General features: G+C 39.1%; 4 protein-coding genes and 3 long non-coding RNA genes across 12 annotated transcripts; 4 read left to right on the top strand and 3 right to left on the bottom strand.

The window, feature by feature from the left end:
• Positions 1–9185: 9185 nt before the first annotated feature.
• LOC142398274 (uncharacterized) lies at positions 9186–10007 on the top strand. Its single transcript, XR_012772771.1, has 3 exons — positions 9186–9315; positions 9488–9577; positions 9690–10007. It is a non-coding gene; the product is annotated as an uncharacterized LOC142398274 (long non-coding RNA).
• Positions 10008–12698: 2691 nt separating this feature from the next.
• LOC142398273 (uncharacterized) lies at positions 12699–13452 on the top strand. The gene is made up of 3 exons (XR_012772770.1): positions 12699–12854; positions 13027–13116; positions 13229–13452. It is a non-coding gene; the product is annotated as an uncharacterized LOC142398273 (long non-coding RNA).
• Positions 13453–26533: 13081 nt separating this feature from the next.
• Positions 26534–27263, top strand: LOC142398842 (uncharacterized). The gene is made up of 3 exons (XR_012772825.1): positions 26534–26666; positions 26839–26928; positions 27040–27263. It is a non-coding gene; the product is annotated as an uncharacterized LOC142398842 (long non-coding RNA).
• A 12142-nt stretch (positions 27264–39405) lies between these two features.
• On the top strand, positions 39406–47839 carry ackr4a (atypical chemokine receptor 4a). 3 transcript variants are annotated; one of them, XM_075483051.1, is made up of 2 exons: positions 39406–39610; positions 46563–47839. In XM_075483051.1, exon 2 carries the CDS (start codon positions 46578–46580, stop codon positions 47667–47669), a length of 1092 nt encoding a protein of 363 aa, XP_075339166.1. In that variant the 5' UTR covers positions 39406–39610; positions 46563–46577; the 3' UTR covers positions 47670–47839. The 3 variants fall into 3 exon arrangements, with proteins under 3 accessions (XP_075339166.1, XP_075339165.1, XP_075339164.1); XM_075483050.1 differs by lacking the exon at positions 39406–39610 and adding an exon at positions 41397–41502; XM_075483049.1 differs by lacking the exon at positions 39406–39610 and adding an exon at positions 45303–45407.
• A 1464-nt stretch (positions 47840–49303) lies between these two features.
• e2f5 (E2F transcription factor 5) lies at positions 49304–57359 on the bottom strand. The gene is made up of 8 exons (XM_075483052.1): positions 57231–57359; positions 56077–56186; positions 55751–55912; positions 55204–55312; positions 53994–54315; positions 51721–51858; positions 51437–51475; positions 49304–50390 (listed from the first exon to the last, which is right to left on the bottom strand). Exons 1-8 carry the CDS (start codon positions 57357–57359, stop codon positions 50314–50316), a joined length of 1086 nt encoding a protein of 361 aa, XP_075339167.1. The 3' UTR covers positions 49304–50313.
• An 841-nt stretch (positions 57360–58200) lies between these two features.
• lrrcc1 (leucine rich repeat and coiled-coil centrosomal protein 1) lies at positions 58201–70632 on the bottom strand. The gene is made up of 19 exons (XM_075482238.1): positions 70215–70632; positions 69170–69375; positions 68979–69044; positions 68714–68881; positions 67232–67398; positions 66782–67003; positions 66030–66223; positions 65160–65328; positions 64174–64322; positions 63008–63212; positions 62567–62706; positions 62047–62248; positions 61386–61571; positions 60968–61142; positions 60442–60605; positions 60036–60244; positions 59598–59735; positions 58921–59056; positions 58201–58387 (listed from the first exon to the last, which is right to left on the bottom strand). The coding sequence occupies exons 1-19, from the start codon at positions 70256–70258 to the stop codon at positions 58271–58273; spliced, it is 3057 nt and encodes a 1018-aa protein (XP_075338353.1). The 5' UTR covers positions 70259–70632; the 3' UTR covers positions 58201–58270.
• Positions 70633–73181: 2549 nt separating this feature from the next.
• Positions 73182–125583, bottom strand: LOC142398835 (RNA-binding Raly-like protein). 4 transcript variants are annotated; one of them, XM_075483045.1, is made up of 9 exons: positions 125453–125582; positions 105139–105413; positions 80438–80513; positions 78829–78876; positions 77992–78185; positions 77201–77317; positions 76789–76946; positions 74661–74698; positions 73182–73949 (listed from the first exon to the last, which is right to left on the bottom strand). In XM_075483045.1, exons 2-8 carry the CDS (start codon positions 105392–105394, stop codon positions 74666–74668), a joined length of 882 nt encoding a protein of 293 aa, XP_075339160.1. In that variant the 5' UTR covers positions 105395–105413; positions 125453–125582; the 3' UTR covers positions 73182–73949; positions 74661–74665. The 4 variants fall into 4 exon arrangements, with proteins under 4 accessions (XP_075339160.1, XP_075339161.1, XP_075339162.1 ...); XM_075483046.1 differs by having other exon boundaries at positions 77201–77314; XM_075483047.1 differs by lacking the exon at positions 78829–78876 and having other exon boundaries at positions 125453–125583.
• Positions 125584–144179: the final 18596 nt, after the last annotated feature.

Genomic DNA, 144179 nt, shown 5'->3' with positions numbered 1-144179 from the left:
AATGATCTTGCCCTCCCTATATCACTAAATGATTCTTTTTCAACGGCTGTACAAGATGCATGAAGCCACGCTAACCGAGCCTGTAGCGAGCTACAAAGGCTTCAGCAGTCAGATGGGTTGACGAGTCGACAATCCTTGCTGCCGGCAGAATCGAAACTTAAAAAGATCCGAGTTGGCATGGATCCGCTACTTGCCCGTCTGACCGCTGAATCGCGGGCTCTGGGTGACTCATAGAGCTGTAACAAAATCCGGGTTATCCGGTTTTCAACCCGGATAAATACGTCAACCGGGCAGACCGGATGGTGGCATGCATTTGATCCGCCTTAAAAAAAATAATTAAAAAAAAGATTAAACCGGAAAATATATATATATATATATATATATATATTCCCTCTTTAGTTGCCTACTAGGCTACAGTCTTTCTCTAGCATGGTGTTCAGTCACGAACACAGTCACAGACACACTGAGTGAAACGAAACCTAACTCCCGCCCCGTTTGTCACGAGCCGGTTAAGTGAGCCATGCCCCCTACTGATCCGCCCGGACTTGCGATCCGTCCGGACGGGACGAATCCCCGCTGACTCGTACTGCTCGAACGGCTCGCGGGCCAGTCTGGCGAATCATGCCGGCTCTGGGTGACTCACGGCCAGACGAGTCACGCGGCAGAATCGAAACTTAAAATGATCCGAGTTGATACTTAGATGCGCAATGTGGCACTGTAGGCTTGCCATATTAACCGGCTCGTGACAAACGGGGCGGGAGTTAGGTTTCGTTTCACTCAGTGTGTCTGTGACTGTGTTCGTGACTGAACACCATGCTTGAGAAAGACCGTAGCCTAGTAGGCAACTAAAGAGGGAACACACACACATATATATATATATATATATATATATTCCGGTTTAATCTTTTTTTTAATTTTTTTTTTAAGGCGGATCAAATGCATGCCACCATCCGGTCTGCCCGGGTGACGTATTTATCCGGGTTGAAAACCGGATAACCCGGATTTTGTTACAGCTCTAGTCTCTAGGTGGCATCTAGACAGGAGGGACTTGATTTTTGACAGCCGCCTCAATTGAAGAAAACAGGAGATAAGACATGTTATGAAACGGCAAACTTTATATCAAAGTGTTGTTTATCACACTAGTATTCATACTAGCAATAACCTCCATTTTTAAATTTATTCTAAGACATTTTGCTCCTAATTGAATTAATCCCAGAATATAAGAGTTTAGGCACAGCTACTCATTCAAAAGGAATGTGTCCAAACTTGTGAATAAAAGGTAAGGGACTAACTCCGTTTAGATAAAACCTTAAGTATGAACTTAATTACTAAAAAAAAGAAATCCTGTGATTCAACAAAAAGAGGAAAAAAAGGTTTTAATCCTATCTGAATCTGAAGATCTTTGATTTCTTATTTCACACATGCGTGCATGCACACACAATGATATTAATTCATACATACCTTAAGAAATTGTGTATAAAATAAAGGGGAAAATCACACAAAAAAAAGATTTTAAAATAAAGATTACTTGAAAGAAATAGGTTGAAAACCAACATTTGAAAACCTCACCAACCTATCTAAGAACTCTTACAAACCTCTAAGATCATGTCCTCAGTACTTTGCTCACTCCAAAACAAATAAATGATCAGATTCACAAAGTTCCTGCAAAGGTTGACCAGCAACTTTTGAGCTAATCTTCATTTGGTGGAAAAAACACGACTTTAAAGTCGTGGACAAACACATGTATCATGTCGTTTTTCACAACTGTAAAGCACTCATAACCTCAGAGCTGAAAACAAGAAGAATCTGTTTCATTTCAACTGAAATGAATTCAGTTTTATTTTTATAGCGCCAAATTACAACCAATGTCATCTCGAGGCTCTTCAAAGATAATTGGTTTGAATCCGATTCAAGTCAATTAGAATCCAAGTCATTGTAATAGAATCATAATCCAGTTGCCCCCGAGGACTGAAGAAACAATCTCAATGTCAGAATTTTCTGAGTCACTTAACAAAGATATACCATCCCATTTTATTTCTAAAGCACCTTGAAAACAACGTAACAGTTGACCAAAGAGTTGTACAATACAGTATAAGAGAAATAAAAATAAAAAATATAGCACGTACGTGAAATTAAAATGCAGATAGAGATAAAATGGACAATTAAAAAAGAATGAAATAAAATTGAATAAAATGAACACACAGGACCTATAAAAATTTTGAAGAAAAGAGTACAAAAATAAGATTTAAATCACAGACAACGACTCACACTGGGTCAAAGGCCAGTGAGTACAAGTGAGCTCTTAAAAGAGTTTTAAAAAATGGCAACAGAGGGAACCTGTCTGACATGCAGTGGTTCCACATTTGGGAGCTGCAGCTGAGAAGCCTCTGTCTCCTATTGATTTATAAATGTTTTACATCCTGTTAAAAGCATCTGGTCAGCTGGTCTGAGAGCATGTGGTGGTACATAAGGATGAAGCAGTTCAGAAAGATAAAAAGGGGGCAAGACCATTAACGGATAAAAGAATTTTAAAATGGATTCATGATATGGACAGGAAGCCAGTAAAGGGACGCCAAAACCCGAGTGATGTGCTCTCGTTTTGCCTGCACCAGCCATCCAGGCGTGAGGTAATAAAAGCATGGATCATTGTCTCCAGGTGGCATCTAGACAGGAGGGACTTGATTTTTGACAGCTGCCTCAACTGAAAAAAAGAAAAAAACAGGAGATAAGACATGTTATGAAACTGTGATTACTGTCATCATTTTGTCTGCACAATATTTGGGTCTCTGTAAACAAAACTCCATATTTCTCCATATACAATGTATATCAAACAGCTGTAATTTCTACACAACTTACCAGATATTTTACGACTCAAGATGTGGTCAAGCCTCAACTCGTGAAATACTCCTGTGACGTCTTTAGATGGTGTAAAGCATTGGTACCGTTGGTGCTTCCTCTTTGTTCACATGAAAGCAGCCGGTGGGCAGCTAGTATATAAAGACCCGTGTGTTTCACACTCTTTAGTTCCTCCGCCATGGACAAAGGTTTACTGCTGGCCCTGTTGACTCTGGAGGTCTTCCTGCTCACCGCAGCCTTCACCTCTTCAGGTGAGGCTGCTCTTCTGACCGATGACCGTCAACAAGGAGAGCAACAACAGCCCGCTGATCTGGTAAGACAACGGTCAGACATTTTTATTGTGATGTCAGAACCTTGTGTTTTCACATCAGATTTGTTTACTTGTGAAGTAAAAAGTTTTAGTTAAAACTCATATTACAAGGTAACAACATGAGAAGACATTTTTTTCATACAACATTGATACAGACATTGATTTATCTTTATTTTGTCACAGAATATGAGAGAAGGAGAAGCGGAAAAGGTGAGGGTACGAGTCAGGAGATTCTGTAGCAGGCTTACAGGAGGATGTGGTGCTTTCAGAGTGGTAAGCTTGCTTCGCTCTGAACGTATTTGTTGGTTAAGAAAGTGGAAAACTACAAATCTAATCAAAATACTGAAAATGTGGATAACAGTTGGTTATTCTTTCTACTGTTTAGAAGCCGAAAACAAAACCCACCAAGGCTGCTTTACTTTTTTGAAGGAAAATGTCAAGATGATGGAAACACATTCATGTGTGCATGTGAACATCAGAGGTTCAAAGCAAGTTTTTAAGGAATTGCTATGTTATCTTTCAACCCACAAAGGAATCTCCGCTTTGCCATTTTATTGCCATGCTTCTGATCTGCTGATTACTATTACGAAATAAAATATTAACACATTGATTTTGTGTGATTTCTGTCCACATTTGAAATGCCATGTATCAGATTAAAATCAGAATCAGATTCAAGTTTATTGCCAAGTTTCCACTTACAAGGAATTTGACTTGGTGTAGTTGGAGCAGAGTATTAAGTAAAGATAATATAGAAATATTGATTACGAGATAAGATCTCATAATTATGAGATAACTGTCTGCATGAGATGATATGTCCGCTAATAGACTCAGCAGCTTTAGTTCGACTAGTGTCTGACTGATTTGCAAGACAATAATGGACGTCTCTCGTGGAATTTGTTTTTATTTCCTTCTTGGTTCATTGGGAAATATTAGCATTTCTCAGGATGGATGGGATTAAAATAAGCATGTCAACGCTACGAAGGCGACTGAAATCGTTGGGGTTGTACCGGAGGAAAGCCCAATCTGACCTGCTGGAAGTTGCGCTCTTCGTGCAAGAGCAACTAAACCAATATGGTGTGTTACATGGCTACAGATTCATGCATTTGAAATGCATCCAGGCTGGCTTAGTAGTTAGTCTACGATGGAGTATTGCATTCACTTAATAATGAAAAATTCACCACATTATCTCATACTTACGAGATAACTAAGATAAGATAAGTTAAGATTTGCCTTTATTGTCTCTTCAGGAGAGAAATTTTGCGTGGGCATGAGAAGGTGTGATTTACAATGAACGAACAAAACTTAGACAAGACTTAGTTACCACGGAGGAAACACACAAAAAACATATAATATATGCTAAACAAGGAAACATGTAAACATAGATACACTGTTGCCTAGTTTGCCTACAGCCATAGCCCCCGCAGCAGACAACTATTTAGTGCACACAACCCTCCCTCTTGATCCTACCATCCCATCATCAGTAATTCTACCCCATTTGGACATCCATTGCACATACCTCCTAAATGTATTAAAAAATAAAAATAAAAATAATAAAAATAATAATAATATTAATTATACATATGATGCTAAAATAAAAATACAACCCCCCACCACCACACACACACACACACACACACAACCATTAAGACTTATTATTTAGTAGCCTAATTGACCAAGGGACCATTGAAAATTTGAACCTATTCGTTTTACATTTCGGCACCCTGTGTCTTCTTCCTGAGGGCAGTATCTCATATTCACCATGCAAAATATGTTCACCATCCACTAAGATTTTCAGACTTTGCCTTTTCACTGTTTCATCAAATAACGCTTGCAAAGATGTGGAAGTGGGCATGCCCATTATTTTCCCCGCTCTCTTGATGAGAGTTTGGAGTTCACCTTTCAATTTAATAGACAGGTTCCCAAACCATACAATAATCCCATATTTAATAATGGATTCAATGGAAGCCCTGTAAAAGGCAAACATTATTTCTTTCTCAATGCCAAACACTCTCAGCCTCCTCAAAAAATGTAGACGCTGGTTGATTCTTGCATTTAAAAATTCAATATGCTGGCCCCATTTTAATTGGGAATCAAACACCACACCTACGTATTTGTATGTGGAGACCTGCTCCACTGCCTCCCCATTCACAGTCACCACCTCATGGTTAACTTTTGACCTGGGGTCGAAGACCATTTCTTTTATTTTGCTTACATTTAACACCAGATTGTTTAGTTCACACCACAACACAGCTCTATCTTTTTCTGACTGATAGCTAGAAGAATCAGAGTCGTGTGTCAGTAGACTAAGAATGACTGTGTCATCTGAAAACTTGATTATGTAATTGTTTGTGTGGTGGTTTCTGTATTCGTATAGTGTGAACAATAACGGGGAACTCACACAACCTTGTGGGACCCCGGTGTTAATTGTCAGTGTGTCAGAGAGTGTATAGTTTATCCTGACCTGTTGTGTTCTATCAGTGAGAAATGCATTGTACCATTTAATGATTACCGGGCTGACATGCATTTGCTGTAACTTCTCTAAAAGAATACTGGGCACAATTGTATTAAACGCAGAACTAAAATCCATAAAAAGAAGCCTGGCATATTTCTTGGTGTTTTCAAGGTGCTTGAGTATGAGATGTGATGTGGTGCATAAGGCATCAGCAGTGCTCCTTCTATCTTTATACGCAAACTGATAGGGGTCAAGAAGATGTTGCACCTGTGCTCTTAACTCCCCCAGCATTATACGCTCCAATGATTTCATCACCACGGAAGTTAATGCGACTAGCCTGAAATCGTTATTCTCACGTGAACAGGGTTTTTTAGGTACTGGAATTATTATTGCTTTTCTCCAAGCTGTGGGTATTGTGTGTCTGTGTACTGAGAGCTGGAACAGAGGGCCCCAAGCTGGTGCAAGTTCTTGCGCAAAATCATGTAGAATGAATGATGAAATCCCATCCGGCCCACTCGCTTTCCTTGTATGCAAGGCTCTGAATGCTCTCACAACAGCAGGGGTGTCAATAACTATTTGTGCATCGTCTACATTGTCATTACATGGTAGACTTGAAGTCATATGATCTACAATATCAAACCTTTTATAAAATAAATTCAACTCATTTGCACGCTCCAATTCATTGCAAACATTAAGTGTCCTTGGCCTATTATTTAAGTTTGTCATGTCCTTTACAGAGTCCCACATCTTTTTTGTGTCCTTATTTAGAAATGTTTCTTTAATCTTCAGTCTATGTTTTTCCCGCGCCTCCCTTAGTTTCCATTTCAGTTCTTTTTGGACGCTCCTCAACTCGATTGTGTCGTTATTCTTGAAGGCTCACTTTTTACGCGTGATGCATTCTTTAATGTCGGGGGTGATATAGCCCTTATCGTTAGGGTAAATTTTTATATTTTTCTTAGGCACCACTGCCTCCACGCAAAAATGTATATAGTCCGTAATCACTTCCACCTTATAGTCCAGGTTCTCCTCCTGATTGAAGACGTCCCAGTCCGTCGCATAAAAACAACCACTGAGTTGTTCTTTGTAAGAGTCCGCCCAAACACTAACAGATTTTGTGATGGGTTTGCTTTCTTTAATTGCCGGTTTAAACACGGGGATTAACTGGATGGTGTTATGATCGGAGTTTGACAGCGGAGGCCTGATTTTAGCAGCATATGCGTTGACAACATTGCCAAAGCATTTGTCCAGTATTCTGTCCTTCCTAGTATTTTTTTTTTTACATATTGCTGAAAGCCAGGAAGTGCGATGTTCAGGTTGCAATGATTAAAATCCCCCAGAATGAAGATTGGCGCGTCAGGTTTGTTTTTGAGTTGCTGGTGGACACAGTCCGCAATGCGCGAGGCCGCCCTTGCCGCATTACCACTCGGTGGTATGTATACTACACAAAGGAAGATATTCCCATAGTCCCTTGGCAGGTAAAAAGGTCTTAAACTAATGCACAAAAGTTCAACGTCGGGTGAGCACACTTTATCCTTGACAGCATAGTTTGTACACCACGAGTCTTTGATATAGACACAAACGCCACCTCCCCTTCTTTTCCCCGAGCTCCAATCCCTGTCCAACCGGACATTGGTGAACCCCTGAACGTGAGTCAGTTGGTCTGGAAAGTCTTCTTGGAGCCAGGTCTCAGTGAAGGAGATCAAGCATGCCTCTCGGTACTCGTGGCAAAATCTCGTGTTTAGGCGTAGCTCGTCAAACTTACTCCTATCTCATAATTACAAGATAAGATCTCAATATTACAAGATAACCTGGGAATTGTTTTATTTTTGAGTGAATGCAATACTCCATCGTAGGTATCCTATCTGAATCTGAAGATCTTTGAAATCTTATTTCCCCCAAAATATTCAATATTTGCCTGTGTGGTTCGGTTACACACACGTGCGCACGCACACACACACACACACACAATGATATTAATTCATACATACCTTAAGAAATTGTGTATAAAATAAAGGGGAAAATCACACAAAACAAAGATTTTAAAATAAAGATTGCTTGAAAGAAATAGGTTGAAAACCAACATTTGAAAACCTCACCAACCTATCTAAGAACTCTTACAAACCTCTAAGATCATGTCTTCAGTACGTTGCTCACTCCAAAACAAATAAATGATCAGATTCACAAAGTTTCTGCAAAGGTTGACCAGCAACTTTTGAGCTAATCTTCATTTGGTTCAAAAACAGGACTTTAAAGTCGTGGACAAACACATGTATCATGTCGTTTTTCACAACTGTAAAGCACTCATAACCTCAGAGCTGAAAAACAAGAAGAATCTGTTTCATTTCAACTGAAATGAATTCAGTTTTATTTCTATAGCGCCAAATTACAACCAAAGTCATCTCGAGGCACTTCGAAGATAATTGGTTTGAATCCGATTCAAGTCAATTAGAATCCAAGTCATTGTAATAGAATCATAATCCAGTTGCCCCCGAGGACTGAAGAAACAATCTCAATGTCAGAGTTATCTGAGTCACTTAACAAAGATATACCATCCCATTTTATTTCTAAAGCACCTTGAAAACAACGTAACAGTTGACCAAAGAGTTGTACAATACAGTATAAGAGAAATAAAAATAAAAAACATAGCACATACGTGAAATTAAAATGCAGATAGAGATAAAATGGACAATTAAAAAAGAATGAAATAAAATTGAATAAAATGAACACACAGGACCTATAAAAATTTTGAAGAAAAGAGTACAAGAATAAGATTTAAATCACAGACAACGACTCACACTAGGTCAAAGGCCAGTGAGCACAAGTGAGCTCTTAAAAGAGTTTTAAAAAATGGCAACAGAGGGAACCTGTCTGACCTGCAGTGGTTCCACATTTGGGAAGCTGCAGCTGAGAAGCCTCTGTCTCCTATTGATTTATAAATGTTTTACATCCTGTTAAAAGCATCTGGTCAGCTGCTCTGAGAGCATGTGGTGGTACATAAGGATGAAGCAGTTCAGAAAGATAAAAAGGGGGCAAGACCATTAACGGATAAAAGAATTTTAAAATGGATTCATGATATGGACAGGAAGCCAGTAAAGGGACGCCAAAACCCGAGTGATGTGCTCTCGTTTTGCCTGCACCAGCCATCCAGGCGTGAGGTAATAAAAGCATGGATCACTGTCTCTAGGTGGCATCTAGACAGGAGGGACTTGATTTTTGACAGCTGCCTCAACTGAAAAAAAGAAAAAAACAGGAGATAAGACATGTTATGAAACTGTGATTACTGTCATCATTTTGTCTGCACAATATTTGGGTCTCTGTAAACAAAACTCCATATTTCTCCATATACAATGTATATCAAACAGCTGTAATTTCTACACAACTTACCAGATATTTTACGACTCAAGATGTGGTCAAGCCTCAACTCGTGAAATACTCCTGTGACGTCTTTAGATGGTGTAAAGCATTGGTACCGTTGGTGCTTCCTCTTTGTTCACATGAAAGCAGCCGGTGGGCAGCTAGTATATAAAGACCCGTGTGTTTCATAATCTTTAGTTCCTCCGCCATGGACAAAGGTTTACTGCGGGCCCTGTTGACTCTGGAGGTCTTCCTGCTCACCGCAGCCTTCACCTCTTCAGGTGAGGCTGCTCTTCTGACCGATGACCGTCAACAAGGAGAGCAACAACAGCCCGCTGATCTGGTAAGACAACGGTCAGACATTTTTATTGTGATGTCAGAACCTTGTGTTTTCACATCAGATTTGTTTACTTGTGAAGTAAAAAGTTTTAGTTAAAATTTATATTACAAGGTAACAGCATGAAAGGACATTTTTTTCATGCAACAATGATACATTTATCTTTATTTTGTCACAGAATGTGAGAGAAGGAGAAGTGGAAAAGGTGAGGGTACGAGTCAGGAGACACTGCAGCTCCAAACAAGGAGGATGCGGTCCTTTCATAGTGGTAAGCTTGCTTCGCTCTGAACGTATTTGTTGGTTAAGAAAGTGGAAAACTACAAATCTAATCAAAATACTGAAAATGTGGATAACAGTTGGTTATTCTTTCTACTGTTTAGAAGCCGAAAACAAAACCCACCAAGGCTGCTTTACTTGTTTGAAGGAAAATGTCAAGATGATGGAAACACATTCATGTGTGCATGTGAACATCAGAGGTTCAAAGGAAGTTTTTAAGGAATTGCTATGTTATGCTTCAACCCACAAAGGAATCTCCGCTTTGCCATTTATTGCCATGCTTCTGATCTGCTGATTACTATTACAAAATAAAATATTAACACATTGATTTTGTGTGATTTCTGTCCACATTTGAAATGCCATGTATCTGATTAAAATCAGAATCAGAATCAAGTTTATTGCCATGTTTCCACTTACAAGGAATTTGACTTGGTGTAGTTGGAGCAGAGTATTAAGTAAAGATAATATAGAAATATATACAATCTCTAAAAATAATGAGCTGCTGTGCAAGTTGAATGCTATAAATACAATAAATATGCAAATAAACAACAATATGAATTGGTCCCAAATAAATAGACGCTGTGCATTAATGTAACCCAGAAGGTCTGAAGATGCTACGTTAGCTTTTAGGTCTGGAAGGCGAAAGGGAGAGAGTCATTGTCAAGGGGGGCTCTGGGCCTTGTTGATAAGGCTAGTAGCTGTAAAAACAATAAATGTGCAAATAAACAACAGGATGAATCTCAAAATTATGAGATAGTATTTCAAAATTATGAGATAATTATCTCATAAACACGAGATAAGATCTCATAATTATGAGATAACTGTCTGCATGAGATGATATGTCCGCTAATAGACTCAGCAGCTTTAGTTCGACTAGTGTCTGACTGATTTAGCAAGACAATAATGGACGTCTCTCGTGGAATTTGTTTTTATTCCCTTCTTGGCATGGTTCATTGGGAAATATTAGCATTTCCCAGGATGGATAGGGATTAAAATAAGCATGTCAACGCTACGAAGGCGACTGAAATCGTTGGGGTTGTACCGGAGGAAAGCCCAATCTGACCTGCTGGAAGTTGTGCTCTTCGTGCAAGAGCAACTAAACCAATATGGTGTGTTACATGGCTACAGATTCATGCATTTGAAATGCATCCAGGCTGGCTTAGTAGTTAGTCTACGATGGAGTATTGCATTCACTTAATAATAAAAAATTCACCACGTTATCTCATACTTACGAGATAACTATCTCATTATTACAAGATAAGATCTCAAAATCATGAGATAATTATCTCATAATTACGAGATAAGATCTCAAAATTACAAGATAACCTGGGAATTGTTTTATTTTTGAATGAATACAATACTCCATCGTAGGTATCCTATCTGAATCTGAAGATCTTTGAAATCTCATTTCCACCAAAATATCCAATATTTGCCTGTGTGGTTCGGTTACACACACACGTGCGCATGCACACACACACACACACACACACACACAAACACACACACACACACACACACACACACACACACACACACACACTGATATTAATTCATACATACCTTAAGAAATTGTGTATAAAATAAAGGGGAAAATCACACAAAAAAAAGATTTTAAAATAAAGATTACTTGAAAGAAATAGGTTGAAAACCAACATTTGAAAACCTCACCAACCTATCTAAGAACACGTACAAACCTCTAAGATCATGTCTTCAGTACTTTGCTCACTCCAAAACAAATAAATGATCAGATTCACAAAGTTCCTGCAAAGGTTGACCAGCAACTTTTGAGCTAATCTTCATTTGGTGGAAAAAACATGACTTTAAAGTCGTGGACAAACACGTGTATCACGTAGTTTTTCACAACTGTAAAGCACTCATAACCTCAGAGCTGAAAAACAAGAAGAATCTGTTTCATTTCAACTGAAATGAATTCAGTTTTATTTCTATAGCGCCAAATTACAACCAATGTCATCTCGAGGCACTTCAAAGATAATTGGTTTGAATCCGATTCAAGTCAATTAGAATCCAAGTCATTGTAATAGAATCATAATCCAGTTGCCCCCGAGGACTGAAGAAACAATCTCAATGTCAGAGTTATCTGAGTCACTTAACAAAGATATACCATCCCATTTTATTTCTAAAGCACCTTGAAAACAACGTAACAGTTGACCAAAGAGTTGTACAATACAGTATAAGAGAAATAAAAATAAAAAACATAGCACATACGTGAAATTAAAATGCAGATAGAGATAAAATGGACAATTAAAAAAGAATGAAATAAAATTGAATAAAATGAACACACAGGACCTATAAAAATTTTGAAGAAAAGAGTACAAGAATAAGATTTAAATCACAGACAACGACTCACACTGGGTCAAAGGCCAGTGAGCACAAGTGAGCTCTTAAAAGAGTTTTAAAAAATGGCAACAGAGGGAACCTGTCTGACATGCAGTGGTTCCACATTTGGGAGCTGCAGCTGAGAAGCCTCTGTCTCCTATTGATTTATAAATGTTTTACATCCTGTTAAAAGCATCTGGTCAGCTGCTCTGAGAGCATGTGGTGGTACATAAGGATGAAGCAGTTCAGAAAGATAAAAAGGGGGCAAGACCATTAACGGATAAAAGAATTTTAAAATGGATTCATGATATGGACAGGAAGCCAGTAAAGGGACGCCAAAACCCGAGTGATGTGCTCTCGTTTTGCCTGCACCAGCCATCCAGGCGTGAGGTAATAAAAGCATGGATCACTGTCTCTAGGTGGCATCTAGACAGGAGGGACTTGGTTTTTGACAGCTGCCTCAACTGAAAAAAAGAAAAAAACAGGAGATAAGACATGTTATGAAACTGTGATTACTGTCATCATTTTGTCTGCACAATATTTGGGTCTCTGTAAACAAAACTCCATATTTCTCCATATACAATGTATATCAAACAGCTGTAATTTCTACACAACTTACCAGATATTTTACGACTCAAGATGTGGTCAAGCCTCAACTCGTGAAATACTCCTGTGACGTCTTTAGATGGTGTAAAGCATTGGTACCGTTGGTGCTTCCTCTTTGTTCACATGAAAGCAGCCGGTGGGCAGCTAGTATATAAAGACCCGTGTGTTTCACACTCTTTAGTTCCTCCGCCATGGACAAAGGTTTACTGCTGGCCCTGTTGACTCTGGAGGTCTTCCTGCTCACCGCAGCCTTCACCTCTTCAGGTGAAGCTGCTCTTCTGACCGATGACCGTCAACAAGGAGAGCAACAACAGCCCGCTGATCTGGTAAGACAACGGTCAGACATTTTTATTGTGATGTCAGAACCTTGTGTTTTCACATCAGATTTGTTTACTTGTGAAGTAAAAAGTTTTAGTTAAAATTTATATTACAAGGTAACAGCATGAAAGGACATTTTTTTCATGCAACAATGATACATTTATCTTTATTTTGTCACAGAATGTGAGAGAAGGAGAAGCGGAAAAGGTGAGGGTACGAGTCAGGAGACACTGCAGCTCCAAACGAGGAGGATGCGGTCCTTTCATAGTGGTAAGCTTGCTTCGCTCTGAACGTATTTGTTGGTTAAGAAAGTGGAAAACTACAAATCTAATCAAAATACTGAAAATGTGGATAACAGTTGGTTATTCTTTCTACTGTTTAGAAGCCGAAAACAAAACCCACCAAGGCTGCTTTACTTGTTTGAAGGAAAATGTCAAGATGATGGAAACACATTCATGTGTGCATGTGAACATCAGAGGTTCAAAGGAAGTTTTTAAGGAATTGCTATGTTATGCTTCAACCCACAAAGGAATCTCCGCTTTGCCATTTATTGCCATGCTTCTAATCTGCTGATTACTATTACAAAATAAAATATTAACACATTGATTTTGTGTGATTTCTGTCCACATTTGAAATGCCATGTATCAGATTAAAATCAGAATCAGAATCAAGTTTATTGCCATGTTTCCACTTACAAGGAATTTGACCTGGTGTAGTTGGAGCAGAGTATTAAGTAAAGATAATATAGAAATATATACAATCTCTAAAAATAATGAGCTGCTGTGCAAGTTGAATGCTATAAATACAATAAATGTGCAAATAAACAACAATATGAATTGGTCCCAAATAAATAGACGCTGTGCATTAATGTAACCCAGAAGGTCTGAAGATGCTACGTTAGCTTTTAGGTCTGGAAGGCGAAAGGGAGAGAGTCATTGTAAAGGGGGGCTCCGGGCCTTGTTGATAAGGCTAGTAGCTGTAAATACAATAAATGTGCAAATAAACAACAGGATGAATCTCAAAATTATGAGATAGTATTTCAAAATTATGAGATAATTATCTCATAAACACGAGATAAGATCTCATAATTATGAGTTAACTGTCTGCATGAGATGATATGTCCGCTAATAGACTCAGCAGCTTTAGTTCGACTAGTGTCTGACTGATTTAGCAAGACAATAATGGACGTCTCTCGTGGAATTTGTTTTTAATCCCTTCTTGGCATGGTTCATTGGGAAATATTAGCATTTCCCAGGATGGATAGGGATTAAAATAAGCATGTCAACGCTACGAAGGCGACTGAAATCGTTGGGGTTGTACAGGAGGAAAGCCCAATCTGACCTGCTGGAAGTTGTGCTCTTCGTGCAAGAGCAACTAAACCAATATGGTGTGTTACATGGCTACAGATTCATGCATTTGAAATGCATCCAGGCTGGCTTAGTAGTTAGTCTACGATGGAGTATTGCATTCACTTAATAATAAAAAATTCACCACGTTATCTCATACTTACGAGATAACTATCTCATTATTACAAGATAAGATCTCAAAATCATGAGATAATTATCTCATAATTACAAGATAAGATCTCAAAATCATGAGATAATTATCTCATAATTACGAGATAACCTGGGAATTGTTTTATTTTTGAGTGAATGCAATACTCCATCGTAGGTATCCTATCTGAATCTGAAGATCTTTGAAATCTCATTTCCACCAAAATATTCAATATTTGCCTGTGTGGTTCGGTTACACACACACGTGCGCGTGCACACACACACACACACACACACACACACACACACACACACACACACACACACACACACACACACACACACAATGATATTAATTCATACATACCTTAAGAAATTGTGTGTAAAATAAATGGGAAAATTACACAAAAAAAAGATTTTAAAATAAAGATTACTTGAAAGAAATAGGTTGAAAACCAACATTTGAAAACCTCACCAACCTATCAAAGAACACGTACAAACCTCTAAGATCATGTCTTCAGTACTTTGCTCACTCCAAAACAAATAAATGATCAGATTCACAAAGTTCCTGCAAAGGTTGACCAGCAACTTTTGAGCTAATCTTCATTTGGTGGAAAAAACACGACTTTAAAGTCGTGGACAAACACATGTATCACATCGTTTTTCACAACTGTAAAGCACTCATAACCTCAGAGCTGAAAAACAAGAAGAATCTGTTTCATTTCAACTGAAATGAATTCAGTTTTATTTCTATAGCGCCAAATTACAACCAATGTCATCTCGAGGCACTTCGAAGATAATTGGTTTGAATCCGATTCAAGTCAATTAGAATCCAAGTCATTGTAATAGAATCATAATCCAGTTGCCCCCGAGGACTGAAGAAACAATCTCAATGTCAGAGTTATCTGAGTCACTTAACAAAGATATACCATCCCATTTTATTTCTAAAGCACCTTGAAAACAACGTAACAGTTGACCAAAGAGTTGTACAATACAGTATAAGAGAAATAAAAATAAAAGACATAGCACATACGTGAAATTAAAATGCAGATAGAGATAAAATGGTCAATTAAAAAAGAATGAAATAAAATTGAATAAAATGAACACACAGGACCTATAAAAATTTTGAAGAAAAGAGTACAAAAATAAGATTTAAATCACAGACAACGACTCACACTGGGTCAAAGGCCAGTGAGCACAAGTGAGCTCTTAAAAGAGTTTTAAAAAATGGCAACAGAGGGAACCTGTCTGACATGCAGTGGTTCCACATTTGGGAAGCTGCAGCTGAGAAGCCTCTGTCTCCTATTGATTTATAAATGTTTTACATCCTGTTAAAAGCATCTGGTCAGCTGCTCTGAGAGCATGTGGTGGTACATAAGGATGAAGCAGTTCAGACAGATAAAAAAAGGGCAAGACCATTAACGGATAAAAGAATTTTAAAATGGATTCATGATATGGACAGGAAATCAGTAAAGAGAAGCCAAAACCCGAGTGATGTGCTCTCGTTTTGCCTGCACCAGCCATCCAGGCGTGAGGTAATAAAAGCATGAATCACTGTCTCTAGGTGGCATCTAGACAGGAGGGACTTGATTTTTGACAGCTGCCTCAACTGAAAAAAAGAAAAAAACAGGAGATAAGACATGTTATGAAACTGTGATTACTGTCATCATTTTGTCTGCACAATATTTGGGTCTCTGTAAACAAAACTCCATATTTCTCCATATACAATGTATATCAAACAGCTGTAATTTCTACACAACTTACCAGATATTTTATGACTCAAGATGTGGTCAAGCCCCAACTCGTGAAATACTCCTGTGACGTCTTTAGATGGTGTAAAGCATTGGTACCGTTGGTGCTTCCTCTTTGTTCACATGAAAGCAGCCGGTGGGCAGCTAGTATATAAAGACCCGCGTGTTTCACACTCTTTAGTTCCTCAGCCATGGACAAAGGTTTACTGCTGGCCCTGTTGACTCTGGAGGTCTTCCTGCTCACCGCAGCCTTCACCTCTTCAGGTGAAGCTGCTCTTCTGACCGATGACCGTCAACAAGGAGAGCAACAACAGCCCGCTGATCTGGTAAGACAACAGTCAGACATTTTTATTGTGATGTCAGAACCTTGTGTTTTCACATCAGATTTGTTTACTTGTGAAGTAAAAAGTTTTAGTTAAAACTCATATTACAAGGTAACAACATGAGAAGACATTTTTTTCATACAACAATGATACATTTATCTTTATTTTGTCACAGAATATGAGAGAAGGAGAAGCGGAAAAGGTGAGGGTACGAGTCAGGAGATTCTGTAGCAGGCTTACAGGAGGATGCGGTGCTTTCAGAGTGGTAAGCTTGCTTTGCTCTGAACATGTTGGTTAAGAAAGTGGAAAAAAAAAATCTAATCAAAATACTGAAAATGTGAATAACAGTTGGTTAACTCTTCCTCTTTCTACTGTTTAGGAGCCAAAGACAAAACCCACCAGGGCTGCTTTACTTTTTTGAAGGAAAATGTCAAGATGATGGAAACACATTCATGTGTGCATGTGAACATCAGAAGTTCAAAGGAAGTTTTTAAGGAATTGCTATGTTATGCTTCAACCCACAAAGGAATCTCCGCTTTGCCATTTATTGCCATGCTTCTAATCTGCTGATTACTATTACGAAATAAAATATTAACACATTGATTTTGTGTGATTCCCGTCCACATTTGAAATGCCATGTATCAGATTAAAATCAGAATCAGAATCAAGTTTATTGCCAAGTTTCCACTTACAAGGAATTTGACTTGATGTAGTTGGAGCAGAGTATTAAGTAAAGATAATATAGAAATATATACAGAATCTCAAAAAATAATGAGCTGCTGTGCAAGTTGAATGCTATAAATACAATAAATGTGCAAATAAACAACAGGATGAATCTCAAAATTATGAGATAGTATTTCAAAATTATGAGATAATTATCTCATAAACACGAGATAAGATTTCATAATTATGAGATAACTGTCTGCATGAGATGATATGTCCGCTAATAGACTCAGCAGCTTTAGTTCGACTAGTGTCTGACTGATTTAGCAAGACAATAATGGACGTCTCTCGTGGAATTTGTTTTAATTTCCTTCTTGGCATGAGGCATTGGGAAATATTAGCATTTCTCAGGATGGATGGGATTAAAATAAGCATGTCAACGCTACGAAGGCGACTGAAATCGTTGGGGTTGTACAGGAGGAAAGCCCAATCTGACCTGCTGGAAGTTGCGCTCTTCGTGCAAGAGCAACTAAATCAATATGGTGTGTTACATGGCTACAGATTCATGCATTTGAAATGCATCCAGGCTGACGTAGTAGTTAGTCTACGATGGAGTATTGCATTCACTTAATGATAAAAAATTCACCACGTTATCTCATACTTACGAGATAACTATCACATAATTACAAGATAAGATCTCAAAATTACGAGATAATTATCTCATAATTACGAGATAAGATCTCAAAATTACAAGATAACCTGGGAATTGTTTTATTTTTGAATGAATGCAATACTCCATCGTAGGTATCCTATCTGAATCTGAAGATCTTTGAAATCTTATTTCCACCAAAATATTCAATATTTGCCTGTGTAGTTCGGTTACACACACACGTGCGCGTGCACACACACACACACACACACACACACACACACACACAATGATATTAATTCATACATACCTTAAGAAATTGTGTATAAAATAAAGGGGAAAATCACACAAAAAAAAGATTTTAAAATAAAGATTACTTGAAAGAAATAGGTTGAAAACCAACATTTGAAAACCTCACCAACCTATCTAAGAACACGTACAAACCTCTAAGATCATGTCTTCAGTACTTTGCTCACTCCAAAACAAATAAATGATCAGATTCACAAAGTTCCTGCAAAGGTTGACCAGCAACTTTTGAGCTAATCTTCATTTGGTGGAAAAAACACGACTTTAAAGTCGTGGACAAACACATGTATCATGTCGTTTTTCACAACTGTAAAGCACTCATAACCTCAGAGCTGAAAAACAAGAAGAATCTGTTTCATTTCAACTGAAATGAATTCAGTTTTATTTCTATAGCGCCAAATTACAACCAATGTCATCTCGAGGCACTTCAAAGATAATTGGTTTGAATCCGATTCAAGTCAATTAGAATCCAAGTCATTGTAATAGAATCATAATCCAGTTGCCCCCGAGGACTGAAGAAACAATCTCAATGTCAGAGTTATCTGAGTCACTTAACAAAGATATACCATCCCATTTTATTTCTAAAGCACCTTGAAAACAACGTAACAGTTGACCAAAGAGTTGTACAATACAGTATAAGAGAAATAAAAATAAAAAACATAGCACATACGTGAAATTAAAATGCAGATAGAGATAAAATGGTCAATTAAAAAGAATGAAATAAAATTGAATAAAATGAACACACAGGATCTATAAAAATTTTGAAGAAAAGAGTACAAAAATAAGATTTAAATCACAGACAACGACTCACACTGGGTCAAAGGCCAGTGAGTACAAGTGAGCTCTTAAAAGAGTTTTAAAAAATGGCAACAGAGGGAACCTGTCTGACATGCAGTGGTTCCACATTTGGGGAGCTGCAGCTGAGAAGCCTCTGTGTCCTATGGATTTATAAATGTTTTACATCCTGTTAAAAGCATCTGGTCAGCTGCTCTGAGAGCATGTGGTGGTACACAAGGATGAAGCAGTTCAGACAGATAAAAAAGGGGCAAGACCATTAACAGATAAAAGAATTTTAAAATGGATTCATGATATGGACAGGAAATCAGTAAAGAGAAGCCAAAACCGGAGTGATGTGCTCTCGTTTTGCCTGCACCAGCCATCCAGGCGTGAGGTAATAAAAGCATGAATCACTGTCTCTAGGTGGCATCTAGACAGGAGGGACTTGATTTTTGACAGCTGCCTCAACTGAAAAAAAGAAAAAAACAGGAGATAAGACATGTTATGAAACTGTGATTACTGTCATCATTTTGTCTGCACAATATTTGGGTCTCTGTAAACAAAACTCCATATTTCTCCATATACAATGTATATCAAACAGCTGTAATTTCTACACAACTTACCAGATATTTTACGACTCAAGATGTGGTCAAGCCCCAACTCGTGAAATACTCCTGTGACGACCAGTGGCGGAACTAGACTTTTTTTCTTGGGGTAGCAATGGGGTGGCCAAGTGTTTTTCAGGGGGTCAATGGTTTACACCACACACAAATAAGTTTATGCGCTAACAGTAATGTGGCACCAGAAGAACATCAAACCATCTGTTGGTAATTGAGTAATGTATATCTGTTTATTATTATTGTATTATTATTATTTATTCCTATATGGACTTACGCATGTTGTTCTCTTGTCTTGTGTTCTTCTTTGATATGTCATGACTTGTGATCATTTTTGTCTATATAAATATATATATATATATATATACACATACATACACACACACAATTTCCAGGGACTACAGATGAAAGATGTGAAGTGATTATTTCTGGTGCCTTTACAAGTTAATTAATGTGTATTGATCTTTCTTATATAAACCTATAAACAGTAATTTCAATTTGCAATAATGTTTAAGTAGCCACGTATTAAGCAGACAGAAGATGCCATTTTGAGTGCAATTTTTAGTTTATTTATGTACAAAATGAATATGGTGCATTTACCAACACCCTGATACCATTGACAGAAACTAAAATGCACATAATAACACACAGTTACTCAGACACTGGGTCTGTTACACAGTTACTCTCACACACAGGTAGTCAGTTGTTTACACAGTCAGCAGTCCCTCAATTGTCAGCAAAAAACCCAAAACAAAAACAAAAAAGTAAACTGACAACAATTTGACATGACATACAAAGACTGAAAAGGTTTTAACTAAGCAAAACATACTACACAGGTAAGTAGGACACAGTGCAGAGCATGGCCATAACCAGAGACAAACAATACCCATCTTAGCTTCAACAAAGCATAGATCTTCTACCTTCTAGGGCAGGGGTATTCAACTAAAATTTAAAGAGGTCCAGTTAGAGAAAATTTCTCGAAGCAAAGGTCCGGAAGATCATAATGTCTAACTATTTAGTGTGATATATATTTAAGTAGCCAAGTAGTTGTATCAACATCTGCATGTAATCAATACCTGACGGTTAAATCAAATGAATTCAGTACAATTCAAAAACTTTTTGACAATATTTATTGTCACATAACATAGAACTGAACATGTATGTATGACTGCAGATAAGTATAATGTTCTCGGTCATAGCAGGGGCTCCAACTGTGGTTATTGAAACCACTTGTTTTGGCTCTATTCCTCTCTTTGTTAACATCTCCTTTATGGCCAGATAGATGTCTTCTCCTCTTGTACTGGTCTGAAGGGGAGTGACACCTAACAGGTCTTCACAGAACGCTTTCTGGACTGGTCATATTGGGCTCTGAAACCACTTATTTTCTGTGATCTCACTTCAGATTTGAGTGGGTATGTTTGTTCAAAACCTTTATGTTTTGTCTCATGGCGTTTCACATTGGCACCTTTTATAAGTGCCACAGTCTCTGAACATATGAGACACACTGTTTTAATGCTCCCAGTGGGAAGTATGAACAGAAACGAGTCTGTCCATTCCGGATTAAATGCTCTATTTTCGCTGTCCACTTTTCTTTTTTTGGAGAGTGCCATTTGTTACTTAATTTTCTATATCTTTCTCTGGCTCCGTCGTCCGTTCCTCTCCCTTTGTCCGTCTCACTCCTGGTTCTCAACTTTCTTCAAGTCAGTCGTCTGTATATCTCCCTTTGTTTTCTCTAACTGTATGCTATCTATCGTCTTTTCATGTGTGACTTGACTCAATCTCTTTTCTGTCTGCACTTTAGATTCGCAATGTTTACCGCCTGTAATGCACAGACTTGATTGGCTGAGTAGTATCACGTGGGATTGGTCTGTGCGTTTCCACAGCAGCTGAACTGCTACCGTAAAGACTACAAAAGCTGCGCCGGTGAAAATGGAAGCGCTCCGTCAGGTTTTATCATAACCTTCTGTGCGGTAACATGTCAATCATCTGGGGGGGTTCTTGGGGTAGCCAATCAGATTTCAAGGGGGTCAAATGCCCCCGTAGCCACCCCTGTAGCTCCGCCCCTGGTGACGACTTTAGATGTAAAGCATTGGTAACCTTGGTGCTTCCTCTTTGTTCACATGAAAGCAGCCGGTGGGCAGCTAGTATATAAAGACCCGTGTGTTTCACACTCTTTAGTTCCTCAGTGTGATATCCTGCGGTGGCATGTAGCAATAATCACACTGGGGTTGTCTCTCTTTGGCTCCGTGCCATTTATTCATCCACATCACACAACAACTGATGCACACCTGTTAAACCTGTGACTTGATCTCTCTTATTCTCTCTGTTCCCATAAGTGCAACACCACACATAAAGGTAGCTCCCCCTAGAGGCGCAACCCACAACTGCAAGACTTAGTCACTCAGTCTACCACATCCCTCCCCTCTAGATTAAACTACTTTAATTACACTTACTAGCCATTTACACTAGACCGTTATACTAAACATCCTGGAACTCCCAATTAACCCTTAACTATCCAGTTACTTTTTTTTTTTATAACATCGTTTTACACATGTGTCATACATATAATTTCTTTTCCTTTTTTTTTTTTTATACATACAGCACATAACATTTTAACTAGGGATTTGGGTTGACTACCGCATCCCAGTGAGATTCCAGGACGCATTCTTGTCCTGTGGCTGGGGAACTCACTACTAACTAATATAGTCCTTTAAGTAAGCTGGAGCTTTCTTGGCTCGCTGAGATCTTCTCACCACTGGTGAGTCAACTGCAGGTGAAGGCTCAGGCTGCTCCACAGTTACTTCTGCTGCAGTGCTGCCAGTAGAATTAGTAGAGACGGCTACCTCAGGTCCTACCTGAAGTGGTGGTTCAGGGACGTCCTCCTCAGGCGAGATGTCAGGCCACACCTCTGCTGTCGTCGCCCGTGGTGTGGAGCTTCTACCCCGTATTTGGTCAATGTGCCGTCTTACAACTTGTCCATTACCTAAAGTAACTTGGAATGACACAGGGCCTGTCTTCTCGGTTATTTCTCCTGGTACCCAGGCTGGTCCTGAGCCAAAGTTGCGTGTGTAGACCACGTCTCCATCTCCAAGTATTCTCACTCGAGCATGCATGTCATGATAACTTTTTTGTTTCTCTTGTTTGTCATGTACTCTGTTTCTAAAGTCTGGATGTATTAAGTCAAGAGTTGACCTCAACTTCCTACCACACAAGAGCTCAGCTGGTGACTTACCAGTTGTCGATTGGGGTGTTATGCGATAGCTGAACAAAGCTCGAGACATTTTAGTTTCCATAGAATCTCCTGCCATCTTCTTCATGAGTGACTTGAACGTCTGCACGGCCCTCTCGGCTAATCCATTAGAAGAAGGATGGTATGGCGCAGTCGTGATGTGACGTATGCCATTCTTTTCAGCAAACTCCTGGAACTGTTCACTCGTAAAACAGGTACCATTATCTGACACTATGATTTCAGGTATGCCATGTTGACTGAAACTCTTTCTAAGACATTCAATGGTAACTGCAGATGTAGAGCTACTCACGGAATATGCGTCGATCCACTTCGAGTACGCATCCACTATGATCAGGAACATTCTTCCCATCCATGGACCCGCATAATCGATGTGGATTCTCCTCCATGGTTTATCAGGAACTTCCCAGGGATGTAATGGGGCCACTGGCGGACTGTTACGGTTCTCCTGGCATGTCACACACGCCTTCACCAGCGCCTCCACCTCTGCATCGATGTTTGGCCACCACATGTAACTTCTTGCCAAACCTTTCATTCGAGTGATGCCGGGGTGTGCTTGGTGTAGTTGTTTCAGTAAGGCATTGCGTCCCGGTGGTGGAACAACAACGCGTCCTCCCCACAGGATACATCCTTCCTGGGTGCTGAGCTCACCCTGGCGTCGGGCGTATGGAATGAACTCAGGACTGTGCACCTTTGGCCAGCCTCGCAAGATGTATTCGCGCACTCTCGCTAGCACAGGGTCTTTGTCTGTCCACTTCTTAATTTTCTGTGCGTTCACCAGTGGCACGCCGATGTCCTCAAACAACAGCACTCTCTCCTCCTCCTCAGGCGTGCTCTCTCTTCCCCCGTCCAAGGGTAGCCTACTCAGCGTGTCAGCATTCGTATGGTCCCGGCCCGCCTTGTAGATGATGGTGTACTCATACGCTGCTAACGTGACTGCCCACCTCTGAATCCTCGGAGATGTCATCTGGGGTATGGCTCTCATTTCACTGAACAGTGAAATTAGTGGCTTGTGATCAGTCACTATCGCAAACTGCCTCCCATACAGGTATTTATGGAACTTCCTCACTCCGAAAACTACCGCAAGGCCTTCCTTGTCCAACTGGGAGTAGTTCTTCTCAGCTGCACTGAGAGTTCTTGAGACAAACCCTATGGGTCTCTCCGAGCCATCCGCCATACGATGAGAGAGTACGGCTCCCACACCGTAGGTTGATGCGTCACACGCCAAGATGAGAGGTTTGTTTGAGTCGTAGTGTACTAACACACTACAGGACTGAAGTAACACTTTCGACTCATCAAATGCTTCCTGCTGCTGGACACCCCATGACCATTTCTCTTCTTTCCTTAGCAGGGTATGCAGCGGTGCCAGCAGCGTGGAGAGCTTTGGGATGAACCTATGGTAGTAGTTCAACAAGCCAAGGTAAGCTTTTAATTCACTCACATTTTGTGGCTCAGGCGCCTCCGCGATGGCTTCCACTTTGTCTGTCAGAGGGTGTAGACCACTGGCGTTGATCTTGTGGCCTAGGAACGTCACCTCTTTTCCCATGAACTCACACTTGCTTCGTTTCAACCTCAGGCCGCTGTTCTCCAACCTTTGAAGTACTTCCTTCAGCGTCTTCAGGTGTTCTTGTTCATTTGGGCCTGTACAAAGTATGTCATCCAAATAAATTGCAACATTCGGAATTCCTCCTAAAATGCCCTCCATGGTTCTCTGGAATATCGCAGGACTGGAAGCTACTCCGAATGGTAAGCGTGTGTAGGTAAACAAGCCTTTGTGTGTATTCACGGTTACATACTTTCTGGATTCTTCGTCCAGGACTATCTGTTGGTAGGCATGACTCATGTCTAATTTCGTGAAGTGCTGTCCCCCGTTCAGCTGTGCGAAAAGGTCCTCCATTTTGGGAATTGGATACTGATCCACCCGCGAAGCTCTATTGACAGTGAGTTTATAATCCCCACATACTCTAATGGAGCCATCCCGTTTTCGCACTGGGACTATGGGCGCCGCCCACTCTGCAACCTGCACTGGCTCGATTATCTTGTCGTCCAGGAGCCTCTGTAGCTCACTTTCGACCAGTGGCTTTACTGCATAGGGAACCGGTCGGGGTTTACAGAATCGTGGTTGGGCCTCCCTGTCCACATTAATCTTCGCCGTGACACCCTTGAGCCGTCCTAACCCTTCTTTGAACACCTCAGCGTGCCTTTCGAGGATCCCCTCGAGCTGCAACTTGGGCTGCGATTTCACCTTGTTCACTAACTGATCCATCATGGCCAATTCTTGTAACCAACTTCGCCCTAGTAGGTTTGGTCCTTCTCCTCCAACTACTACTACAGGTAAGATCTTTTCTGTTTTTTCATGTTGCACCTTCACTTGTGCGATGCCCAGCACTGCTAACTTCTCTCCTGTGTATGTTTTTAATTTTAGCGAGCAGGGCTTCAATTCTGCTGTGTCTGTTTTCTTCCACAGTTGTGCATATTGCTGTTTGCTTACTATGGTTATTCCACAGCCAGTATCAACTTCAAATGTTACTTCCATTCCATTGACATTCATGGTGCGTGTAATGGGCGCTACCTTGGTTAGCTCATCTGACATGCTGTAAATTGTGTGAAAACTCGCATCCTCTGTATCACTTCCTCCCTCCCCTCTAAGTTGATTCGCTCGCTGTTCCTTTCCTGGGCCCTTGCTTTCGCCTTTTTGCCCCTTGAACGTTGCCTTTTTCACATATGCATTGCCCGCCTTCGATCTACAAGCTTTCTTAATGTGCCCTCGCTTGCCACAATTATGACACAGCTCAGTGGCAAACTTGCATTCAGCAGCATTGTGCTGGCCTTTGCAGCGATAACAACTAGAGAATTTGCGCGGAGTTTTGTCAGTGAATACTTTGTGGACACCTACTTGAGTCTTCGCCGCATGTCCATGCAGTGCTGTGTCCTCGGCTAGCCTCCCTTGCATTTCCATCACGTCTTTGGATGCTGATTCCATAGCCTGGCATAATTCCAAAGCCTTAACAAACGTTAGTTTTGTTTCAGATAAAAGTCGCCGTTGCATTCGGTCATCATTCACACCACACACCAATCTGTCTCTTAACATTTCTGACAATGCATCCTTGTAGTCACAATGCAGAGCTAATTTCCTCAATTCAGCCACATACTCAGCTATTGACTCGCTGTTCTTCCGTATGCGTGAATTAAATTTAAATCGTTGCACTATTTCACTCGGTGTGGGGTTGAAGTGCTTCTTGAGCTCAGCGGTAAGCTGGTCGTACGTTTTTGCTTTTGGCAATTCAGGACTGACTAAATTCCTCAGCAAGCTATACGTAGTAGCACCAACTCCGCTTAACAGTACAGCCTTCCGTTTTTCTGGCTCTGTTATCTCATTAGCTTCGAAGAAAAAGTCCAACATTTCACTATACTCTTCCCAAGACTGAGTTGAGTTATCAAAAGGAGTTACCGAGCCGATTACCGCCGCCATCCTTACTTGTCGCGGTGGTGAAATCCAGCGTGGTGATGGGGAAACTTCGTTCTCCTCTTCAGAATTGGAACTGCTGGATACTGATTCCCTGGAGCTCGTTCCTCCGTGACTCATCTGAACTTGAAAATCCTTTAAATTCTCGTCGCCAATTATGTGATATCCTGCGGTGGCATGTAGCAATAATCACACTGGGGTTGTCTCTCTTTGGCTCCGTGCCATTTATTCATCCACATCACACAACAACTGATGCACACCTGTTAAACCTGTGACTTGATCTCTCTTATTCTCTCTGTTCCCATAAGTGCAACACCACACATAAAGGTAGCTCCCCCTAGAGGCGCAACCCACAACTGCAAGACTTAGTCACTCAGTCTACCACACTCAGCCATGGACAAAGGTTTACTGCTGGCCCTGTTGACTCTGGAGGTCTTCCTGCTCACCGCAGCCTTCACCTCTTCAGGTGAAGCTGCTCTTCTGACCGATGACCGTCAACAAGGAGAGCAACAACAGCCCGCTGATCTGGTAAGACAACGGTCAGACATTTTTATTGTGATGTCAGAACCTTGTGTTTTCACATCAGATTTGTTTACTTGTGAAGTAAAAAGTTTTAGTTAAAACTCATATTACAAGGTAACAGCATGAGAGGGCATTTTTTTCATGCAACAATGATACATTTATCTTTATTTTGTCACAGAATGTGAGAGAAGGAGAAGCGGAAAAGGTGAGGCTACGAGTCAGGAGATTCTGTAGCCGGCTTACAGGAGGATGCGGTGCTTTCATAGTGGTAAGCTTGCTTCACGTTGAACGTATTTGTTGGTTAAGAAAGTGGAAAAAAAAAATCTAATCAAAATACTGAAAATGTGGATAACAGTTGGTTATTCTTTCTACTATTTAGAAGCCGAAAACAAAACCCACCAAGGCTGCTTTACTTTTTTGAAGAAAAATGTCAAGATGATGGAAACACATACATGTGTGCATGTGAACATCAGAAGTTCAAAGCAAGTTTTTAAGGAATTGCTATGTTATGCTTCAACCCACAAAGGAATCTCCGCTTTGCCATTTATTGCCATGCTTCTAATCTGCTGATTATTATTACGAAATAAAATATTAACACATTGATTTTGTGTGATTCCCGTCCACATTTGAAATGCCATGTATCAGATTAAAATCAGAATCAGAATCAAGTTTATTGCCAAGTTTCCACTTACAAGGAATTTGACTTGGTGTAGTTGGAGCAGAGTATTAAGTAAAGATAATATAGAAATATATACAGAATCTCAAAAAATAATGAGCTGCTGTGCAAGTTGAATGCTATAAATACAATAAATGTGCAAATAAACAACAGGATGAACTGGTCCCAAATAAATAGAGGCTGTGCATTAATGTAACCCAGAAGGTCTGAAGATGCTACGTTAGCTTTTAGGTCTGGAAGGCGAAAGGGAGAGAGTCATTGTCAAGGGGGGGCTCAGGGCCTTGTTGATAAGGCTAGTAGCTGCTAATAGTTAGTATCCTCTTAATACCAACAGACTCTTAATAGTTAATAACCTGGCACACATTTAAAATAAATACTGATCTAAACTGGAAAGCTTTTTTAAATAACAAATCATAAACAGCAAACTTGATATCAAAGTGTTGTTTATGACACTAGGATTCATAAGATAGAATAAATGACCAAATGAAGGTTATAGCTAGGTCAGCATAAGACTTTTCACTCCTAATTGAATTAATCCCACCAGAACATAAGTGTTTAGGCACAGCTACTAATTCAAAAGGAATGAGTCCAAACTTTTGAATACGAGGTAAGGGACTAACTCCTCTTAGATAAAACCTTAAGTATGTACTTAATTACTAAAAAAAAGAAATCTGGGGATTCAACAAAAAGAAGAAAAAAAAAGGTTTTAACAGTTTTTCATGTAGTAAGCAGAACAGGTATCCTATCTGAATCTGAAGATCTTTGATATCTTATTTCCCCCAAAATATTCAATATTTGCCTGTGTGGTGCGGTTACACACACACGTGCGCGCGTGCACACACAATGATATTAATTCATACATACCTTAAGAAATTGTGTATAAAATAAAGGGGAAAATCACACAAAACAAATATTTTAAAATTGGTTGAAAGAAATAGGTTGAAAACCAACATTTGAAAACCTCACCAACCTATCTAAGAACACGTACAAACCTCTAAGATCATGTCTTCAGTACTTTGCTCACTCCAAAACAAATAAATGATCAGATTCACAAAGTTCCTGCAAAGGTTGACCAGCAACTTTTGAGCTAATCTTCATTTGGTGGAAAAAACACGACTTTAAAGTCGTGGACAAACACATGTATCATGTCGTTTTTCACAACTGTAAAGCACTCATAACCTCAGAGCTGAAAAACAAGAAGAATCTGTTTCATTTCAACTGAAATGAATTCAGTTTTATTTCTATAGCGCCAAATTACAACCAATGTCATCTCGAGGCACTTCAAAGATAATTGGTTTGAATCCGATTCAAGTCAATTAGAATCCAAGTCATTGTAATAGAATCATAATCCAGTTGCCCCCGAGGACTGAAGAAACAATCTCAATGTCAGAGTTATCTGAGTCACTTAACAAAGATATACCATCCCATTTTATTTCTAAAGCACCTTGAAAACAACGTAACAGTTGACCAAAGAGTTGTACAATACAGTATAAGAGAAATAAAAATAAAAAACATAGCACATACGTGAAATTAAAATGCAGATAGAGATAAAATGGACAATTAAAAAAGAATGAAATAAAATTGAATAAAATGAACACACAGGACCTATAAAAATTTTGAAGAAAAGAGTACAAAAATAAGATTTAAATCACAGACAACGACTCACACTGGGTCAAAGGCCAGTGAGTACAATTTAGCTCTTAAAAGAGTTTTAAAAAATGGCAACAGAGGGAACCTGTCTGACCTGCAGTGGTTCCACATTTGGGAAGCTGCAGCTGAGAAGCCTCTGTCTCCTATTGATTTATAAATGTTTTACATCCTGTTAAAAGCATCTGGTCAGCTGGTCTGAGAGCATGTGGTGGTACATAGGGATGAAGCAGTTCAGAAAGATAAAAAAGGGGCAAGACCATTAACGGATAAAAGAATTTTAAAATGGATTCATGATATGGACAGGAAGCCAGTAAAGAGAAGCCAAAACCCGAGTGATGTGCTCTCGTTTTGCCTGCACCAGCCATCCAGGCGTGAGGTAATAAAAGCATGGATCATTGTCTCTTGGTGGCATCTAGACAGGAGGGACTTGATTTTTGACAGCTGCCTCAACTGAAAAAAAGAAAAAAACAGGAGATAAGACATGTTCTGAAACTGTGATTACTGTCATCATTTTGTCTGCACAATATTTGGGTCTCTGTAAACAAAACTCCATATTTCTCCATATACAATGTATATCAAACAGCTGTAATTTCTACACAACTTACCAGATATTTTACGACTCAAGATGTGGTCAAGCCTCAACTCGTGCAATACTCCTGTGACGTCTTTAGATGGTGTAAAGCATTGGTACCGTTGGTGCTTCCTCTTTGTTCACATGAAAGCAGCCGGTGGGCAGCTAGTATATAAAGACCCGTGTGTTTCACACTCTTTAGTTCCTCAGCCATGGACAAAGGTTTACTGCTGGCCCTGTTGACTCTGGAGGTCTTCCTGCTCACCGCAGCCTTCACCTCTTCAGGTGAAGCTGCTCTTCTGACCGATGACCGTCAACAAGGAGAGCAACAACAGCCCGCTGATCTGGTAAGACAACGGTCAGACATTTTTATTGTGATGTCAGAACCTTGTGTTTTCACATCAGATTTGTTTACTTGTGAAGTAAAAAGTTTTAGTTAAAATTTATATTACAAGGTAACAGCATGAGAGGACATTTTTTTCATACAACATTGATACATTTATCTTTATTTTGTCACAGAATGTGAGAGAAGGAGAAGCGGAAAAGGTGAGGGTACGAGTCAGGAGATTCTGTAGCCGGCTTACAGGAGGATGCGGTGCTTTCAGAGTGGTAAGCTTGCTTCGCTCTGAACATGTTGGTTAATAAAGTGGAAAAAAAAATCTAATCAAAACACTGAAAATGTGGATAACAGTTGGTTAACTCTTCCTCTTTCTACTGTTTAGTCGCCGAAAACAAAACCCACCAAGGCTGCTTTACTTTCTTGAAGGAAAATGGGCAGAGAGGATGGAAACACATTAACGTCTGCACGTAAACATCAGAAGTTCAAAGGAAGATTTTAAGGAATTGCTATGTTATGCTTAAACCCACAAAGGAATCTCCGCTTTGCCATTTATTGCCATGCTTCTAAACTGATGATTGTTATTACAAAATAAAATATTAATTTTAATAATGTTGTGATTTTGTGTGATATCGGTCGACATTTGAAATGCCAAGAGAAAATGACACGACACAGGGCAATTCGGCTTCCTTAAGCAAGCTAAAATTGCTTAATTTCTCTGACTACATTCAGATTTCAAAAACAATGTTGTGCAAAGATGTTGCACAATTTACTTTGGTTTTCAGTGAAGAGGAACAGCTTAAATGCTTTTCATCTGCTATCTTTTTTTAGACTGCAGTATTTCACTTGCATGCTTTTGACATAATTAAATGGTTTAAGCAAACTTTAGATGGCTTCTTACATAATTTTAAATTAAGACAATACACAAATGACTAAAAAGACCATCAGTGACAATACTTACTCTGTTATCTGATAAATAATTTTATAAGCTAAAAAAAACAGTATTCTAACTGTGGAAAATTCAGCGAAGGAGATTCCTCATTCCATAGACAAACATTTAAAAGGAGATTTTAGTTTGAAGAAGTCTGTTGAAACTTCATATGACTTGATTTAAAGCATATTCCAGCTGTGAGATGGAACCTTTTATTGTTGAGGATCAGTATATTATCTTGTCCCACGAACTGCTGGCAGCGGAAATTTTTACAGATATATCAGGAGGGATTTCAACATAGGGAAATTGATTTATACGGGCGGTTAACGTGATGATAAGAATTAGATTTCGACTGCGCATGTGTGTTAATATGTTTTTACGTGATTCCTCTGAAATCCCTCCTCCACATGGAAGTGATTAGCTGGCAGGGAGAGTATAAAGACCCGGGTGTGTCTCAGCCGTCTCACACTCCTTAGTTCATCATGGACAGAACGGTGCTGCTGCTCCTGACGACTCTGCAGATTTTCCTGATCATCACAGACTTCAGCTCTGTGGACGCAGCCGCTCTGATAACTGATGATCATCAACGACATCAGACTCTGGATATGGTAAGAAGATCCAAGCTGCTGCCTCAGTTGTGTGTTAACATCTGAATGTTGTTGCAGAGTGCTGCAGTTAGAGATTCTTTAGTATTACCAGGCACGGGAGTAAAAATGTAGATCCTTATCTAAATCTTAATCTAAAGTTCTCCGCTCTTTTTATGAAAAGTAAAATACAGTTTGGTGTTGGTGGAACAGGTTAAAACTCTGGATATGTTAAGGTTTTGGTTTAGTGTTTCCCACTCTTAAGGGCCATTAAACGATTAATGGAAAGAAATGCAAGAAATGTACGTGAATGGCTGAAAAACGGAAAAACTCACACATTCGAACTGCAGTGAAATGTAGTGCAGTTAAACATACAAGTACTGCGAGTGGTGAAAAAGAGGAACACCCAGCCAACATTTTTATGAAAACAATCTGGCTTGAGGTCACAGTGCAGATGAATACAAGTGGCTTTGAATACAAATAAACTGAAATTGTAAATGATTCCTGTGCAAAATAATTTATTTTCATCCTGGCTTTGCTGTAAATCTAGGGAATACTCCAGGTCAACAGAATGAGACAAAGACAAAGACGCCAACCATCAATGCCCCACTGTGCTTTCTTTCCAGGAGGATGTTCACTTGTAGGCAAGGTTAGAATTGAATCTACATGTTAAAAACAGTGTGTGATGTTGTCTTGCATTAATCATTCTGTTGTATCATTAGTTTTCTCTATCACAGGGTGCCCCTGATCCAAAGGATAAACTGATACTAAAGGTAAATTTACAACATATCATGGAAATGATAATATCAATTTAGTGGATGTGTTGCGTCAAGGTGGTTTATGCAGACTGAATTCACCTGCTCCTGCTCACACTGTTTTTCTCTGTTTACAGGTTGTGACACCAACAAACCCTCCACTGAGAGATCTGAACAGACAGTAAAAAAAGAAAATGTAAATGTTCTTGATGCAGATTCTGAAACAAGACTCACTGGTGCATCCTGAGGTGACAGTGTTTGATAGATTTTCAGCTAAATGTTTCTTCTTGCTAAGTAAGTCTCTAATTTCTGTCTCAATAACTGCAAGAAAACTAGACTAAACAAAACCACAGACCTGTGGACGCACATGAAAAATGGTAATTAAATCGTATCTCTGTTCACTAAACCTGTTGTTTTGTTATTCTGGTGAGATATTTCATTAGTGTTGTGCTTTAGTTCCCAATATATATCTACATTAAGCATCCATAATGCCCTTCACTCCTTTGTAACTGGAAAAAGTATCAACTCACTGAATAAAATATACATTATTTTATCAAGAAGTAGGCTGTTGTCATAGTGTGTGGTTGTTTTTGTCTGTTTGTTTCCTCGTTTGTGCGAACTTAGACATCTTCTTTGTGGTAAGTACAAATCTATTACAAAAGTGTCATCATCAGGAGGTGATATCCAGACATGTGACCAGTCTAATAAAAATATTTTGTGAAGAACAAAACGGGAAGCTCCTCACAGCATGGCCGGATCCAGGGGGTGGGGCCAGAGGAGCACCGGCTCCTGCAGTTCTCCTTTCCTGCCACTGGTTTCTAGACTCTTTATGCATGAGAAAAAGTTACAAAGAGTGGCACTGCAGTGATGCTTTATTTATATCTTGTGTAAAAGACAATAAAAGGGAAAAAAATGAATGGACCTGAAGGCATCACGAGACTGCCTACCGTTTTAAATTGAGTCAGAAAAATCTATTCTACGTGTTTTTGTTATTGTTGTTTGTTTTGTTGTCGAGCTGTAAAAAAAATAGATTGTATGTGGACATTAGCAATATACATTTTCTATAAAGTGAAGCTGTCACAAAAGTCATGCTCGCCACTTTTTTACATTCAAAGCTTTCATGCAACTGACAGCCCTGTCTGACAAAACTATAACCTTTCAGCTTGATTTGACTCTGGTATTAAAGATAAATGCAGCTGATCGTTTTTGAATAAAAAGACACGTGGTTGGTGTTAGCTGACACTTCACATGAACACTGCGCTATAAAACAGCGGACAGCATAAAAAATTGTAGTCTCAGAATTTGTTTGACATTTTTTGTGATGTCACTTTGTTTTTTTGCTGTGGACAAATGTGGCTATTTCTTTTCTTGGGGTGAGATTTGTCAGTAAAGGCTTAATTCAAAAGAAAATTAAGATTAAGTGACTTTCTTCAGCTGACTTCCCTTTGTGTACTTAGATATCAAATAAAAGATATTAATATTCCTACCAAGAGAGATTAGTGTATTAGAGAGGAAACTTCAGGGTCAGATCTGGATTTATCACAAAGCTGGTTCACTTCATACTGGGGTGTATCACCATGGCGACTTGTGCTGCTCCAGAGCAGGTTAGGCTTCCAGATAAGAGGTCAATTATGTAAAAGTATCACCTCCTGACCAATAAATTCTCTTAGAAAATGGCAACTATGAAGCTGTCTTCCGATTCACATTTTCCAATACTTTAATTAAAGGTATATACATAATGGGCCATTTCAATGCTTTTTTGGCCCGTTGACCTCCAGGCCCTGTACAAAAACAGCAATACTTAGACTAGTCACATCTGAACTCATTCGACAGAGAATATTGATTCTTTAAAACACAGTTTGTGATTTGTGAAACCTTTATTCTATTTGTGAAAATGAAAAAAAGGTGAACATTTTGTGGCTATTTTGGCATGCAGATCACCCTAGACTTGGTTCTGTACAAAAATCACAATGATCAGAGAGGTTAAATGTGGACTAAATTACTCTACAGAGGATGCTTATGTAGCTTAAAACAGAGACTTGTAACTCTGGTTTGTTCATGATGATTTAAAGTTTTGGAACTGAAATGAATTACTTTTAATCATCAAAATCATTCAAATTCACAGTGATTTTGCCCACTACAACCACAGTTTTCTATTGTTACACACTGATTACAGCTGTGTAAGTGTTTCTGTTATAAACATTTCTGAGTAGTTTAATCTCAAAGCGAAAGCAAACTTCACATGGAGAGACAGCAGCTGCAGCGGTTCCTGCTATTCTGACCCAGAAGCAGCCAACAAAAACAAACAGAAAAAATGCAGCATTCCTCCAGCAGATGCTCATTCTTATCACTGTTTTCATTATTATGAAACAAAATAGCCTACAAGTGGGCTGAATTAAACGTTATAGAAAAATATTTTCACTTGAATTCAGTTCATATGAAGGCTGTGCATCCATTTCCTGCTGCCTTCACTTGCTTATAGAGAAGCAAGCAGAGGCAGAGTATATAGGATAAGTTGTGTCCTGATCAGGGGCCAGGTCAGGTCGATGTTTCAAATAGAGGGATAACATCTATGAACTTTCAGTTCCCTGTGGTCATGAGAACTCAGAGTTGGGATGGTCGTCACAAACAAGTTGACAATGTTCCAGCAGTTGGAAAACCAACAGGATCTGCTTATTGTTTTGTTCCTTAACTCCGGTCACCGACTCCAAATCAAAACCGTCCAGATGACAAATTTCGAATCTTGATTTTTATGATTTTAACAAGACATGCACATTGTACACAGCAACTCCTTCCATCAGGGAAAACCTCCAGTTTACCCAAAAAAGCAAGAAGACAGAGATGTAGCATCATATATGAGCAACGCGGCCACCTTTTGACCCAAGAAAAAAACAAGTTGTGTTCAAGGAAGACAGCAAAAACAACAACCATACAAGTGTATATGAATGAAATCATTAGAGTCTCTTTTTGACACTTAAAACAGTTTAGAGGGTACAAATAAAAACTCAAAAAGATTAGTGAGACTTACTAAATCCCTGTCAGAAGATTTGTTAAATTTCTGGGTTGTGCAGAGTTAAATGCTACATTTTTCTACGTGTATTTGCTGTCATGAACAGGAAATATCTGAGGAGGAGCCGCAGCGGAAGGAAGCGCACATATCAGTTAAATAGAGACTAAATGTCAGGATTAAATAAGATAAGTTAAATAAACAATTTTGAATGTTTGTTTTGCGTTCGCTGGCAGACTTTTTATCTATATGCACACACCCTCTTAATTTCCTGGTTTACTTGAAAACATAAATTTAAGTAATTAGAAGTGAATAAAAAGACCTGCGCGTGTTGCATCTGCAGCAAACTCCTCCGATCATCAGTCATGGACAAGCGTTTGGTGCTGGTGCTGCTGGGTCTGCAGGTGTTTATGCTCATCACCGCCTCCGAACTCGAGACTTCACAGCATCCTCTGGTAACAAGATCCACTTTGTGAAACCCCAGAACATTTTTCTGTTTAGGAAGATTAAGGCTTTAATCATTAATGCTTTTTTTTGTTTTTCACAGCCAGAGGAAGAAGGAAGTGTTCAGCAGAAATTGAGAAACCCAAGGGGTAAACAAAGATTCGGCTATCGGTGGAATTCACATGTGGAGTTCGTACCCCGGTGAGGCGGAATTCTTTTTCACAAAACTCTTCTGCATCTGAACCACACTTGCTGAATCATAGCTGACAGCGTTTAATGTTTCCTTTAGTTTATTGCCTTAAAAGACTGTCAGCAGCTGAAGTGTAGGAGTTTGACTTTGTTAGTTTTATCTGTAAGTTAGTGGTCATGTGTACTTTCTGAAACTGTAATTCTGTTTATGCCACCGGTTCCACTAAATTATCCAGACATGAGGCCAAATAATAATAACAAAAGACCTCCAAGGTAAACTGCTCCTTTAAACATAAATAATAGTTACACAACTCATTTGAATTGGGTTGCACAAATTTGGCAAACAATGAAAAATGTGTGGTATGTTTGGCTTGAAAAATTGAACTTTAAGAGTCTTTTGGATTTGTTTTTGTTCCATGCAGACCCGGCAGATGGTCAGTTCTGGGATTAAAGGGTGGCCCCGAGGAACTGCACACTCGAGGTAATGTTTTCTTTTAACCATCAGAGTAACGGTTGATATATTCATTCTGTCCTTCTCAGCAACTTTTTTCTGTTTCTGTCAGTGATCAGTTAAAAAATGATGATCCTGTTTTTCTGGAACTCTGCTTCTTTCTTTCAGAGATAAATCATGGATCATGAATATTGCATTATTCCCAGAGCATCTGCCCGTGTGCATCAACTGTATTCACAGAAACGTTTAGTTTGACCAGCGTTTTGTAAGAAAGAATCACATCAGTGCTCCTGTGTTGCATAATCTGCCAATTATGTTGTTACGTACACTTCAGATTTTTGTGTCTTTTGCTAAACGTAACATCAGTTGGGAAAAGTTGGAGGACAAATTTGACTCGTACTCAAGTTCTCGTGCTGTTATCAAATGAGAAGCTATAGCTTTGAACTTTTAAAACAAGTGTACGGTGACGGCTGTCCTGACATGAATAAGCTGTTTTATTTTTACTTCTGTATAAAGGCTTTTTATCATGTCAAATGAAGTGTGTCTGGTTACTGGTATTGATATGGTTTACTGTGATATAGAGAGAAGAACTCATGTTATACTGGATCGTTGTTCATGTGGATTGTATGAGAAAATGTCAAATGTCAAGTGTGTAATGTACTAAGAAGGTTCAGGATTTCATGGTGACATGTTATTTGTCGTGTTCATTTTTTATATGTTTTTTACCAACAATCCATCCCATACAAATTAAGTTGCAACATAAGGTAGACATTAAGAACAGTAAATATGCTTCACAGTTTCAAATATTTTACTGATCTAATAAAAGTCTATATCTTGATAACATCTTAGAAACATAACATTAGACTCAGGTTCACCCACATCCAGTGGCTGTAAAGAAAACAGAGAAGTCTTTCATTATACAGGCTGTGTTTAATGTCTCTCTACGTTAGCAAAAGTAGGTCGAGCCTTCACCGTCTAGCTTTGCCCAACAGGGAAAATTTGGAGTGATTCTTGAATTCTGATAAAAAAAATTTTTTTTAAAAATGAGTGTTTTACTTTTATCAGTTTCTTCCACACAGGGAGAATACAACGTGCAAGTCTCCATGGATACATAACTGTTGAAAGCAGAAGATGATTGCAAGACAGAAAATGTAACACAGGATGAAATAACCAGCACTGACCTCATTGTGCAGCACTTCCAGTCATACAGGTCAGCAGACTGTGATAACATGCTGCCAACGTGGAGAACTGTTCATTTCATTAGTTAGAAAATTATATCAAATTTCCACTCCACGTTCGACTAGTGATAAAATATTTCACACTTTCCCTTAAAAATTATATATAGTCTATATCCCACATTTGGTTGGTTTGGATATGTGAACCTTATCTGTACCAGTAGATGTCACTATATTCTACAAACTGGACCAAACTGGAACGAATGTCAAACGCTAGTGCTCTGAATTACAGGCCGCTGCAACATTAGATGCTGAGAGCACACTGATGTCACTGTGGTTGGCGACAGGAGCATCCTGCCATTATGGATACTTGTGGTTTCCTCTAATTTTCTAGACCAGATTCAGTATCGTCCACATTTACGCATGATAAAAACATTTTTTTTCTTAAAGTAATTAAGCCTGGGTAGATTTATTTGTCTGCTTGTCTGAGCCTCCGCACCAGCTATAGTTTTGTGGAGTTTACTGATAAGAAAGTGGGTTTTTAAGAGTTGAAATTTTCCGTCCGTCAGCCAGAGGCTCAGCTGTGGTGGTGCAGAAACCAGCAGCATGGGATAAGAAAAGATTTTCCCTTTAAGTGAGAGTCAGATTCGGTGTAGTCCCACTTCTATACTTGTATAACACATCAAATTTAAAAGGTCACATATTATAGAAAAATCACTTTTTTCTGTTCTTGGGAGCATGTGTTAAAAGCTCTGCCAATACACAACCAAGGCATTTCTTAAAGCTCCCCTTTGTTCGAAAGTTGGAAAAGTTCTGTTGTCAGCTGTACTGAGGAGCATGCATCTTACATCTACCACCAGCCCCAGAGGATTTAACCAATGGTTAAACTATATTTGAGATTAATGAGTTAGCTAAAGACTGAATATGTGCTGCAACCACTTTTCATCGGATAACTTGGCTTCCAGTTCAATCTCAACAAGACCTTAGAAAAATGTGTCAAATTGTTATACTGGGCATAAAATATCACTTAAATCAATACTATTTTCATCGTCTAAACTGAAATAAGTCATTCATAGAGCTTCACTGTATGAACCACTCATTCTGAAATCTATAAGCTCACTGAAAGTTATAAGAGCATAAAGAAATCAACTGTATCATGAAGGCTAATTATAACACTGACTACAGCCATCGAATGTGAAAAATCAAAGGGGGCACTCAGATTAAATGTGTGGTTTTGGCTGGGGGAGCTAAAGAGCAGTGATTCAGGGAACAGTGCCAGATGAGATTCATCGGCACAGCTGCAGAGCCTTTCTAATCAGTCTGGCTCTCTCTTTACATACAATGGTGTGCTGAGGCTCTGGACGGCAATATATAGCACACTGTAATTAAGTTCAGTTCAGCTTTATTTATGTAGGGTCAAACCACAACAGCCTTTTCTCAAGGCATTTCAAAGATAAAGTCCAATTCATTGTAGTACAATCATTATCAAGTCTAATTAATGAAAATCCTAACGTGTCCAATTCATACAATGGCATTCATTTTAAAAAAAGCTGCCTTTCTAAGGAAACCGACAGACTGCAACGAAACACAATAGTGACACCATTCATGAGCAAACACCTCCTGTGAGCTGCATACATTCAAGCCTGTACCATTTCTAGCCACCTGCTACTCCACACAGAGTAGTATTTTATTCAGTGAAAAATATCAATTTCAAAATAAACGTTTGTATGTTGAAACTTAAGGCTGTCTTGGGAAGTGAGCTGAGCTGAGGAAGATCCCATGGAGACATTTGTGACAATAAGTGTAATGCCTCTGTGTGTTTCCGAAAAAAGGAGTGTCTGTGGTGTGACTCAACTCAAATAAATTTGTTATCGCCTTAGATCCACAAAAAGCAAAGATGAATTGCAATTTCCGTGCTGCCCTCAGTGCTGACTTATTTCCAAGGAGATGTCTGACCTTTTCGGCGTGCTTTTCCAAGCTGTCTTCTGTTCTGAATGAGACTGCTGCGGTCTCACAGGGACCACAGCAGTTTAATGCAGAACTTTAGAGAGATGCCACTATTTGTTTTCTCTGTTAATCAAACCACTGAGCTCAGAAGAAAAGCAGAAGAGAAAAGCATTTTCCTTGAAAGAGACACTGTCCCTGCTCCAGATGTGGATGGATTAAAATGACCCTGAAAGGTAATCCATCTCACGCCTCATGGTTTCAGCTGCAGGGTTATTTTCACTTCGGGATGTGTGAGTAACCCTAGCAAAGACTCCACAGCTACATGCTTCGATATGGCAGAAGTAAGCTTTATTAGTGAGTAAAGTGTTACATCTTCACACATATTTTCTTTTTCTGTGCCTTTGACTGTTAACTGTTAACTGTTATGTCCACAGCCTAGTCGTGGCTTAATGCGTGTGCTGTTCCTCTGGTCTTGCACTGCTGTAAACATTTCTGGTTTTGTCTCATAGTAAACATGTGGATTCCCGCTCAAAAACCAAAGAGTCTTTCCTCAGTAAACATTCCAAACAAATGGTTTGATGTGACTTGTTCAGTCTGCGGTCGCTTGACCAATCTCTCTGTATGTGAGTCATCTTTTGTGTGCAGACCTGCGGGAATCAGCTCGACTTGAAACTGTGATGGCAAAAGAGGAACTGTGATGTCAAGTCACTTAGCTACTCTGTCTTCAATATGAGGAAAAGGATTGAATAAAACTTTTGAATATGAACTTTTATAGCGTGGATGATTAACAAAGAGGTGGGGCACTTGCTTGCAGATTTAAAGGGAAACATGCTGGAGGAAGATACTGTTAAACCCACATCTGGTGAACATTTTTCCTCTGTCTTGTTAAAAAAAAAAGGTTTTCCACAAACAAATCAAACACAGCTTTATGGTGCAGTAACATAAAACTTGTGCTTTCAACATGTTTGAAATCATGTGCCCTTTATAGTTGCTGTACTTGTGTATTCAGAAACAGCAGGAGTTTCACTGTCAGACCTCAGTTTTTAGTGGTTTAAGACTTCAGTGTTGCCAGATCAAATGGCGGCTGGGGCTCGCTGACTTTAAGAGTGGCAAATTAGCATTGACTGTAAATTAAACCTGCCGAGGGTTAATGAATGCTAGACTAAACTCATACTGCTTTTAGCATTAGACTGTCTCTCTGTTTATCATTCCCAACTGAGAAAAACATCTAATCTTTCAGAGTAATGTGAAGCCCTGATTTGTTGGTGGGTGTTAAATCTTTGGGTAAAGGTTGCTGCGGTGTGTGTGCAAAAGAAAAAAAAGTCGTTCAAGAAATTCTGCCACTTCTAACTTTCTCTGTGCGTCTTTAAGTTACCGGGACTGTGATTTTGTCTGATGAGGCTACGAGTCTGGACACAGAATAAGGGATTGTGAGTTGACATGTAGTCTTAACGTGCTGATATTTCTGAAAATATGTGAATGAGAGCAGCATTATTTGGAATTAAACGTCTGGTTTAGCACACGTGCAGGAGGAGTTGATCCCAAACCGCATTATCTTGGTATGTTGGTCCTGCTTTCAGAAGCTTGGTTTTATACGATTTCTATCTAAATAACAAGTTTACATGCATTATATAGGTCCGTTTTAAATGTGAAAACAATAATTAATTTAGTCCTAGAGTCACGTGGCCTATCTGTGTGGGGATGTTTCTGTCATGTGAGTATATTTGCTCCAAATGACTAAAAAACTGATTCTTGAATTTTGATAATTAGGAATAAGGTTTAAGAGAAGGTAGAGTCAGGGCAGCAGGTGTAAGCCTGTTGTAGATGACAGTGTGTGCAACAGATGGTGACAGGCAGCATTTGCAGGTTTTTTTTAAAATAAATCCTTCAAGATGATTTTTTTCCTCCCCTGTGAGGAGTTTTCCTGAACTTTGTGGTGTGGCAGGGCTGTGACTCCGGGGGACCAACTCGTAGATCATCACAATATTAAGCCCATTCTTTGAAATGCTGTGAGATGCAGTATCTCCGCCCACTTGTGCTGAGCTGGTGCGAAATCAGCCCGCTTTAGCACTCAGTGGATTTGAAGCGGACGCAGTCAAACGCGACTGACGCCTAAATGAACACAGTGAGTATCCACGAAACAGATACACGTGGGTTTAAACTATCACATTCATCTCTTTTACAAACTACAGCAGTTTAGATTGTCTCCGATCGTCGTGACGGACTATTTTGTTGTGAATTCCCTTTTTTTCACCTTTTCACCAACTGATGTCTATAGCCTACTAAATCGCATGATGTCTGGATTGATTTATAGTTAATTCATTTGGCTTTTATTTATTTATTTTTATTTTTACTTGATTTTCGTACTGAGGTTGATAGAGTGAAGTCACGTCATCTAACTTTGAATATTTGGAATTATACAAATCTACAGTTTAGAAAATATTCATGGAAACATTTTCCCATGGATTTAAGTTGCTAAATTAGGCAGGTGCATCTGTCTGTTGAGTACACTGTGTCATCAGAACCATGGTTTACTGTTGTTGGTTTTGATATTACCGTTGTATGTATTTTCTATAACATTTTGTCAGAGTTTATTTACTCAAGTGCTGCATTCCTGTATGCATTTCGAAGTACCTCCGCGAGTATTTGATAGTGTACTATACGACCCTTCAACTTCACTACGGTACAATTTACTGATAAATAATAAACATTTTAAGCCACAAATTTAATCCAGTAGGCCTATTCCATTTAATCAAAATTCATCCAGTATTAAATGGAATACTGAAACTGTGAAGCATCGATAATACTCTAACAATAACCTGATAATAGTACTTGAAAGTTATTGCTTGGAATTATATGTATATATATATATATATATATATATACTGTATATATATATATATATATATATATATATATATACTGTATATAAATGTGTGCATCTGTATTTCTACAACTCATTATTTTTCCTAACTCATAACATATTGATGCAATCTGGTCCATCTCTGCAGGCATTTGTACGACCCATCAAAGCCCAAGAAGCTATAATTATGGTCACAGAAACATTAGATATTTTTGTTAAAAGTCAAGCAGGTACATAGAAACTGTGAAGTTACATCTGTATACGATTGCCATACTTGCTGCATGACTCATTATCGTGCTATTCTGGTGGTGTAGTGGTATAATTTTCTCAGTGAGAATGCTTATTGTTTATGAAGAAGACTGCAGCAAGTCCAGTGTGTCAAAAGTGCTGGTACAAACACGTATAGCACTGTGCAGCCGTCATAATTAGCTCATACACTAACTAATGCTTTGAGCATAATTGTGGCTTTGACATCCCTTTCTGAAGCACAGGGAACTGCTCCACAGCTACATAGTGCCAGTTATTCTTCTGCAGCTACATAAACAGCAGATGACAGGTAGCCATTGTAGCTAATCAAACTAACACAACAGACATGTTACCAGCTTGAGAACCGCTGCACGTCCAAATGTGATGCTTTTGGATGACCCTGTGCATTTAAAAAAGACGCAGCGAGCTCCTGACAAAGCATCAGTATGTCACAGGTTGGAAAAAAAAAGGGTCGGCATGATCGGGTCAAACTAAAAATATTAAAACTATTGTTGATTTAAACAATTTATTCTCAATTCAGTTCAAAGTCCCGTCAATATATCACAGTATCACTGAGAGAAAATCAAGAATGAGCCTTGAGCAGCTCTTGGAAACACAGGGAAACCTCAGACCAAGCCAGGCTCAGGAATGGAATTATTCAGCTGTGGTTATTTCAATAACAAATTGATGTAAACTCATTAACCACAACACTGCAATCATCTGCCTAGTAATGTGTAGCAACAGATCCTTTAAGAGGAATTTTGAGGACAAACCAACACGAGCTCAAGCTTTTTGTCATTTTGACTGAAATGACAAAGAGAGAGCTTACAGCAAACCAATTTTAACATAGAGGAAAACAACACTAAAAATTATGAATAACAAGGAAGCATAAGTGAGAAGCACAGATGGACGATCTTCATTATCTTAACCCTTGGTTTCATTCCATCACAAAGCAGATCTTTGTCCACTGTAACTTCTGTCTGTTCAACAGCAGAGCAAAGAAAAAGAAACATCAACATCGCTAACATACCTCTGAGGTGCTCGTGACTGCGTCTGGTAAATTATTTGTCCCTCTTTGGACCTCATTTGGTTAATAATGGAGGTGCTCTGATACATTCATGTAGCTATTTCTAACACATCAACTTCAAGAACTTACTATTCACTGAGGATTACAGTTGCATCTTTGACAGCTTTGCACATTTTTACTCTGTCAGCGAGCCTTATGTGGTTGCCACCTGGAGTTTTTCCAACATGTGGCTCAACTGATCCTTAACCATCTCATTTGGGTTTAGATTGGTGAATGTGACCATCGGGTTATCTGATGCAGCACGTCTTCACTGCGTCTTTGTAGAAAAAAGAAAGGCTGGAAGTGTGTTGTGGTTCATTATACTGGTGAAAAATAGATTATGTTCCCTCTCAAACTCTCTCAAACCAGATGGGATGTTGTGGTTGTCATGCTGGCTAAGTGGTGCCTTGAGTCCTGCATAAACCCCCAACAGTGTAACCCCTCACACCCTCACAGCTCCTCCTCTGCGCCTCATGGTGGGAACCACAGATGCAGACAACATTCGTTCACCTTTATTGCCTCTGATGGGGTGAATTCATTAGTCCAGAATTTAATTGATCTATTCTTTGTCTGTTTTGTCTCAAGCAATTCTGTTTTATTTTGGTCTCTCACCGGTGTGTTATTTTTCTTTTTAAAGCAGTTTAACCATGAAAGGCATGAGTCACGCTGTCTCTTTCAAAGAGCTAATGCTGAGGTGTGTCTGCCACTTTATCTCTGAAAAGCATTAATGTGGTCCGTACACTGAGGTCTGTGAATGGATTACTGAGCAAACCGACTGAGAACAGCTCCAGGGGCCTTAAAGGCTCCGGACCAGGGTCTCAGTTTCAAGGAACATTTCATGATAATCACAAAAATGTGTCTAAACAATCGCCAAAAGAGACTCAAAACAACCAGTAATAGACTCAAAATTATATATACGACAAAGAAAAAACTTGAAAGAGCAAGCAAATGATTCAAAAGAACTGAAAAAGATTCAAACTTTGGTCAAAAAATTACTATAAAGTAACTCTAAATGACCGAAAACGTGCCACATACAGACTCAACTGAGGTAGAAAAATATCTGAAGTAAGAAATTCAATACAGCTACAAATGCACAGAAAGCATGAAAAGGAGATGCAAAATGAGCAGAAATATATTCAAAATGATTCAAAACATGGAAAATGAACACAGATGTCTGCAGAGAGACAGTCAGAATGCGCGTGTGAGTGTATTGTTTCTGTGAGGGAATGTTTGAAGACTGATTGACCGATAATGTGTGATTCCTGAGGTCTACAAGAGACTGCAGAAGAAATAACTCATGGTCTCCCTGTCCCAGAATGGTTTTCATGAAAGATGTTTCATCACAAAGTTTGACTGAATTTTTTCAAATTCTGTCCATTCTCTGGTCTGACTGACCTTTTTTACCAAGTTAATTTAGCGCAACAAAATATGAACGACTACAACAGTTAACACTGACTCGCCACAGCTTAAAACTTGCTTGTTAACTGAAATCCATTTCAGGTCATGACGTCATGAAGCTTGTTAGGATTTTACCATTATTGGGAAAAGTTTGGTTTTGTTTCTCATTACATAATTCCATAGGGGGTATTTTATTCTATCTTATGTCAAATCGTGGAAAATAGTAAACACATAGTATTGCAAATATTGGAAATATTTAAACATGAACTGTGCCATAAGAAGGAGAGCAGGAGGATTGTTTATACAATCTACACTTGAAAGGTTTTATCCTCTTCTGCACTTTCTTGTTATTCCTCTGCAGGGAGGCAGAACAAGCTCACATAATTCATCTCCCTGAAGGTACAGCAGGGAGGAAGAGTTCAGGTCAGGACATGATGAGCCGATGTTGACATTTATGGTACCACCCCTAACTATTTACAGATTATAGTCATATTTCTTCTTTACTTGCGTTTTGCCAAACCAGAGGATTTTCTGTGTGCATGTTTCCTACTGTGGGGCCAGTTCCTTTCAGCTGTTTGATACTGAACGCCTTATTGTGCTGAGCACATTAAGTCCAGACTTTAGCTCTGTAGTCATTTGCGGCTTCGGCAGTGTGATGGATCTAAATTATAATTCGTTGTTGCCAATTTTTAATTTATGATTCCTTTCCTTTTGATTTAAGCTAATCCCACTGCCAAGGTTTTCCCAGTCGTGTGTGCATTGTTACTCAAGCAGGAGGTTTAAAGAGACAGTCAAATGAAAAATACATTGTCTCTCGGGTAACCATTCATTCATTACTCATTGAGCGCGTTTCAAAATACTCTTTAAGACTCTCTTTAAGGGGTCCCTCCTTCATAACATGTCTTTGATCGAAAAGGTTGTTACACAAGAGCTGATATCCCAACATTAGGATGAGAAAAATGGTTTGCACATCAAACAAGTAAAACATGTAGATGCATGTTCTGCATGCATGTGGATTGTGTTTCAGTTAAAGGGATATGCCACCCCCAGGCCAAATTAAGTGTATCCCTGCATTCCCCAGACATAAATAAGTGTGTGGGAGCGTTTTCCTGGCGACCCAGGCATTGTCCGAATCTCACAGCACTGACCACTGCTTGGTTGCGCGTAATACATACATGCTAGCGTCGCCAGCGTCGCCAATCGAAATATTTCGCCCAGCGTGAATTCATTTACTTGATTTACCTTCTAATTACTGTGTGAGTGGTGTACTTTCACATCGAGTGCAAATGACTGTGTAAATCTACACGGAAGGCGCGGTTTGCGCATGTCGGTTTGGGAACTAGTTTCCGGTGCGGAAAACACAGCCGAAGCACACTCCCCGCTACGTCATTGGGATTCCCACCCCCGACTTCCTCAAACAAACCAGCGTGAAGCAGCCAGGGAATACACTTAATTTGGCCTGGGGGTGGCGTATCCCTTTAAGAGAGAAAATGGAGGAGAAGCTTGCCAATTTCCATGGTGCACTATGTCGGTTGTATAATGTTCACAATCATCAATGATTGTGATCATATAAAGGCTGTAAACTGGTAATCCAAATTGTGCTTCCTTCCAGCTTCATCCGATCATCATGGATGTCTTTGAGGAAGAAGACTACATCTACCATGAAAATATCAGCTACGATGACTATCCCACCGTGTGCGAGAAGGCCGAGATCCGTTCTTTTGCGGCCGTCTTCCTCCCCGTCATGTACAGTCTGTGCCTGGTCGCAGGACTGGCAGGAAATGTTCTGGTCGTGGCCATCTATGCCTACCACAAACGCCTGAAAACCATGACTGACGCTTTTCTGAGCCACCTGGCTGTGGCCGACTTGCTGCTTCTCGTCACGCTGCCCTTCTGGGCCGCCGATGCTGTGAGGGGCTGGGAGCTGGGGGAGGCGGTCTGCAAGGTGGTGTCAGCCTGCTACACAGTGAACTTCAACTGCTGCATGTTGCTGCTGGCATGCATCAGCTTGGATCGTTACCTGGCACTAGCCAGAGTGCGGGGTAGAGAGCAAAGAGGGCGCCTGCTGAGGGTGTTCACCAGGAGGCACTGCTGGAAGGTCTGCTTAGCTGTTTGGATGACAGCTCTCCTTCTTGGCCTTCCTGATTTGATACTCTCAGAGGTGAGGTTGGCATCCAGTCGGAACGTCTGTCTGGCCATCTATCCTACATCTATGGGACGAGGTGGTAAAGCTGTGCTGGAGGTCATCGAGGTGCTGCTGGGATTCCTGCTTCCTCTCCTGGTCATGGTGATCTGCTACTGGAGCGTTGGACGAGCATTAAAGGACCTCCCTGTGGAGAGCAGAGGCAAGAAGTGGAGAGCTCTGCGGGTGCTCCTGGTAGTGGTGGGGCTGTTTGTTGTCACTCAGCTACCATACAACGTGCTGAAGGTGTATCGTGCCATGGATTCTGTGTACATTTTAGTGACCCACTGTGGGGCGAGCAAAGCGCTGGATCAGGCAGCTCAGGTGACAGAGAGCCTGGCCCTCACTCACTGCTGCCTCAACCCGATTCTCTACGCCTTCGTGGGCTCCTCCTTCAGGCAGCACATGATGAAAGTGGCCAAGAAGTTTGAAGAGAAGAGAAGGAGGAGGAACAGAAGAGAAACTCCTGCAGAGGACGAGGGGATGGAGATGGCATATAACACTGCGTCCCAAGAGACAAACACATTCTCAATATGAGTTCATTATTATATTTCAGTCAGTTATCCAGCAGAGCTGAAAAGCAGGTATTATTCTGCGATTTCAAATGTGGTTGACAAAAGCCACGTGGTAGCTGCTGCATGTTAGGAAAACATTACCCTCCACATTAATAACATGAGTTAGTCTCTTTGTATGAAAACTGACTCCTTTTATTTTTAAATCGGCAAATGAAAACATTTGTCTTTGATGGCGTGTTGTCATAACTTGTGTCCTGCTCCTAAAAAAAAAAGCAGTTTTCATCTTTATAGAAGTTAAACTTTGAAAACAAAAACCGACTTTTTCCTTCATTTCGGTGAATCTTTTCCCAGGTGTGGCTCACTATGACACTAAATGAAATGAAATCCACTTCATCTGCTTTGCCGAGTCCAAATGTCAGTCATGAAAACTGTTCCTCGCCTACACAGTTTTAAAAAAAGTTGTGCTTTCGTTTTCTTTTATTTCTGCGCCCCGAAACAGATGCTGTGTCGAATTTCAACTGTACTGTTGAAGCGGTTGGATTAAAAGCTTAAATTCAGTCAGTGTTTTATCAAGGAATGAGTCAGCAGAGATCTATCTGGGATTTCACATGAAGCCTTTAACTCCCCACTCTGCCCACACAGTTCAGTGCAAATAGGATCAATTCTTGAACTTCAGACTCTCCATTGCAAATACAAAAACAAGTTGTTTGACAAACTCGTGGAAAAAAATAATCAGATGTTCATTGAACTTATAATCAGCATGAGTAAAAAGCACCAGATGAAGTGATGTTACACACCCGCACGGCCTGTTAACCAGATGTGCATTCCTCCACCTATCTGTAAATAAAGACTTGTCGAGTGTGATATTGCTCCTGTTAAACTATGTTCTTTCTAATGGTGTTTTATTTCTCAGCTCAGCATGAGCTCGACTTCCAGTGAATTAAAAGATAACAGCAGTCAAACAGCCCTCCAGACGGACTCGTGTGGAAGTGACTTTTGTCATTTCCTGAGGTCCACATTCTCAGCAGCACATGTGCGCCTCAGTTTTCCCCCGGTGCCGACAGCGAGGACGGCACAAGCTGAAAACCCCTTCTACTTCATTTTATGAGGAGATGATAACATATTTGCATTTTAATCACTACAGATTCACATCAGATTTCTGAGTAGTTTGTATCAACATGCTTATCTGATCAGGGAGGCAGAGTTGGGAAATATTCGGATATTTAGCTTTACACGTGTAGCGCAGTATTAACAGACATAAACACAGCACCACATAGTTCAACTCTACAGTATGTGTGGTGCACATAGAACTGCTGCAACGCAGGATTTCTCCTTTAATCTCTTAGACATTATATACAAACAAATGCCATTAAGTCTCCATTCTTTTATCCCAGCTGATGCAGTTCAAGAGATAGTTTATAGAGTAGGTTGTGCTCTGGTTTGTGTGCTCATGTGGAAAGCATCTAACTGAGTTTTACCATCTGTCACAGTAACAGAGGAAAACACTCCACTCAGCCAGAAGAGAAGACAAGTGTTCCTATCCAAGGTTTTGACTGCTGGATAATGTGTGATAAACTCTCCTTCTTCCTTTTTATTTATTTAAACAATGCTGCTTTGTCAGAAAAGGAAAGCTGAAGTCAAGATGAAATCCTTTTATTCAAAAAAAGAAAAAAAAGTGCAACAAAAATATGTTCTTGTAATTAAAAAATATATATAAATATACAAAAATGCCATTCAGGTCTCCAAATATTACTCAAATCAGAAAATACAGTTATTTAAATACGATTAAGATGGTCAACTTAGCTTCGGTTTCAACAAACCAGAACCAATAATGGGTGTTTTTCCCCCTTGAAATAAGCAAAACAAGAGAAACAAAAAAAGTAGCTAATCCAAATATACAAAAGTATAAGAAGAAAAAAAGACGAGGCCTACAGTGGCAGTGTCAATAATTTAGGAAAGAACATTTTCTCTCACAAGAACAAGGTAACAAAAGGCAGCCAAAAAAATTTAAAAAATCAGTCATTAAACACTTAATGTTTATGAAATATAACTATGAAATCAGTGTATTTGACAGAAAGCTAACACAACCTGAGCTAACTGATCAACCCTGTGTTGAAATAAGAATAATAAAAAAAAAAAAAAAAGAAGAAGCCAATTCTGAGTCATTACAAGTTACTGTACAGATGAGCAAAAGCAGAACACTGTCGCAGTCCCAAAGGCAGATGGACTCAACAAAGAAACACAGTCGTGTTTAAGTTTCAGGTTTTCCACTGGAGGTGGAAAAAAAACAAAAAAAAAACACACTAGATACAGAGGTGCAGAGTGAGGCTGAAGCATCAGTCTCAGATTACTTCTTCTGCCTGGAATCCTGCAGATATTTATCCAGAAAACCATTAAAGCCTTTGTGGCAACATTGTGACTCTCGGTCATGTAAATACCATGCGGTAAATATATTCAGGGACTTTGTTGTGTTGGCAAGAGACCAGTGGCAGTTGTACTCTTTTTTTCTTTTTTTTTCTTAAGGCAGCCATGGTATGTGACAGTATTCACTGCACAATGATGACAAGATGGGGGTAAATGTACCTTCGAAGGGCCTTTAAAGAGAAGCTTGTCTTTAAAGTACTGCTCAATGAGTTCCAAGCATGCCGCAGAGTCACTGTCAGTCATCAGTAATTGAGGATCTGCACGTCAAACAGGTCGCACACTCCCTCATTGTCATCCAGATTGAAGCTGTAGTCTATACCTGTATGTGGAGAAAGGGATCGGTGAGAATACCGGAACAACATTTCTCTCATTAACACGGAATACACGGTACATTTTCAGCCATGGTGGCGGCTTGGCTACATGAGAAGAGAATCTTCCACACATATAGTGCAGGTAACGTGCGAGCGTCACAGCTAAGTTTAATTTCTTTGCGCTCTTTCTTTCATTCTTGCTCGTTGTCGTCATAATATAATAATATGCTACTGATATAGACACGCTCAGTCATCAAGGAGCTTCATCCAGCGCTCTCGACATGCTGCAAAGAAAGCACGGTCCGTTTTAAGGTGTAACTTCTCCATCATGACCTGCCTGCTCCAGACAGATGCTCCACCGCTGTGAAGTTTACGAGTAAACAGCAGTGGTGGAAAAAGTTGGGCCCAAATTGTTTCAACAGTTTCCTGAAAATCTGCTTCTTGTGAGTGAAAGTGGCCAGAGGCACACACACACACACACACACACACACTCCCAACACAGCAAGAGAGGAGCGATGAGTGAAATTTACCAGAGGCGACATGTAAATGTGCCTTTTAAAATTCCCGATAATTGTTCACCCGTCTAAAGTTCTCCTCTGACTGACGTCGGTCGCATTTCACTCATTATTCCAGGAAAACTACTGAGAGACCGTGACAGGGCTTTTCTGAAGCGAAGTGGAGCCGATTCAAATGTTTATGGATTCCTGTGACTTCTAAGCCATTTCAAACAAAGAGATTAACTTCATGGAAGATCCTTATCAGAATCAGTTTGCTGGGGGCAACAGCATGAGGCTGAGATCCGCAGTCTTCCGGGTGGCGTTCCCAAGCCAGCTGAAAGATATGATCTCTGCTGCAAGTCCTGGGTCTGCCCTGCAGCCTCCTCCTGGGACATGTCCAAAACACTTCAGAAGGCAACCAGATGCCCACACCATTTCAACTGGCTTCTTAAAATGGAGGACAGCAGCAGATGCCTGTTTGTCCTGATGTTAAAATATATTTTGGGATAAATCTAAACACAGTTAGGAAGAGAGTAATGCAGGTTTATGATGCTCACCATCAGCAGACATCAGCTCATCGATCAGGTCATCATCTCCTACGAGGGGAATTAAAAATAAGGTTTTATTTAAAAGTAAAGTGTTTAAGTGCATACTACAATATCAGTATAGAAGTCAGTAGTTTTCTACTCTACATAAAAGCAAGCTTAGAGTTTACGGCCTGAACAGAACCCGAACTGAAACAACTGTGAAGCAAACACACTGCCTCCTGAGCTTCACAGCTGGATACAATTACAGAATGAGGTCTGTTCGGTCTCACTGAGTTCACATCGCAGCATCTCACCCTCTCTGTCATCCTTCATGTGCTCTCCAGCAGCACCGAGTTTCAGCAGGCTGCTAACATCCAGCACAGACTGGAACTCTGGGCCTGCCAGGTCCATGTGATGCTGCTCCATTACTGCTGCTGGCTGACTGTGGAAACCTGTGGAGGGGAAACAGCGCCACTTAGTTCTACCGCACATCTGGGACTAAAACGAGCAGGTTCACTTGGGTTAGCGTACGTAGTTAGCCAGGTCACCAAGTCTGACCAACAAGGTCAAGTTGTTATTGTTACCTGGGAGTATTTGTTAAAGAGGAAGGAAGAAAAAAAAGAAAGAAAGAAAAATTCTCATAAAGCACTCTTAGTCATCGTTTCCAACGCTGTTGTGTAACAGTAAGGGGAAAAAAAAGCTCATTCAGAAAATGTCTTATGTTGCTATTGTGCAAATTCCTCATTTTCTTTTCTTCTTCTTTAAACACAGGTCTGAGTTTCACTTTGACACGGTCAGAACTTGTCCTATTTTAAACTATAATCGGAATACAGAAGTTTACGGTATACAGAAGATTATCCGTTTGATTTGTTCTCACGACGGTGCGAAAACGGATGCAAACCATCTTGAAAAACCTAGTTGATGCAGGTTGTTAGCTGCGATGTACCGTGAACAAAAAGTTTATTCTCCACATCGTCCCCAAAATAACTCCCTATTTATAAAACTATTACAGACAAAACCTTGTGGTCTTCTCAGTTGTTTTACTTAGAAATGTATATTTTGCTTTATTCCAGGAGCTGCTGTGGAAGACATTTTTGCACAAAAGGAACAGTTAAAGCTGATGCAGCAAAGGGCAAAAAGAAGGTGTACCTTCCTTATTCCTTTAATAACAGATCGGTTTGGTAACAATACTCTTGACCAAGTTGACATATTCAGTGTGCGTGGAAGGCCTTTTGGCTCGTTTCAGTGGCATTTAATGCAGGAAGGCTAGAATACTCAAAGAATAAACATCCTGCAGGATGACAACACTGTGTGTTACGGTAGAACGAGCTTCTCTCTAAAGGTTTTAGTTTAAACAACACAAAGCCTGATGGATTTGGTTCATTACAGTTGCTGATAGTGATTCCAATTCAACCGACAGAGTGCTTTTACTTAAGTTTCAAGAGGATGTTTTACCAAATAGCATGAAAGATACCAGTGTTTCATTCTTTTCCTGTTCCTGCACGTGAAGAAGTCTGACATCTGATCTTTCTGAGTCAGATGCGCAACAGCAACACTTCTAAAAAAAAAATAAAAAATTATAATTTACCGCTTTTGGCTTAATGGTTGTGTAGGGAATTTGATTTCAATTGGATTTTCCTGTCAATACAAAGCAGGTCAAGTCAAACGCAGAGAGATCTTCTGATAAAGACGGGGTGGGGGGGTAATAGTTCAGTTCTGCAGGCGGTTAAGTCTTGTGACATAATAAGCCACACTGAAGGAGTTGAGCTCACGTCTTGCACAACAGAGCTGTGTCTGAAATCTGTAACCCAGCATACTGGTAACTAGACTTGTGACAGTTACAAGTTTAGGCGTTTTCAAATGTTCTAGCTGATAAACTCCCAGCCAAGACTCAGAAGAAGCTTTAAGTAAGAAAATGCATTCATCACAACTGAGAGCCAAACAAAGAAGTGTCCTCTACCAATGGCAACTAAATGCTAAAATTCAAATGAGGTCACTGAACAGATCTTTAGTTGTCAAACTACCATAACTGATAATGACTTTTTAGCAGCTTTTAATTATGTTTTTGATGAACAACATGCTGTTTTGATGCTGTGTCCACTCATGAAAATATGGATATCTTTTGGGACCAAAATGGATTCAAATCTTTTTTCGAAGTATAAAGAAAGGAGGAGAAAGACAGAAAAAAAATTACATTTTTGTTATGTCTCAGTAAAAGGAGTCAGTGTCTCTTTGAAGCGATACACTGGTCTGTCGTTGTAGCCCAAGAAATCCTTTTTTCTATAAATGGTTACTCCCATACTTTAAGAATCTCCAGCCATGAGTGAAAACTACAGCACAGGGCAATTGGCTTCAATCAGAAATCCTGTGTTAATATTTTGAGCTATTCCATGTGAAGTTACCACTGCATGTATAAAAATCTCTTTCTGCACAAAAATATTAAATTCTGAAAGTGAAAGCAATCATTTGTCTAATCAATGTTTATTACAAATTCTGAGTATCAATAAAAACTGACCGCTGTGTTTTTCTAGAGTAGTTTCAAAAGCGTTACAACCCCCTGAATCAGTCAGCCCCCCCAATTGCTCACCCATCTGAAAGTCACCAGGGGTGGATGATGGCGTCAGCATTTCATCGTGGTGTGGCAGCACCATCTGGTGGTCTGAGCAGACAGAGTCCTGGCTGCAGAAGGAAGAGGTGGAGTGGGAAGTAGAGCATGCAGACATCGACAGGGGGAACCTCTGCAGGCTGGCGGGGGTGCTGGGTGGAGTTGGCATCGGATAGATGTCGTAGGTGGGTGGGACAGGAAAAACCACAGGTACTCTGGAACCTGAATCCCTGTTGAGGAGCATAACCTGGATGGGAGCTGAGGGGCTCCGTAGGTTCACCTGATACTTCTGACCACTCTTGCCCTTTGAAACAGCAGCGTGTCAATAAGCTTAGTTTACCAAAGCAGCTTTAATAAACATGTTAATAAACATAACAGATCACATGACTACATGCATGTGAAAGGAGTTGCTTGTCGTGACAAACCAACATTTCTTTTCTGGTCTAACAGCCCAAAGTTGCTTCCAAGTCTTAACATTTCCTGACGTTACATTCATCTGTTTTTAGCAAAAAAGATTAAATAAATGGCAGACAGTGTGAGAGGGTACACTTAGCATGCAGCAAAATGGTGGCCCGAAAATTTCATGTGGAGACACCTGATAATGTGGCAATGTTGTGTGAGTTGAATCAACATTTGAGAGGCAGGGCGTGTACTAGATACAAATGTCATGGGGATACACGCCACAACTCTTGAGTCCAGAATTCTTTAAAAAAAAAAAGACTAAGGCAGCAATACGCTGGCTGAACTTGGCTCAATGTGAACGACTGAAAATGAGTAACGGTGGTATAATGATGGGACCTTCTAGTGTTCGTTACAATCTCTCAATGAAAAAGGCCAATTTGTCAATGTCATGTTCACAGCTCATTTTCACTGGTCCTGGATAGACCAAACATCAGCTAGAGCAAGTAGTCATTAACACGGGTGGGTTTATGAATCCAACCTAAAGCATAAAACCTCCAAAACCTGCACCTCTAAACAATTTAGGACTTCATTCTTTTCACACTCGCCACAATATGCAGTAATTTTCATAAAAATAAATAGCCAGAGGCACTTAGAACTCTGTAAGATAAAGCCTGCCTCTACACCATGGAAACTGGTCTAAATACAGTAAACGCTTGGCTTCCTGGAAAATGTTGCCATCAGAGCAGAGCAAAAGAAAATTGTACATATCCATATCTGTCAAGCAAACTACCATTTCAGGAAGTGGCACCTCCAGCTGGGTTCCTGCAGGAGCCACAACAGCTAAAAGAGTGTCTCCGCTGAAAGCGCTGCAGATGTCTTCATGCGTCACAAATTTATAGGTGGAGACGTGTTAAGGAAACAGGATCAAAAATCGATACAATAAACTGGAAAAACGAGGCTGTGAGCATTGTGCAAGTCAGGATTAGCCTGGCTGCTATTTCACCAAATGACAATAGAGATTATATTCATAATCCCCCTTTTATAGTTTTTTTTCCTCAAAGGATCAAGCTGGATTTTTTTGTTTTTCTTCTGAGATGAGTAAAACAGCCTTGGGAGAACAAGAATTACAAAAAAGTGGGAGAAAAAAATAAATAAATGAGTGACATTTTACAGCAAATGCAAAACCAAAGAGGGAATGACTGTGTGAAATGAAATGTTAAAACCATGAAAAAAATGTGAAGCCTACCTTAAATCACAAACAACAGAAAAGCTCAAAAGAAAATGACCCTGACTTGACTAAATACTCTGAAAAACACAGCAAATCAACTAAAGGATATGCGCCGGTGACGGGGTCATGGTTGATGCGTTTAATGTTGTCCTCAAGCCAGGCCTTCTGGTTGTCTAGCTCTTTCTCTTGGGCTTCTAGCTCAGAGATTTGGGCCTTTAACACTCTGACCTGCTCCAGCATCTCCTGAGTTTGGCTGCTTGTGTTCTGCCCCCTGAACATGAGCAGGAAGAATGATCAGACAATGCAATACCACCGCTGGTCAAGATTTGGATGATGTGACTCCATGTGCACTTTTACAGATGCTGCAGCCAATTAAACTTGTCAAAAATGAATATCTAAAGAATTTGAAAACGAGAGCATATTTCTTTTTCAAACCTCCACTGGATAATATTCTTGTTTTTCTTCTCGATCAGCCCCACACCTTCCAGGACATTTGTGATGTCATAAATCCTCCTCTTTTGCTTCACCGCCAAGCTGTCTGCAGCCTGTTAATTCAGGATGGACATCTCTGTAAAGTGTCTAACTGAGCAGCAGTTCAAGTTAATCCACGTAGACAAGATACAGACACTTTAAAAGCCACCACCAGGAAGTCTCTGTGTCAAAGTCTGCATTAAATGACAAATTAAAAACTCAAGCAATGCCAAGAACTAAGGATTTGGCCAAACAAGGTATACAAACAGCAAATCATACTTCTTGGCAGTGGACAACACTTATACAATGGCATAGGAGGAGGGAGGAGGGAAAGAGTCTGAGGAACTGGCTGTTTAAACATTACCCAGCTTTGGCGGGGAAGAAGAGAGGGAAAAATCTTTATTGTTAATGGGGGGAATAAAAAGGGTAAATGCAAAGAAAACTGCCTATCATATGACTGTAAAGTCTCATTCATGGGACTGTTTATGCCTTACAGCTTAGAGGGAGTTATTGGTTTACAGGCAGGGGTCTGGATACCCCAGGTGTGGCACCTTAAATCTGCTGGGTCAAATTTCTGTTGACAGGTGATAAAAAAAAAAAAAGGAAAGAAAAAAGAAAAAAGGCAGCTTAATGTAAGCTTTATATTTTGTGCATTACGGAATAGACTCATCTCACTCATAACGTGTTAACAGATTAAAGTAAAATACATTACTCAAGGTGGTCCTGGTTATAGCCACTGATATGGAACTAGTGAAATTAGATCATAAAAACATTAAATGTTTAAAATGTGTCACTGTGAAAAGGCTGGAAAGAAAGTACCGTTTCGCAAAGTTATTTTGTTGTTCCAATCTTGCTTAAATAGGTTTAACACTATTACAGTTGTTGTTTTGTTTGTTTTTAGTTTTACTTCTAAACGCTACTGGACACACAAACGAAGAAGCCGGGGTAATGGCGGCTTGGTAGTCCACCTGTTAAATACGTCTGTGCACCTGACTGGCGACACTTGTGACTAACTACCCTTTGTTAACATGTGCGGTGAGGACGGTGGGACTACACGTTAACATTACTCTCATAAAAACAAACAGCAGGACTGAGCCCATCCTCTCCGTTTCACTGACCACTTTCAAATCAAGGACGCCATCCTTAGCTTCTTGTAGCAGACTGACGAACTTCATGGTGAGGAGCCCCAAACTTTTTTCGTGCCGACTCGGTGTCGAGCGAACAGTCTCCGTTCTCTCGAACTCCATCTTCGTTCTACCACAGAAGCGATCACTTCTTACTTATTTTTAACTCAACTGCGTACTCTTCACAACAAACAACGACCATTTCTCTTCGGTAACAGATATAGTCTCTGTTATCTCAATTGGGCTGGGGTAGTACCTGTGGTCTTTTTAAATGAACGGACGTTACGTTAGGTTACAGTTGCCTAGGCAACCCATGTCCCGCTCGTGCCGACATCGCGCTCCCTCCCCTTAACTGTCCCTTCCAAGGAAACGAAGCCCCGCCCATTTATAATTTGACTGAGCAATCAGTTGTAGCCAAGGATTACAAACAAAAGTTAAATAAAGTCATGCCGGATAAAAAGGTGACGTATTAAATATTGACACCTGCAACTCGTGGAAAAAGAAATGTGGTCCAACAATAAAATTGGATTAAAACTTGAAGTAAAAAAAAAATTGTAAATTTTTCCTCTCTTAGATAATAATTTTGAGCCAGTATCTTGTTCTCTTTGGCTTTTTATCCTATAGTGCCTTACTCTTTGCATGGCATTGTGAAGAAAACAGTTTAAACACTCAATTTAAATCTATTTATCAGATTCTGCTGTTAGCCATTTTGCCACTAGTGTTATATCCAAAATGTAAGGCAGATCACGACTTATATTAGATGCTCACAAGATTATTGTGAGACCCCCAACAGAACAGATATTCTATTTCATGTCTTTAACTTCTGTTCACTGTACAGTACTGTACACTCTGCACATATAATTAGCCTCTTTATAAGTTAAAGAATAACAAATGCTTTTCTCTTGTCCAACCCTGTGTGTTACAGTTTATGAACAAAAAGAATTTGACAAAAATCGTGCTAAAATTTATTGAAAAATGTATACAAAATAGACATAAAAATACTTTTGAAAAATATATTGACAGTCCTACATATTTCATGTGTTAAAGTCTTTCAGTACGCTGGTGAGACGTTTCATTTTCTCCTCCATGATTCTTCTGTTAGCTTCAGTCTCCTCCAGCAGCTGACGCATCTCCTCCTCCACTTCAAATACCTGATGAAGAAGCCCACACACGACAAGCTCAGCTGCTGACAGCACATAGAGCAACTTTATCAAAGTGCTCCAAGCAGGAGTTTCACTCTCGCAAACTCGCTGAATTCAATGATTTTGACAACCGTTAATGTCTATTTCGGTGAAACACAATCAAAATGAAAGCGCAATTAGATGATGAAGCTTTGATTAAAAAGATAAAACGTTTTTCACTTGCTCCTTCCATTTATCCATTTACCAAATCTTTGTTATTTTCAAGTTCTGTTGGATGAGAATGATAAGCTGAGACAAAGTCAGCCCCTGAGTGAAGTATTCTTCCTGTCATTCATAATAAATCCCACAGTGGAGAAAGGAAAATAAGCTTTGCATGAAATGTTTTCACAGCACTCTTTCAGCATAATCACCAGTAAACACTTTCAGGACTCCGACTTCGTGAACCGCCGTACGAGAAGTGAAACGTTGCTCGCATGTGAACATATTTCTCATATTTGAGCACACAGCAAAATCAATTTCTGTGAAACATCTTTATAATTTACCTTCTGGTTGGCTTGTTCTATCTTTTTTTGCTTTTCATTGGCCATCCTTAGCAGGTCAGCCTGATGTGCAGCCTGGAGAGACTCCAGTTGTCGACGAAAAGCATCGTCCACACAGTGCAACTTCTCCACTGCAGCTCTGCACGAGAGACAAACGGAAACAAAGTGGGTGAAACACTTCAGATGCTGCACAAACTGCCTATATGTGCGCACTTTTCAGGCTGTGTGGACGCATAGATATAAACAAGGTCCAGACCCATGCAGTGTTTTATTTGGAATATCCCAAGACACCCTAATTAAACGTAAATGATTACGAGGTGAACCTCGGACATTTTTTGTGATGTAATTTGACCATTTGAGCTGGACTTGTTTAATTAATAAGTCCAAAATCGTTTAAAATATTCAGGAAGGAAAGTCATTATAAGGCTGAGGAGGGAAAGCTTGATTTAGAAAACAACACTGCTCTACTGAATTATTCAGTTAAGTTTCATCTATATTTGATTGATGATTTACTAAATCGATAGTTGTAGGAGTTTGGACATTTTTGGACCTTACAAACTCCTACAACAATTGACATGATCTAACCAAAAACACCACTTTGAGATAAGAAACAAAAAAAGACACAGAGTTATATTAAAAGCAAAGGCCCAGAAGACAGGATGTGGCATTGCTGATATTACTTGTGTGCCTGTGTGGCTTTATCTCTTTCTTCCAGCAGCAGGCGCTCCTTGGAATCAAAATTCTCCTTCATACGCTTCACCTGGCTCTCCAGACGAGTGAGCAGCTCTGCCTTCTCCTGCCACCTCTCACTTGAATCACTAACAGAGGACACACAGCAGCAGCAGCAGAAAACAACATGGTTTCACAAACAGCTGACAACATGAATACAACAGAAATGAAAATGCTTCATTTATTGACACGTCACTCAGCAGCAGCTGTGATGGCCACAAAGAGAGTTCTGGTCCGGTGTGGCACAAAAACACAACATTTTCAAAAGATTTTGGCATTTTCAGTTACTTCTTTTTAAATCCAATGACAACACATAACCTTTTGTCCCTGTCTCACTTTCTCCGGCATATTATTAGACACACTTACCACATTTGCGACTGATCACTTGCCTGTAAGCTCCTCTGACCTCCTCAAGCTCTGCCTCCTTGTCTTCCAGCTGCCGTTTCAGCTGTTCCTTGCGTAGGCTCAGATGTTCCAGCTGCTCCTTCATCTCAGCTTGCTGGGCCGTTTCCTCCTCCAGCTGCTGCTGGAACTTCTTCTGGGCCTGGACAGCCTCCTCCCTCAGCTTACGGATCTGGTCGTCACGCTCCTGCAAGGACTGAACAGCAGGAAGGTGGTGGATGAGCACAGACTGTCTCAGACACCAAGTTTCACTGCCGAGTTAAGTTGAGCTGCGGTCACAGCTCAGCTGAGCCAGTGGTGGACTCAGTGGTGAGTTAAGGCTTTGAGTTACAGATCGGATAGCTGAGGGCTGAAGCATCATCAATAAGGGAAAAAAAACAGGTTTCAAAATACCTCTTTGAGTTTGCGAATGGTCTCTGTCTGGTCATCCATGATTTTGGCTTTGATTTTCAGGGCATCGTGGTCCCTCTCGTTCCGTTTCCTCTGAGCCTCCAACTCAGCAGTCAGCACCTCTATCCTGGCCTCCAGACGTCCACGATCCTGAGCCAATGATGCACCTGACAAAAGACAAAAAAAAAAAGTATATTACTGTATAAAAATGTATGTTATGATAGTTCATAGTTACACTTTGAAAGAGTGCCTAAAAATAAATGAACTGGCAGCGTAAGAGTGTGTGTTTGACAATTAACCACTAGATGGCAGGAGTTACTGGACCCAAATGAAATAAAACATCAGCTCAAACTGTCACATTAATCAAATCTCCTTCATATTGGCTCCATTGTAAATTCTCACATATTTTACAAGCCAAAGCAATACAGACAAGACTGCCAGTAAACAACTGAAACTGCCTTTCAGAGTGTCCCCTCACTATCCTACTGACTCAAGGTGCATGAGAAGTGTCCTCCTGGATCCCGCCCACCTTGCTGAGCGAGCTCCTGACCCCAGATCCTCCTCTCAGCCCTCAGACCGTCTATCACAGATTCCTGAGCTGTGAGTTGAGAGTACAGCCGCGCCTTTTCTTTCTTGTGCATCTCGAGCTGCAGGTCGAGACGCCGGTCCCGTTCCACCTCTGCCTCCAAGGAATGCAGACGGCTCTGGCAGAGGAACAGACACAGGCTGTATTAATGATCAACAGCCACCTGTCTAGCATGGCAGATGGAAAGGTATCTGCATGATTCAGTATTCATGATGTTGGAAAGTACTCAGTCTCCCACATGCTCAGGATGAACAAGTTTTGGAAAGGCAATAGTAGACGATACCCTGCTTGTCTCACAAGTAATATTTCAAACCCGATCAGGTGAGTATTTTATAAAAACACATTGTTGCTTTAGTACTACCTTGAGATCTGTGACAGCATCTTTTTTGGCTTTGATGAGCTCCGAGATGCGGCTCTTCTGTTCTTTCACCATCGATGTGAGCTCCTGCACCAGAGAGCCTGACTTCTTCTCCCTCTGCTGGGACTGAGTGAGGGTCCCCTTAAGCTCCATCAGCTCTGCAGTCATGTGATCACACGCCTCCTTCACCTACAAACAAAAAAAATAATCAAAGGTTTGGAAATGAGTAGAAGAGAGAAAGCTAATCATCATCATTGTCAACATTTGTCCCCCGTAAGATGTTTTATGAGTCATGGATTTACACAAAGTCGTTCTTTTCTTGAAGGTGAGGAGAAACTGCAAGTGGTGGCAATCAAGAACAAGATGACATTTTGTTCAAATGCTGAATGAAAGCACGAACTGAGTCGAATGCAATCCTTTGGAAAAGCTTTCCTACTGTGGTAATCACAGAGAAATTGTCCTGAACCAAATGATTCAAATTTAATCTCAAAGGAATCCACCAAGTCTTTTTAAATTGAGGTCAATTCCAGTTCAACCCTTTCACTTTTTGCTGCTCGGCGTAATCACTTAGCAGCCGGCCAGCATAGAGAAAATACTCAAAAAGTCAAGACAATCTTCCAGCGATTACAGGCCATCAGGATAGCGGGTGTTCATCTTTGCAAACCTCAGAGAAGCGAGCAGCCTCGATGGTTAACGCCATGCGGAACTCATCCTCTAGAGCGGCGTACTGTTTTCTGCCTTCTGACAGTTTCTCCTGCAGCTCTGCCTCCCTCTGGCTATGTCTCTGCTCCACTGATGACACCTCCTTTGCCACTGCCTCGCAGAAATCTGCCCCACCAGGCTGTAACCGCAACTCCAGCTGTTTTCTGTGAGAGGAAGGCAATCCCATGATGACGGAACATTGACCTGTATACACAGCTGCTGCGTATTTAACAGAAGAATAATAGCTTGCATGTTGTGATTGATTCAAAGAACATAACAGCCCCTTAAACGCCTCTGTAGAGACATGCTTTGCACAGAAACTAGTCAGTATAGTATGTATAGAAGCAGATTTTCAAGTGGAGGGGATCTTTCATATTTCAGAAGTAACCCAAACTCTTCTAACTTTAACAGACTTTTATATTTGCCTCATAGCTTAGGTCTCTGGTTCCAACAGAACTCTATCAGACTTGTCAGGTGTGTACCTGTGCTCTTGTTCCCTGGATGCCAGCAGTTCATGCAGCTGCTGCAGTTTGTCTTTGTGCTGGCGTACTGAGGCTCTCTGGATCTCCAGCTCTCTCCTCAGAGCTGCTGCCTTGTTCTCCAGCTCCTGGTACCGCTTCATCTGGGAAAGGTTTACACATGTTTTGTTGCAGCCTGTAGAAGCTGAAAAAACATTTTAACCTCTGAGCACATTAACTCTGTGAGCTGATGCAGTGAACCGCTGCATTGGTGTAATCAAATATTAAAGCCATGGGTGGACTCCGGTGGCAGGAAACTGGTTGTAACAGAAGTATTCTGCCAGATCTATATATAAAATGACCACCAACCGCATGTGAAGAACTCATCAACATCACCTGATTGAATAAAGTTTACACTATCTGTCAAACTGATTCATTTCCAGGGAAACAAACCAGCATCTGTACCTCTTCAGCCTGCTGGCGAGCCCTGAGTGCATCCCCATGGGAGATGCTTTCCTCCAGTCTACGCAGTGCAGTTTTGTGTTGCTCTTCACCACTGCGGGTCTGTTCCAGCTGCTGGGTTAGGGACCGACACCTCCCTTCCAGCTCCTCAACACGAGCCTGCACCTCACAGCGCCCCGATCGCTCTTTCAGGAGCAACTCTTTCAGTCTAAATGGGAAGGAAAATATACTAAGAGCGCGCAAGAGCAGCAGCAACTACAATTTCTACTTATGCATCACCAATAAAAATGAACAACTCCAGCAAAGACAGACATTTTCAAAATCTGGAACGGAGATGAGAATGTAAACCGCAGTCAGGCGGCAAGAAAGAAAAAAAGCCGTACACGATATAAACCCCCGAACTGCAGCATCGCCTCGTTCACAGTAGGCCCCGTCTTAAAAGTGCCTTGATGAGTCACCTCTCCGTAATCTCGTCTCTTGATGAGCACAGACCTCGACAGTATCAACCGCGTTTGCTGTCGTTAAAAAGTGACAGCTGAGATTGCTTTGTGAAAAGTGCAGACATCTGCGCGTAAACGCGCCTCTAATTACTCACTAATGCAGATTTATCTAAGAAGGGATGTGTAAACAAACACAGCCAGCAAGACCAGTCACACCTGGTGCTCTATCTGTACAGTGCAGACACAGCACGGCATCACGTGTAGCAACAGAGAACTGAATTTTTCATTCGTTCATGATAACTATTTCCTTTGGAATTTAAGTTATAGAATCTGGATGAATAAGTAGGTCAATGACCTTTGTACTAATTAGCTTCTTTTTTTTTTCTTTTTTTTTTTTAAATCACAAACAACTGCAGGCTTACTTAAAAATTTGGGGGTGGGGGTGATAATTGTGGTTTCATTATAGGCCGTGACACAAGAATAGTGCCAAATCTTAATGGAAGGATTGACAATCGTAGTTAAAGAATGAGACTGGCAGCCAGCTCGGGTCTCAAGAGAGTCATTACAAAAGATTATAAAAGTAGAAATGGACGAGCATCTATTATGCAGCTGACAAGAGAGACAAGCTAAATTATCCTTTTTTCACCATGAAATGTGGTTGAGAGGCTTTAATTAATTTGGAATCCCGTGTGTGCGGCGCATACACATCCATCTGTGCTTCACTCTTACCTGTCTGTGGTGTGCAGAGCCAGGCTCTGAAGGTCTTGTTCCTCGCTCACTCTTGTCTGAAGACCCTTCAGCTCCTCCGTCAGCTTCCGCGCTGCTTGTTCTGCCTTCCAGCGTCTCTCCCTTTCCTGATCACGCTCCTCCACGATTGTCTAAGCAAACATCAAAACACATGAATACACACCGAGAAAGGAAGCCACGATAAAGTCTCAGCTTATGTCACTTGGGCCTACTTCCTACCAGGACCGTGGCATGTTAATAAAGTGATGATTTTCATTTAGGCTCCAGTGTTAACAGATTGCAACCGAGCAGCTGGTGGTGTGGATAGCGATGCAGCAGTTCAGCACAGCAAGAGCAATCTATACACCACATTAATAGTGTCAGCTGGCTTTAGGGCTCTGCTATGGAGAATGGGAAAGTAAGTCATAGTGCATATGTTGGGAACGCCATCTTTTGAGAACGCTCTCCCGTTAGTTTTGTTATCTGGTTACCGTTTTGCTGGGCAAAAAGAAAAAAAAACTCTGATAGAGAAGAGAAGACATGAAGATGGGAGAGAAAAGTGACCTTTACAGAAATTAATCTCAATCTCCCTGCAAAGCAATGAGATCACAGATCCATATGTTGGACTGGATCGCCTACCCTGATGAACCACCTACACTCACACTCCTACACACTGAAAACTGAGTTTATGGACCAAGTGGATGCAATTTCAATGACTTCAAACATAAATCAAAGGAAGCTTATAAACAGTTGTTGCAGTGAGGGCAACATCTGCTAATCAACAGGCCAATTTGTTAGAAAATCTGATCCAGCAGAATCCTCCTTTTTCCCGCATATGTTTCAAAGTGAATTAATTGGAAGAAAAAATTCTAAAGGAAAATAATTTCCTAGATATCGTTTTCCCTTCTTGTGTGGGGAAAAACTTTTTCTTATTCGTTCCACTCAATAAAAACGTGGAAGCGGCCATTCAGCCTGCAGGTGAACTGTACCCTGTAGGTTTCCTCCTCCTGGATGGACTTCACCTCGCCTGTGGTCTTAGCTGCTCTCAAAGGCCCTTTCCTCGTTTGCACCGCTGCCTGCACAGCCCCTGCACCACCGCTCTTCCTCCTGAGCCCCACAGCAGACTTTGTAGTCCTCAGTTTATGATTCTCCTGATCGCTGCCAAAAAAAAAAATAAAAATAAAAGGTATTAAACCAGGTCTAAAATTGATTCTGAACTGAAGCGCTCTCAAGCGAATGTCTGGCTAAGTGAAGGTCAAACCAGAACACTCATTCACTTTTACAGGTAAGCAAACTTTGAACAACTTTGAATTGAATTTGGAGCTTATCTTGCTTTTGGTAGGGCAGCTGTGAACTTGCTAAAGTTAAATTACCCAATCTTAAGCATATGTTATCAGCGGTTGATAAAGGAAAGCGAGGGGGTAGATGGACCATGTAAGTGTGGTCCTTAAGGGGACAGTAATTTCTAACAGATAGAGAAGAAAATGTATCATCCCTTTCAGCTGAGATATAAAAGGATTTCCTCGATCATCAAGATACCTGATGATATTAAGTTGATACATGATGAACAAAATGAGAATACCCTCTGCTGCTCATTGTATTGGATTATATGGATGCAAATTGTGTCAGTAACTACATAATAAACGCATCGGTGTCAGCAAACTTTGGCGAGTGCGTGAATGAGATTAGCACTAAAGTTTCTCTCTGTGACTTTGTTAGAGTCCGTAAGTGCTTTGAAAGTCTTCACACAATCAAGTTTCAGAACATAAACCCAGAGTGCAAATGCAAGCATAATGGCAAAGATCATTTTCACACTAAGACAAACCAATAACTGAGACGCTGCTTCTGTGCAGACTCACCTGTCTGATCTAGTGCTTTTGCTCTCCTGAGTTGCTGTGCTCGATGCAACGATATTGTGACATTTGGGAAGCCTCGTGCGCCTCCTGTTTTCCTTTCCGCTGTCACACTCGCTTTCCGACGTGCGGTCTGTGTCCCTTTTTGCTTTATGGAACTTCATCTCAGAATGCATGGAGACTCTTTTACGAGCAAGGGCCTGAGTAATGTTGCAAAAATGTTTACAGTGTGTGAGAGAAAACAACGTGAACACGATGCAAAGATTATAGGCACAAAAAGTGGAATGAAGGGGCCATTCAATAACTGGTGTCCTAAAAAAAGTTTCATTGAAATTAATTTACCAGTGTTTTCCCTACAGCTGTCTAGGTCTGTTGGCTGCCATGTATGTTGTCCCAAGCATCTTGGAAAACTTGCCACATCTCTTTTGTGGACTTTGGCTGTCTGATAATCTCAGGCTGACTAAAGGATTTTGAGAACAGAGCTCTGTGAGACTTCTTTTTGAGGATGAAGATAGTTTTTTTTTTTTCATTTGAAACTGATCTGATCTTCCAGATGGCAATATGCAATGGAATCAAATATAAAACATCTATATGTAAAAAGTCCCAGTACTGCATTTAACAAATGGCTTGGATGCCGCCTCAGTGGGAGAAGTCAGTCACTGGCTGTATGCTGCATACAGCATGTCAAGCATAATCAGTCAACACAAACTTACATAAATTCTTCTTTATGAGTGTCTTTCAGCAGAGTAAATATGCACCTGCTGGATGAGCTGGGACACCTGGTGCTCCAGTTTCCTGACGCGTTCTTCATTTATGGCGTGTGTTGGAACAGCCTCAGTGGCCCCGACAGGCTGGGAGCTTTGGCTGGCTGGTTGTGTGACTGGCTGTGCGGCTGGATCTGTGACGGCTTCAAAGGCAATCTGCTGACGAAACTGAGTGAGCACCCGGTCAATGCGGGGTGTGGTGACAACACCTTTAACCTGCAATGAAAATTTTCATTCTTTTTTTAGAAGTTAAGCTTCTAAGTTTGCTTTAGGCAGCAATAGAGAAACAAAGTTTCAGGGTCATTCTGGCACAAAGAGCCCTGTCCTTGTTTTCCTTGTTATGATTTAAGAAAAACAAATGACTGGAATATGGTCAATATTATTAACAGATAATATAAAAATTGAAGATCAAATAAGTGATGATAGAATGGCATCAGAATCTACCGCTTCATTGTGACTTGTGTCAGAGGAGAGCAGGAAGTCCACATAGTCCTCCAGGCCGGGAATGTCACAGAAACTGCTTATACCAGGAGATGATGGATGCCTCAGGCGGTCCAAACCATCCAAAACAGAAATCTGTGGCAGCGATTCCATTACGATTTCCCAGTAACCTGCAGTAGATTAAAAAAAAATAAAAAATCCTTAGATGCACTACAGATGTACTTGTAATAGGACCTGAAAACAGCTTATGTAAGTTTATAGGCATATAAAGACAGCCAGTGTTTAAGAGTATGTAATTCTTGTCTTTATGTGGATGAAAAGAGACACTTTTCATCCACATAAAGAGACTCATCAACTGCTGCTGTGAATGAATCACGAACAAAAAGAAATACATAATGAGTGCACAGCATACCGGAAAGGATTTTTACATCATTACAGCTATTAATATAACAAATGACAAAGATGTGTGACCATAAGATTGACAAAGACAAAACAGATCAAAGTTATTGACGTTAGAAGCTGCCTGCCTGAATACGACTGGGGGCTGTCATTATACAGGGAGAAACAGATAGGCTTAAGACTATATAGATGGGTTCATCAAAACTGGAGAAGAAAGACCCTTTTGTTTGTAGCTGATAGTGCTGATGGCTATTAGAACACTTTGATTCAAATATTGAGGGAGGACATGGATAAAATCCTTTTTCAGTTGTATATTATTCATAACTGCTCGTGTAGAGCTTTTTCGGTAAGTGGACAAATGCCAGAGAGAATTGTTTGCTTTTGGCTAAAGCAGCAAACTAGATATGAATCAACATATTTCCCCACAGTGATAATCCCTCTTATGGATTTACAAGCTTAGTTGAGTAGAAAATTATTCTGTAACTGTTTTGATAATATAATTCTAACAAGAGTGTTAAACACTTGCTGTTTACTCTCTGTTAAGAGTTTATTCCTCACACACACAATGGTTCACTAAATTGTTGGTCAGACAACTCTGGGGGTTCACAGGAAATCGGCACCAGTACGCAGTGACGGTTTAAAATGGGCTTATTACCCCTCAACTTCATCATGTTTTCTGTGCAAAATAAGACTTTTCTTTTTTTTCTTCCACAATAATTCACACGCATTCGTATGTCTGGTACAGCACTAATTATAGTTAAACACTGTACTCCAAAACAGAAAAGGGTTCTGCCTACATTTTCTGTTCTTTTGTCACTATCAAATAAGGGGAAAAAAAATCAAAACGTTGCCTGAGAAGCTGGACTGTTAGAAACACTTGAGCCCCCACTGATGCTAAGGCAGCTCTCCTTTTTGAACACTTCTGTATACACTGTCAGTCTGGTTTGACTGAGCATGCCGAATGTATAAAATTTTTTTATTGCATCAGTGTGTTTATAAGCTTCATTCCTGTTCTTGATATGAGATGATTTATAGCATATCTGATTATGTAATGATAAACAACAAAGGTAGAGTTTCATCTCCTACCAGGTGAACCACACACAGGGTTGTCTCCTCCATCCTGGCTTAAAGTGACATCTCTTAAACCTTGTAATCCCAGCAGGCACTGCAGGAGATGATCGATGCTGTCTAGGTGGTTGCCATGGAGACTGAGGTGCTTCAGCATATACTCCGTGCCATGGAGATACAGCAGGCCTAATGAGGAGATGAGTAATAAATATCACTGAAGAGTTAGCAACATAGACTTCTCATTTGGTGCAGAAAAAGAAAACTCAGGCAGTGTGTGACTTACCAGTGAGGTTATTTATCTGATTGTAAGACAGGTTTAATTTTGTTAGGTTCACAAGGCCATTCAGTCCTGGTGTAAAGGAGGAGGACATTTAGAACTGGGTAATTTCATAGTTCACAGCAGTGACGGTAAACACTAGATACAGTGATAAAGAATTAAAACTTGAAGAATTTGTGCAGAGTGGAAAGACTTACCTTCTACCTTGGCGATTAAGTTGCCGGACAAATTCAAAGTCCTTAGGGAGGTGAGGGAACTCAGACCCTCAATCTTAGAAATGCGATTGGAGGAAAGGTCTAAATGCCGCAGGTGCCAAGCTGAAGTTAAACCCTCAATCCTCGGGATGTGATTGCAGTGCAGATTAAGAGATGCGACAGTAGGAGTCAAGGGAATATCTAGTAAACTATACAGAAAGCAGAAAAGATCAGACTCAAAGCAGAGGGTAAAACCATGCGTACAAACACAAGCTTTGCAAAAAAAAAATTAAAAATTAGCACATGTTCATGATCACTTTATTATTGATAACTTTTAACATTTTCTATAACTGTTAAGCTTGTGAAATGTCTTGATAAATGTAATTAAAGTCCATTAACGGCTCTGAAACACCAACAAATATCCAGTGGGACTTCAACAGTGGCGTGCTGTGAAACTACTAAAAGTGCTGCATTTTTGGTTATTCAAATACCATGAAATTATGAATCAATGAGAAAGATTACTGCTGATTAATTCCCTGACTGAATAATTATAACCACTAAAAACACTTTCCAGAATTGTTAGTCCTTAATGTGAAGCAAGATTTACTTAACCTTAACCTGGTTAAGGGCTCGATGGTGATGTAAATTGTGGGATAACTTCAATCAAACCAATTTTTTTAACTAAATATTTTTGGCTTTGGACTGTCAGTACTTGTATAATAAACTATCACTATTGTAAAAGAAGTTAATCATCTACATTAAAACGCTACAGATTCATTACTTAAGACATCAATACTGATAAATAGATAGATCAACAATTAAATATCATACTTTAATCAACTTTTCCCAATAAAAACAGACTTTCTGCCTTTACGTTACACGGGATTTGTTTTTGTAAAGATATTGTGTTAGTTTTGCATTACTAGAGGTAGAAACATTGGAGTTAAATGAGAGAATATGGGGCAATAGTTTTGCACAACTCAAGAATGACCTTTTCTTTGCTGCAAAAGTGGAACAACGTAAAAGAAGGGCTGTGATCAGACGTTACCTTGATACATTCCTATCAATAAGGCTGAGCTCCTTTTCCCCCATAACGACGATTTGTGCAGTCTGTCAAACCGTTATACATCAAGTCTGCTAACCAGAGTAACAAACCATGGCTGTTACATTACAATAAATGTTCGAAAGCATTCCTGAAATCAGCGAAGACATCCCAAAGTTTTTGGACCCGTTGCTTAGCAGCCTAGCCAAAGTTTAGCTACCATCGATCGAGCTCACAGGAGGCTAAATCATTACGTGCCGTCCATTAACAGCAGTTATAACGGCTGGAACAGCTACTTGGTCGCTAACATTTTGTTTTTGAACTGACATACTAATATGTAAAGAGTTAACAAGAGCATAAGCTGTAGTTGCTCATTTACAAAGAATTAAACTCGCCGCTACTGAGGTTACACTTCCTGTTTACATGACGTTGTTAACGGTCACTCACATCCGGGAAAGTTTAGATTGCTCCGCCCACTGAAGATCCCATCCAGACTGTAGGAGACCTAAAAGGTCAGATTATAAAAGTGAAACAATCAAACAGAACTAAACAAGGAGATAATATCGTCAGCAAATTGACTTGCTGATTTTTTTTATATCCCTGATATAAGCAGTAATGTCTAAACAATTTACTCTCAAGAGAAAACGAATATTAACTTCTTTCCATTTGTATATGTTTTGGATCTTATGGAGGGGTCAGAAGTGAACAAGATAAATGGTTATTGTAAGTGACATTATCACTAGAGCAAGATTTTTTGTAAACACACCGATTATTTTAGCCCTACAGGCAATATGATAAATAGATTAATATTAAATTAATGTACTACAACCTCATAATATGGTTTATATTGCCTCACAAAATGAACCATTCAGTAGCCATGTTGAAAGTTAGTATTATTAACCTTATGGATGGAATTTGCTCAATTATCAAGAGCTGTTCGAGTTGTAGTTTCGGTGCAATCTGTTGGTTTCCTTAGCTAGGAAATTGTTTTTGAATTGGCTTTGTATGTATAAATTGGTCTAATTTTGAATTTAATTAATTGGATTTGATTTGATTATGATTACAATGTATTAGACTCTAATTGGCTTGACAGACTATGTTCTCAACCACTGTCTTGAAGATCACTTTCTAAGGTTCATTAAAAGGGATGTAAGCTGAAAATATATCATCTAATGTAGTATGCTACATTACATCAGTACCAAAGCAACATTTTTATAAATCAATATAATAAAGGCATAAAAAATATAGACATAATGCCATTATATATGACAAAATTATTTTTTTATTAGTGTGTATCTGTGCATTCTCGCTTTGAAAATTCATTTCGAGAGAAACTGAAGAAAGCCATTGATTAGATATGGAAATCGCAGAAAACATCATACTAGTTTATTTGTAGCTTTCTCTGCTTGATTATAAAAACACATCATGTGGTGCATGACAAACACATTATTTTATAACAGGAGAGTTGTGGCTTATGAAAAAAGAGTATTTGTTTATCAGAAGGCTTGAAAAATTCCCTCTACATAAGGGATATTCCAATATAATATAATATAATATTCCAATATATTGAACATCAAGATGTAGGTTTCAAAATGTTATTAATATTTTCTTATAAAACTTCCTGTTTTCCTGTTGATGTATGATCATGCTTTTTTTTTTTTTTTTTTTAAACAGAAGAAAGCAGGGAAAATTTGAAGCAAGTTCCCTTTTTTCACTTCACTCATTTTTGCAAATAGATATCTCTTTTTTTCTTTGGTATTGAGATAAACAAAACAACAAACAAAGAAAGGCTATTTTTAGTCATGAATGACAACACCCTTGTCTTGAAAGTATCATGGAAATCAATTAAAATGCCTGAAAAATCTGCTTAATTGTGTGTGAAGGGGATAAGAGTCACACTGAAACATATCAGCTCTGACTGCATAGAACAAACAGGGAAACATTAGGCTGATTATACAAGACTGTCTTTGGGAATTATTTACAGAGCGTTGAATTAAATGCAGATGGATTCTTTTATGCATGCTTTCCCTCAGATATAATTCATAAAGCTTCCACCATTTGCAATGTTTTTGACATATAGGACTGAGCTTTGCATCTTCACTCACTTACAGTTGGTCACAGATGAATCGCAAAGATTCTGACCCCTATTATACTCATAATTCCTCCAGCAGTTTCACAAGCCAGTGATTGATTCAGTTAATCTCACACTGAACAAAATGATAGCAGCTGCATGACTGATCATTGTACTCAGTGGCTGGTGGCCAGCTCTGATTTGCCAGCTCAATTATACCTGCAACCCAGCCCATGACCCTCCTTAACCTTTGAAAATGATGATCTGGTGCTAATGAAGTGACTGAATTAGAAATACCATCTGTTGCCACCAGGCCATCCCATTTTTCATAATATGTAGTTTTCAAGGGCACAATGTATTTAAAAATAAAATAGACAGACACACTATTTGGGGACTTTCATTAGTATGATGCAGTCTTAAGACAAATACAAATGCTAAATCATGGCTGCTTATATTATTCTGAATAATGTTAGATAAAATCAACATAAGTACATATTATGATATTCAAAACTTGATTTTGAGGAATTCATTTCAATTGGGTAGGCCTACATTGTAATGATTGTTGCTTGAAGAGTACTGGTGGTATTTATCAGTGAAGTAACAGGTTTGCTACATGAACCCACTTACACAAAATTCCTCTTCAGAAAAAATAAATAAATAAAAAAAAGGGCAAATACTTCCACGAATAAACAATTGAGGAATGTTTTCCATGTCGTACAGTTTCTATCTTTTCCAATGATGAACTTCAGATGGTGCTTTAAATATAAATGTAAACACACCAAATGTTGACCCTATAGCGACACTAGTTAGGGTTATTAGGAATAAATTATAGACCCGAGAAAGAAAGTGACGCCCCCCCCCCCCTTTTTCTTTTATGAAAATAAAAGCCACAGTACACAAAGTTGTTTGGATGGGATCAGGTTTATGTCCAAAAAGTCTCATAATCTCTGGATGTACAATAGATGCAGTGAATACAAATGATCCATAATAGTCACACCTCTAACATGCTGACAGAAACAAAAAAAATTGAGCGCAAAGATTTCAAAATGCTTCTCATCTTGTAGAACAAATGATAAACATGATATGCATCAAATACAGAGTGGAGACATTGCGAATAAACCAAATGTACGCATAAAACGAATCACATTATTAACAGGTGCCAAAGAAAGTGCTTCTCTTACATTCAGATTTAGCTCCTTGGCTCTACATTTTAGATTTAGCCGTATCTTGGCCGGTCACTGTTTTCAATGCACAGAAACAGAAACAAACATTGAGGTACAACAAATGAGATAATTCAATTTTCAACTGTTCACGTAACTGTATTTTTATGCACAATACAGGCCATAATATAGTAAGCACACGATATACTGCATTGTCCGTATTTTTCAGGAAAGCAATCATTCTGAGGGGAAATCATGGATTGCTCTTTGCAGTTGATCTTGCAGTGGTCTGGAGAATATTCATACCCAGCATTTCGATGAAACGCATCCGGAGTGTCACATTTCAACGAGGCAAACGAGCTGCAAACAAGTCTGAACCTCTTCCTCTGCTGTCAGTCACTTCCCTCGCTGTTTCCTTTATTGTAAAACACGCCCCCCTTGATCAAGAAGGTTTTGCTGGTATCCATTCAGACAACTTCTTGCTCTTCTTTTGCTTCTTTTATTCCCCATCTTGGTAAAATAAAAGCAAAAATTAAATAGGCAGCAGGGAAATTTGACCCATTTCTTTTTTCTTTTTAAATAAAAAAAAAGGTATTATTTTCCATATTCTTTTATAGTCTATGTAGAAAAGATGAGTGCAGTCTCTGTTTTATCTACCTACATTTGTCATGCTAAAAGCAGAAGCAGACCAATAACATTCAACTAAACTAATGCACCTGGTATTCCCGAAACAAACAATTCTGCCATCAACTTATCAATCTCTCACATTCAGGGCACCTTAAGAGAGATTGCTGTTCATTGGCAGTCGAGGACAGCAGGGAGGAAATGTCAGCCAAGAGGCTAATTAAATCTCATAGCCATTTGCTCATATAAAGAAAATCTAAGATTCAAATGTCATTTGATGGAAAAGTGCAAATGGCAGGGAGTCCTATCTATGCATTGATATTGGTGACTGCAGAGAAGCTGCTGCTTCTTTTTCCTCCCTGACAGAAAGAATGACAGGCCATCAAGAAAAAACAGTGGTGGATTAAACTGGAGAGTGAAGAACTGCATTTCTCCATCTCTCAGTCTCCTTAAAGACCGTTTGAATTGCTGCTGCTGTGGAGGTTGTTGGGCTTTAAAAAGCAGCCATTGTACAGCTGCCTTCCAAACTGTTTTCCCAAAATGCAATAGGCAGTTCATTGTTCCACGGCATCATTAGAGAAGAGACAAAACACTGACCTTATTCAGTTGTCAATGTCGGATATATGGTTCTCCATCTGCAATACAGGAAAGAGATAGAATACGACACAATTGCCAACATCAGTGGAATAACCTGGTATCCAATCTTCTATTCTAAATCTGTAAAATCTAATCAGAAATTCATGCCTTCAGTAGGTTTTATAGCCAAAGTGTGATGATTTCCATGGAGCACAAATGGCTACATTTCAGAAAAAATGGCTCCAAAGTACACAACATTGGGATAAAAGCTTTGACGCCAGTCGCCTGGTGGTTCTCTGATTGGCAGAAACTATAACCCAGTGTTTCTTTTTTTAATCTTCTCCCAGCTTGAAACATATGTGGTTTCTCATGTTTCCAAAGTATTTTAGTTGAATTCCATATAAAATAAAGTGCTTCTATGATAAAAAAATGTTTTTGACATTTGTGAATTGATTCAGTCTTCCACGTCCACATCGCAATACATCGTAGATTTAATTGTTTCTCTAGAACCCCTGCTTGATTGATCTGTTTTTGGTTACCATAGAAACACCATGCCAGGCAGAGAGAGTGAGCCTCTGGGACTATGGCTATAAACTGCCCCTTTTAATGTGATGAAAAACAACAAATTGAATTTTTACAATAGTCTGCACTTATAGAATCATCCCTCCATCTATTTTCTACAGCTGCTTAATCAAATTAAGGGTCACAGCCTTGGAACCCATCCCAGCTGCCATTGGGTGAGGGGCAGGGCACAGCCTGGACAGGTCACCAGTCTTTCTGAATCATACCTTTGAATATTAATTTTTTTTTTGTGCCAACAGATCACTCAAAGCATTATTTATTTTTCAGTAAGATATCAGTAATTCTTGACCAAAACTATTCTTACAGCATTCCAGCGAGGAAATTTAAATCTTAATGTTTGTTGACCATCTACACAGATAATGAGCCGTAAGAAAGAGAAATCAGATACATTACATCTTCTAAGGGAAAGATCACCATAGAAGATAATGGATCTGAAAATCGAGCATAAAATGCATGTCACACATCAAGCTCTCATTGAAACCGTCGGGCGATCAAGGCAGAACTGTGACATCACAGAGGTGTTTTCCAGTTGGTACACCTGCAGTACCCGACCCGTCCCAACTGCAGCTGCCACACAGCTTTGAGGTTTTAATGCTGGTGACATTTTCCAAGATTTCTAACCAGCATGCATTGCTTTAAGACCCTCATGCAACACATGAAGCCAGCACACCGTTTCAATCCGTATCATTTTCCAGTTTTCTGCACCCACCTCTCCTCCTCCCAGCTTCCCAATCAGTCCACTTGTCTGATTACCATCAGCAGTATTCAGACTTCCAGCTGCTCCAGTTTCTACAGTCTGACTATACAAAAACTGCTGATTCTGTTTTAACTGAAACTTTTTGTGCACAACCTACCCCTCTGTGTACATTTGGGTCCACGTTTATGCTTACTCAAAGCTCATTGTTGAACACAGAAACTGAGTATTATACTTTTGTATTAAAAAGTTTTAAAATGCTTTTGATTTTCCACAACATAATAGTTGTTTTTAAGTCTGTAATTCCTAATATATTATTAACATTCATACAAGTCATTTTCCAAACATGAACTGTATAATGTAAAGAATTTATAGGAATTTATTCAACTACACCAAGCATACCCAAACAAATATTTACTGATCATTTTTTAAAAACAGTACTCTAGACGGATTTAAATTAAGAACTTCATGATTCTCTTTATTAGCCCAAAAAAAAAAAAAAAAATAATATATATATATATATATATATATATATATTTTTTTTTTTTAAATCTATTGGATTTAAATGGCCATTTGTTTTTTCTACAGTATATTTTCAAAGAAAACACAGGCACTGTATTGGCACATATGTCACCAAATCATCCTTTTAAAACCCAAGATTGTGGCTTTAATCTTACCAAAAAATGCTTGGCTGACGCAAACATAAAGTGACCGAGCGCAGCTCTACACATACATTAAGGTACAAGGAGACATTGTTGAGTTATAGACACACAGTAGCCTAGTTGAGCACATTACTTTGCCTTTACTTCAGAAGACTGAAGTAAAGACACTCATTCCTTGTTGAAACTGTAAACGTCTGCTTGGCTTGCTCACCATGTCGCTGGTGCCTTCATCTTCAAAGTCGTCTTCACCGCCGTCAGTCATCTCACCCGCCTCCACGTCGGCTGTCCCCTCCGCTTCCTCTCCACCAGAATTGTCTGCTGCGTCACCATGGAGACGTTCGCACACCTCCTCCTGTTTCCTCTGCATTTCTGACAAAAGACAAGACAGAGGGAGAAAGAGTATCAGTAATTATCAGACATCTTAGATTAACTCACTTTTATTGACAGAGGAACCCGTCTTTCATACAAGCTATTTGATAAATCTTTTACATCTTTCTGTGTCCCTGCCCTCTCCCCTAAAAGACCAAATGTCTTTAATTTCAGTACGTAGCGAGTATTCTGTGTCTACTCCATGTGTATAAATCTATCAGACAGATCCTCCCCTCTGCTCTGTCAAATCTTACCGGCATCAGATCGATGTTGCCTCTCAATCTTGTCCAACCTTCCAAGCAGTGAGTCAATCTTTGTTTTGATCTGCGACAACTCCCTCTTGATTGTTAAGAGATGGTCTGTCTTCACTGCTAGCATAGATTAATACATTTAAAATCCACAATTAATGTCAGACACAAAACCAACTTTGGTGATCAAACATTTCTCGTTAGCCATTGTCTCTGCTAAAGGTATGTGGCCAATGCACAAGGCATGCTGAGAAGAGACATTTCACTGTACTGCATTGTGGGAAGAATACTGATCAGTATCTGTGAGAGTTTGAGCAGCACAGCAGCAACCTTTGGACAATCAGACAAACACATTTTCTGTTTAAAACACTGTTATTATTTTTGGTAATTGCTATACTAACACCAACATTGTGTAAGAGATGTGGTTTTATTTGAATTTTAAGCATAATTTTTCCACCTATTTGTTAACTTTTTCAGTCTGCAATTCAATGCTCGGACAGTAGCTGCCAAAAGATGCAGAAATTCATCAGGAAGACATGAAAGACATGAATAACATTACATCTAACTGGATTAACCATTTTTAATATTAAAATAGTATCGATAAGATGCAGCAGGTGAAGAATTAAATTCTGATTAAAAAAAACAAAACCTACGATAACTTCAATAACAGTTACTAACCTTTGTTCTCCCCTCAAAATAACTGATTTAGACAGTTTGGCGTCCAGATGCTCTAAATGAGCAACAGAGAAGTTGGAAAAGTGAACCGTTTCAACAAAAAAGCAACAAAGTAAACATACGTTTTGGGCCAGTGATGGAGGAGCCCATGTTGAGTGCCCGGGACGATGTAGAGGAGGAAGATGATGATGAAGAACAGGCCCTGACGGGAAAGGAGGATTTGGCTCTGCGAGTGGATGGAACGACTAGCCGTGAACGTTTGATGGGGATCACAGCTCGGGTTGGGGGCACAACACGGCCGTGGTACTCAAACAGTCTGAAGACATATGAAAAATAAAGTGGGGCTACAGAAATGTTCCAAAGGTACAACAGTGAGATAAAACATTTGTAAAAAAGGAAGGAAATGTAATGAGGAGTAAAATCAAAGTGTTCTTTGAGCGACAAGAAAAACAAAATCAGAAAGATGTTTGAATGATAGAGGCAGATGCTGAACATTTCCACAGCCGTTCAATAAAATCCTGCTCCGTGTTTTCCAAAATATGTCAAATTGCCAAAACAGCAATAATGGCTCAAAGCTGAAAGAATCACATCTTCTGGATATTACAAAGTGAAGGAAGTAAACAAACCAATGAAAATGTTAGAACCAAGATACATTCTCTGCCTTGGCAGAGCAAATGACCAGCCAGGGGACTATCTGACATTCAGCAGATAAAAGCATCATTAGTAAGCCCGACGGAGAGAAATAAAAACCGCCTCAATATGACATTCATTATGCCTGTAACAATGTAGTTACTTTGCCTCGAATGGAAATGTAGCCACTCTCTTAAGATCGGAAATAGGGAGAAAGGATTTGTGCAAAGTTTAAAATACCAGGTGGGAGAGGAATTACTGACAAAAGAAGTGAAAAGTTAAAAAGACTCCAAGTAAACTAAGTAATGTTTCTTTTTTCTTTTACATACCTGCTGTAGAAATCATCTCTGTAATAGTCATAGTCAAACTCGTAGCCACTGTGAACACATGAACATATTTTCAGTAAAGGAACGGTTTGGAAAGGCATCCTTGTTCTGATTAATAAATGAGACGAACGAACGTTTCCTTTCGTCCAGTAAAACTAAGATTAATTAGGTAAGACCTCAACTCTGATAGACTCCAGCCTAAATCAATAAAAGACGACGCCATATGCAGAATGTAAACATTGTAGTTTGTGATACTTCATACGTACATGACTTCAAAATCTGATATAAAAATAAACAAGTGTTGGCCTATTAAAAGCAGTGAAACATAGTCCTGTGAAACCAATATTAAGTATAAATTGAGCAAACAGAAAAAAAAAAGGCTACGATAACAGGGTGAAGAGCTGGTGTTGGCGTGTGGTGGGCATCAGAATGGTCACCACTGTAGCAGAGAACAGCTGTAGCTGCCTAATCATCTTTCCTACAAACAACTTCAAGGGTGAATGGGTTCTCACATGTTACTTAATACTTGACCTCCTATTGTGAATCAATCACCACTGTGAAGGCCAGGTTCACACTACAAGATTTTAAGCCTGACTTTCCGTCACAAAGCCATTAGACAAACTGTGTGGAGGCAAATTGAAATTTGACCTGCAGTCACCAACTGCAATAAGTGAAGACTTTGTGATTTGCGAGGCTTGCAGGCATGTCCCTGAATCCATGGAACTTGCTTAAACAGTTACACTACTGTCTTCTTGTTTTTAAAATCTGCCTGAATTAAAACTTCGGCAACCCTGTCAGGTGCACACGTTTTAAATCAGCTCAGTGTCCGTGAATGGCTTCTTAGTTTTGGATCGGTTCCAGGAAGCTTGCAGCGATGCAGCTGTTGCACTCACTTGTGCCGAACTTGATTTACAGATAGTTGAAACGGAGTCGTGCTTGCCATCTTTTGTTGGTAGCTGACATTAACACTGGTTAATTGACACTGGTGGCATCTGAAGTGCTGCCTCACATTATCTGGTTTGCAAACATATACTGTCTGCGGGCAAATCAAGCATATCGGTTTAACATTTGTGTGATCCGGCAAACAGAGAAAATAATGATTAAACAAATGTAAGAAAAAATAAATAAAAATTTGTCCAGTCAACTAAAACTGATTATTTTCTAGGTGACTTTTTTTTCCTTTTTTTTTTTTTTTTTTTAAAAGCAATGTTTCAAGAGAGTCGATAACTGTGACTTACTGACAGTGAGGACTGTGCACTATGCACTTTACGGCGTATAGGTGAGAGGTTAAGTGTGCAAAACGGCAAAATGAAATAACTTGGAGCAGCGCACTAACTTCTCAAAACTATTACATGAAAGTTCTAATAAACAGGTATTTTGTTTCACTCCTTGTGCACTGGTTCTGCTTTGATTCTAACGAGATCATACAAAAAGAGCCGATGGGCAACAGATAAAAACAAAAAACAGCATTGCTCTAACTGTGCAGGAATTGCCCGTTCCTTTGTGAGCTTAATAAGCTCCTTGCCTTCACGGGAGGATCACAGGCACAAATCTTGTAGCAAACAGGGTGTAGGTGCACCAGAAAAGTAGTTCAACAAAGGAATCTCCAGACCTGTAGAGTGAGGAGAGGGGTCTCTTGGTGCCCATCTTTGGCCTGTACGGTTTTGGTTCTCCTGCCATGTTGATATCTAGAAAAAAAAAAATAATAATAAATAAAAAGTCATGACAAGACAGATTGTGAGCTGATAATAAACAGAAAACATATCTTCATATTACAAGTAACAGCTACTGTGAAATACTGCCTGGGGGTAGTGCTTTAAATCCTAAAGAAGCTTTATGAAATGCTAATATAAGCGCATGTAATTTCCAACACAAGAGATCATATCTCATATCTTCACACTTTAATTCAGGCTGGAGCCTAAATTGAAAATGCATTGAAATGACAGGTTTCTATCCTAATTAAATCTGTATCCATATGTCCTTATTGAAAATAAGCAGAAAAATTGAGCGAAAAAAAACAACAACTTAATTATCTATGCAATTCCATTTCTATCAATTCTTATTATCACTGATGGAAAATAATACCTTTTTTCAGAAATGCACCAATTGAAATTCTTATGGCATTTTGATTCCCAACAACTGTGATCAACAATATTTTAAACTTAACACTTGACAGTAAAAACCATTGATGATAGAGCACTTATATGTTATGCAAATATGCACCAGGCTACATGACATCCTCGTGCTCCAGTTTCCTGAACAGGAGATGTTTGTTCAAAATCTAACAGAAAAGCCATAACAGCATATCCCCCTTTATGTGCATTTACACAAGAGGAGAAAAAGAACATTAGTTCTCTCTAAAAGCCAAGCTCATCTTTATTGTTTTTACCATTTGAACTCCGTAAGGTCCCTTTAGCTTCATTCAATTAGCATGAAAAGTGCTATACAAATGAAGTCAAACTGATTGATGTGCATGGAGTGTTTACTGACCAAAGAAAAATCTGATTTGCAGTATTGAATATAAAAAGTAGACAAGAGGAAAGTGTGTGTCATTTGATCATAGAAGGTTTGATGCCATTTAAATGCATTAGATTAATAATTTTGTGATATGTTTTTCTTTCAGTGTTACTTTTTGTTTTAGCTCATTATATATTTAATTTGATAAGGGTGGCTTTTGTTCCAAATAAACACATTTTTTAAAATGTGCTGATTAATAAGGCTTGAAGACTTGAGACAAAAAGCTGTACATGTTTTTTTGGGAGAATAAGTTAATTAGAATGAAACAATTGGTTGAATAAAAGAAAATTAAATCAGTTATTATCTAATCATTTAGATCAGATAATGATAATTAGCATCATTTAAATGCCAGAGCCTTTGTTGTTACTTAGTGTTTTCCTGTAATACAAAACCAGAGCTGCTGCAAATATGATTTAAATTTTCTTAGATTTCTACAAAATGCCCCAAAAAATTTGTTGACAAAGAAGCACAAAAGCAGATAAAGAAGCAATAACCAAACTTTTATTGGAAGGCGTTTTTTTTGTTTTAGAGCTCTTTAAGCACATGTAGTCCACTGTGTGATTAGACTAACCCGGTGAATTGAAGTACAAAGAATCAATTAATTTAATGATTTTACTTCAGTGCACTGCAGTCCAGACAGGCAGTGAAACCTTTGTAAATGGCACTGTGACAACTGAGATGCTGATTGTGCATAAGAAGAGTTTAAAGTCAATGTTGGGACACTCAGTATAACAAGTAGAAAAAACGACAATAAAAGAAATCCCCTTCAAATGCATTAGCAGACTGCTGCAAATCATCTGCACACAGCTCACAGCATGACTGACAGCCCCCTCCATCTGCCAACAACTCTAGAGCGTTAAACCCGGTCTGTATTGCTGTGTTTACTTTGTCAGCTTGTCTTCTCTGCTTCTGCTCAAAATCCGCTCAATAAGCCCTGAATGCTGTTCAAGGTCATGCACAAAAACCTAAACAAAATTCAAACATCTTCGTTCCATGCGTACACATGGATCCTGAGCGCAGGAGAGTTCACTCTCAGATGGATGAGTCACCCTCGAGTTGCACAGATAAAACTTCAGCTTTGGGGATCATGCAATAGCAAATGTTATGATCGGGTTTTGTTTCTTCCACTGGAAGAGATTAGACTGAAGCTCTGAGCTGGAATGTTAACTTAGAAATGAAAGAATGCAGGACGTCTCGGACATGCTTCTGATTTGCTCTGGCCCTTCTTTTCTCTCACTCTCACATTGACAAACACCAGCCGCTGCACTGGCGTCTGAATATTCAAACAAACAGCAGATTAACCATGGAGCCAAGGCTTTCCTATTCTGTCCCCCTTCTTTAAATTCCCTCCTTTTGTTCCTAATGGACTAATTGAGCGGGGGATGTGCCAGTGGCTCTCAGGTGCATGGGGACAGCTGTATCATTATCATTAGGGCACAGGAAGACATGAGGAATGGTTTGCATTGTAAAGCCTGCTCTCCTCTGGTCCCCTGCTAGGGTCATTAAAGAGAGCAGAGCATGAAAAAGCACTCTAAAATTAACAGTGCCACCCCTCCAAACCCTGACAGACACACACTGAGTGTCTGATTAATTACAGTCATTACACTAATCATATATAAAAGTGGCATGAATAAGAGTGTGGGTATTCACAGACTGAATTGTTTGTATATATATATATATATATATATATATACATAAAAAGTTGAGGCTGGGGATAGAGAAGACAGAGCCTGTGTTGCTAAGCAATACCCACTTAGGACTTGATTGATACTATAAACAGAGCCGCATCACATTTAGATGTAATGTAAAGTGTAGCCTCAGTATTTGCCGAGGCCATAATGAGCTGCTTATATGCTGCAGAAGCATCTTCGGCACATGCAAAGCAGAAAAACAAATAAAAAGTAAAGTTCTGAAAAACATCAACTGCTGAGAGCTTCTCCAGTTGCAGCTTTAAGAAAGGCACTTCTTTCTGTCAGAGCAGACAAAGTCCATTTACAGTAGGCCTATGATAAGAGTGTAAAAGAGAGAAACTCACATTCCATCTGGATCTAAACCAAGTATTGGTTTGAATTTTAATTGCCAAATTCTGAGATAAAACTAACTCTTTAGTTGCTTAATCTCCAAATGTGCTCAGCAGCTTGTTACGAACTATGGCTGCTGTTAGGTGCTCTGTAAGTAGTAGTAGTAAGTAGCACCAGGTTTTATCATTTTCTCACTATACAAAAAAAAAAAAAAAAGAATTTTGAATAAAGAGAAAATATTCTTTGAGAGAGGAAAGTGTGATGGCTGTAAATAAAATCAAAACAATGGAAAATAGAAAAAGAAGTAAGCAGTGGAAAGAAGCATGGACGCCAGTGACAACGTTAAGCAGATACTTCCTACACACTGGTTTTAATATTGTGGCTGATCACCAACAGGTAATGCGATTAACACTGCTTATATTTTACATTGCAATTTCCTGCTGGGAAAACCTGCATCTAGGCAGGATGCAGTCACATGATGGTTGACATTGAAGGTCCTTTGTTCCCACAGCCATAAGGCTTTATAACAGTGACTGCTGAGTTCTTCTCAAATTGATTGATTGATTTTTATTTATTTGTTTATTTTGCCATTTATTATTATTTAGTTAGTATAGTATTATTATTGTTGTTTTATTGTTGTTAATTCAATCATTGTAAATATTTAAAAAAAAATGTTGAACTACTTGACGAATTTGAATTTCCCCCATTGGGGGATAAATAAAGTATTTTTCTATTCTATTCTATTTACAATCTTTTTTTTTGCCGACCAGTCCCACCTGCACATGGCAACAGAACTCCAGCACAGTAGCAACCTTCACTGCTGTCCCAGCATGACAGCAGTGGGCCCTGCAACAACTGCTTAGGAAACACTCAAAAAATGACAGTGTCGCAGGTGTTCACCCAGCTTCCTAGCTTCTTCAGATACCAACCTGAAGGGTCTTCAATCCTAAAAGACTCACAACATACTGTGCCCAAAAGATCTGCTGTCAGTACCAGACAGTAAAGGACACCTTCAGATGTTCTTCGTAAATGTCCTGACAAATCAGACCTCAGAGTTTCATAATAAGGAACTAATCAATAGGTCTGCTGGTGGCTGATTAGTGCATCTTTGATTTTAGTCCTTTAAACCACAATGTTGACTAAATGCCTTATCTTGAATCAAGATAAATAGAGTTCATAGTTAGGATGTCAGAGCTGTAGAGTTTACAGATAGAGGTGAAAAGCCTTGATAAAGTGGGTTTCAAATGCAAAATCATGTACCGTTTCCATCTACAACACTTAAAAGGTAGGGTAGGAGATCCTGGATTTTGAGTCCAGTGAAGCTGCATTTTGAAAATACACAGGTAAAAAGTCCTAACCCTTTTCTTCACTTTCCCCCCGAAGGCACGCCTCTAGAGTACATCAACGCGAACGAGCACGAAGGTGCACGAGCGCTGTTCTGACAGCAAGCATCGATCGTTGCCGTATTTAGTATTTAGTATTTAGTATTTAGTATATGCTAACTATACGTTTAATAATGCTAGGTGCTAGCCAAGCTGGCTCTAGTTTAGCTTCCTGCCAAGCTTCTGGACGCGTAATTCGTTCATGAAGAAGTGTACGCGCACAGGGGGAAGGAGGGGGAGGGAGGAGCAGATTGCAGTTTGATAGACGGCATCAGAATCCAATCATTGTTAACGGTCCGTTCAGTATGATTGGACAGTGTTTTTCCTAGATTGTACGTTCTAGAGGCCACTAAAACTTTTCATATTTATGTCAAAACTTTTAGTTGCAATGGGGGTGTGAAGAGTATTTCAAGCAATATGTAAAAAATTGCTCCAGAAAAAGAACCCCTACCCCACCTTTAAGTAGTTATTTTGGGTCATTAAAACGAGTCGTCGGCAGGATAAACTCTCCAAACTGGGTTACGAAGATAAGTTTGCAACATGTCAAATAAATGAAAACAAACCACATGACTTAACACAATGAAAAACAAGGCGAAATAAAGCACAGGGGACAATGGAAATGGAGACTTTTCAACAACTAAGAGTGTTGTTTTCAGTCTCCAGACATCAGAATTCAACATGAAAGCACCAATTGCAAATTTTCCAAGACCTCATTTCAATTAAGCGTCACCAACAGAAAGGATTTGTCTGAGTTTGGTAACAGTTTTATACATCCACACTGGATCCTGAAACCATCACCACCTCTGGGGCCTTTTGACTCATTTCGGACTCATTCATATTAATGAAGCTGAGTGCAACATTGTGCTATTGCATGTGTTTATCAGTTAGACCTCTCAGCTCAGTGTGCCCTTGAGCAGTGTGCCACCTCTGGTGGTGTGATCATTATAGCTGGACTGGGCACGCACAATGATAAAGCGCACACACATAATTCTTAAACCTCATTTTGAATGAGTCTGGTTTAAAGGAAATAGCAGCATAATGTGGTTCTTCTATTGAGCGAAGCACAAGCTGAATCCTTGTCTATAAGTGGGCTTACTTTGATATGTGCATAGCGCACATTTAGTTATGACTTTACAAAGCAACTGCACGTTTGTTCCTTAATTTGTGGCTCCAACATCACGCGTTGTGTGATGCAACAATATAACTCCAACAGATTTAGGCACAGTAAGTGTTGTGATAACTTGAGAAAAGAAACAGGAGAATCTGTTTCTTTCCTTTGCGATTATTTAAACACAATCTTTTAGTAGGCAAAGGATTGCTCCTGGCTCTGAGCAAACACTATCTCGGTGGTGACATGCAGCCTGAGTGCAGGGGGAGCTGTATTTGATTAAGAGATCATCCAGGTACCTGTATGAATACAAATATGTGCCTGAGAACATCCTGCATGACAGCAGTCTACAGATTGAATCTACACCCCCTTTCCACGCCCTGTAAATTTGATAGACAAGACTTGAATAATCTACCATCTCGGCTCAAGGGCACAGGCTCTTGTTTCTTCAAACAGGGCAGGGTGACTGACAGGTTGGAAAAGCTGAAACCGTGAGACTGCCAAATTTATACATATTTGCATTCGATTGTGTATTCTTGTGAGGATGATAACATCCAGGTCATATCACACTGAGCTGCTGTTCGAACCAGTCAGAATGAAGCTGCAGCCTCAGTGCAATTATACCTACACGCTTTTGTACAAATATAAAATATTTTTTTCATGTCGGAATAATTGTTGTTGGAGTAAGTTTCTTTTTCAGTTCAGGACACACAGTTTCACATGAACAAACTCCCAGCCAAATACAGTCGATGTTTAAATTCTTCCGTGGCATGAAGATTTCCAGCTTTTGAGTATCTTACCGACCAATATGCCATTAAATCTGGGGAAACAAAGATTATTTTTCTTTGCGATCTAATAAATTACTAACCAACACACTTGCCCCAGCACTCATGTTCATAAACACCAACAGAAAAAACTAAAGTCACTATACAAAATTTTTTTTTTTTTAAAAAAGGCAGCATAAATTCCAAATGCACTTCAGAGCTGTGATGTCGTGGCTTCCTAGTGTAGCAGGGCTCAACTCATCACTCAGGCTTAAGACATCAACTTGGACTCACTGCATTCACAATTTTTGAGTAGCAAGTGTGCATGCACAATAAACATAGAGCCGGTGAGCAGAAACCGATTGTTCAGAAACCAGCCATCATAGAGTAATTTACTGTTTTCACAACATTCACACGTCAGCGCAACTAGTATCGCATCAAGTAGGCGGAGTCTGAACACCATTTAAGCAGCGCATCAACTGACAGATAACCTGCTCAGATCTAGCGGCAAGAGTGGCGTATACACCAACCTTAGTCATATGGCTAAGAAATTACACAAGGCGTGTTTTACTTGTGTATGTGTGATTCTCTTTTGACCTAGTGTAAACATCTTGTTTTTATGATTTTATCAGCACTGTTTGGTAAATTATCATGCATCTACCAAATGCTTTAATCGGTTTTATCAATGTTTGATACTCAGTGATGATGTTATGTTTTTATTAAACGCTTTGCTGCTTCTACGTGTGCTTAAAGAATAGCTATGCTGATCCTCAGAACTACTTATACTTGTATCTTACTATTTCCTACCATCATTGTTGCTCTCTCTATTATGAACTAACACTGTTTTAGTATGTCGTTCTTAATTGTTGATGATTTTATTGTTTAACATTCCATGTTTTTTTTAGGGTGCCATTGTACAACTGGCCACAAGGACAACAGATGAAAACTAACCTTTGGCTAACTCTGGCATGTTACAGATGTACTGTTATTAATATGCAGTCCTGTTAATAAAATTGAATTGAATACAAATTCACCTTCATCCTTCCATCTATATTGACAACATCTCAACCTCACCTACTTAAAAAATGGTATTTTGTACCATTTCATAACATTAGTGAAGCTTGAAATTCATTATGTTTTTAGTTTAGCAACTGGGCCACAAAACATTTGTTTTCCAGCTGCAAGTGATCAGGTGAACAAATTGATATTGTTCCACAATGATACTGAAAGCTGCATATTGTGCCGTTTGTTTTGTTTGTTTGTTTTCGTTTAAAGCCAGTTAAGCAGCTGTGGCTATTTCATGGCTAATACAGGTAATACATTGCACTTGACACTAAATATCAACAATGAAATTAATAAATAAATACATTAAATAAGTTTGTTCACATCAATGCACTTTAAAAAGTTTAAAACCTTTAAAGGTGGGACCTTATTAAAAATACCTACTATAGTACCTTCTTTAAAAAACTGCTGCCTTTTTATTCTAAGGGCAGAGCAAGATAGAATATGCTTAATTGATAAGGGATTACCACAAAGATCACATAGGGGAGGTTCACCTCCAGTTAACAAAAAACCATGAGTGAGTCTAGAATGTCCAATTCTACACCTTGTATGGACAGCTTGATCATATCTACATGAAAATGACGGAGTTGTGATTTGTTTCACAGTATTACATATTTCATGCAGCTTATTTCCAGCACAGTTGTCCCATTCGGCTGGCCATTTATCCATTATGTAGGAAGAAAGTAAGGTATAAGGTTTGATATCAGAGACAGGGATTTGGCATTCAGTAATATCTTCATCCAGGGCTGCATATTGTGCCGTAATGACATTGAACGCTGCATAGTCTCCATACTTATCCATGTGACTGTCAACTGCCTCTCTCGAACAGGTTACATAAATTGCTTTTGCTTTCACATTATCCCTCAATGTGACCGTCTACTTGCAGGGCTCTTATTAATTTGGTGATATTGTTGAGTTGCAATGTTATGCAAGACAATTATTTTTCAGTGTATAGGTGGCAATTTTGTTGGAACTTTCTGTGTGGAGTTTGCATGTTCAGCCTGTCCAGGGTGTACCCCGCCTCTTGTCCCATGAGAGCTGGGATAGGCTCCAGATCCCTCGCGAGCCTGAATTGGATTAAACGGGTCTAGAAAATTAATAAATGGATGAATATTTTATAAATATTCGATCATTTCTGCTTTCCCTTGTAACACGACTGTAAGATTGGATATCTGTGGGTTTTGGACTGGCAGCACAATGTGGACGGTTGGTTTTCAGCATTTTGTGGCATTTTCTGTTAATCAAAAACCAACTGAATGATTAATCAAGAGGCTAAATTGCAGATAATTTGCGAGTCTGACCTTCATGGAGAAATCCTTTTACAGAATTTTTATTTAGATTCTAAACACACGTCAACAGTTTAGTTGAATAACTAATGAATAAAACTTCTGACTAGTTAAAGTCAGTAGAATAACAAAGGTAAAGTTTTGACAAGTCAGTAATTAACTGTAGATGTACTTGATGTGGAATCTTTCAGTTTTTAAAACCTATGTTAAAACTACTTGCAGCAATACAAAAGGAAGTAAGCCATTATCCTGATAGCTCGTAGACATCTTCTGAAATTATTCTGAAATTATTCTGTCAACTCTCTCAGAGCTGCGCGCTCTCATCTAAAGTTAATTGTGTCCAAACTGATTCCAATCATGACCAGCAGGCTGAGCTTCAAAAGCAACATGTAGATTAATTGCTCTACAGCTCGTCTCTATTTAATGAATTCCCTGTTTTCTACTCTTTCACTCGCTCTTAAGGAAAATGGTTACTTGGCAGCACAAATATTTGGCAGCCCGTCTTCAAGCTTCTGAACAGCTAATAAAATTGTTTTCATAAGACGTGCTGAGCTGCGGTCTATTAAGGAAAAATGTGATGACATCGCACTAAAGTTGACTACAATGAATATATCACATTTGGAATGAAGGTGGATGATCAAAGATTCAAAGACACAAATTAGCACCACAAAGGGCTAAATTTCAATACTGCTGTGGTACCTCTGAACATTGGCATGTGTTGTTATTTGCATTGAATCATAATGAGCATGTTGCCATAGCCTGAGGTAAACATAATGTTGCCTTTCATCTCTCCTAAGCCGTTAATGCACTTTCCTTCTTTTCCATTTTGGCATCTTTTCTTATGATGCAACCATGTGGCCCTTACATGCAACACTATGAAACACTTGGAGCCCTGGAGCCGGTCCATCACTTCCACCTGACCACATACTCATTAATCTGTGCAAGCAACTGGAAAACAAACTGGCAGCTGCCACCTGCTCGAAATTACTCGTACATCTGCTCCGCAACTCGGCTGCCTCGTACACGAGTTGACAAGCAGCTGTGAAATAGCGCAACATCACATCTTTTCTGTATCGTGCGTCACTGGTTACAGACTCAGGCTCTTCAAAAAGGAGCTCAGAGGTAAACCAATTTAATATTTATTTCAACCATAAACGAAAAGAAAAAAACTTACAAGTGATTATTAAAAAAAAAAAAAAAGGATTAATTGTTTAAGCCCATCATTCCCAATCTGTAGACAGTGGGCCAATCAAAGGGCAAAGTTGAGTCTGATTAGCAGTAAGATTTTTGCTTTAAATCGCAATTAGTGATAAATATAACCATTTTGAGACATTTAAAGACAATTCAAATTAAAAGCACGTAAAAAAAATTCACTCAACTAGATAGACTCATAGAACTCAGACGTGCACCGATGACAGGACATCACAAGGAGTCATTACTTTGTTTACAGGGATCACAAACTGTGACAAGGTTGTGAAGAATTTGTTCATGAGTTCAAACATTCCTCACATCCACAATTGCTACACTTCTTTGACATCTGTGGCAGCAGATTGAATTCTTTGGATATCAAATAGCCGTTTTGACAAAACAGTGCCATGATGTCACCCTTTAGTGGTTTAGTGGTAAAGTTTTCTACACAACACAATGATTTAATTGTCTTTTTCTGGTCATTTTATACCACTTGCAGTTTCACATTAGTGGTAATAACACTTTAAACACCACCTTTGTTGCTGAAAATCCAATTCAATCACCTCTTTCAAATGATAAGCCTCTCCCTTTTAATTCATCTTAAAGCCAGAATGCAGCCACCAGCAGTAATGAGGTGTTTGGTTTTAATTGGCAATAAATCCATTATGTTAATGCAAAAAGCTGCTTACTGAAGTGGGGTCAGTCCAATATTAGAAGTTAAGCTTCCTTAACATAATCAGCTGGTTCCATTAAACTGTAGCAGAAGAGGAAAAAAAAAAAAAATACATGGAGATAAGTGATGGAAACGTGACCTGTGTTCGCATCATCCTGCTGGTTTTATGCAAGTAAATGGAGACAGTTCTCATGACTTTGCAGAACAATCACTTTAACTTGAAGAAATGCGATCAGGAAATTATGCATTACCAGCGGCAGGTAATGGGGATGGTTATTCTTTGTAGCCTTCTGACATTTAACTGAACACACAATCAATACATTTTTATTTGACATTTATTAAACACCTTCAACACTCATTGGATCTTTTCCATATACTGCAGTATGAAAGTCACAGATGTAAATATAAAATATTAATGGCACAATGATGCTTCTCATCTGCTTCGGATTCAAAGACTTGGATGCTTTCGTACAACAGATCTATATCAAGAGCAAAGCGTGTTTGTGTCTCCATTGGAAAGACTCATTTGTATTAATAATTCACATTCATCTTAAATCCAAATATATAAAGCAGAAGTTAATAGATGAGATTAATAAATATCATTCATTATTAGTATACCCACTGGTTACCCACTGCTCCACAGCAGTTGTATGCACTCAGGTGTACTCACCTGGAGCTGCCATGTGGATCCAACTTCTGAACAGCTCCTGTAAAGACACCTTTCTCAAAGGCATCTGTGCACTACATACTGAATGCTCATTTACACTCACAAAACAACCATAATTAGCAGGTTAAAATAGATGTTCCAGCCTTCCCACAGCATCCTCCTGCCTATGATCAAGTCACTGACAGACATTTTGTTTCTCAAAAATGTCCTTTAAAAGCACAGATATGAAGAACGTGAATTGTCTACATTATTATGAGACTAGTTTGAACATACGAATAGTGATCCTATAAGATCTTTATCACAGCCTATAACACAGTTATCCGGAAATAATATAAAACAGTGATGGAAAGCCCAATGCAATTTAAATCCAATTAGCTTTTCTGTAATAGGGCACAAACTTCAGTCTGGAGGTGATCGTCAACACTTCAAAGTGTCCACCATGAACAAATTACTAAATCACAGAAGAAAACTGTCACTCTTATATCTCAATTTCAACGCACACGATGCGCCAGATGTTGATCAACTTCTAATCTTTAAGTAAATCCTAAAAAAATCGCAGAGGAAAACTGCCAACATCAGCGACAGCGACACCGTCACGCCTCATACTCACATCTCTGGTTGCGACGTCTACCTTTGTACATGGTAATGACCGGACAAACAACGAAACCGATGCTGTTGTGGAGCAGCTGTACCACCGTTGTCCGCTCTCTCTTCGTAAGCTGCTCGGACTGTAACATTTACATCTACAGGCTCCGAGACGAGCTGCCTCGGACCGTACCATTTATCAACTTGTGCCGGGGGAGACTGTTCTCGCCAACAGCGGAGACACAAGTTCAGCAAAAAAAAAGAAAACCTGCTTTCTTCGGTGTATCACACAGTTATTTATTAAGAATTTAAATATAAATTTATATAAGAAACAAAGTCTGAGTTTTTGTAGTTTTCGGTTGGTGACTGTCACTCCTTTTTTTTTTTTAAATCACTTTTACTTCCCGTGTTTCTTTGTCTCCACACCTGTCTTTAACGCTGAAGTTGGCATCCAATTCAGCATAAAGGGCCATTTCACTTCATTTTTTGCATTTTGATCGCCCAAAAAGGGGTCCTGTATGGAAACTACATTACTTAGAAAGCTCAAATCTGGATGGAATTATTCTTGGAATTATACCTTGTTTGTGATTTGTGAAACCTTTTTCTGATTTGTGAAATTTGCTGAACAGGGCCATTTTACTGCATTTTTGGTATTCTGCTCACACTAAACAGGGTCCTGTATGGAAACTACATTACTTAGACAGCTCAAATCTGGATGGAATTATTCCAAAGAGGTTTTAGATTAATTAAAACCTTGTTTGTGATTTGTGAAACCTTTTTCTGATTTGTGAAAATGCAGAATAGGGCCATTTCACTGCATTTTTGGTATTCTGATCACCCTGAACTGGGTCCTGTATGGAAACTACACTACTTAGACTGCTCAAATCTGGATAGAATTATTCTAAAGAGGGTACAGAGTCTTTAAAACCCATTTTATTATTTGTGAAAACTTTATTTGGTCATTGAAAATTCAAAAAGTTCCTCCGAGCTTTCTTTCTTCTTTTCATTTGGACCATCCAAAACCAGAACCTGTATTAAAAATGATTAAATATGGGTTTAATCATTGATCACATGATATAAATGATATCAAACACACTTTAGAATTTGTGAAACCTTTCTTTGTCCCAAAATTCACAGACGTCCTCGCCTCTCCATGTTCATTTTAATTCCATGAGGATCTCCTGTCTTTCACCACATAGGAAAAAGAAAAAGTTCATGCATTTTACGTCACTAACTACTTACAAGAGTCTTCTTCACTTGTTGACTTTATTATCATGTTCTTTTATCTAGAAACAATGACTTCTCTCACCTTTCTTCCATCTGCCCGTGGTCAACCTCTGCCACCGATTCAATCACTTCCAGAGCCTTTATTGTTGCCTGCGTCAGACATCCCATAGTCCAACCATTAATATGCCCTATTCTGTATTGGATGCTTTGATGAAATCTGCATCACACATTTATTGCTGTCATCTCATGAATCTTTCCACTAACATGTGCTATTATTTCAGACCCTGCTTGTCTTCTCCTGCTCCCATCATAGTCATCTTACCTCCCATCTGAGTGCAGACAGGACCTTCTTCATCCCTTCATTAACACTATCTTAGATACTGTACCACAACTTCCTAATTGTATCGTCTATCAAACCCATAGTATTTTGCCATTATGTGTTATGTGCTGATGAATTGGATATTACATTTTGCTGTTAGAGTTCACCCTACCAGACAAGACAATTTGTGAATGTAAGGTTGAAATACATTTACTTAATCAAGATTTGTCTTTCTGGAATGTTGAAGATGTCTTTTGGGTTAAACTATTTCTTCATATCTTCAAGTGGTTGCCAGTGAGAAATAAACTTCTTGTTAAGTTGTTGTAATATAGATAGTACAGTGTGTAGTTTGGTCAGTTAAAAATGTGTAGTGTTGTCGTGGCTCCAGAGTAGAGTAAAATAAATTACAACGGGAAAATGGGCTACTGTAATGAAGGTAATCTTCATTACTGACTTTTGGTCTTTGAGGTCACATGAGTAGTATTTTTAATAATGTAGCATAAATAAATTGTCAAATGTTTTATTGAATGTGTATATAAACAACAAGTGGGTGTGCAGGTCCTGTGTTGCCCTCAGCGGGGAGTGAGGGGGGACCAGGCCTGTAAAAGGGAAACATCCAGTCAGTTAGTAGCCTGAAATGCTCTGTGATAAGGATACATGTAGCTAAAGGATGTGATAAACTGTGAGGTGACTATGCTGTTTGGAATTGTGAATTCTGAAATTTGTGTGTAAAGTCATTCACCTATGTCTCCTCTCAAGGGTGCTCGGTCAAAAGAGTCCCTACATTCAGTCTGCAGGGTTTGAAGGTTCCGGGTCGTACCACGTGCTGATTAGTGTAGGGGGGAGTGCACCAGAATCAGTTAGGGGAAGTCTTTGGTAGATTTGGTACTTTTGTTTAGACATCCTAGGATTTGATTGATTTTATAATAGAGGGTAAATGTGTTTTAAGGTTTTTGTGTGTTGTTGTTATGGGGATGTGTAATGGGAGGAGCAGAATCCTCCAGGGGTTTGGTTGGTGGAGCCAGAGTAGGATATAAGGCTGCCAGTTGTACCAGTGAGAGAGTTGGTCCCGTTGCTACTAATGCTGCTAGGACCACAGTGCTCCTGGTCCGCAGTATGTGTCCATGTTAAAGTGAATGATTGATATAAATGTTGGTGAATAAAACACCCGGTTGGTTCATCACTACCTCTGCCTCAAGCCTCCTACCTTGCGTATCCAGCTGCTACATGGCCATCCTAACAGATACATATGTCCATGTACAGTATTCTAAATCATGTAAGCACAACCTAATGATTACTTTTGGTCTTAACCACCCATTATTTTACATTAAATATGTCAAATAAAATAAAATTTTCTTTTCTTGACGTGTCTTGTAAAATGGCAACTGGAAACAAACTTTAGCCAAATAGACAGTTTTTAATCTCATTATTACAATGGCAGGTTATCACATTCACAAACAGGCTAAAGGGCTGCAAAGCAAAGACAATGTTGAACAGTTGTGGTACAGTATCTAAGATAGTGTTAATAAAGGGATGAAGAAGGTCCTGTCTGCACTCAGATGGGAGGTAAGATGACTATGATGGGAGCAGGAGAAGACAAGCAGGGTCTGAAATAATAGCACATGTTAGTGGAAAGATTAATGAGATGACAGCTATAAATTTGTGATGCAGATTTCATCAAAGCATCCAATACAGAATAGGGCATATTAATGGTTGGACTATGGGATGTCTGATGCAGGCAACAATAAAGGCTCTGGAAGTAGTCAGAAAAATGAAACGGATTGAATCGGTGGCAGAGGTTGACCACGGGCAGATGGAAAAAATGTGAGAGAAGTCATTGTTTCTAGATAAAAGAACATGATAATAAAGTCAACAAGTGAAGAAGACTCTTGTAAGTAGTTAGTGACGTAAAATGCATGAACTTTTTCTTTTTCCTATGTGGTGAAAGACAGGAGATCCTCATGGAATTAAAATGAACATGGAGAGGCGAGGACGTCTGTGAATTTTGGGACAAAGAAAGGTTTCACAAATTCTAAAGTGTGTTTGATATCATTTATATCATGTGATCAATGATTAAACCCATATTTAATCATTTTTAATACAGGTTCTGGTTTTGGATGGTCCAAATGAAAAGAAGAAAGAAAGCTCTGAGGAACTTTTTGAATTTTCAATGACCAAATAAAGTTTTCACAAATCACAAACAAGGTTTTAATTAATCTAAAACCTCTTTAGAATAATTCCATCCAGATTTGAGCTGTCTAAGTAATGTAGTTTCCATACAGGACCCTGTTTAGTGTGAGCAGAATACCAAAAAAGCAGTGAAATGGCCCTGTTCTGCATTTTCACAAATCAGAAAAAGGTTTCACAAATCACAAACAAGGTTTTAATGAATCAACAGCCTCTTTAGAATAATTCCATCCAGATTTGAGCAGTCTAAGTAATGTAGTTTCCATACAGGACCCTTTTTTGAGCGATCAAATTGAAAAAAATGAAGTGAAATGGCCCTTTATGCTGAATTGGATGCCAACTTCAGCGTCGTTGTCTTCTATTACTTTATTACTCCTACCTGCACGTGTAGTTCTCTGTTTTCTCTCTTGACTGCCCGAATGCTCTGTCAGGTTTTTGTTCCTGTTTTGGATTTTTTTTGGTAAGTTTACCTTTATTTTTTAATTTGCCTTTTCCCCATCCTTGCTGGGTTTGTTTACTTTGTTTACTATGTGTTGGACCTCTGTCTGCTTATCTTGGAATTTGGATACTGAACAAAACCCAAGTATTATGCTATGATATCCCGTCCTAATACCCTTTTGATAAGTAGGCTACTGCTGCAATTAGTTATTGATTCTTTAATTTTATTTAATTTTTTGAGGCTAAATTAGTTTTTTTTAACCCCCCCAAATGATGTTCATAAATAATGGCTATTGTTGGACCAACTAGATCTGCATGGCAGAAACTAAAACAATTGAATGATCATAAAGATGGGTGAACCTTTTTTTTTTTTATCTCTGTTTTTATTATGACTCAAAGTTGAAACATTTTACCTCCTCAAGGTTGCATAAAGGTCTGGAGATACAAATGTATTATAATCAAATCTAGGCTACCTGAGGTTAAAAGCTCAATGGAATAGTTTTTAGTCTTTTGTGAACTCAGCTGTTCAACAAACATTTGGCTTTGAGCACATCCAACACTTGAACCATATTGTGGCTCATGTTTTGTTCTCCCTGAGGGAAGCAGTTTTCTCCAACAGTCACTGTCACTGCTGTCACTTTGTGCTGAAAACAATTGCCTGTTGCACCTTGAAATGGGCATGAGTGTAATGATGTGGAATCAAAACAATATGGGAGCTGCAAAACAAAAACAAAGAGCTGAAAGATGCTAAAAATACTCACAAAAAAGTGAATGTCACTGCTTAGTCTTTGGGTTTGTGGCTCAGAGCAACCGCTTTGGTTACCACTTGGTAAATGTCATGTGACACCATTGTGAGAACAAAAAACACAATCATTGAAAATATTTGACAAAGTTAAAAAAAAATATATATATATATAAAAAAATAAAAGGTAGTCATAAGAACACACCAGAGGAGGATAAAAACACATTATGAAAAAAGTGGGTCATTAACTTTTATTTGAAACTTATCAGCCTAATTTCAGGCAGAAGGCTATTCCACAATGTTAATGCATGGTATGAAAATGCTCTCAAACTGTCTTTGTCCAGACCCTTGGGACCTCCAGAAGACCAATCCTCTGAGAGTGCAGTAAACAACACGGTTGCGTATGGTCTCACAAAGTCAGTTAAATGACATGGTCCTCTGTCATATAATATTTTTCTAGGTTACCATCAATGAGGTACAAATCTACTTTAACCAGAACTGGAAGCCAATGAAGCCAATCAAGCACCGGGGGTAATGTCATCATATTTAGATGAACCAGTCAAATCCAAGCTGCTACAGTTCAAACGATCTACAAACCTCTAAGAGTCTTTTCAGGCAGTTCTTATAGGAAAGTAGTACAATAATTCCATCTGGATTGCACCAAGACATGGATCAGTAGCTCAGCATCTTTGAGTGACAAGATATTCATCTTATCTTCTATTTGAACCGACATGTTCCTCATCTTTTACTCTAAATATAGGTTGGCAACACATAAACTACAAATGGAAACCAGAAAGCTTCAGATACACAAAGCAATGTATTTTGCCCGCTTCTACTTCTGCATAAGCAGATATTTGTTTGTATAGACTAATCCATTTATAATAATAAAGCTTAAACAATGAAGACGTGAACACCAAATGAGTTTGGAATAGATGCACCGTTCACATGCAGTACATGTATAGTGACATGACACTTTCATACAGAAACTTTTGATCCTTTATATGATGAGATATCCAGTCATGTATGATAAAAACACAAAAACATGTTTGCTTGTTTACGTGGATAACATCTAACTGGTTTGTCTCCAGTTTGTTCTGTGTTTTTTGACCTGAACTATTTTTTTTTCGAGTTGTTTATTCCGCTGTTTGAACAGGGCTTCATGTACACACATCTATTAAATTATATCAGTATTTTCTCTACATCATTATTTCATAAGCAGTTTAACTATTTCCTTCATACGCAAAGATGCCCCGCTCACTTCAGCAATTTATCAGCTTGATGGTTTGATTGGACAAAAGAAATGACGCACACTTTGTTTAAATTAATACATAAAAAGCAGAAATATCTGTTGAATTAAATATATACGTGTTGTACTTGATAACACATAAGTAATTGAGAAGAAATTTGAATAGAGAAGAAAAACTAAAGTATTAGAAAACCGAGGGAGTTAAAGTCCCAAACTAAAACATTGTTCTATTTTTCTTTTCAAAACACACTAATTACAGTTCAGCTGCAATGTAGCTTTTTTAGTATATATCATTCAATCTTATTTTCACTTGTTTTTTTTCTTTAAACCTCCAAAAAATTCCTGTTTGACCCCACCTGGCACATTTCACTACAAAGAGAAGCCACCTCTCTGTTGTCACTTTCTCCTATTCAAATGTCAACTTTTTTCCCCCATTTTAATTTAAAGTGGATGAGCTATGGACTGATGAGACGAAAAAGATAAGCAGAGGATATAGGGGCCGAGCGGCCCACTGATTTCCCAGCTGCTGCAGCATGTTGGATTAGTGGAATACGGAGCCTTGTAAATGTAATTATAACAATAAGATTACAGTGGCACAGTGTTTGCAGGTGTCTTGTGCTCAGCCTGACATCTTAATGATCCACCAGCTTCGATAAGATACTGAAAGCTGATGAAGGCCGACTGTAACACATTCATGGCATCAAGGCTAGTCAATCAAATGCTATATGGTCACCTGTTGTTCCATTTGGACATTTTTGGAGCGATATTTAAGTGAAAAGGCTGGAACAGGGTGACAAAACATTGAATCTGTGCAGTGACCAAGGAGGTTACTGGAGGCTAATTTCTAAATATATTTATATTCATATAATATATTTATCACAACCTCCACTAAGTATAGTTCATTATCATAAACTATTCAAAACTAGGTGGTAAAATGCAAGGCCACTTTTCCAGCTATATAATGACTCATGAATGTAAAAGTGTGATTAGATATTCAGCACAGGATGTAATCAGGGTGTCCCTGCTTGACTGCTGAGGGTGCAGATGAATGATACATGTGGAGGGACCTCAGTGGTCTCAGTGCTTTGCTGTCAGCACCATCTAGTGTTCACAAATGTGGGAATTTCATGACTTTATGAGTAAAGAACTCCAAATGCTGCCTTGTCTAGAAGTCTCAGCTGGTAATGAGAGGTAAACGAAGAAGCTTGAACTGTTTCAATCAACCACCTTTATTTAGGCATTTCTGTTATGGTATTGATGTTATTGATTATAACTTGATATTGTTTATAATGTTCTCTTGCTTTAATCCTGTGAGGCAGAGATGCTGGTGTGAATTATGCAGACAAATTTCCTGACTGTAGTTGTCTCAAACCTACAAATTAAGATTTTATTTAGCATTATTATCATCATTATTATTACTTTACTCCTTATTTTCTAAGACTTTATTTGAAAACAGATCAATTTTTACCTGCCTAATACAACAAATTTTGATAAACTGCTCTGCAGTATGTGTTTTGACCACAGAGAGGTGCTCAAACACTACTGGAGAACAGACACATCAGAGCTCTGACACACTATGACCCAAAGCAGATATGATCACGGGATGGTCTGATTTAACAATATAAATGTGGAAATAGCAGTGCATCTATATCCACATTACATCTGCAGAAGCAGAGGCAAAAAAATTGCTTAATCGGTATTAAAAACCCTCCCCTGTGCTCTTCATCACCAGCAGGCATCTTCATCAGGAGTTAAGTAGCTGCTGCTTGAGGACAGCCACCACCAGCATGACAGAACGTCCCTTTTATTTGCTTGAACTACTTAAAGTAATCTCAGCTATCCAGTCATGTCCGAAGAAATTAAAGCAGTCACTGGAGCTTCAGTGTCTCCCGGCTATTAAATCCACTCAAGCATGGGGCATCGTGGTACCTCAGAGGCCCGAGCTGCTCACTGTGCATTCAGGACGTCACAGGTTTGATTCTGACCTTCCTGTCACATGTCATACATCACACAACCGTCCCCCTTTTGCTCCTCAATGAATGTGATTTAAAAGTGCTTTGGAAAATATCCAGAAATCTTATCTGGTGCAGGTTTCACCACCCAGAAGTCTAATCAAATATCACGTTCATGTTTAAAAGATAAGGCGTTCAGGGTTAAACTTCAGAGGCAGCAGAAGAAAGGCAGAAGAGATGATATGCAGAGCAGAAGGAGACTTTACTGTAGGCACATGCAGTATATCTCTGACTCTTATGGTGCATTGTTAACACACTGGATTTATGGTATGTGCATGTGTGTCCACAGGCACTATGTTTACAAGGACAGAGTGGAGCTGCAATATGCAATACAAAGAAAAGGAATATTTTTCCTTGGCTATGGTAGGAGGACCTGACTTCACCTGAACTTTTTTTGACAACATCCCTTTTGTGTGCAGTAACACAACAATTTGGATTTTGTGTTTCTCTGTAAATATATGGTTTGTCAGCCTGCATAACAATGAGGGGAGCCTCTATAAGTGGGTGTAGACTGAACGTGTAAATCTGTGCTGATATTAGAGGGAATATTTATGTGGTGTGGCAACAGAAACCACTGTGGTGATTCATTTTCCTTGTCATTAATTAGGTCCGGCAAATGAAGACCCTTAGCGCACCACTCAGGGCATCGTCTAGAGCTGAAACATTGGAGCAAAGAACTTGAATGGATCTTCAAAGAGAGCTTGTAGAGCTGACTGAGACCAGCCTCATCTCTTGCAGTAAACACAGTGCCAGAGCTAGTTGAGAGTTAGCCTAGCTTGGCTTAACATACTTCAGGATGAAGACTGGAAACAGAGGGACGCATTCAGCCTTGCCCTGGTTTAAGTTAAAAATCTGCTGCATTTAGAGCTCACTAATTAACACGTTTTCCGTTCAACTATTACAAACAAACAGAGAGGTGTTAAAACAGCCAGCTTCAGTTATCTTTGCACATAGCTGTGAGACAAATTGACTCCCTGGAGACACAGATGTCTACCTGGTAACCCCACTGCTGCCACTCAAGAAATAAAAACAGGACGTAGACACAACATGTCCATTAGAGTGCTTAAGAGGAAAAGCAGACATATTTTTAAATGCATTCTCTGAAAATGCTGGCTGTTTCTAGTCTTTATGCTAAGCTAATGAATCACCAAGACATAAAACATGAAGGAGGTTTGAGGACTGGCTTTATTTTCCATCCATCCATTTCCTATACCAACTTAATCCTACTCAGGGTCGCTGGGGGTCTGGAGCCTACCCCAGCTGTCACTGGGTTACAGGCAGGTATACCCTGGACAGGTGGCCAGTCCATCACAGGGCCAAACAGAGAAAAACAGCCATCCACACTCACTCCAAGGGACAATTTAGAAACACGAATTAACCTAACATGCATGTTTTTGGATGGTGGGAGGAAGCTGGAGTAACCCTGGAGAAAACCCACACATACACAGGGAGAACATACAAACTCCATTAAAGGCCCCAGCTAGGACTTGAACCCAGAACCTTCTTTCTGTGAGGTGACAGTGCTAACCACCACACCACCTGGCTTTATTTTCATAGTTCATTATTTCTATCATCTAACTCTGCACTTTTTTAAATAGTTGGCATAGCCGTTTAAACATTGTGAATTAGTTTATGAAAGTGTGCACATTGTAGAAGTTGTAAACAAACATGTATATTTACTCCCAATGCAATGAGCTCTAGGGCTCAAAACTGACAATGAGTGCCCCTGAAATGTCAGTATTACTGAGTCTGCCCTGGAAACCCACACGCTATGGATAACAAAGGCAATTCAAGGGAAACCACGGAGGTTACATAAGGATCAGAAGCACTAATTTATAATATTTTACATGTGTTGAAGCAGAGGAGGATGAAGATGTCATTACTTTATTCACTGAGAGAAAAACCCTGCCTTATTCAGCCAGACCTTTTAATTTTCTTTAATTTTCGGTGAATAATTAATGGTCAAGAGATTTAATAGTGGGTCTGCTCCTTTTTCTTCAGCCAGAAAAGTGCTGAGAAGTGATGATGAGCAGCGAGGGAGGAGCCTATTTCTCAAATGGATTGGAAAAAATTTGCTGACCCGATCAAAGAGTCAACCTAAAACAGCAGTAATCTGTCACAGCGATCATGGATTATTTTTCCATTCATAGTTGACAAGATACATAAGCAACAGAGAAAATAAAATTCCAGAAATTATCTGCTGGTGAATGTAACGTCCGAAATGTAGCTTTTTCAGCAGATTCATCCATTTATGACTAACAACCCTTATTACATGAAATTCAGTTAGCTTTTATCCAAAGCAAATCAGAAGTGAAGAACACATTTAAGGGCAATGTGAAGTTCAGCATCTTGCCTTGGGACACTAGTACAGGTGACCTGGGGAAGTTCCACCAACATCCGACAGAAGGAGGACTCCTCTAATTCCACCTCACAGTATTTGTGGCCCAGGTGGGCCTACATGTTGCTTGCTCTGCTGGAGATGAATGAGTGTATTCACTGGCTAATATACTGTTTAAATGGTGTGCAGAGGCTGCTTACGTGGTGTGCAGGTGGCAAATGCCGGGATGGTAATGATACAGACCCACTGTCATCCACAGTAACGCTGAAGTGTAAAGCATTACACTGAACACAGCACAACAGCTTTTCAGACGATATCAGGATAAAATAGAAAACTACAACTAAACAAAGATTAAACAACAATGAAGCAGAGTAGACAACAAATCCCAAAACGCAACATTTCAGAAAATGTTACATTTCAAACAACAAACCAACAAAACAGAAATGAAAAACACCACTTAACATAGATAAAAACACAACAATTAAGTCAAAATGCACAATCATTAGAAGTAAAAAGCAACATATCTAAGAGGTCAACAACTTGAACTTAAACTTGAAACGTTGTCGTCTCTGGTTTTGTTGTTGTGTTTGCATCTCGGAATCACTGAAGTAATCCTGTTTCATTACCTTCACATCAATCAGCATAATCTAAATCTGAAGAAGTTATCAAACGATTAAACAAATTAGCATTTGGGACACACATTTGGTTGGTTAAAATCTTATTCAGAATGATTATCACCCAGTTTGTCCCAGAAAATGAGCCACAAAGCTGATTGGTTATTGTTTGTTGGGTTGTGTAGTCACTAATAAATGTGATGGATGTCCATGTTGGACATTCATTGCAGGATTCCACTGGATTTATTGTCACTGTGTTCTCAGATTTCAGCAGAAATCTTAAATGAGTTTCATGATCGAAAATAGCAATAATGGACGAAATTACAAAAAAAATACACCCAACATGAGGCTGATCGCTAAAGTGATTACTGTTTCACCTCAGGAATCATTCAAAAACAATCATAGTTACTGAGATATTGCACATAGTTTGCAGTTTTTCCACATGTAATTTTATGGACCAAAATGCATGAAACTGGGCAAATACTAGATGTACTATAGACGTGACCCCTGCGGCACTCTTTTTCATATTTAATGAGAGACGAGGATTAGGAAGGACTTTTATTTTTCATGGAGGCTGTGAACCAATCAATAAGTAATATAGGGAAGATTTACTGGGATTTACTAAACCCTCGTGTGGACTGAGCTCTGAATGTTGCCTCCATGTTGCTGACTGAATGTCTCTCCTTCAACGTTCTTCTCATCTTCACAGTCTTATGTGTTGTGTCTGACTTCTTTTTTTTATTCCAAACCTTATATCTTGATTTATTATTTCATTTCTAAGGTTTAACTCGTCATATTTCAAACCAAAAGAGACACAACTACAAGCAGACGAAAACACGGACACAAAATAACCTATAGAAATTGAATATATATTAAACTAAGAAGAGATAAAAAAAATGACCACAAATGACACAAACAAGCAACAAAAAAACCTACAAAATGACTACAATTAGATACTAAACAACTAGAAGACTCAAAAGACACAGAGACACATGGCATTCTACAAAAAACCCCAAAAGACTACAAAACGAGATATAACCACAGAGTGACGCTTCAGTGACAATCAGTGATTAGACAGACAAAGTAACTTTGAAGAAATCCACAACTATCCCAAAGAGACATAAAGAGTAAACTACAACATAAAATGTCTAAATTATGGACCGATAAAGTCACAAAAATAAAATGTGACAATGACAAGAGACATGACAACAAAGAGACAACTACAAAGTAACATAAGATGATTATAGATTCACACAAAAAATAATGGAAAAGAAAAGAAAGACACACAATTACAGTCGTTGACTATAGAGACACATAGCATCTACATGGAGACACATTGTAACTACAAAGATACAACAACAACAACAAAGGGACAAAACATAACTGCAAAGATGCACATGAGGACTGAATGAACAACAAAAGACTGTAAGAGATAAAAATGCAGATATACAACTACAAAGTGACAATCGGTGACTACAGAGAGACACATAACAACTACAAAGAAACACCAAACAGTTATGAAAGGGAAAAATACAGACAGCTATATAGAGAGAATTGTTGCCAAAGTGATGCAAAACAGGAACCAGAGATCATTTATGGACTATAACCAAGAAACACAACTGTGCACATAATTTCAGTTAAACAAAAAACCTTTTACTTTTGGGATTCAAAGTAAGATCATCTGACAGTCAAAACTGATGTTAAACAGGAACATGGAGCAGCTTACATGTCCTGTCATATAATTACACTCCCCCCGGAACAGAGCAGAGCAAAGGCACATACGCTGAGGGAGAAACAGCCCTTATTGTAGTGCAGGTTTGGAGGACGTGAGCTGTAAATAAAGCAGCCTTTTGCTCAGCCACACTGTAGTTTCCAGTTTAGCAACTCATTGGTTTACAGTAGTCTAAGCTGTCACCAATGCAGGAATATTTTCTTACCTAGTGATTGTCCAGCAATGACTCTGGTGTTCTCCCCAGCCACAGCTCCCCGGGCGTTCCTCTCGCTGGCATACTGGACGAAGGCATAGCCCTTGTGGACCGAGCAGCCCACTATCTTTCCATATTTGGCAAAGATGGCCTCGATGTCGGCCTTGGTCACCACAGCCGTGTTGAGGTTGCCAATGAAAACGCGGGAGTTGAGGGAACGGGGGTCATTCTTGTTGGTCACGTTGCTGGTCTGGGTCTTCCCAGTCATCGTAGTCCAGCAGCACTGCCTGCAGGGAGACAGATGAACGCTGCTCAGAAAGTCTGCCGGGGTCACAGACAGAAAGCCAAACAGCGAGCAGCAGCGGGGTGTAAACAGTGGGTAGAGCTGAAGCATATAAATGATCGCAAGGTTTTACTGTGTGTAGGTTGGGAAATAAATCAGTTTAAACCCCTTTGGATGTTTAAATAAAACAGACGTCTTTATGCAGACGACGGGTTTCATCCATTTCTGGACACGTTTTCAGAGATTTAATGACTGGTAACATAGAAGCCAAAGGAAAACAATTAGGGATTAACTTGCTTTTTAATTATTGATTGATCTGTCTGTGATCCGAATGAAAAAAATGAGCATTTTACCCATGTAAATGTCTGATCACGTTAGTACTTCCTTCTCCCTTTCAAATGACAAGGTAGCACTTGAAACATTACTTTACCAGGTTTTTTTCTTTTTCTTTTACAAAATCTACTAAAAGCCTGACAAAGAGGAAAATCCTGTGTAAAGAAATAGCAGAACACACACAGTGGATTGGATGGGGGCTGACATTTAAGAACTGCAGTTTCCTTGAAATATGGTTCAAGGCAGGTAACAAAATTTTGTTTAGTGTCATAAAGGACTAAGAGAACAGAAAAAAACACTCATTTGATGAGCTTGAATGTGGCATTTTTGCTTGATATGCAGCTTAAGCTATGAAAAATTCTTCATATTCTGAAACAATTGATTCATGGAGTTGTTAATTCAGCATCTGAATCATGATGCTGAATATGCATTTTCTGTGTTTGTGTCTGTGGAGGCTGTGACAGATTGCTGTCAGCGGGAGGTGAGAGGAACTCTGACATGGCGGCTGAAGTGTGAATCTGTTAAATCTCACAATATATATGGGAACTGTGTTCTCACATTTGAAAATAGCACATCACAGTCATGTCACAATAATACTTTCACTGTTTTAGCCTCTTTTTTCCCCTGAGGCTTCTCTGTGTGTTGTGCCTTTGGTGGTCTTCCCAGTTATTGCAACTTGCTACTTCCACTTCAGAACAATTCAGAGGAAGATAATCAACCTTGTATTGCAGTTTATTTAATTATAGGTTATTATATTTCTTTATACCAAAGCTTAGGCTAAACATTGGAACCGTCCAGTTTATTTTAGTTTTCCAAGGACATTTATCCAATATTCCTCCTGAAATTCAAACATGATTTGGTTAAAATGTCAGTTAAACTTAGAATGGGAACAATGATTAATTATTACAGCTTAAATTTGTTTTCTTTTCTTCCACATTTATCACCTTTTGACTGAATATCTGATCTACCAATAACAGGTTTACTGTTTTCAGAGAGAAAGTCAACAGAAAGAAAAACATGATTTACAAGGATGCTTTAAATAAATTAGCCAGTGGTCCTTGACTGACAGATCACCACATTCTCACTTCAGATTTACACATACTGACACGTGTTCAGGAGCCATTTTAACCCACTGGTTAGCATATTTTTATTTTTCACCCTTTTAGGCGCTGTTTAAAGCAATACAATGTAACTTCTCAAAAAGCCCATCATGGAGCTCCCCCTACAGGCTTGGAGGTAATGTACAGTTACACTGTTGTAAATACAACACCCTTTCGCTTTCACGTTTCACGTTTGTTGACGAACCGGCGAGGAGTCAGAAGGTGCAAGAAGGTGTGCCAGAAAGCAAGTCGAAGTACTTCCGCTCAGCTCCCGGGCTGCTACCGGGCCCCTCCCGGGCCGGTCCAGCAAAGTTACATAGCGCAGTTTTTCCAACTCAGACCCCCGAAGGGCATAGGAGACAGGCCAATCGTAATATTAAAACTCATTCTAGCCGCACAATTTTTTTCAAGCTGTTATTTTAAGGTAGAAATGTTACATAGTATTGCTTTAATTCGGCAAACAAGAGCTTAATGGTTTAAGTTAAAATACACTCTGTGACTATACAAATCTTGTGCTATAAGATACCCCACTGCAACACACATATCTTCTCTATCATCTGGGTTACAATGATGACTTATTTCGAGAAAGTGTCAAAACCAGCAGAGAGTTGTGTCTGTTACAGACATCGAATATGATGAGTTAAAAAACAGAGAACAGGTTGGACAGTTCATCTCCACTGAGTCTGAATGTCAAGTGTCACCAGGAGAATCTGACATTCAAAGATGAAGGAAGAAACTCTCACATTATGGGATCATGGAATTCCCTGTTAGTGATCGTCTTTGCGTGTTTGCACATTTGTCTGTGAGTGTAACACTTCTATAATAAGGCTTTCAAAATCCACAAACGGTAGAGATGTTGTTTTCACAGGAGTATCTCTATCAAGCTGTGAAGAGTCTCAGATTTTAGCCCTGTCACCTGACAGAGAAGAGAACAGGTGAAGCACTGTGCGCGTTAAAGCAGAAACAAGTGATCGAGGATTTAATATGAATAAATTGGCTTCCATTATCATATTCTGTTTTATCCTGTTACAGCTAGCAGCTTTTCAAATGTGAAGATTTGCTGCTTTTGTTTTGTACGATTATAAAACACTGTTGCTGCTAGATAGCCTTCTTATATGCAAATGGTAAATATGAAGCCATAACTTGCAGTAAGAACATTTCATGGCCAAGCTGTGCCATCATGATTTGTTAGTAGGCTCTGAAGATGCTGGTAGGTGGCTTTTAAATCTACTGAACATAGTCTGGTTAAGCTAACAAGCCTCTAGAATAGGCTTTTTCTTTATTTTCTATTTTTTTTAAACCACAGGTTTAAGAGTCGTGTTGATAATCTGATTTAACTCAGGAAAGAAAACCAGTGAGCATATTTCTTCAAGTGTCTGACTAATTGGGGTGCTGCAGAGACTGTAATAAAAACAGAATGATTTGCAAAGCATTTGCACCCTGGAGTTAATTAAAACTGTGCAAAGACAACATCAGCTGTCTAAATGGGATCCCTTTTTGGGAACAACTGTGTAGGTACAGCTGGTTATAAGTAACTCTTGGTTGCTGTGATTTCTTCACGAGGTCCAGAGACTTGCTGCTTTTTCATATATTTTAATGAGTGCTGTTTAGTGTAAATGATCCATGACTCTTAGTTCTTTTTTTGTGTAGCATCCTGAATAGAAAACATGCAGAAAAAAAGTGGATAAACGGCATCATATCAAAAGGTGTTGAAAAACACGTCTCCATATTGTTTCTGCTGGAGATGGAAAAGTAAATGTGCAGAAAGATCCTCACACACACACACAAAAATACGTTGGTATTCTGCAGTCAGTCTCCTCTCCGGCTCCAATCATGTCAGTTTTCCCCAGTCTGCCACTTCTTTACCTCCATTCTTTGCCTTCACACGCACATAATCCTTTCTTAATCCCCCCTGCTGCTCTTAAAAAAAATCTTCCTTTGCAAAACACAGAAAGGAAGATATTTTAACACAGCTGCAAGTTTCACGATGCAGCAATGCTGTTATTGAGTGTTCAGGAGTTAATTGTCTTTATTAGCGGCAGAGCAGAAAGGAGACAAGCAGTCAAAAGAAAACCAGTCAATCATCTCTGAATGGTGCCAACAACCATAACACCTAACCTGACCCACCGAGAGACTGATGGACGTGAATTGCACTGAATGGCCTCTTTGATTTAAATGTACAGAAGAGAGGTCATTTGATGGCAAATGATTGATTTTGCAAGAATGGGGGAATTTTTTTACTAGATTTGATTGGGGAAACTGTGAGTCTATAGCTCATGCAGAGCTGGGATATAATGCTGAGTGAAAACACTGTTCTTTAAACTACAGTTTGAATGGACAGTGTTTGAAACACAGGTGAAAATGGTTTTATATGCATGTCTGTACTTTGCTGCACTGTGTGAAAGCAGAAAAGTGTGAAGCAAAAAGTCGGAGTGATTTTTAGAGTGAGAGGAGGAAGTCAGCTTTTCTTTCCTCAAGAAAGCATTTGCAAAGCAGATTTTTTTTTTATATTTTGAAACTGGCATTGTTTTCTTTGAGGTTTCCTTCTATTTTTTCTTTTTACAGTTGAACAGTGAAACTTCTGTCATCTGCTACACCAGTCGTGGATAAGAACTCTTAGGGGTATCTTTAATGATCAGGTGAAAAGTTCTCTGGTGGAAGTGAAAAATGAGAATTATTCTCACCGCACCCTGAACAAGTCCCAAGTGATCACAAGATCAATCACATTTATGAACAGATCCGCTGATTAGAAACAAGCATTCCCCTTCATCTGCTTCAGTGATCATTCTTAAGATTTCCACAACTGTGTTAGGAATGTCATTATTATCTAGACTGAAATATCTCTTTAACGTTACTGAATAGACTGCTGTCTATTTTTAAAGACATTCAGGAAGCCCATTGCTAGACTTTTTTTTTTGCAAATATTTGATTGATTGTAATGAAGTTAGGTTGTCTCGATCAGGGTGAATTCATGTGATTTGTCACCAATATACCAGCTTTTTGGGTTCTTAGAGAATCTGGGCTGCCACATTAAGACTTTCCAGCATGCAGTCATGCAGAGGAGCGAGAGGTGAGGCTTTCCAGAGATTACATTTCTTAATTCCACTGCCAAGCCGGGAGTCACGCCAGACGTATGTGATCAGTGCCTTTGTTTGCTTGTTTTTCTCTTTGTCAGTGAGATGATGCAAAAACCTTCACAAATAAATTCAAATCAACAAATATTGCAGAATACGTTTAATGAATTGTCTCTATTTACTCAACAACAAAAGAGGGCTCTTATACAATTGAATAAATGATATAGAATGAAATGTATGCTGGACAAAATTATCAGCACCTTTTTGATTAAACTGAATCCTATAAATAAAACGACACAGTTGGGCTCATTTGTGCTTATTTTCATTCATTCTTGAGCAGTAAATACAGCACAAAAAGGGGATGATTGTTTGCCTGTCTGTAAGCAAAAAACATGATCAAAAACATAACAATTCCAGATGTCACAAGATAAATTTTTCATGTTATCAAGATGTTTTACAAACATAAAAGGATAATATTTTTCTAGGACGTGTCACCAAGTCTGTACAGGTTGATGTGGATTGTGGAAAAAGCAACATACAAGACACCCAAATAAATTTCACCTAAACTGGAGCTTGTGTGGAGGTTTCAGCACGTTCAACACAGTTCATAATGAACAAGTAGAGTTCCATACACGCAAACACCTCTTTTGAAAGAAATACACAATCATATACATTTGCGTGGAATTTCATATTTGAGCTACATTCGTTCTTAGGCTGCAAAATGAAACCAATGAATTTAAAAAAAAAAAAAAAAACATATTTCTAGTTAAACATGGTCTGAGGTACTATCATGCTGTGGGGTTGCTTTGCTGCCACTGGTAATGTGACAAATTACTGGTAAAGTGTAATTAAACCACACTGTTTATATACACATGTGTTTTTATATATATACATACTGTATGACTCTTAGATACCTGCTTTGCCTATGGAAGGTTAATCAGAGTCTGATCACTTACAAATATTGTGATACTTTACAAACTTCCAAAGTAGTCTGCAATACTTTAATCATGGTATTGTCAATAAATGTATTTGAGCTTAAATCATGATTTTGTCCTAACTTCAACCAGGTTGATTAGATTTTTTTAAACAAGCGAGTACTTTTAGTACCTAACCCCAAAAGGGAGACCGTGTTACATAACCTCAACTGAGTACACGTGATGTGTAGCTAGAGAGACTGAACCAAAATAATGTATGCATGAAAAGAAATTTAGAATGGAAAAAAAGTTTTGGATTGCAGTCTAAACGGTAGCTCCAAAGATTTAGGTCCTGAGTGGACCGGCACCACAACCCCTCACTTGTAACTTCTTCCAAATGTTGACTTTGTGGCTTGTTTTTAAAGTTTTTCTGTCTCATGACACGAGTGGGTGACAACAGTCTGCTGCAGTATTTGATCAGGAAGCCGCTGCATCAGTTTTGAATGAAGAGGGAACCCCTCAGGTCTCACTTTTTGACACGTAGGGTTTCTCAAGCTGGCAACCGAACAGGATGGCCATGATATTGAAACTGTCAGCAAAGCTTTATGTAAGCAAATGTATTTTAATACCTAACCATGATTTTTTTTTTTTCAATTGAAATGTGTAAAAACATAGTTCAGTTGCAAATTGAGTTCAAATAAAGAGGAAAAGCAAGAGATCAAAGACGGCAGTGCCAAAGCTGGACTCAAACACAAGTCCCATGCTTGGTCATCTTTTTTTAGTCCAACCATCTTTACATCCATGTTAATTGTCCCTGAGTACAGAATTACTTTTTCCTGTAACCATTTATTGTTATCAGGGCTGTCACTTACCTCCACAGTGGGATAACAAAATGCAGCTGTAGAGCAGTTCTAATGTGTCAGAAAGTGAGAATAAACAAGAACCTGTTTGAATACTAAAGCAAACTGATCTTGACCAAGCATGTATGTGACAATTTGGGAGTAGTGAGAATGTGTTGTTATGAGGTATTAGAGACCAAATGTGTTACCCAGTGCTAGAAAAATAAGTTTGAGGAGAATGTCTTGGGTTTTTGAGAAGGACAGCGACCTCAAGGACACTTCCAACAGCACAAAAGAATGACGTAAAAGGAAGAAATGGACTGTTTTTAACTGAACGGCGACGAGTCCTGACCTAAATTTCTACTAACCTCAAACAACTTCATAACATTTATATGCACAGAAAGTTAGAAATGGTAAAATGTCTATAGAGTGTTTTCTCACACAGTTTACAGCATTGCAGCATCAGACACACTTCAGTCAATAACTCGATATCCCTCCCGTGCACATATACTGGGACAAGGACAGCAATCTAATTAACTGGCCGTGTCGAGCTGTAACCATAACTATGCAACCTAACTGAAAGCAAAAAAAGAATGGCAGAAACTGCAAGCACACAGATGCGAAAGGTTTATAGATAGGTAGAAGAAACCTTTAGATGTGGTCATCGTTGTCAATGAATCAGTTATAAGTGAACAAAGTTGATGTTTCTTTCACTATGACTCTTTTCGCTTTTTTCTTCTTTTGTGCAGTAACATGTTACATTTTATTAAAATTTTAATTTAAAAAACTGTTGATTTGCTTTATAATGATATTCTGAATGATGTGTTCATTGAAACAGTTTAAAAGAGTAAGTTGCCTCACAAGCGTTTGTTGTAACTGTTTCTGAATCTCAAGCTGGATGAGAACTTGCACTTTCCTTCACAGTCTGTAAACTTTTTAAACTTCTATCAGCAGCTGACGTCACTGAGCGGTCACAACCACTGCGGCAAAGCTCTAAATAACCGCAGGCTGCAAGTGGAACAAAATAACCACAGGGCATCTGTGGCCTTCTAAGTAAAGGCATTCAATCTATAAGCTTTCAATCTCTCTGTTCCCACATTCATCACCTCAGAGGATCACTCCAGGGATTCTTCAGCAATATCTTGTCAATTACCCTCAATTACATACTTTTAATAAAAATGAAAACTGTAAAAAAGGAATTGTATTATTCCTCTTGCTCATTCAACACGGGGAAGAAAGAGACTCCAAAGATGATTCTTTTGCAATATTCATGAGACTGTAAGACCCTCAAAGCCTTTTAAGAATAAGCATGTGGCACAACTGCCAGCAAACGCCTGGTGGAAACGTCCCAGGCCAGAAAACACGCTGAATTCAAAGCAGCTTGATAGGCAAGACAGAAGAGGAGAGATGGGGCTGGATTAATCTTGGCACCCTTAATGCTCCAGAAATTAATGCAAAATAAAAATTTTCTGCATCAGTGGAGCTGTGATTGCATCCCAGCTCATCATTGGCATGTTTTTCCTGACAAACACTTTGTTTTGTTTCTCAAGATTTCTGTGTTTAAACAGAGAAGTTCACGCTTGACAGTGATGCTTTTCTCTTTGGGGCTTCTACAGCATCCTCTCATGTTGCAAAGGTTCCAAGTTGAGGTATTTCATGGATCCTCTTTGGTTCTTTCACACCGACAGTCAGTGGCTGCACATTCTGAATTCTCAGGAGATAAAGAGGCGAGGAACTGGTGAAAGTAATCATTTTAGCACTTCCTCTCTGATCTCTCCTCACTGACTCACGCTCCTGTCGGTGGAAAAAAGATGAAACTAGCTCATATACGATGACAAATACATACTGGTTGTGACGGATAAATTCAAGCCCCATTCACCCACTGGTACTTGAATATTGCATTGCAGGACCTTATCTACAGCATGATGATGGTATGTTAAATAAGATGAGAAACTTTAACTGTCATCAAAAGAGGAAAATCAGACTGTTTTATTCGTAAACATTTTTATAGTCTGCACAGATACACTGACACATCTGCTTCATCGGGCCAAGAAAACCTTTTGGATAATAATCTCAACTCTTGGTTCCTCTGTGGAAAAAAAATATATAGTTGCATAAAATGGTTTACTTCTTTTGCCTAAATAAAAGCCAACCACATTACAAGCACATAAATGTGGAAACATTTTAGACAGTCTAAACTTATTTCTTGTCCCAACTGTTTTGAGAGAACGTCGGCATCATAAAACGTTAGAACTATTAAAAGTGCTGCCATAAAAGCTGAAAACCGTCTTAAAATTCAATCGATGACAGACACAAGAAAAATGACTGTAACTGACCTTCATGCTGCAACATCATTACAAAGTAAATTAGGAATGAAAAAATGATGTAGTGAGGTGAGAAAATTACAAACAGATAAGTGTTGGAATGTTGAATGTTTTTGATCCTCAGATCCTCTGGCAGCACCGACTTGTAAACAGACACCATTCTGTGGTGGAAATCACCGCATGGGCTTAGGAGCACCTCTAAAAACGATTCTCAGAGATCACAGTTCATCAAGCTAAAATTACCATGCAAAGGAGACAACAAATATGAACAAGATCCAGAATGGTGATAGTTGATGGGAAGAACTGAGATGAATAAGCCTGGCTGACGCGTCCACATCTCGATGAGATGGTGGTCTGGGAACTAGGTGTGCATTTTCTCGTATTTGAGGCGTGGTTTACGAATGCCTAGAGCCGTTTATTGGGCGCTACGAATGTCTCTCAAATGGCGTCTGGTTCTTCCCATGCTGCTTTGCGCGCGATTCATAGCCAATTATATCACTTATACCAGATGACGTATGTAGAGCGACAGAAATTCGAAGAAGAAGAAGACGCGTTGCTCTTTTTTAAAAGTAAACTTGCGTTCTAAGCTACTTAAAACACTTTCTAAGGCTGCATTGAACGGTAACGTTGTGTCCGCTGCCATGTTGGATTAACACTCTACAAGCTTTGGTGTCGCGCATAGACGTCGTCATCGTCTTGCTGCCCCCCCCCCCGCCCCTTCTGCGATTGGTTCCCAAACTCTGGCAAAAATAAGGGCGGTGGTTTCCAGGCTGCCTTTGCAGTGTGAATGAAATCGCACGCAAAGCAGCATGGGAATTCCCAGGCTAGAGATGAATTAGAAATTACAGCACAAAAGCCAGCCTTTGTGATCGTATGGGAGCCCATTAATGTATATGGCATGAGGAACTTTTACGTTTGAAGCCAAACTAAATCTGAATGATGTATACAAACTTTGGAGAAACATTTGTTGCCAGACCACATCTTCTTCAGGAAGGTCTTAATCATTTGATCAAGACAACGCCAAACCACATTCTCCATGTATTGCAACATATGTCGCAGTTCATCTGGTCAGTTCTCAAACAAGTGTTGTTGAAAGAAGAGTGGTAAAGTGCCATCGTCCCAACTTTTATTCAAACACTTTGCTGGAATAAAATTCACACTGTTGATATAAGTTTGAAATAAATACTTTTGACTTTCAATGTTTTGTACCAATTTAAAGTAAATAAGGAGTTTAAAGTATTTTTTTTACAAATGTAATTCTGTTTTATTTACAATTTACACAGTTATTGAAACAAACACTTAACTGTAGCTCCGTTTTAAGAAACTAATGACTCAAGACTTTTGTTTACAATGATTTAAGACATTCCCTTAATTTACTGAATCGGTTTTGAAACTAAAGTGTGTTTGGTTTTACTGATAACTTTTTTCCTCCCTCTTCCTGTGGATTCGCTAATGCTAAGCTAAGATCACTTAATTGTGGGTCCTTGATAACAAAAACTAACACGAATCAGTTGACCACGCTTGTGTTGGCAATGAATTGAAATGGCTTCTTCATTTTGAAGTGGGAGTTCCTTTAAGAATAATCGTACTTCTCTTTGTTATTTGAACTTTTAAAAAGATCATAGATTTTATTTAGGTAAGTGTCTTGAAACCAAGATGCTCTAAACTGAATGAAAGACACAATACCCGTTCATTTCAAAACACCAGTACAGTGGCAGCGAGTGATATGACCGACTTTGAATTACTAGGTAAAATATGTTCATTTTGAAGAAAACAGAAAGGATATCATCACAAATGTAGCCTTCCTCCAATTACAGATTGACTTGTGTGGGCTTAAGTGCTATCTAATTATACTTTTTTAAACTGAATCTGTCTGAATCAAAAACATCTATTCCTGTTATTACCTCCAACGCTCACTGAATAGTTCATTTAAAAGTGTAACTATTTAAAAATGAACAATGAACAAGTTTTTAACAATGTTTTAGTTTGATATTTCACATGCATGAGAATGCAATCAGTGTTAAGTATAAGCAAGTTTATTTTTTCCCTTTCCCTCATTCCACTGACTCCGAGCCACACAAAGGAAGAAACGTGCACTAACATACATTTAGCAAGGCTGCATAAAAGTAGAGCTTATTTTTCTTCTTTCTGCTTTTTAGTGCAAGTGCACGCAGCATGTGGTACGAGGATTTTTCAAATCACTGCTGAAAATAGTGCTAAAAATCACTCGGTGGCTTTTATTACAGGAAGAATTTAGAGCACAAATAATAACTGCAGCTCATATGATTGCTTTGATTTTCTAAATGTCACTCAAACACAAAAAGAGAAACATCGTTATTGCAAACGTAGAACTGCCACAAAGACCAAATAATACGCTCAATCAAAAAAGATTAAATTAGAATGTGGAGTGCATAGTCAAACTAAATGATATTTAATCATAAAACATAATAGATTTAACGCTGACAAATGGTGAAAATCGTCTGTCAAAGAAAGAAAAAAGCAATGAGCAGAATTTCATGAGTTAGCGTAAGGTGGTTGTGTAATAACATTTTACAGCCATGAATGTCCTTTTTAATAACGCTCTCTTGCCCTCATTCATTTTTTTTCCTGCTTCCTTGCAGGCATAAATTACACAGCTAATACTCTAACAATCATTCAAAGACCTCAATTAGCAATTAAGGACTTAATGAATAGATGTCCTAGCTGGGCCATTTTGCTCCTGGCCCAGAGGAGCCCAGTTGAATCTAATCTCTCCTGCAGGGCTTGTACAGTAAATACAGGCTATCAGTGCAGAAAAGACAGAGAATAGCCTGCTGTTGCACCAATATAATGAGCGACTTGCCTTGGAGTTTTGAAGCACTGTTTACTATGAACCAGAAATTTTCTGTGGATTTTAACAAGAACGGATGACTGTCAAGCACCATTCTTATATATTTTTACTGTCAGTTCTTTCGTCCCATTGCCTTCTGCATAATATCTGTGTGAGTGTGAACTGAAGAAGAAGAGAGGAAATGGCAACAAAAGGGGAGAGAAAGAGATATGGTGGCAGAGAAAGTGAAATAAATGGAGGTGAGATGGAAGGAGGGAATGAGCAAACGTTCAAAAAGAGAGGGGGACATTTGCAATGCCAATCATCTTCAAGGAGCTTAGAACTGGGCCTCAGACCAGAATATCAAAGATGGAAAAGTGTATTCATACATGATGCGGTAGGTAGGTAGGTAGCGCTGGCTTATAAATTATTAGTGTGACTCTATCCTTTTATATTACAATTCCATCAGCCGGTTATCATTAACATATTCTTCATACATTTAATGAACTGACTTTTTGAACTCAGAGGCTTCACTGTGTTGGAGCCCACAGCTATATGACAATGCGGAGGTCCTGTAAGGAAGATACACTCCAATTTCCATCAGCTTTATCTCTCACCTCACCTCCCCACCCCTCTGCTGGGAATATTTATGGAGGCTTTCTGAAGCATGAAGACTATGGGCAGACGATCACATGTCTAAAATGAGCTGTACTGTAATCAGATTGCAGCAACCAATAGCTTTGACCCGAATGACAGCAAGCAGATAAAACATGGCGAGATGGGATGAAGTCATGTCTCTGGAAGATATTTTATCTTGCATCTAATAATAATGATAATAGCAAGACTAATTATCTTTAAAATCAGAGTAAATTAATTAGATACCTGAAAGCTGCTGGTTGGGCTCTGTTTGTGTCATTTGAAGAACTTCTGGCTGCTTGTGGAGATTAAACTTTCACCAAATGTAGACATTTTTAAATCCAGGTTAAAGACATTTCTGTTCTCATGTGTCTATGCATGAAATATCTTTAACTTATCTAGACCGTTGCTTGTTTTTAAATTCATTTAAATGATTTTATTTGTTTCTCTTTATATTCTTTTATGTATTTTTAATGCTTCTTCCACTCCCTGCTGCAATGCTTTTATTTTATGTGAAGCACTTTGAATTGTTTGTACATGAAATGTGCTATATAAATAAATTTGATTTGATTTGATTTGTAGCATTATAGGTTTGGTTTCTAAGGTGTTGATTTTGAAGGCAAATGGCTCCTACATTGATTTTGGAGTAACATCCTGCTTTCGGGAGTTTGACTCCGGAACTTCTCTATTGCATCACCATACATCACACAGTTGCCTTCTGAGTATTAATAAAAGTTATTTTTCTTAGTCTACGAAAGACTTCCCCACTCTCACAGTGTGGAAAGCACTTGAAATGAAGGATTATTCCCACATCTCCATGCGTATTTGTTTGATAAAGTGGGTAAAAAAAGACTCCACCTGCTGCTGTAGCAGGGGAGTCCACAGCTCTGCTTGGGGGCATAAACATATGCCATGCTTTCTCATATCTCTTGGCATGGACATATTTCTCCATTTCCTTAAATCTTCTCTTGTATGACTGCCAAATATAGCTTCTGCGCCACTATGCTAAAGTAACTGGGTCACCAGAGCTGTGAGTAATTAGCTGATAACAAAATATGTTTGCTTTATGACACCGGGATGCTGTCAAGTGAGAATTCATATTGACTTAATGATTTGAAGCAGCGCTTGAAAGGTTAGAGGTAAAAGCTGACAAATGTGCAGATGAGCACCTAAATTATTTGCAGGCGTGATCAAATTAACACAAAAATGCACAAAGCCGAGCTGGATGTGTATGAAATTGAGTCTCCATACTGTGAATACTAAAAACAACTGACTAAGAACTGATTATAATTTAATTTGAGGAATAATTTGCAATTTAAAAGGAAGAACGGGCCCCAGTGTGCTGTTAAATATTACAGGCTGACAATAGTCTTAGTTTATTGCATGAAACAGATTTTTGAGACACAGAAACAGCAGAGTACATAAATGCAATGTCACAAACACTAAACAAATGCTCATCTGAATGCAAATGAAGAACCACTAGGAAAGACCTAATGAAAGAAAAAGAGCAAAAATTTGAAGACAAACAGGCAGTTTTCTCTCATGATGATCCTTTGGTTGACTGGTTCCTGTATTTGTTCACAGGGATTTCAGAACACAAACACAAATATCATTAAAAATAAACATTTGATTCGTAGAACTCATGTTTATTTTTCTGTCAGAGGTCTATCAAAGGTAAAATTTAGGGAAAAATGTAAAATAAACATGTTTGTTTAGATGATAAGAGGTTTTTAAGTTTTGGTTCAATAACTGCTCAAAGTCTTTGGTAGCAACAAAAAGCCTGAAAAAACCTGAAGCCAGTAATGGATTAAGCCAATATCTGACTTCACTACCTGAAACTCTCAACCACTAAAACAAAATATCCTTTAAAAAGGTCTTAAATGTTTATAGATTACTGAAACTCACTAAATAATTTCCTGAAACAGTTCAACACTGTAGAGGTTAGCAAAATGTCTCTCAACAAGAGTACACAGTGCATCTATTAGGTGCTATTTTATGAGGAAGAATAAACACCAGGGCAGTGTATGTAATAATGGAAAGTGTCATCATGTGCAAGAGTCTGGATTCTCCTTATTTGAAGATAATCGGCCAAAAACAATGTACGTCATTGCTTGTTTTTATTACCCAACATGACTAAGAAGTGACCTTCTTCATCTCCTAGGAGGCTCAGTTATAACTCAGTACAGTACAGTCATCAGGATTTTTTTTAGTCTCAATTCTTCATTGTTTTACTTTAGTTTCAAGCTGCTCAAGGCAGTTTTGGTGTAGGTTATTAAAAAAGATCACGTTATGGGTTCAAACTAAATGTTTCACTTGATGAGTCATTTGGAGGAATTCACATGGAAATCTGTTTACCACTGATTTGAAAGGATTGCTCAGCCACAACAAAGGCTGAATAGATAGGGTCCAATGGAGGAAGGCATTTACTGGCCAACTCTTTAGGAGATAGGTAATATGTGACAACTACCATTTAATGTGCTAGTGACATTCAGGGCGGTTGCAGGCTCAATAATGAGTTTTTAATGGTTTTAGGACAACAGTGGAGCTCTACACAAAGTTTCCAGACTTTTTTTTCAGATGATCCGCTCATTAAACCTGCCAGTTCAGAGTGAGGGTGCATTTCAAATGGGATTTTGTTGATACTTTCGTTTATATAAAAGCATAATGTGGTGTATTTCTCATTGTTTTTTTCAGTTGGCCAGTTATAAGTAGCTCAGGCCAGTGGAAATAGGTCAGATGTAGAAGCTGCGCTGTAATCAAGCTTATTTTCTCTAACGAGCTACGCTTATCCACAAAATGTCTGCATCTGCTGTAAGAAGCAGATGACGCCTGCTCAGACAAAATGTCCCTGATTAGGAATTCCTGCTCTATGTGTTCCAATTTAAAAGATTAATATAACAGGAACATATTCAGAGAGTAGTACAATGCTGTTTTGTAACTGAAGTGAAGTTATCTGAGGTATCTGTAACAGTTTGAAATCTAATATTCCATTAACTAAATATACAGTAATACAATACAATATTTATACAATGAATGCAACTTTTAAAAAGCTCACTGGCTTGAATACAAGCAGTGAATTTTCAGCCACTGTATTTTAAAAAACATTCAAAATATGAGCAGCTGTTTCATATACTTTAAGAAGAGAACTTTTTTGTCCTCTAAGGTTTCATACTTGTTGAAGGGCACAATATGTTCAATCGCAAACACAATCCAGAGAAAAAAGTATCAACAAAGAAGAAGAAAAAATAATGTTAATCTGTGTTTATGGCTTTTTTTTTTATAAAAAAAACCCACAAATACATAGACTACTGTGTAATGCCTGTATGCTTATCCTTAACATCTACAGTGCCTTTCCAAGTGTTGCCTAAAAAGGCCATTATTCAAAGAGCTACACCTCACATCATGAAGTATTATTAAGTGTAAAGAGCTACTTTCAAGGGTTGAACAATATAGTGTTTCAGCATTGACTTTTCAGTGCATGTATACAGTAGTTTCATCACAGATTATGCAATTTTACTCTGATGCTACTGACAACAAAACATAAATCTGATACAGTTTTCATTTCACATGATCACTACATAGGAGTAAATGGGAATAAATATAAAAAATTACTTGAACTGTTTTACATTCCTACACAGTGTTTCCCACACATAGACTAATTCGTGGCGGTGCGCCACAGATTCAACACCGGCCGCCACATATTGCGTTTCGTTATTATTATTTTTTTAACGCTATTTTAAAAAATACTCGTATTCGTTAAGCTGCATTTCCTTTCCCTGCTCTCATTCAGTCTCTCTGTCCCTCGCGTCTCTCTCGCATAACCTACTCACACACACACAGCCCCTCCCCTCCGTGCTTCCCTGGAAGCTTGCTAGCTTCAGCGTCGCGTTAGATTAGCTCTATAGCTCTGGCTCAACTGAAAGAAGACAGCTGGCGAAATTCACGAAAGGTTGGTATCACGTGCACCTTTATAAAATCACACATTAAAAAGTCCTATAAAAATATTTTATATTTTGAATACAATGTTGTCCCGTCCCGTCCGGTCCTATAGCAAAGAAGCGATTACGCCTTCTTTTATAAAGTTAACTAGTCGCAAGTTTGTCGTAAAAATAAATAAATAAATAAATAATGTAGTTGGGTTGTCGAGGTCTAAACACTAGCAGCTGTGAATCAAATAAAGTAGTTTTTTTAAACTCTTATACTGAATGTTTGCTGCTTCAATCCAGATGAGTATTGAAAAATATTTTCCGCGATTGAAAGAGAGAAGTGCGTGTTGAGGATGAGGAGCAGCCTGAACCGGAGGTATCAGTCTGAAACAGCTGAACTGTCCGACCAGTGTAATTAGCTATGTTATTAATTTGTTTACAATGAAGATGTGAATATCTGCAGATAAGCCGCACCTGTGTCACCCACCGTGACACAGGTGTCACACATCCTTACGTGCCCCATAATTTTCCTTGATGGAGAAATTATCCAGGTTCTTAACTCCCAATGTGACATATATGTCACATTACAGATCTCTGACAGTGGGGGGTGGTATTCTGGAAAAAAATTCTGAAATGGGTTCTATGTGGTCTATTTAGTCTGTGTTATAACCCCCTTAATTTTCATTTTAGTAGAAATGGGTCTGGGCTCTTATGGGTTAATACAATAAAGTTCTGCGTGAGCAATTATTAACGAAGGAATTATTTCGAAGAATTTTTATTTTTTACCCCCCCCCCCCCCCCCCCCCCCGTGGCCCCCCACCACACATTGCCTTCACATCTGTGGGAAACACTGCTACATGGGCAGTATCTTTTATTTCAATGTGTAATTACCGCTTCGCTAAATAAAACTTTTTTTCTAACAGCAGTGTTCACTTGACACATACTACTGTTGTTTATTGCTAATCTTATATTGCTTATATCTAGTCTGGTTTTCTCTGTTTTGTCATTTTTCTCCTGCTGCTGTAACATGATCATTTCCCCACTGCTGGAGAATTGGCGTGATTAAACCCAATTTAATTGTCCTTGGAAATCCTTTTTTTCTTTATTTCCAAAATGCAAAATGGGTTGCATATGACTGATGTGCAGGCTTGGTACAGACACAGGAAAATGAGCAAAGGGTAAGGAAAATTTAACTGAATAAAAAAGGAAATGTCAGTTATATGAAATTTGTTCTGCAACTGGAAGGATGATATCAACCGAAATCAATTACTCTCTTGGCCTTCTATTACTACAACAACAGGCAACATAACCAATACTATAACAATATGATAGATTACTGACTTTAAGAGTATTAGTTGGTATGTCGACCTGTGTATTAAAAAAACTGTTTTCCTGTCTAAAATATCTTCAAAAGAATAGAATAGTTATGACACTCGCTTCATGTTTTTGTTTGTTGAGTCAAAACAATTGAAGATGGTTTGCTACCGAATAAGTATTGATTTTCTTTTAAAATCAATCATTTTTTATTTCTACGCAATTGCTGTCCTTCACAAAAATCAACCAAATGATATGATGGTGATTCTTTTCTTAATGGACTTTTCAAGGCACTCTGTACTTTAAATAAATACACAGTTTTCATAAAGGTATACAAGAATGTGTTGATGATATTTTATCAGCACAAATAGTGAGTCTTCAGATACACCATTTGAGTTCACTGGTCTTTCAGTTTTGGTCTTTAAAGAAAAAGGTTAAATTTAGTTTTTCGAGTATTTTTAAATCCTATCCCAACCCATTCTGGAAGAGTATTATCATTTTGTTTCTTATCTATGGTGAGACTACATTCTTAGCTTTTTGAATGAAGCAGAGCTTGGAATAGCTCAGAGTAAGACGTGTGCGGTGAAGGGGCCATGGGGTTAGTGAGTAGAAACACTCCAGACTCCGAGGCAAGAAACAGCCCGCTCCAGCTGCCAGAGTAATGAAGTGTTGGCAGCTGTCCGTGGTGCTGAAATCAACCTCCATCTCTTTGAATGGGGAATAAAAAAAACTATCCATGGTGCTGAAATACTGATGCTGAGAGGCACGTCTCAGAACAAAACTCGGCTTGGCTCAGCAAGCATGGGCATATGTAGCAACTTAATCTGCTGTTTTCCAATAGTTGAACACACAGGCCCTGTCTTAAGAAATGTGTTCCATATGACTAATGCAGGTGTGAATATGTGCATACAAGAGTATCAGATCTAATAAGGAGCAGGGGGTGTTGCCACATACATAATGTAACAGAGAACTGTTCTTTTTGAAGTGGATATTATACATGTGTGTAAATCACACTCTCCCACACAAGCGTGCCAGCAAATTTCTTTCTACTTGCCTTCGTCCTTCATCTATTTTTCTCTTTGGTTATAGTCACATGCAGATATATAAAAAGAGACAGAGAGAAGCTGCTCCCCTAATATGTTCTCTGACCTATAGTCTGAAAGCTGGGGCTGCTATGAAATTTATTTATTTTTTTATCCATTTCTTGAAGATAGACTCTGTGGTGCATGGCTTTGAGGCAGCCCACATCATACACTTTCTAAGGGTCAGTGATCATCCCGGCCCGTGAGTGCAGAATCATAAAGACAGGCTTCTGCTGGACAGACACAGATTACTAACTGATCCAAAAATGCCTGACTAAACTTCATTCCTTCCTTTCCCTCTCAGAGCTCATAGTGATTCAGTGCATGCGTGTATAGGCTGGCTATTCCAGAGCCAGCCTCCCACTTCATCCCCAGTGAGAGATAAGTATTGTTTGCGTAGCAGCATATTTCATGCCTGGCTTCCCCCACCTGTTCCCTGACCTGCAAAGTCTGAAGGCTGGAGTAGCTGTCAAATGTCCCTGCATACATCTCTGGAGGATGATTGAAAGGGTTTGTCTTGAGTCTGTTCCTCTAACAGAGCACAAAAACAAAACTTTTGTCAAGCATTTTTTAGGCAGTGATCCCAGAGGTCATTTAAAAGACTTTCTGTTGATTAATTTTGGGAGATTTTGTGTGTTTCTAGATTTGTTGCCTGCAGGTTTGTGGGTGAGTTCTGGCTGCATGTCAAGGTCATATTATTAATCAAATCTATCAGCTTGATTTGCATAATGATCTGCAGCAGAATTTGCTTGGGTTTTTATGATCCTCCCTCCCGAACTCTTTCTCCCCCTAGCTCTTTGACTCCTTCAGTACAAGTTTCTCTGCAGGTCTAATTGTGTTGTTCATGTTCATTTCCAAACATTGTGAAAATGTGTGTGTGAAAAGGCAATAGGTAAGCACAACTTGTTCAGTTATATTTTTGCACAAAATGGTTGGCATTGCTTGGATTTTTTCCCCAATTAATAAGATGTATTCAAATAGCAAACACCTGACTCATTTTTATTTTTTTACCCATTAGTTCCCCAAATAAAGAAAACATATATTGCAGATTAAGACGCCTCAAACTGTAGCAGGCGAATTGGGTATTTCTGATGAGTTTCACTTTAATAAAAGATATAAAACTGCTTGATACTTGAGTGAGAATTGTCCAAGACACTCAACCAAAAAGCAAAAAGTTCCAAATTGCTGCATGGAGAAGTGCAATGAAAATACCAAAACAAACTCCGGCAAAGTTAAATTCCTCATCTAATGGAAAATCAAAATCCTCAAAGACGAAAATCAAAACAGTTATTTTGCGCTTTCAGAGAGGGGCAGCCTCCAACACCAGTGAAGCACTGCAAAATCAGATAAAAGCACCAAAATCACACCCAAATAAGCCAAGACAAAGGTAGGGGAAAAAGCCACAAAATAAGCAAAAGATTGGGACCATAACAAGTGAACTCGTTAAGAAGCTGCTTCGGGAGGAGAAGAGGAAGATAGAGAAGAGGGGAAAAATATCAAGAGCGTCTGCAAGCACGTAGGGCTATTTCTCTGTGGATGTCGTCCGAGCAGCAACACTCAGCATCCAAGATTTCAATCATTGCATGCAGAAAACGAGAAAACATGTTCTCCATGTCGGAACACCAAGACAAGGACGGAAGAAAAAGAGGATAAAAACGTGTCTGAGAAAATTTCAGTGGGAAAGGTACTCACCGGGCGGGAGTAAAAGGTTTCAGTTAAAAAGAAACTGGGCGTATGGCGGTGGAGGCTTGGCGGTGTGCAGGCTGGTGTACACCGAGGCTCTGCGTTCCGTTTGCGCTCTCGCTCGCTGCCGGTGGCTGTGTCACGTGACTCTGGGTTGGCCAGAGTTTTTGAATCAGTCCGAGCTCTTCTTTTACAAGCTACACCGACATATTCGCTGCCGGAACAGATTGGAGCTTATTCTGGTGGTTTCGTTGATTTTTCTTTGCAGAGCTTTCAGAGCTTTTCTTAATAAGGTACCTAGGGGCACTCATGTGTCTGAAGAGGGTTAATATAGGATGGTGGGATTTGTGGTTTTTACTTTTCCTGTCAATGAAGTGAATACATTTACTGTGCCATGCAAAAGATTTGAGCCATCAGTTCTTGCATTGCCAGGAAAACAGGAACTGGGTGCAGTGATGTATTTAAACGTGTGCAATTGAATGTAAAGTCAGCGTATAAGTTAAAAAAGAAAGCTTGTTCTATTCTTACAAATTTAAATTCTTCATTCTTCAGCACAGCCTGAACCCTCTTGGACAAGCTTTATTGTCATTTTTTTAAGTAGTCTTTGTCTTTTTGCAGATTTTTGTTCGTCTTTCTATCAAGATGATCCCACACTGCTTCAATAATGTTAAGGTCTGGACTCTGGGGAGGATTCATCCCTCCATAAGACCTGTTGCCACCGATTTTAGTCCAGTTCTTGTGTCATTTGGCATAGCTCAGCCTTTTCTCCCCATTTCCCTCCCTTAAGAACGACTTCTTGACAGCCACCCTTCCATGGAGACCATTTCTGACAAGGCTTCAGTGAGCAGTAGATGATTCAAATGAAAGTCAAGGTGTGTCTCTCAGGTCCTGTGTCAGGTCTTTGCTGGATGTTTTCTTCTGTTTCTTAAAGACATCACTTTCAGATACTGTTATCCTGCTCTTGATAGTTGTTAGGCCTGATACTTTTTCTTTTGTCCTCTATTTGTACAGTTTTCTCCTTTTTTTAAGCCAATTACCTGGCATATATGAAGAAATGAGGGGTGGCTCAAGAATTTTGCATAGTACTGTGTAATCCAGCCTCAATGAAAGAATGTGATTGTAGCATATTAGGTGTAGTACTTCATATGTTTTTGTAGATTATTGTTAGAACGGCTGCAGTTTCACTGCTGAAGACCCACATCAACACATAGTTTAAGTGTTGGTCTCAAACAACAAGGTTGTTTTCCATCAATGTCAAAGAAAACCAAAAATGAAGTCTTTATTCTTCCATCACAATACAAAGTTCGCACAAGTAATAAAAAGTTTGTGAATGGGTAAATGAGAACCGCATTGTAAACTTGTAGGACCTAGAGTGTGTGGACCATCTACCAATAAAAGAATAACGAAATAATAAAATAAGAGAAATCAAAAGAGAATTAACTAAATCGAAAAAAATACATTGGTTGACTTGGCACAGAAGCCACATGTATGCAGATGTAAACAGAAGTCCTCACCAAGGCTTCAGGCTCCAAGATTATTGATGAACTAACAATAAAAGCACCCGCGAGGCAGAGTTATCTGCTTTCTTTTTTACTTTGACTGGTTGTTTCTGAAAAATAAAAACACCCTTTTCTTTTTTTCATGGTCATATTTTGAGGGGTAATAAGTCCAAAAGTTTGGAATCACCTCCCACTTTGTTACAGTAATTCTACATTTCAGGCAACAAAGGATCCACTCTTGTAACTGTGTGTTAAATGAGATTATAACCAGGGAGTTCACTTAGTTTAGTAAACAGAAGAGAAACAAGGGGAACAAATGCATTAATTATGTGACGCAGTCAGAAGGGAAAGTAAACCACAATGTCAAACTTCTTTAAAACTACTTTTTGCAGTTATAAAAACTCTGTGCTCGAATATCTGCTGCAGCAATGTTGAACAAAGAACTAGCTGCAGCTGAATTTTAAAATGTGTTTCCAATCAAATTTCTACAGATGTGTTTCAGTGTGTAATGTCTATAACGTCCTTAGCATCACTGGCCACAACGTCAAATCCAGAGTGACAGAATCTGAGCTGCTGCTTGCAGGTCAACGTGGAGAATGAGTCTTCAGACAGATTGGAAAACAAATCATCTTCTGGTAGTTTGGTGAGTGTCTTCTGTACGTGTAAAGCTACATCTGTAAAAATCTGGAGCGACATCCTGAAGATCTAATTTGAGGAACAAATCTGATTTGTCTGAAATCTGAACAAAGCCTGTAAGACCCTCATCGTGCAGCCATGTCAGAGACACTATCTCTAAACTGTGTTGGATTCTAATTAGATTTTCTCTAAATAATCAGAAGAGACCAAGAAAAGCCACACTTGACAACAGCCTTAGTTCCAAACTTGGTGCAGACTGTCTAATTGTGCTCACTGAACCAAGAAAATATTGAATAATGTCACACTGACACACCACTCAATCAAAGATCTGTAAAAAAAAAGATCTTTTACTGTTGTCTTCACAAAAGAAAAAGCCTGACTAATACACGGTGGCTATAATGTGTGCTAAATCATACTTTTGTTTTATGCCAATATCACATTTCCAGTATTACTAGAAATCACTTATATTAACATACATCAATATTTTTCATTACATTGTTTTTATTTTTCTGTTTCCTAATATGGTGTTTACATAAATCTAGTCACACACTGTCATCACTGCAGGTAATTTGTTCCACCGAAGATGATTCTCACACATCAGTTTAACAACTCAAGCCACTCTCATTAAAAACTACTTAAAGGATTAATCAACTGAGCTTCTATTGGGCCTTATGAGAATATTGATGATCAATGAGGATGTCAGCATTTGCTGTTCTCCAACAAAGTTTAGAGCTTAGTTAATATCTTCAACTCACAGGTGAGAAATAATATTGATTGTGCATTTTCCAGATCATTAAGGTAACTCCGGGACATAAAGGGTGTAGCGTTTCATTGGTGTGGAAAACTTCAGCGCGACTTGTCATCATGTTTCATTTGATCCCGCTCTGTAAGGTTGACAGTTCCAGGGTTTATACTCATTCTTGACGGAAACATGAGTGGTCATGCTGTCAGTGAGGAGCAAAAGCCTTTGTTGTTGCTGAAGCGTCTGCTGGGCATACGAGCAAAGGGTCTGTATGGATCAATGACTTCTCAAGGGGGCTGATAGGCAGAGGCAGGCAGATGCAGTGGCAGCATGTTTGCCATGCCTCTCTGTTTTGCTTCAACAAAGACAAAGTGAGTGATAGATTTTGACAAACATCACAGCAGCAGCATTTATCAAACAGTTTTCTGCTGAGGCGAGTTTGAAATATGCGATTAGGGATAGTGTTTGTTAAGCAAACAGATTAGAAACCTGCAGTAAAAGTAGTTGTACAGCAGTATAGAAATATAGTTGTGCACTCACATATTTACTTTGGTGCAAAAACTTCAAGAATAGCACATTTTATATCATTAGACTGTAATTATGGATGTGCTGCATGAGCACAGCACAGCGGTGTTGCAGTTGTTGAACAAAGGATTTATTTTTATGTACATAGCAATACAACACAAATCTGTTGTTGATTTGTTCTTTATACTTATTTTTATCATTCTGAATCTGCAAAATAACTGTTAATCATCATGTAAATAGCTTGCTGGAGAACATCTGTAGTGTCGACTACAGTTGACCACAGTGTGTTTTTATATATATATGTTATATGTGGGAAACAAAGGGCTTTAAACATAAACCCCCACATTAGAATACCATGGGTTCCATATTATGTGTGCTCTGGGGTCCACACATAGGCAAACCCAGGTGGGCTCTCTATGTGGGTCCAAGATGGATTGCTTCTTGGAAATTCCTGCCTGAGCTCAAAATGTGAGACACAAATGGGGCCTCATTGCACCTCGTGTGATCCCGCATCAAACCCACATCAGCAATTAAAACTGGCATGTGTAAACTATGGACAACCCCACAGAGGGCCTATTTTTCAGCCCATTTATTAGCCATATAGAGCCTAGATGCACAAGCTGACAAACATTCAGAATATACTTTGGCACTGAGGTGTAAAACACACAAAACACAAACTAAACTGAAAGTATGACATTACAAAACACAAAAACCCAGAAAATACTAATTATACTAACTAATAATTACAGGAAAGTGGAGTAATGTGTTCTGCACTTCAGAGCAACTGAGGCACATTCACTGGACTTTACAGTGCTATTTTGAATCTTAATCAAAAATATCAAATGTTTATAATCCTCCATGACAACTTCAAATAAGGTCCATTGAGTATTAAATGGACACTAAGTTCTAAGGTTAGCACGGGCAATGTTTCCTGCCTCTATGTGAAAGTGTCAGTGTTTGATAAAAGAATCCCAGTTTCATGTTACACAGCTCGTAACTACAATACTCATTAGTCATTAGGGCACAGGGAGAACTTGTCTAATGTATCATGACAGATGTTGTAAGTTTATTGCAGTTATCCTTGCTTCCTGTTTTATTGTGTAGTTCATGCCCCCTCTGTTCAATCCTGTTAGTCTTCTTGTTTCCCACTCTCTCTGTACACCTGGATTCTGTAAGTTGTAAGTGAAATAGTGGCTCATTGGTTGTTGAATGCTCCACTGTATCAGCCAGTTAGCCTCAGCGGTTTGTTTTTTGGTGCTGAACAAGCAGCAGAAAAGTGCTTTTTCAGTAAAAACAGCCACATACGGTTTTACTGAAATTTTGTAGTCTGGAAAAGACAAAAAACAGAATGCTTATCTTGGTAGAGATGCTTTCACTCTTTTCCCAAATGGCTTAGAAGAGCTTGAACTTACCAACAGGCTCAATTTGATCGATCTGACTGGTTATATCAACTCTTTTCTTCATCCAATAACGTTCAAATAGGAACTTTTCCAAATACTTTCCACAAAAGTTAGTGGTCCTATGTGACCAACCATCTGGCAGATTAGGTGAGAGAACACATCGCCTAGTCAGGTGATATCAGCCTATGAAAAAAAACTAGTCCACATATAACGATGTTTTGGTGCAGTTTTGAGGGAGACCCCTTCTTCACCCCTTCTTTCTGGGGGCGGGCCTCTCTTGAGAGCTAAAACTCCTCTCTACCATAGCAACTATTGAGCTAAGATTGGGAAAAAAAGAAAGTTTGCAGCAAAGTTTGTTTCTGGCAGAATCGTGCAAGCACATCGGTTTGACCAATAGTCAGACAAGAAGCTCCTGAAGAAATTCAACCATCAAGGCCAAAGTTATTGAGAAGCTCAGCAACATGCATGACTTTTTGTACATTGCCTGAGGACACGCTGTCATGCTGGCTGTCATACAACCGACTGCCAGTGAACTGAGTTTGTATCATTTGGTGTGTTTCAGTAACCCTAACCCTACTTTACTGATCCCTCTAGGAAAACTGTTTAGCACACTGTAGGTTATCTTTACCAACAAGCAACACTTGCTCATCGACAGTAATGGACTTAGCAGGAGATGTACACAGCAACACATAATTTTCATGTACAAAAGTGCTTTACATAAAATAAAAGCATTGCAGGAGGGAGTGTAAAAACTCTGGACTCTGGACTGGACCAGCTGGCCTGAGTCCTTGGATCTAAGAGCTCTGCTGGGTTTATAGTCTCTGAACAGATCACAGATGTATTTTGGGCCTAAACCATTCTGGGATTTGTAAACCATCAGCAGGCTTTTAAAATCTATTCTGTGACTGACTGGAAGCCAGTGTAAAGATTTTAAAGCTGCTGTGATGTGTTCAGATCTCTTAGTCCGGGTTAAAACTCCAGCAGCAGCGTTCTGGATGAGCTGCAGATGTTTAATGCTCTTTTTGGGAAGTCCAGTTAAAAGAGCATTATAGTAATCGAGTCATAAATCTACCATGTGCCATCTTTTTTTTAGCTGGCCTTGACTCCAAATGGTGTGCTTCCAAAAAATTTTTTTTTTTTCCAGATTATGACCCCATAAGTGTTCATCAAAGCAATTTAATGCAAATTACTTTTATTTACCTGTTTAAATTTAAATAAATGTGTAACATCCAAGCTAAGCAAATTCAGTATGGAAAACACTCTAATTATGTCAGACAAAAGATTCTTCAAACATATTAGAAGGAAGAGAACTGTGTTTTACTGAATTGTGCAAATGTTTTTAATTGATTTTCCTTCTCACTGTTTTTTTTGCGCGAGAGAAAAATTGCTATTGTCATATGTAGGCGGCACTTTACAGCACCTCATTTTGGCTCGTATAGGGTATGTACAAATGACATACAGTATACTCTCATTTCGATTACGGGACTTCCTGATTAAATCTGTGTCTCCAGTGGGTCACTCCCAGCATCTGTGAGCGAAGAAAACTCCTAATTTTTCTTATGATTTGAGACTTAGTTTTATTTACGTGGTTATCCTTTTAAACATTCATTGATAGGAGATCTTTTGTGCTGTGGCAAACTCTGAATGCATTATTTCTATCTGCTTTACTTTGACTTTAAGATGTTTGACTTTTTGTCTTCTGTTTCAAAAAAACATTTTCCATTTAATGTATTTTATTGCCTCTTGTTATAGGTGGAAATGTCTCCTTGTAAGTTGTTAAGTGCTTTAAAGGCTGAAACACCTCTTTATTCTAACAAGTCCAGATGACTCCATAAATAACTGGCTTGGTGTGTTTATGAATATGCTGAATCTTGTTCCTGTTGTTTCAAACATAATCTTGACAACAATGAATGCTGAGTCTGATTTCAAAACAACACAATGACATCATCAGCCTGTTAATGTAAAAAAAAAAAAAAAACTAACGGGAAAAGCACGCCGCTGATGCCACTCCAGCACAGTGGGACGAGGGAGCTCTATCCATTCATCTCCCTCCACCTTCCTTCACCCCTACATGCATGGTAATTCTCTGCGTGGGATCTCACGTTTTGTGCGGATGGTCAAACAGTATCTGGCATGCAGCTCACCTTCTGCAGCCAGACACACCCACCTCTGAGCCATGTGTCTGCAGAGGGAGGGCCGATCAGGACTGTTTCATCTGTGTGGCAGGCAGAATTTTTTCCCCAAACACCTGATAAACTGCACTTGTTCCCAACATCAGGTTGAGACATGAGTCAGAGCTCCGGCAGAACAGAGCTGTAATTATAATGGGGAAGAGGACCTGTAATGCAACGTTAATGGCAAAGGGACTGAAGCTTTACTCAAAATGTCCCCTCTTCAAACACGAATAGTGCATTAGCAGCAGGGATTCACTCTCCCAGTTTTGATTGAAGCTATTAAATACAATTTAGGATATGCAGGAAGGGAAGTGTTAGCGGGTGGCTGAGTGGTGCATCTATGTGAACCTCATAAGCTTTGTTCTGTGTAATGCTGCCAGTATGATTCACAGTCCTTTGGTGAAAAAAAGCAGCATTATAATGGAGTTAAAATTACAGCTCTGAGGAAAATTTGAGTGCTCTTTCTCTCCTGTTTTTCCCCCTCTACCGTTGCTCTGTGTATGTTCTGTTCTGCTCATATCTCATTTTTCAGTCCTTGCTTTGCATATGCTGCCATTTCTCACAGAAATTACCACGCAGAGAAAGTAATTTAGGTGTCTGTGAGATACATGAAAACACCACTTGTCGCTTCTTACTTATAAGTAATGATTAGGAAAAAGGTTGTTGATTGATGTAGTCGTTGTGTGTGTTTGTGCGCGGTAACATCCACGTGGGATTTTGCTTGCATGTGTACAAGATCATACGTCCCTTGCACCTACCAGCACGTCTGTGACTGATGAAGCTTGACCTTTTAATGTGTTTACACACTGACATTTCCCAAAATCTGTCGTGTTCCACAGTGAAACTAAAACCCTTGACATTCTTCAAACTCACATTTCCTGGAGCTGATGGCGCTCATGCCACACAAAGCCCAAATCAGCAGCATATTTGCATCATTGTCACCCCCTGATCTGCCCCAGTCAAATTTATGTTAATATTTTTGCTTGAAAACAAAGTGTTCCCCTTGTTGTCTTATGTTTATGTCTATGTTTATGCATTTAGCGGACACTTTTATCCAAAGCGACTTACAATTGAAAAAATATATAACATTACAGCTAACATCAAAGCTAACAATGAGCTACATAGAAGAAAACCACTAGTCAGACTCTGTCAGAGGTGACAGAGGTGACAGTGTAATGATAGAGTGCAGGCATAGAGGGAGGTACAGAAAGATAAAGTGCAGCAGAAGGGGTAGGGAAGTACAGGGTAAGTGCTAGGATAGGAGATGCTCTCTGAAGAGATGGGTCTTCAAGAGTTTCTTGAAGATATTCAGGGACGCCCCTGTTATGGTAGCGCTCAGTAGGTCATTCCACCACCGCGGAACGACACATGAAAAGAGTCTGGATTGTCTTAAGTGTGGTGTAGGCACTGCTCGACGACAATCCTGTGACGACCGGAGTTACCGAGTTGTGTCTTGGTGCAATTTGGTCCTGAATCCTGAATTTCATCCCCCATCATGACTTCTGTGTATATTTGGATCTGAAGATTCACTCTGCTCTAAGTGTCCATCAAACTTCACTAACTACGTTTTATAGAAATGAAATGGCACTGTCCCCTTTTTCAAATCAGAACATGATAGTGACTCCTAAATGAGCTCTGACATCTAAAAGACTATGAGGCTCTAATCCATCTGTTCATTTGGATTCTCATCATGGTCATCCATGAGTCTTGGGTACCAGTATCACACTGTGAAGTGACCTGGCCACTGATTCCCCTCAGGATATTATTACTGTCTGTGAATATGAAATGGAAACTGAAACTTTTACTGCAGTTCACTGCTTCATATAGCTCTGTATGGATCTGTATGGATCTGTATGGAAAATATACTGGTAGATGTAGTCTCTCGATGTAAAAATTTAATACCGCATGTTCAGGCTGCAAGGTACCAGCAGCTCCGATAGAAATGTCAATTTCTCTCATGAAATTCCACCTCAATACATTTTTAAGTCTGAGACTGTCCACTGCCTAAACACGTCCCCATGGGATGTTTAATTTTCATGCAGGCCGGAATGACCTTACACACGTTGGTAGAATATACAGCCGTTGGTGATCATAAGAGTAACCGCATTTGAATTGTAGAAAATGAACACGAGGGTGACGGTTGGGTTGTAAAAATGATGTGTTTTTCCCCAAACCATGACTGAGTAAACTTATTGCCTGAACCCAAAATGAAAAGTTATTTAGAAAAAGTGTTGTGGTGTTATTAACTGAACATAAATCAAAATAAAAAATAAAATAAAAAGCTCTTGTCACCTGTCATGAATGCAAGATGATTTTGTGCATTTTGAAATAAAACACTTAAGAATGACATCTGCTCTGATGTGGGAATGCTCACATGACTCATAGTTTCCTCCGGGAATTACTTTATGGTACACCTTTATGGGTTGTATTTAAGGGAATTAAGAAAAAACATATATGATCATGTCAATTAGTGCACTTATTGCTATTATGGTACAAAGCAAATTTCTGGAGTTGGAACAAAAAGGTGTACATTTAAAATGTTTAGTGTCATAATCCATGGTAAGAGAAGAGGGGATCAAATACAAGACTGAGCACGCAGGAGGTGATCACATAACATTACAAAACAGCTTTATTAATAGGACAAGGAACCAAGGGCACTGGCACAGGAAAAATACTGACTGACTGGCAGAAAAAAACAGAATCCAGGCCTACAGGGAGAGTGGGAAACAAAAAGACTAACAGGATTGAACAGAGGGGGCATGAACTACACAAAAAAACAAGAAGCAAGGATAACTACAATAACAAAATTAGCAAGTAAATTAAACAAAATACAAACTCAATGTCAACAAAACCCCACAGATCATGCCAATTGCAGTTTATTCCATTGCTCAAAATACAGATCGTGTTCAGAGATACTGCCAGGCTTAATGATAGCTTGGGTGGGCATTCGGGAGCATGTTTTATCTCTGCTCCTGAAGTTCATGAGTATCTAAGTATTCCCAGCATGTAGCGAGCTCATTTGCAATTTTAAACCTGTATGGATTTGTTCAGTGAAGCAAGTCATCTGTAGTTAAGAGATTGATGTTCATCTTAATAATTTACACATAAAATATTACGGCATCACGTGAAATGGTTTCTGGGATGATGAAAGTCCATGTGCTGGCACTCCATAGTTCTTTGAGTGTGATGTTACTACGATGTGCATCAGATAGGTTAGCGGCTTTGCTGATCTCAGGGAAGTATATGTTATCGTTTGCTATAATGTGAATTTGATATCATGTGAAAGGAACTTCAAAAGGGATACAAAACCACCTAAATTAAATGCAAACATCTGTGAAGAGAAACAAATGGACCATAATCAAGCACAAAATCACCAGAATCGGGGGAAAAAGACCAATAAGAGAGGTAAGGTATGATCTACCAGACACACAGCTGGATACACAAAAGAGTCATAAATTGCATCTGTGTGGTTTGTGGTTGATTTTAGTTTTTTTCAGTGTGGGTGTCAGGATGAGAGGGCCTTTTTCAAATCGGTACCAAGGCGCCAGTTTTTTTTTTTTAGATGAGTCCATGTAAGTAGCAACTAGACTAATATTAAATAAAGCAGACATTGTGGGCTCAACTTCAAACTTACAATGTGCTCAAAACATGTGATATAATATTGCATTTACATGTGAACAGTTTCAGCTTATTTACGTTCCTGTGTATTTTTCAAATGCTGTAACGGACCTGCTGTAGATTCAGCAGCCATCTGTTCCATGGGACGATGATGGTGATATGACAGTACCACAGCATAGTTTTGTATGTAGTGGAGAGTACTGTAGTTGAATGAAAACAAGGACCAGGCTTTGATGTGCCGGCTTTCTCACCAAGCGAAGCTCAATTGATGAGAGACATATCTCAAAGGGATATAAATGCATTCTGTTTCATTGGGGTGGTGTTTTGATTTACTCTTATTGCCTTGCAGAGGTGTTTGCACTCCCAGTAAATGGCAGTTTTCTGTAGAAGGTACCACACTATGAACTGAACCCCAGTCTGATTTTTTTGTTCTCTGAAGCAGGCAAAACAGACCTTAAAGTAGAACAAATATTAAGCATTAAGTAAAAAGTAAGTTCATAAAAAGAGACAAAATTGATGTCACTTGGTATCAGCTTGATAACTAAGGTGAACGTCTTTCAAACAAGTAAGTCAAAGCAACATTAGAAGTTCATTTGTATACTTTCAAAGCTACGTAAAGTGCTGTGCTCAACATTTAGAACAATATTTTAAACAACTGCACAGTCAGGGTTAGTTAAATATTTCACATTCACAGCAACATCATGGAGTTGGGATTTGAAAAAAGAAAAATATCCAAAAGCACAATTTTAATAAGGTGTAAGTCTTTTTAACATGACCAAAACAAGTAGCCCAGTCAGCCTTTCTCAGTCCAGACACCAGTGTTTACTTTCCCAGCTGTCTCTTTGCGAAGCAACGTGTCCCTTGTTTCCAGCTTGGAAAACGTGGTTACTTCCATTTGGGCCGCGATGCTCTTGTCAATGTAAATCATGTAGGACTCTTGAACAAATCAATATGGTTGTGAGAAAGGATTCACTTTGTGCACCCCAGGGACTCATCAGTGACAGGAGTCCATTACTTCAGAGCAAACGTGTGAAGGAAGCTGCTTTGAATTGCAAATGTGAACCTGCAGACTTGCCTGCTATGCAAACTCCATGATGTATTATAGTGCACTGGGGAATAGCTGCCAGGTGCACAAAGCAAGGTCTAAAAGCACAATGAAAAAGTCCATCCAATAGCAATAAACCCAAAACACTGCATTTGCTTTAAAAACACGACAGGATCTGCAGACCATGGGGATTCATATTGCCGCTCATTCCAGTGAGCATCTGCACTTGCAACTTTAACTCTGGTGGGAGCTAATCTGTTTGTATTCGTAAGACTTAAGACTGAACTTCCACTAAGGAGTAATGGGTACAAAGTATTATTTTTCCCCTCTTACACCTTGTGTTTTTCATGTGTTTAAAGCTCAACTAGGGACACGCTGTGCGTTAACTCATTTGACATGATGCTAATCTGCCCTCAGAAGAGCACTCGGCTCCTTATTAATTCAGTTGATGCTGAAGTTTCAATGCTCTACCTCATTTCCTCATTTTAGGGTGGTTACTAAACTTCCTGTGGGGATTTAAAATGTTAAAATGTTGTTAAAACCTTTAAAGACACACTCGTGGGCACTTAAATCAGGCTAACCATTGCCAGGACATATTATGGCTTTACTGAAGTCAGCAGCAACCTCAGTTTGCTTGGCATGATGCTTGTTTGCACACTTCAAGGGTTTTCTGTAAATACACCAACTACAAACAGCAACTGAATTAAAGGGTCACATTTTGAGAAATTCATTTTCTAAATTAGATTAGATGCTTGTATGGTAAATAGACTGCAGCTTGGGTCAGTGTATCTTAGGCTTGCTTAGCACACAAACAGCCAAACTGGTTCTGTCGGAAGAGACCAAAATCAGCCATCTAACAACTCTAAAGCTCATTGAGAAACATTTCATACATTCTTCTTCGCTAAAATAAATAAATATTAACTTCTTAACAAAGTTAAGAGCTGGAGTTGGAAATTCTGGTCTCTCCAGTTCTTTAATTATCCATTCTCCAACAGACAATGACTTGTATGACCTTTAGAAGCAATAAAGGGGGAAATATATTACTTTGAGACTTTGTTTTGTGAGCTCACGGAATATAGTTTGTTCATTTTTTTCTAGTATTGCTTAATGGTTTTATCTTCATTTTTTTATGCTTTTCATTTGTATATTAGACTTCCCTTCATTTCTGTGTCAGGTTCGAGGTGCTTTTTAGCACTTTTGGCACCTGAACCACTGAAGCAGCAGCCAGATTTAACCATAAATTTCATAAGTGTGCATCTCCAGGTGCAGAGACTGGTACAGGTACATTCACAAACAAACATGAAAGGAAAATCATTGAGTTATGTGGAAGCCAGTAAGAACTGAACTTCCATTTAAACAATCAAATCTAAGTTCTGAAGGCTGTAGTTACTGCGGTGCTCAGGTGCAAAACACAACAACATTTGAAAGTATTTTGGAGACTTTTCGCAGAACACCATTTTAAAGGGAAAAAAAACGACTATTAAAATCAGATAAACAAAACAGACCAAAGCAATTCTCAAAGCACAACAAAACATTAAATAAAATTCAAATGTAAATCAAAACAACCCTGACAACAAAAATATTCTCTATTTTACATTTTGTTGCTGTGTTCTTAGAAATGTTCATCTTTCTATTTCGTTGCAGTGTTTTGTGTTTGAAGGGTTTTTCATAATGTTTCCATTTATTGTGGTGTTGGTTTTAATGGCTTTCTGTTTCATTGCTGTATTTTTCTGAAATCTTGTTGCATTCATTGTTTTCTTTTCTGAAACTAACTTGTGTGTCATGGTTTTAATATTGTGTTCAATGTTGGCATGTGATGTTGCATGTTGGGACCAGTGTAACCGACTCTGGAGATTTGATAATAAAGCTTCATGTATTTATGGAAAAAAACTAAATGAATGGCAGAGATGTGTGCTATTTTCGCTTTGCCATGAACAGTACATGCACCGTGCAGCAATATGATTAAAGAAAGTGGGCTGCTGTCTGTGAAAGGGTTGAACCCTTTAATGGGCTGTAAAATGTCTCTCACAGAAATGCGGATTATTCTTTATTTATTTGTCTCTGCTGCTGATATCAGTTGTTATTTGGAATAATTATTAATTGAAATACTGCTGAAATCACCCCTCTCACCTAACCTTTTAAGAGCATATAAGCAAATTATTTCCCAGAATGTCCAACTCTTCCTTTAAATGATTCACCGTTACATAAACATTTGATAAAAATAGATGTGCCATCTTCAGCCTCGATATCTTCTGTGCTCTCCCTCCTCTCCCACCAGACTTAATTCATTCCTCTCTGCTCATGTCAGGTCACTGAGGTTCATAAAGCGTCAGCTGCTGATGATGATTTGTGAGTGCCTGGCTGGAGTTTGGTGTCATTTGCTTCCTCATTGCGTGCGACATGTTGGTCCCAGGCCTCCAGTGCAGCACTTGAATTATTGAACAGGTTCTGGTGGACTGACCTGATGGCGACCCAGAGCAGCAAAATGTGGTGTGACTAAAACTTTCTCCTGTGGGCCAAACGATACAGGACCTAACTGGAGGGTGTTAGTGAAACATTTTATCAATTAATCATCAGTTATAACTGGTAGCAGAGCAGTGTTGTCTAAGGACTAGAGCTGAGATTTAAGGCATATCTTTTTGCACGTATTCTGGACTCTAGAGGTACGTCTTTCTATGGCTTCTCATTTCCAAGTCTTATTCTTGCTGCAGCTGATTATCAAATACCAAAAGAAGAAAAGAATCAGCTCTGTGTGTGCCGTGTTCAGTGTGCATCAGGTGGCTAATTTCGTGCCCATTCCTGCTTCTCCATAACCAAGACGCCGCCTTGTTAACTTTCAACTTTGTATCGAAAAAACTAAAAAAAAAAGAGAATGAATTAGAACTAAAAAAATAAATAAGAAAGTCAACTCACACATAAACAGAAATGCTCACTCTCCCCCAAATGAGCTACGAAGACCAGTATGTGCATGCAAGAACAGCTGAGTGGTAATTGTAGGCTTTGTGCTACTGGGAAGTCTGTTCTGCTGAGAAGCTGTTACTGTCAAAGATGAAAAAGTAGCTAAGGCCAACCCCTCAGTTTCTACGCTGCTATAAATCTGAAGACACCACTCACATCCTGCCTGAGAGACTTAGCACCTAACAAGTCAGATCCCCTCCTTGTGATAACACCTGCATTCTTGAACACGTCAGTATTCTACTTAATTTTATTGGAAAAGTCCACGTTTTAAATAATGCAGTTGAGACGACGCAACTTGCTAGAAAAAAAAAATTCCCATATTTTGACAGTTTCATGCAAAAAATCTTTTTTTTTTCTTTTCCTTTTGGTGCTTTTCTTCCACATGTTGCCTGTGAAAAGACGAATGCTGGTCTTTATCTCTAAGAGGCAGCAAGGCTCCATCTGAGGCTGAATCTTGAAAGTGATCGTCTTCGTGGCAGCTGCTTTCAATCTGAGCTTGAGAGTGCAGCAAGTGTCAAATCAATACATGATTCTGTGTAGTTTGTCACAATTCCCCAGAGATCTGTTTTTATCCAACCTCAAAATCCAAAGATAAGTGGAGAGTTTTAACTGCAGGCATGAAAGTCTGCTGTGTACTGTACACACAGACACCAACTATCCAACTCTTCCATAGGCTACAGCTGCAAGGCATGCTCCCAACAGCTTGTTAAACAGAAAGTGAATTCCTCCACGCATGTGTTAACCTTGACATCTGCCATGCATCCGTTTCATTACAGCTGCCTCTGAGCTGCAGGCCGGTCAGATTTCTGCTTCAGAGACAGACCACATTAACAGCACATAAACTCCAAGATAAAAAGCCATGCTGCAGTGATAATGATCTGTTTCGCTGGGCTTTTCTCATCGCTGTACACCCCAAAAAAAACGCCACTGAACACAGTTTTTTTTTTTTCAAAAGAAATAAGTAAACTTGAGTGAAAAAAAAGATTGGTGCAAGAGAGAAAAAAGTGTTGAAAAGGCAGCAGAGAGATACATTCGGAAAGCTGTCAAAGTGTTGCTCTGGAGAAGAGAGTGATTGAAAATAAAAGCGGAGGCTTTTCAAGTCATCCTCTCTGTTCGTGTTGCTCCCAGTGGATTCTCAAAGTTAAGGTTTTGATATTTGGGGGAAGAAAATACAGGAAGTAAGATGGAAAGATTGCTACCACTCTCAAGTACAGACAACTAGTGGAACAAGTGGCTTGGTTCTCTCCCAGGGTAGCAGAAATCCACTTATCTGGACCTATAATTATATCTGAATGTTTAATCCATACAAAATAAAGTGCAAGAATTGATGTTTTTGATGCATTTTTATATAATTTCTAATAGATGATTAATTATTGGGGGAAAACTGCTTCACTTCCTGCCAGTGTTTTAGCAGAGAGCATCAATTCCACTCTGGACCGTGGTAGACTCTGACTGTTGATGTGGCAGCCCAGTCTCACCAGAACCAGAAAACATGTAATTTGTGCATTTGACCAAAAGTCCAAAACGTGGTGTTTTCACAAGTTGTTCTAATTTCTGAGAGAAACCTCCCTATATCTATATTTTCCTGTTCTTACCCACTCCCAACTAGTAAAAATAATGATGATGCTGCCTGTATTTTTGTGTTTTTTCATTTGAGTTACATTTTCTTGAGGCAGATGCAACATTTTGAATTTTCAGTTCACAACCTTGAGTTGTATAATAATAAATCAATCTAATCTTGCTCCGGAAAAAAATCTTGAAAACACCTGAGCTTACCTCTTATGAACTCAGGGCCAGAGCGGTACAGCCCAGGAGTTTCACATCGAAGACCAGCCCTTTTCTTATCGATGTGGAAGAAATTAGATAAATTAAACAACAGTTCCGTTCTTACCATGCTGACATTTTTATTAGCTTGCCTTATTTGAGTTTAAATGAAATCTATTGGTTTACTTCAGTCAGTGTGCTGGCTTCAGCAGCTTTATTTCAGTGGATATGAGGATTTCCTTTTCAGTGAACACTAGCATGAAGGCTTCCTGAGGCAGTGAGTTATTGATTCAACAGCTTTGAAATGTTATTTTTGCCTTTAATAACATATGAAAGTTCCAATTCAGCACATTGAATGTATAAATATGAGCTGTATAAACAAAACAGACCAACATTCTGATTAATAGACCTCTGTTGTCCTTAGAATCTATCTTGTAAGCATCTGAGGCTTCTGAGCATAAAGATATTATGTAGAGTCCGTCTGTGCACCTTGTTTTGTTTGTTTTCTACCTACATTCAATGATTTGTATTCTCATAGTTCAAGCTGGCCCACCTTTCCTCTCAGAAATCAGATTTCTCATGACTAATTTTGGAGTCATCCTCAGCACTGAGTTTGATTATTTCCTGCTACAAAAAAGGCCAAAAAGTATCTGTGAAAAAGATTAGTTTACTACACATTCAGCATGCTTTAAAATCTCTACATTTTTACATTGTCACTGACAATGTTTGTTGTCACTGACTTTTTATTCCCCTTTCTTAGCAGGTATATTTTATACGATCAATTGGTCTTCTTGGCTGGGCAACCTTTTATAATTTGACATTATATAAATACAGTTCTGATGAACTGCTCTAATTTGGATGACAGAGGATTGAGTTGGATTGTAACTTTAAAGTGCCTTGAGATCACTTGCTGTGAATTGGCACGATATATATATAAAGTGAGTGTAACTGAACTTTACTGGTCTCCATGATGAGAAATCCCATGAGCGATATCACCATTAGATTAGATTAGGTCTAATTGCCTCCAACTAAGACATTGGGGGACTTTAGTTTAAGCACCATACAAATGAAATAGTGACACTGTGTGTTATGTCTGACAAACACAACGGCCAACCAGCTAAAACACTTTTGTTCTTTTACTGTCCTTCTTGAATCTTACATGTACTTCAGCAACAATATGTAAACGAAAAGAAAGGCAACTCCTGCAGTTGTGTACAGTGTACTGATGATAAAGAATATATTGCAATATACCTTCCATCTTCAAAGAACAAAAGGCAATATACGTGATATGTATGTAGCTCAGGGGGATTGAATAAGTAATCCAGCTGTGAGTGAAAGAGAATGAAAACACATTTGGGAGTCTGCTCTTCCATTGTTACTGCCAGAGAAATGAAGCAAACAAAGGAAGATGTTATCCTTGTCTCACAAAGACTATGCTGTTTTGCTTTCACACACAAAGGATATGTCATCCTGCCTCTTCTCCCCTTTCTCTTCCACTCTGTTGCAGCAAACTGACCTTCACTAAATGCGCTTCTAACATCACAAAGCACAAGAGAACGACATGCGGCTCAGACTAAGTCCTGTGTCCTGGCTTTAATCCTACATGGAGGCATGATTCATCTTCCACCTAAATTACTGTATCTTCTGATACCCTGAAGATTGTTTCACTACACACATCTTTTGTCTTTTGTTCAGGGAGTACAGGAAGTGTGGCATGTTGGACAGCAATCAATTTAGAGAGATTTAGAGTTTGAAATGTAAAGTCTGCTTCCATCCTGCATCAAGAGTCGAAGATGTAAAAACTTTGACAATTTCACACTCAGAGGACATTTCTGGGCAAGAGATGCTTCAAAGTAAATTCAAAACAGTCCGTGTTTGAGTGAAAGTGTGTGTGCATGTGTGTGTGTGTACGTGTGTGTGCATGTGTGTAGTTTTCCCAACCATAAAGTGGTCAATACCATTCAACTCTGCAGGGTTCCAGTCTGCTGGGGTCTTTGCATGCTTTTAAAAAAGCACAAAAAGAGAAAAAAAAAAGGAGAAATGTTACTAAAACAAGCTTTAAAAAGCATTAAAAAACATCCCCCCTACTTGATTCAAAGTGAGAATAGTATATTTGTTACCACAGTCCACTTCAATTAACTTTTTCATAACAATCAGCAGCCTTTGTGCATGTTTTAGGTATGAAGCATAAAAAGGAGAATTAAAACAGCTCCAATCCAATTGTAAAATGCAGGAAAAATCTTTAATTATAAATAAACCCTGAATCAGAGGAGCACACTGGCACTGCCTTTGAACAAATGTTTGAATTCATAGGGTGATGAAAAGAAAGCATTCTACAGACTTAAAAGCAGTCTCACACTTCCATAAAATGTTTT

Source organism: Odontesthes bonariensis, chromosome 14 (assembly GCF_027942865.1).
Source record: "Odontesthes bonariensis isolate fOdoBon6 chromosome 14, fOdoBon6.hap1, whole genome shotgun sequence".
Lineage (NCBI taxonomy): Eukaryota > Metazoa > Chordata > Actinopteri > Atheriniformes > Atherinopsidae > Odontesthes > Odontesthes bonariensis.
The sequence above is the reverse complement of the archived record's forward strand: the minus strand, read 5'-3'. Positions and strand labels throughout refer to the sequence as shown.

Bases quoted from the DNA above. Each gene is read 5' to 3' on its own strand.
- e2f5 (XM_075483052.1), bottom strand. From the start codon at position 57,359: ATGGAGTTCGAGAGAACGGAGACTGTTCGCTCGACACCGAGTCGGCAC. The intron at 54,316-55,203 runs GTAGTTTGCTTG...GCTGTTTCAAAG, and splicing joins AGGTGCCACTTCCTGAAATG to GGCAAGAGTGGTCAGAAGTA. The intron at 51,476-51,720 runs GTGAGATGCTGC...TTCCCCTCGTAG, and splicing joins CATGAAGGATGACAGAGAGG to GAGATGATGACCTGATCGAT.
- lrrcc1 (XM_075482238.1), bottom strand. From the start codon at position 70,258: ATGGGGGAAAAGGAGCTCAGCCTTATTGATAGGAATGTATCAAG. The intron at 64,323-65,159 runs GTACAGTTCACC...ATGTTTGCTTAG, and splicing joins AGGAGGAGGAAACCTACAGG to ACAATCGTGGAGGAGCGTGA. The intron at 61,143-61,385 runs GTAGTACTAAAG...TTCCTCTGCCAG, and splicing joins ATGCTGTCACAGATCTCAAG to AGCCGTCTGCATTCCTTGGA.
- LOC142398835 (XM_075483045.1), bottom strand. From the start codon at position 105,394: ATGACTGGGAAGACCCAGACCAGCAACGTGACCAACAAGAATGACCCC. The intron at 78,186-78,828 runs GTATGTAAAAGA...ATATGTCTTCAG, and splicing joins AGAGATGATTTCTACAGCAG to ACTGTTTGAGTACCACGGCC. The intron at 74,699-76,788 runs GTGAGCAAGCCA...CCTGTATTGCAG, and splicing joins ATGAAGGCACCAGCGACATG to ATGGAGAACCATATATCCGA.